Here is a 144,179-nt window from a genome sequence, read left to right as displayed (position 1 = left end):
GATAGATCATGTCCTATTCTTGTCCGTTTTGCTGACAAGAATAGGCATTTCTATAAAGGACCATCTGTGTTTTGCGGATCCGCAATTTGAGGACCGCAAAACACGGCACGTTTGTGTGAACAAGCCCTTAATCTGAAGATATGTTAAAAAATCAGAGGCCTTTGGCTAAAACTTAAATTTTATCTCCTTAAAGGGGAATTCCAGTAGAAGTTATCCTGCTCTATCCATTTCTATGGAAGTTCCGGAGATAGGCAAGTACAGCGCTCGGCTATCTCCGGAACACCCATAGAAATTAATGGAGCGGCTGTGCGCATGTGCGACTGGCCGCGCAGGTCATTTCGGGGGAGCAGCAGGGGGCTTGCTGGGGGTACAGGGCCCTGTTCTTGTGATTGGTGGGGGTCCCACCGGTAGGACCCCCACCAACCTGATCTGATAACTTTTTCCTACCGCAATACCATTTTAAAGGTATATAACTAAATTAGTACATAATGTATATCAGCTAATGATTTAATACCTTGTGCAATCCATCTCTAAAAGGAGATGTTAGGATTAATATGCCTAATGTAGTTGTATATCTGATAATTCCAGTCTGGCTCAACATCTTCCTCCTTGAGTCAGCCTCCACACATTAATGGGGTTTTCTGGGAGTTTTATACTGATGTCCTATCCTATGGATAGGTCATCAATATCTGATCAGTGGGGGTGTGACAGCCGGGACCTTCGCTGATCAGCTGTTTGAGAATGCAACAGACCTTCTCACAGTTTACCAATCAGAGCGCTGTACATTGTATAGAGCTGCACCCAGGCCATGTGACCAATGAATGTGATGTCACATGACCTAGGGAAAGCTGAGAGAAAGCTGTGGCACTACTGCCTTCTCAAACAGCTGATCAGCGGAGGTCGGACTCCCACCCATCCAATACTGATGTCCTATCCAGAGGATCCTTGGACTGAGAGAAGCAAGATGGTCGTTTTGACAAATTGCCCATCATCTAGGCTGTTGTGACCTCGCCTCTAACGCCGCCCAAAATATAACTATACACCTAATTCCACTGAGTCCCCTTAATGCCTCCACATAGTAATTATTCCCCCTTCATGCCACCACACAGAATGTGCCCACATTGTGTCTTCACAGATTTATGCACAGCTGTGCCCCAGGAATATGCCCAGTTATGTGCCCCTAGTAATATGCCCAGCTGTGCCCCCAGTAATATGTCCAGCTGTGCCCACAGTAATATGCCCACATTGTGCTCCCAGTAATATGCCCAGCTGTGCCCCTAGTAATATGCCCAGCAGTGTACCCCCGGTAATATGCCCTCATTGTGCCCCCCAGTAATATGCCCACATTGTGCCCCCCAGTAATATGCCCACATTGTGCCCCCCAGTAATATGCCCTCATTGTGCCCCCCAGTAATATGCCCACATTGTGCCCCCCAGTAATATGCCCTCATTGTGCCTCCCAGTAATATGCCCACATTGTGCCCCCCAGTAATATGCCCACATTGTGCCCCCCAGTAATATGCCCACATTGTGCCCCCCAGTAATATGCCCACATTGTGCCCCCCAGTAAAATGCCCACATTGTGCCCCCCTGTAATATGCTCTCATTGTGCCCCCCCCCAGTAATATACCCTCATTGTGCGCTCCAGTAATATGCCCACATTGTGCCCCTCAGTAATATGCCCAGCCGTGCCCCCAGTAATATGCCCAGTTATGTACAAAAATATGAGGCAAAATATTTATTTTAAAGACAAGGGGACACTCCCTCCATCTGAAGAAAAATAGGTTCAGTTGCAAAATGTGGAGAGACTTTTTTTTGCCATAAGAGCCGTAAATCTGTGGAATAGTCAACTCAGGAGCTGCTCACAAGAACAGTCCATGGCTTCAAAATAGGCCTAGATCAGTGATGGCGAACCTATGGCACGGGTGCCAGAGGCGGCACTCAGAGCCCTCTCTGTGGGCACCCGCACCCGCACCCTGGAAAAAGTCTATGGTGTACCAATATGCCTTAGACTTTTGCTACCATTAATCAGCGCAAGGGGTACTATGAACAGCACAGACAGCGCACTGAATTAGGCGGCTATTATAGTGATAAAGTACATGGAAGATATAATTCATTCATATAGTTACATTGCCGTGTTGGCACTTTGCGATAAAAAAGTGGGTTTTGGGTTGCAGTTTGGGCACTTGGTCTCTAAAAGGTTCACCATCACTGGCCTAGATGCTTTCTTAAAACAAAATGAAACATTAAAGGGGTTGTCTCATCTGAGAAAATGGGGGCATATTGCTAGGATATGCTCCCATTGTCTGATCGGTGCGGTCCTACCACTGGGACCCGCACCGATCTCCTAAATGGAGCCCTGCAAAGTGGTGGCTGGAGGACTCCGTTCTGGCCACCACCAAGCGCTCTCCCCATAGAAGTAAATGGGAGCGCCCTGAGCACGACCAGCCATCACTCCCATTCACTTCTATGGGCCCGACGGAAATAGCCAAGCCAGCGCTCGGCTATTTCCAATGGCTCCATAGAAATGAATGGAGGGCAGGTGCAGTGCGCCCTCCACGACTTTTGGGTCTCCGGTGGGACCCGCACCTATCAGACAATGGGGGCATATTCTAGCGATTTGCCCCATTGTCTCAGATGAGGCAACCCCTTTAGTGCTTATAGAAACATATAGAACTCTTGGTTCCTGGACCCTCCGGCCATCTCCACTCCCATCCCTTGTATGAACTTTAGGAACATATGTCTTTTTTCAGCCACAATAACTATGTAACTAGTTATGTAACTAGTTTCCTATCACTTCTGCAACATGTAGTGCATTGAAACCCATGTTCCTGATACGGATGATGCACACTCTTGACCACGCATGCCCATACCCTTCCCTGTACATGGGATGTTTTTCTCTGCCATGTATGGCTTGATACTTGGCTGACCAATGTAACTGTATAATGGCTGTCCAGCAGACAAGGCCTTTTATGAGGTCATCAGCCTTGGTTGCTGCGGAGCTTCATTGTGACGCGCGGCATGTTCTGTCTATGCTAAAGCCTAGTAAGTTACAGTCAGTTTACATGTTGATTTGGACCGAGCCACCTGCCTGGTCAACAACTCAGAGACAACAGCTAACGACATGGAAAATAAGCATCCACAAGCGTCTTCCGCAGTATGCCATGTGTCCAGGCGAGCATGCGGCATCCACCCTGTTTTTTAAATGGCAAGGTTTTTGAAAGGTGGGTACATTGCTTCAAAATACAGGGATGGTAGGGACGACAAAGAATCCAAGCCATAGTTTCGGAGCGACAGCTACTACTTTGCTCCTGCGGCAGGTGTTGTGGGATTCTAACATGACCTCTCCACTGTGGTGAACTAAATAGGAGGCTGTGCAGATGCAGCTTGTTACCTAAAACTGCCCAAAACCAAACCAGCCCATTGAAGTCTATGGGTCCGTGAAAACCACAGCGTTCTGTCAGTGATATTCACCGCCCATTGGTAGGAGCTGTGATTGAAACTTAATTTTCAGCCTAGCAGTGTATATGGAATACAGATGACACCTGGAGGGCAAAAAACGGACACACGGATCCTTCACAGACATTTTCACGGATGAAAGACTGACCAGCTTGTCACAGATGTCAACACAGACGTGTGAAAGAGATCTTATTGTTATTGGGGCATTTATATATCACGGGGCGGCCACCAGCTCTCATTTCTCTTCACCACTCTGATACTGTACAAATTAATTTTTAACCAAAAGGTGTGCTTTTGGTGGGTTTTGAACTAATGGTGGTCTGTGAATGACACTATTATGGGGGCATCTAGGGATGGCACTATAATAGGGGCATCTGGGGATGGCACTATTATGGGGGCATCTGGGGATGGCACTATTATGGAGGCATCTGGGGATGGCAATATTATGGGGGCATCTGGGGATGGCATGACACTGCTATGGGGGGATCTGTGGATGACACATAGCATCTTATGCTATGTGTCATCCACAGATCCCCCCCATAACAGTGTCCCTGTGTAGTGAATGACCCCCATAACAGGGGGTGGGGGTCGGCATCTTGTTTTGTAATGGCAGCGGGACCCGGTGCAGTAACTGTATTCTACTACACCGGGCCCCGCTCACTGTAGTAATCATATAGGCAATGTTAAACTGTAAATTCATTCATCCAGGCTGTAGTACGGTAATTACTACTAACTTCCATAGCAGGCAGGAGGCCGGGTGGGAGGCTACAGCGTAACTCACTACGTCACTTGCCTGTGCCGCCTGCTTCATTTATAAAGTGGGCGGAGCAGGCGCATGACGTAGTGAGTCATGCTGCTGCCCGCTCGCTCGGCCTCCTGCCTGCTATGGAAGTTAGTAGTCAGTACTGTACTACAGCCTGGATGAATGAATTTACAGTTTAACATTGCCTATATGATTACTACAGTGAGCGGGGCCCGGTGTAGTAGAATACAGTTACTGCACTGGGCCCCGCTGCCATTACAAAACAAGATGCCAACCCCTAGTCCCTCATCCCTCCCGCTGATACACACGCCGGCCGCGCTGTATCAGTGTAAAATTGCAGCATTTGCCCCATAAGACGCAGTGCTATTTTCTACCCACTTTTGGGGGGGGAGAAGTGTGTCTTGTAGGGCGAAAAATGCGGTATAAATATATATATATATATATACAGTTGCAAGAAAAAGTATGTGAACCCTTTGGAATTATATGGATTTCTGTACAAATTGTTCATAAAATGTGATCTGAACTTCATCTAAGTCACAACAATAGACAATCACAGTCTGATTAAACTAATAACACACAAAGAATTAAATGTTACCATGTTTTTATTGAACACACCATGTAAACATTCACAGTGCAGGTGGAAAAAGTATGTGAACCCCTAGACTAATGACATCTCCAAGAGCTAATTGGAGTGAGGTGTCAGCCAACTGGAGTCCAATCAATGAGATGAGATTGGAGGTGTTGGTTACAGCTGCCCTGCCCTATAAAAAACACACACCAGTTCTGGGTTTGCTTTTCACAAGAAGCATTGCCTGATGTGAATGATGCCTCGCACAAAAGAGCTCTCAGAAGACCTACGATTAAGAATTGTTGACTTGCATAAAGCTGGAAAGGGTTATAAAAGTATCTTCAAAGCCTTGCTGTTCATCAGTCCATGGTCTATAAATGAAGAAAGTTCAGCACTGCTGCTACTCTCCCTAGGAGTGGCTGTCCTGTAAAGATGACTGCAAGAGCACAGCGCAGACTGCTCAATGAGGTGAAGAAAAATCCTAGAGCAGGCATGTCCAAACTGCGGCCCTCCAGCTGTTGCAAAACTACAACTCCCAGCATGCCCTAATAGCTGTAAGCTATCCAGGCATGCTGGGAGTTGTAGTTTTGCAACAGCTGGAGGGCCGCAGTTTGGACATGCCTGTCCTAGAGTGTCAGCTAAAGACTTACAAAAGTCTCTGGCATATGCTAACATCCCTGTTAGCAAATCTACGATACATAAAGACTAAACAAGAATGGATTTCATGGGAGGATACCACAGAGGAAGCCACTGCTGTCCAGAAAATAAAATTGCTGCACATTTACAGTTTGCACAAGAGCAGCTGGATGTTCCACAGCAGTACTGGCAAAATATTCTGTGGACAGATGAAACCACAGTTGAGTTGTTTGGTAGAAACACACAACACTATGTGTGGAGAAAAAGACGCACAGCACACAAACATCAAAACCTCATCCCAACTGTGAAGTATGGTGGTGGGGGCATTATGGTTTGGGGCTGCTTTGCTGCGTCAGGGCCTGGACGGATTGCTATCATCGAAGGAAAAATGAATTCCCAAGTTTATCAAGACATTTTGCAGGAGAACTTAAGGCCATCTGTCCACCAGCTGAAGCTCAACAGAAGATGGGTGTTGCAACAGGACAACGACCCAAAGCATAGAAGTAAATCAACAACAGAATGGCTTAAACAGAAGAAAATATGCCTTCTGGAGTGGCCCAGTCAGAGTCCTGACCTCAACCTGATTGAGATGCTGTGGCATGACCTCAAGAAAGCGATTCACACCAGACATCCCAAGAATATTGCTGAACTGAAACAGTTCTGTAAAGAGGAATGGTCAATAATTACTCCTGACCGTTGTGCACGTCTGATCTGCAACTACAGGAAATGTTTGGTTGAAGTTATTGCTGCCAAAGGAGGTTCAACCAGTTATTAAATCCAAGGGTTCACATACTTTTTCCAACTGCACTGTAAATGTTTACATGGTATGTTCAATAACAACATGGTAACATTTAATTCTTTGTGTGTTATTAGTTGCAGCAGACTGTGATTGTCTATTGTTGTGACTTACATAAAGATCAGATCACATTTTATGACCAATTTGTGCAGAAATCCATATCATTCCAAAGGGTTCACATACTTTTTCTTGCAACTGTATATATGCAGGAAAAATGGATCTTTCACACAATGAACCGAAAGTGTCGCTCTTTGACCGTCCAAAAAGTTGAGAGGTATGCTGACATGTGAATAAGGCTTAAATGGGTTGTCTCCCTTCAGCAAGTAGCATTTCTTATGTAGAGAAAGTTAATACAAGGCACTTACTAATGTAGTATGATTCACCATATTACCTCCTTTTCTGGCTAGATTCATTTTTCCATTACATTATACACTGCTCGTTTCCATGGTTACGACCACCCTACAATCCATCAGTGGTGGTGGTCGTGCTTGCACACTATAGGAAAAAGCACTAGCCTATGTTAGCTCTCACGGTCCCAACCACCAAATAGGTCAGCACTTTTTCCTATAGTGTGCAGGCACGGACACCACTGATGGATTTCAGGGTGGTCATAACCATGGAAACGAGCAGTGTGTAATGTGATGGAAAAATGAATCCAGCCAAACAAGCAATAAGGAGAATAACAATGAATTAGTAAGTGGTTTGTACTAACTTCCTCTACATAATAAATGCTATTTGCTGAAGTGAGACAACCCCTTTAAGATGACCGTGGTCAGCCCGGGAAATACAGAGAAAAATGTATACTATTAGACTCTGCCATAGGTGCTATTACACTTCTGTACACGGCAGACCTGGAGGCCTTTGTTAGGCCTCCTACTCCTATAGCAACCTGACATAGGAAGCCCCTTTTGTCTCTTAAACTCCTTAGATGCTACGGTTGCTATTGATTGCAGCATCCAAGGCATTAAACAGCCAGGCCTGGAGCCTGGTTTTCAGTCAAAACTGGCCTCCCACAGCGACCACACAGGAACAACTTCTGCTACTATGTCAATTGGCTGGAACTACATGACGTATTAGAATGTCACAGGGTGAGAAGGGGTTAACCAAGTTATGGTAAGGCTGTATTCACACCTGTGTTGTGTTTTCTGTCTGAATATCTGGCAATATCAGCAGTCATATGAGAAGGTAACCAGTACATCGCTGCCACCTAGTGGAGGTGTGAAATACATTTTAGTTACAAAGGAAAAACAGCCCTATTTCCACCCTGGAGAAAGGCATCTACTGGAGCTACTAATGAGTGGAAATGACACAAGGCTATTGAGCCTCTCAGTACAATCTTCTCAGGGAATTAGGATGCCACCCGCTCTTTTAAACCTCCGCAAAGCTCATCTCCCTCACTGTTGAATTTAGCCATTCACTTTAATGAGAGCCATGTAATAATACATTTCCTTTGAAACGGCTGCTGACCATGAAATTATCAATCAGGTTTCAGCAGATGAAGCATAAAACAGTCAGCTGATCCCGAACATGCTGACCCGACGTGTCTGAATTCTGTTACCGTACAATCCGAAACGCTCTAAGCTCTATAAAGCCTCATTCACACGTCAGTGTTCCACGCATGTGCGCTGTACATGTTCTCCACGGACAGCACACGTCCCTATTCATTGTAATGTGTGTATTCACACATCAGTGTTTTAGCACCGTCCGTGGGTCTGTATTTTTTGCACGGATGTATGCTCTACTTTCTCCGTCATGCCCATTATACTCTATGTATCCGTGAAAACCACGAATGCAACACGGATCCATCAGTGTTTCACTGATCATTAGGAAGAGATGCTTTGAAAATTATTTTTCAGCTGTGCAGTGTCAGTGAAACACGGATGACACACGGACAGCTAAAAATGCACACACGGACCACACAGATATCTTCATGGAGTCATCACTGACCTCCTTTTCACAGATCTAAGCACGGATGTGTAAATGAGGCTTAAGGCACAGTGTCAGTTTTTGGTGGCAATTTTCCAACCATTTGTTCATTCATTTTTTGTCTGTCTGTCCGTTTTTAATGCCCGTTTTGCATCAATTATTCACGGGCATTAAAAAATGGCTTTTAAAAAAAAATAAAGATCCCAACCCCTGCAGTACCCTCAGTGTACATAATACCCCCCAGCAGTAATAATGTCCTCCATAGTGGCCCCCGGCAGTAATAATATCTCCCATAGTGGCCACCAGCAGTAATAATGTCCCCCATAGTGGCCCCTGGCAGTAATATTATCTCCCATAGTGGCCACCAGCAGTAATAATGTCACCCATAGTGGCCCTCAGCAGTAATAATATCCCCCATAGTGGCCCCCAGCAGTAATAATATCCCCCATTGTGCCCCCCGGCAGTAATAATGTCACCCATAGTGGCCCTCAGCAGTAATAATATCCCCCATAGTGGCCCCCAGCAGTAATAATATCCCCCATAGTGCCCCCCGGCAGTAATAATGTCTCCCATAGTGGCCACCAGCAGTACTAATGTTCCCCATGGTAGCCCATAATGTTCGCCATAGTGACCCCTGCGGTAATAATGCCCCATAGTGGCTCCCTGCTGTAATGTTTCATTTCAGCCAAATAAAAAAAAAAATATAAAAAATAATAATATATATACTCACCTCATCCTCTTGCTCCTCTATTGAATGAGAAGGACCTGCCGAAGGACTGGCGCTCAGTATGATGACGTCACCGCACACTCCCAGCGTCACAGATTCTCTTCAATCAAAGGAGGAGCGACTGTCTCTTTGTGTGCAAGTGGATGAGGTGAGTATCCCAATATATGCAACGGGCGGCCGCGCCCCTGGGCCCTCTATTTCACATCTCAGGTGTAGGAACGGCCGAGTGGTATAGGGTGGCCTAAAATGTCCCTTTATATGAGGTGTGAGTGTCACGGTGCTCCTAACTGGATACGGCTGGACCCCAGGCGTTGGCTCCGAAGCAAACAAATAGGGGGAATAGTTGAGGGATAAAAGAATAACTTGAGTCCAGATCTTGAGATGCAGTTGAAAAGCAGCTTTACTTTGGTAAACTGTCATCAGACACAACCTTCCAACTTTGCCTTGGTCCCAGCAGGCTTTAGCATTAAGACTCTGGCAGGCAAACTCATCACTGCTACATTTGTTGCTCTCTGGCTTTGCTGTACTGTCAGGCTGGCTGTATAACTTTGCTTCTTCTTTATACTGCACAACACTTGGTAGTCTCTAAGTTTGGCCAGGAAACACTACTCCTGGCTCCTGAGGCTCCAAGCTTTGGCCTTGATGTCCAGCAGAGCTGAGGGTGCTCTGGCTGGCTTGGCTTGGGCACATCCAGCAGAGACGTGCCTAGCACACCCTCCCTTGACAGGGGGTAAGATGGAACTGACTCTCTGTCATGGACGGTGTACAGGAAATAATGCAAAGCAACATGTATAAACGACTCGCTGGATCCAAAAACTAAGGAACCAAGGGAGATCCCTGCAGAAGACCTGGCACTTTCCCTGGCTGCTCAGCCTATGCAAAGATCCGAATGGTGGAGGTTTGCATATCCACGAACCTTGACTATAAAGCCCTGAGCACCCTACAATAGTGAGGGGACACGACCACCGGCTCCCTACACAAGATACGGAGGGAGTCAGGGTCACCTGGGATCCAGCAAACAGATATTAACAGATAAAGGTACACTTAGCTTTGAAGCAAACAGGAGGACAGATCAGCGTGCACACACACTCCAGGAAGTAATATAAGCCGCTCAGAAAAGCCTTCTGGGGAAGAATTTAAAGGGAAGCAATTAACACATGACAGCTGAGAGAGGCTGACGAGAGGAGGAGCTGAATACCACAACACAGAAATTCAAGGAGGAGGTTCTGAAAGGCCTCTGTCAGAGCTTCTCAGCTGTCTGGTTGTGACAGTACCCCTCCCTCTACGAGTGGACTCCGGACACTCAGAACCCACCTTCTCAGGATGGGACCTATGGAAAGCCCTGATGAGACGAGAGGCCTTAATGTCCGTCACTGGGACCCACATCCTCTCCTCAGGACCATACCCCTCCCACTGAACAAGGTACTGAAGAGAACCGCGGACAAGACGAGAATCCACAATCCTAGATACCTGAAATTCAAGATTCCCATCAACCATAATCGGAGGAGGAGGCAAAGGCGAGGGTACAATGGGTTGAACATAAGGTTTCAATAAGGACTTATGAAAAACATTATGGATCTTCCAAGTCTGAGGAAGATCAAGACGGTATGCAACAGGATTGATGACAGACAGGATTTTGTAAGGCCCAATAAACCTAGGACCCAACTTCCAGGAGGGAACCTTCAATTTGATATTCTTGGTAGGCAACCACACCAGATCACCAACATTCAGGTCCGGACCAAGCACACGTCTCTTATCAGCCACACGCTTATATCTCTCACTCATGCTCTTTAGATTATCTTGAATCTTTTGCCAAATAGATGACAAAGACGAGGAGAATCTGTCCTCATCAGGTAAACCAGAAGACCCCTCTCCCGAGAAAGTCCCAAACTGTGGATGAAACCCATATGCACCAAAAAATGGTGACTTATCAGAGGACTCCTGACGACGGTTATTTAAAGCAAACTCAGCAAGGGACAAAAAAGAACACCAATCCTCTTGATTCTCCGCCACAAAACAACGCAGATATGTCTCCAGATTCTGATTGACGCGCTCTGTCTGGCCATTCAACTGCGGGTGGAAAGCAGAAGAGAATGACAACCGAACCCCCAAGCGAGAACAGAAAGCCTTCCAGAATCTGGAAACAAACTGCGTGCCCCTATCAGCGACTATGATCAACAAATGCCTGCGCCAGCATCTTAGCATTGGGCAAACCAGGAAAAGGGATGAAATGCACCATTTTGCTAAAACGGTCCACCACCACCAGAATCACAGTCTTCCCCGAGGAAAGAGGCAGGTCCGTGATAAAGTCCATGGACAGATGTGTCCAAGGACGGGAAGGAATGGGTAAGGGAAGGAGAGGACCTGATGGCCGTGAATGAGGGACTTTGGCACGAGCGCAAGTCTCGCAGGCTGCCACAAAACCCTCAACCGACTTACGAAGCGCAGGCCACCAGAATCTCCGAGCGATGAGATCCAGTGTGGCTCTTACCCCCGGGTGCCCAGCAAGGACCGTATCGTGGTGTTCTTTAAAAATCTTGTGTCTTAAAGCGAGAGGCACAAACAACCTCCCAGGAGGACAAAGATCAGGAGCCTCTGACTGGGCTGCCTGCACCTCTGCCTCCAATTCAGGAAAAAGAGCAGAGACCACCACACCTTCAGCCAAAATGGGACCCGGGTCTTCAAAATTCCCACCTCCCGGAAAACAACGTGACAGGGCATCTGCCTTCACATTCTTAACTCCAGGGCGGAACGTGACAACAAAATTAAACCTAGAAAAGAACAACGACCATCTGGCCTGTCTCGGTTTCAGACGCTTGGCTGACTCCAAGTAGGCCAGATTTTTATGGTCAGTAAATACGGTAATAGGGTGTCTGGCTCCCTCTAGCCAATGTGCCATTCCTCAAAAGCCAACTTGATGGCCAACAATTCCCTATCTCCCACATCGTAATTTCTCTCTGCGGAGGAGAGTTTTCTTGAGAAAAAGGCACACGGTCGCCAATTGGCAGGAGAGGAACCCTGAGACAAGACCGCCCCCACACCCACCTCAGAAGCATCAACCTCAACTATGAAGGGTAACGAAACATCAGGTTGCACCAAGATGGGAGCGGAAGCAAAACTCTCCTTGATATCAGAAAAAGCCTTACGCGCCTCTACTGACCAAGAAGAAAAATCTACCCCCTTTCTGGTCATATCAGTGAGTGGTTTAACAATAGAAGAATAATTCAAAATGAACTTCCTGTAATAATTGGCAAAGCCCAAAAAACGCATCAGCGCCTTTTGATTCTCAGGAAGCTCCCACTCAAGCACAGCGCGGACCTTCTCGGGGTCCATGCGAAAACCAGAAGCGGAGAGAAGAAACCCCAGAAATTGAATTTCTGGAACCGCAAACACACATTTTTCCAGTTTCGCATATAATTTATTCTCCCGCAGGATGAGCAAGACCTGACGTAAATGTTCCTTATGAGTTTTGAAATCGGGAGAAAAAATCAAAATGTCATCCAAATACACCAATACAAATTTTCCCATCAAATGATAAAAAATGCTGTTCACGAAAAGCTGAAAAACGGCTGGGGCATTCATTAAACCAAAAGGCATAACCAAATTCTCAAAATGGCCCTCAGGGGTATTGAAGGCCGTCTTCCATTCGTCCCCTTCTCTGACCCTGACCAGGTTGTATGCCCCTCTTAAATCTAATTTGGAAAAGACTTTAGCCCCAACAACCTGGTTAAATAGGTCCGGGATCAGAGGAAGCGGATAAGGGTCACGAATTGTGATATTGTTCAGCTACCTGAAATCCAGACAAGGTCTTAAAGAACCATCTTTTTTCTTAACAAAGAAAAAACCAGCGGCAACAGGTGACTTCGAGGGTCGTATGTGTCCCTTTCTCAGACTCTCAGAGATATAAGCACGCATAGCGATCCTCTCAGGTTGGGAAAGATTGTATAAACGAGATTTAGGCAGCTTGGCGTCTGGGATGAGATTAATAGGGCAATCGTACTCCCTGTGCGGGGGCAAATCCTGAACTCCACTCTCAGAGAAGACATCCGAAAATTCAGAGAGAAAAGATGGTACAGTCTTAGTAGCAACCTCAGAAACAGATGTCGTGAGGCAATTCTCTCTGCAAAAGTCACTCCAACCATTTATTTGCCTCGCTTGCCAATCAATGGTGGGGTTATGTTTAGTGAGCCAGGGTAGCCCCAACACTAGAGGAGTCGGCAAACCGCTAAGGACGAAACATGACACATCCTCAACATGAGCATCACTCACAATTAAACGGATATTGTGAACTATGCCCTTTAATGACTTCTGAGAAAGTGGAGCGGAATCGATAGCAAACACAGGAATATCCTTTCTCAAAGCGCACACCTGGAAACCATGAGTTATCGCAAAGTGATTATCAATGAGATTGACCGCTGCTCCACTATCCACAAAAATCTCACAAAAAATGTTCTTGCTCTCTAGCGCCACCCTAGCCGGCAGGACAAAACGGGAACTACAAGTAAACGGAAAACCTTCAATTTCCGCCTCAACCCTGCCAATAGTAACAGACGGAACATTTTTCAAAGATTTTTTCCTCTTTGTTTCTTTATTATACCCAGAGAACTGCCTGAATCTCCTAGAGGGACAAATATTTGCCAAATGATTAATACCTCCACAACAAAAACAAACCCTCCCATGCGGGCTGAATCTTCTATTGTCAGAAGCAATCAACCCCAGCTGCATGGGCTCCTGCTCAGAAGGGGCTGACAGCGACTGAGACCCCTGCGCAGAGAATGGGACCGCTGCACAGTCCTGGGACCGAGTATGACAGGAAGGAGAGATCTCTCCTCTCTCTCTAAGACGCCTGTCAATACGAACGGCCTGAGACATAGCAGAGTCCAAAGAAATAGGCCTTTCATGAAAGGCGAATGCATCTTTCAATCCCTCTGAAAGACCATGGCAAAATTGACTTCGGAGTGCAGCATCATTCCAACCAGTATCAGCTGCCCATCTCCGAAATTCTGAGCAGTATATTTCTGCGGATTGTTTACCCTGGCATAGGAGACGTAATCTAGACTCCGCCAGAGCAATACGATCCGGATCATCATATATCTGACCCAGGGCTAAAAAGAATTCATCCACTGAACGGAGGGGCCGTGCCCCCTCCGGCAGCGAAAAGGCCCAGGACTGAGCGTTACCCCTGAGCAGCGATATAATGATCCCCACCCTCCGTTCCTCATCACCAGAAGAATGGGGAAGAAGGCGAAAATGGAGTTTGCAAGCCTCTCTAAAACGCACAAAATTCTCACTACCCCCGGAGAACGTATCCGGGAGCGAGATCTTAGGCTCAGAGCAAACTCCATGAACGCCAGCTGAACCGGTCACTTGAAGCTGAGAAAAAGTCCTGCGGAGATCAGCTACCTCCAATGAAAGACCCTTAAGGCGTTCAGCCAAAAGTGAAACCGGATCCATGCTTGAGACGGTTATGGCGGCTTATAATGTCATGGACGGTGTACAGGAAATAATGCAAAGCAACATGTATAAACGACTCGCTGGATCCAAAAACTAAGGAACCAAGGGAGATCCCTGCAGAAGACCTGGCACTTTCCCTGGCTGCTCAGCCTATGCAAAGATCCGAATGGTGGAGGTTTGCATATCCACGAACCTTGACTATAAAGCCCTGAGCACCCTACAATAGTGAGGGGACACGACCACCGGCTCCCTACACAAGATACGGAGGGAGTCAGGGTCACCTGGGATCCAGCAAACAGATATTAACAGATAAAGGTACACTTAGCTTTGAAGCAAACAGGAGGACAGATCAGCGTGCACACACACTCTAGGAAGTAATATAAGCCGCTCAGAAAAGCCTTCTGGGGAAGAATTTAAAGGGAAGCAATTAACACATGACAGCTGAGAGAGGCTGACGAGAGGAGGAGCTGAATACCACAACACAGAAATTCAAGGAGGAGGTTCTGAAAGGCCTCTGTCAGAGCTTCTCAGCTGTCTGGTTGTGACACTCTCAGTAATCCCCATCCTTCCTGCAGGAAGTAGGACTCGCCCACTCCTCCTCAGCTCTGCCGTATTTGCTGCCACCTGCTGGTAAACCAGGCAAATTACATTTAAACACAACAGTTGCAAACATTAGAAATGCACAGTGTAGTGGATCTGAAATAAATACACAAGATGACATGATATTAGCACATTAGAGATAGTAGCGGGGTGAAGATGTGGTAATGCCACTCTGGGGCATTACATTCCCCCTTACTTAAAACCAAACCACCCTCGGCTTGTGCTTAGGGTATGCTGTAAGGGTATACAAGGAAAAGTGCTGCATGAAAATATAGACTATTACATACATATATAGACTGACATAGCAACAGCTACCACTAGGTTCCTGCCCTTATGAGTCGGGTGTCTATTCACAGTTTGGCCTCTCGGTAATAACCAGTGAACCGAAAAGACTGCACAAAGCAGTCAAATATGCTACGACCTGGCCATAGTTGCATATACAGTGTGGGGGTGTCATGTACTGTAATCCCTCCACAATGCTATTAGATGCCCGCAAATAGAAGGGTGGCTTCACCCTGTATTCCCTTCCAAGCACCAAGGTCTATAAATAACTTTTTGCACGGTCACCTTGATGACTAAACAGGTAGCTAAACATTTTTCCTTAAGGCAGCGCACAATACCTTAAGACATCTAGACATACAGATTCATCAGCAGCGGGGTTACCCTTGACGTTGTTAGATCTGCTTGTGACATACCACTTGGTCCCCCTTGTGTAGCAATAATATAGTACCATGCCTAGGCTTTCTAAGCTAATGCAAGGAGACATAAGACCATTAGTATTAACGTCCTCAGAGGTCCATATTATCAAAGAAGCAAGGATGCTAACTATCTAGCTAAGGCCTCTTTCACACTTGCGTTGTCCGGATCCGGCGTGTACTCCACTTGCCGGAATTACACGCCGGATCCGGAAAAACGCAAGTGTACTGAAAGCATTTGAAGACGGATCCGTCTTCAAAATGCTTTCAGTGTTACTATGGCACCCAGGACGCTATTAAAGTCCTGGTTGCCATAGTAGGAGCGGGGGAGCAGCATACTTACCATCCGTGCGGCTCCCGGGGCGCTCCAGAGTGATGTCAGAGCGCCCCATGCGCATGGATGACGTGCCATGCGATCACGTCATCCATGCGCCTGGGGCGCCCTGACGTCACTCTGGAGCGCCCCGGGAGCCGCACGGATTGTAAGTATGCTGCTCCCCCGCTCCCCGCTACACTTTACCATGGCTGCCAGGACTTTAGCGTCCCGGCAGCCATGGTAACCACTCTAAAAAAGCTAAACGTCATATCCGGCAATGCGCCGAAACGACGTTTAGCTTGAGGCCGGATCCGGATCCGGCCTTGCGGCAAGTCTTCCATTTTTTTGGCCGGAGCAAAAAGCGCAGCATGCTGCGGTATTTTCTCCGGCCAAAAAACGTTCCGTTCCGGAACTGAAGACATCCTGATGCATCCTGAACGGATTTCACTCCATTCAGAATGCATTAGGATAATCCTGATCAGGATTCTTCCGGCATAGAGCCCCGACGACGGAACTCTATGCCGGAAGACAATAACGCAAGTGTGAAAGAGCCCTAACGGTATAAAGTTCAAAGTCCATTCAAAAAGTGCATAGATCACATTGTTTTACCTATAAAAGAGTCCATACAATGGGGAAAAGTGCTTGAACGTTCAGAACCTGTAAAACGTTAATGCAAAAATAGTGCAAAAATATGACAGTAGAAATCACAAAGAGCTCAGGTAGATGTTTGAGTCCACTCTTTGGGTGCTGGCTTCTAACATTGCAAAGCTGGAACATACAGTATAGTGAAAAAAGTCATTTGTAATCCACATAAGGTAGTAGGTAATTCCCAATGTGGGTAGTTTTCCTCACAGCACGAGGTCTCCTACATAGGGGCTAGGAGTCTTGCAGCATACGGGTAGGCTACCCGACACTGCTAGATTTGAATGTGTAGTTCCCTTTAAGCCAGTCAGGCCGGTTACCGGCAATCCTTATCACAGCCAGCAGAGGGAGCCCCCAGTTCAGTATAAATAGGCTAGGGCCTAGCTCAGGAGGAGAGAAGTTTCCAGACTCAGTGCAGAGAGGGTTCCCCTCCTGAGTCCGTATGCATAGAAGTCAGAAGGGTATAGCTAAACAGCCTGAAGACACAGAATACCACAGAGGCCAATCTGATAAAGCAAGAGGTACTCAAGATAACAGAGGAGGTACTAGATAAAGACAGCTTCAAGGGTACGCCAGCTATAGGGCATTGGACCTTGGAGGATAAGTCACATGTTTCAGGACCAGTCAGGAATAGTGTGCAAGCCGCATGTACTGCATCTCCTGTAATTAACACTCTGTAAAGAACATTGCTAAAACCGGCCATTCTGTACTTCTAAGAACCAGCTGTATTCAAATAGAAACCAACTGTCTTCCTTGGAACTGCGCTTCCAACTGCGTCCATGTATGATTCTCACTGATGTTCAGTAAAAAGTTCCCGTTTTGGTTGGCTATCCCGTGGTTGTTTCATTCTTCTACATTACTTTACACGGCGTGTCACCGTTTAATTGACACTGGCGTCACGAACATTAAATACCTGCCTGTTCCGGTATCTGACCAGAATTGAAGACGACAGTGGATCCCAGGTTAGTGGGTAAATCTGCACTACAAAGCCCAGCATACACTACTGACCCCCTGGGACACTGCATCGCTCTTTTTGGCGTCACGAACAGGATACGCATACTTCTGAAGTGCAGAGAAGTGTGAACTGTGTGCTTTAACTATTCCACCACCGTATTGCAAAGACTGTAACCTTTATTCCCAAATCTGTGGATTAAAATTGTGCCTGGGAGGAATCAGAGGCGCTGTACTGTGTTGCGCTACCCCCAGAGGGAAAATCGTATTTGTGGACTGTGATTTATTGGACTTGTCATCACCCTGCTTGCTGTCAGGGAATCGCGGTCAAGATGGCCACCAGCCGCCTGGAGTAAAGTTTCCCACGCTGCTGAGGACCTTAGTGGGCGGATCCCTTCAAGGACACCGAAAAGCCCGCCCCTCTTCATCATCGCACCGCCGCTGCCCTGTTTCCTCTACGTCACCGCGGTCGCAGGAAGTCCGGAGTCTCTCGAGATTTGGCCTGCGCACACCCGGCGAAACCGGTAAGAACTTGTATCCGGAGGGAAGGGGATTGTTCCGGCCCCTTTAGTCACCAGCGGCCACCTCGTAATAAGTTAACATGTCAGATCCGGGAGTTGCCGAGCGGCCGGACCCGGGAGAGCTTGCGGCTCCTAATCATCCTATAGCCCCCAGCATGATGCCCTTTACCATGCCTTACTACTTTGGGGCCCCATGGTTTCCCCGCTATAACGGAGAGGTCCATACCCTAAGAGACTTTAAAGAAAAGTTGCTGGCCTTATTCAAACTATACCCCATAAATGCCGATCAGCAAATGGAAATCTTGCTAGCGCAACTGGAGGGGGCTGCCCGCAGAGAGGTATTATCCTGGCCTGCTGCGGAACGGAGTACTCTAGAGCAGATATTCACCCGCCTCAGGGCCACTTTTGAAACGAGGACTGCCTCCGAGATAAAGATGCACTTCTTTGGCAAGAAACAGAAGTCCGGTGAGTCCCTCCGCGACTATGCCCTATCACTTCAGGAGGCTTTGGGGGCTGTAATTCAGATAGATCCCAAGGAAGCTGATAACCAGGATCAGACCCTGAAGGAACAATTTATTACCGGAGTGGCTAGTGAACAAATAAGGACCCAATTAAAGATGCTGTCCGCCCAACACCCTAACAGTACCTTTCTGGACTTTAAAGAACTGGCTATAAAAATTCTGGGGTCAGCAGTATCTACAGAGTTGAACACCCCAACTGAGTTACCAGCCTGCAGGTCAAAACCGCTTATCATTAACCGAGCTGAGGCCGGTCAAGCTGCTCAAGCTACAGCTACAGATACTATCGCCATGCTGACAGAGCAAGTAAATCACCTCACTAAAAGCCTAGAGAGAGTGTGCAGAAAAATGGAGGAATGGGAAAAACCTATGATGTCAGAAGAGGAGTTCCTGTCACCCCTTAAGCTGTTCCCACCTCCATACCAAGAGACTCACCCCAGGGATCCTGGGAGGCGCAATAGGAATCGCAAGCGGCCCGTGTGTACATACTGCAAAAAGATGGGACACACAGAATCCACTTGCTGGCAGTTAAACGGGCAACCCCTGAGGCTGAGGACCACCCCTCGGGAGGTAGAACACTAGGTCCAAAAGATCCAAATTGGATGCCACGGTATGTAGGATCCCATCCTAAAATCAATGTAGAGATTAACGGGGTCCCCTTTGAAGCCCTATTAGATACTGGGTCTCAGGTCACTACTATTCAGCTGCCCGCTTTTGAAAGATTCTGGGACACCAACCAATTGACCCAGCCGCCTGAATCCTGGGTAGAGATTATCGCCAGCAATGGCAAACCGGTAAAAATCCATGGATACTGGGAACCCACCCTGCAGGTGGGAGAAGTAACCTTGCCTCAACAGGGGGTGATAGTAGTACAGGCCGGCGACAGAGGAGGACATCCTGTCATTCTAGGCACCAATGTCTTCAAAAACTGTTATGCAGAAATCCTTGCCGTATTACACCAGACTCTGCCCACCGCTTCCTCTGCATCCAAGAGGGTGATTCAAAAGACTATCACTGTGTTAAGTGCCCAGCAGAGGTTTGCTAACGGGAAAGGAGAAATTTGTACTGCCAAGGTTCGTGATAATAAGCCTGTGACTTTGCCTCCTAATTCCCAAACTCTCTTATGGTTTCGTGCTGTCCTGGGAGTCCAAGGCCAAGATTATCCAGCCCTGGTGGAACCAATCCAGATGGAGAACTACCCTTATGTGAGAGCTGCCAAGTGCCTGGTGAACGTCTCCCAAGGTAAAGTACCTGTCCGTCTGATTAACCTGAGTGATCATCCTGTTGCGCTTACTAAGCATTACCCTGTTGCCCAGCTTTCTCAGGTGTTCTTCCAAGACATCATCCGTCTTCCAGTGACAGAAAAGCCGCCAGCTGCAGTCAGCGGATGTCCGCCGGTGCCCCAGTCACAAGTACCCTGGTGGGAAGAGCTACATGTCGGGGACGAGACTACCCCCCAACATCAACAAGAAGGGATACTACGGCTTGTCAAAGAGCACCACCAGGCCTTCAGTAAACATGCTGCTGATTATGGAGAGGTTAGTGCCATACAACACACCATACCTACTGGCTCTCATCCTCCTATCAAGGAGAGATACCGACCCTTACCGCCTACTTCATATCAGACTGTAAAAGAAATGATCCAAGAGATGAAAGACTCTAATGTAATCCGGGACAGTCGTAGCCCGTGGGCGGCACCCCTGGTCCTTGTAAAGAAGAAGGATGGTGGTATCCGTTTCTGCGTGGACTATAGAAAAATTAACCAAATAACCCACAAAGACGCGTACCCACTGCCCCGCATTGAAGAGTCACTAACTGCTCTGGGCTCCGCTGCCTATTTCTCCACATTGGACTTGACCAGTGGCTACTGGCAAGTACCCATGGCCCCGGCAGATAGGGAAAAGACTGCTTTCACCACTCCCATGGGCCTGTTCGAATTCAATTGTATGCCGTTCGGGTTATGTAATGCCCCAGGAACTTTCCAGAGACTAATGGAGCGGTGTTTGGGTCACAAAAACTTCGAAACAGTGCTGCTGTATCTAGATGACGTCATTGTGTACTCAAAAACATATGAAGACCACCTGAAACACTTAGCAGAGGTCTTTGAAATCCTTGTCAAATATGGCCTGAAGGTAAAGCCATCTAAATGCCACCTGCTCAAACCTGCGGTAAAATACCTGGGGCATGTGGTAAGCGGAGAGGGCGTACAACCTGACCCTGATAAGTTAGCGGCTGTCCGTAACTGGCCGGTACCCACTACCGTCAAAGAGGTGAGGGGTTTCCTTGGTTTTGCCGGCTACTATAGACGTTTCATCCCCCATTTTGCTCAAATAGCCGATCCTATCCAGGAACTCTTGAGGGGGCAGCCCAAGAAAAGTCCTAGAACTCCAGTGCTCATTGAGTGGAATGAAGAGAGAGAGATAGCGTTCCAGTTGTTAAAAAAGAAACTGACCGAGCCTCCCGTGTTAGGTTATCCCGACTACAGCAAGCCCTTCCATCTGTATACTGATGCTAGCAAGCGGGGCCTGGGGGCTGTGTTAGCCCAGATTCAAGAGGGAAAAGAAAGAGTGATAGCTTATGCAAGCCGCTCCCTGAAAGGAGCTGAGAAAAATGACCAGAATTATAGTTCCTTCAAACTAGAATTCCTGGCACTAGTGTGGGCAGTGACGGAAAAATTCAAAGATTATCTAGCCGCTACCCCATTCATTGCATTCACTGATAATAACCCTCTGGCACATCTAAATACAGCTAAATTGGGGGCTTTGGAGCAAAGATGGGCCTCTCGTCTCGCCAACTATGATTTCTCTGTAAAATATCGCGCTGGACGTACTAATGACAATGCTGATGCTTTATCCAGACTTCCCACAGAGACAGCTCCTGATGATGTGCGAGATGCTTGGGAAGATGTAGAAATGCCGGCCTTCTACCATAAATTTGCTCAACAGGATCAGGCTCGGGCTACCAGTAACAGAGCTGCAGTTCCTTCACCCTCCAGTAGGCCGGAACTCAAAGAAGAAAGGTGGGTGAAACTACAGTCTGAAAGTAGAGTGCTGGGTGAATTGTTGGACTTCATTACCAGTGGCAGAGCCCCTGAGAGGATTCGGCGTAAGAGTACAGATCCTGAGCTCATCAAACTGTGGAGACAGCGCCATCAACTCTTCATACAAAAGGGCCTGTTGCTACGGAGAAGCCTAGACCCAGTGTCCAACGAAAGAGTGCATCAAATTCTCATACCCCGACGAGATGCAGGTATGGTGTTGGAGATGTACCACAATCAATCCGGTCACTTTGGGGTCCAAAAGACTGAGGCAAATATCCGCCAGCGGTTTTACTGGGTGGGCATGAGAGAAGACATGGAGAAGTGGTGTCGGGAGTGTGTAGCCTGTGCCTTGAAACGAGGTGAACACCATGATCAGAGGGCACCACTGAGACCCATTGTAAGTACTCGTCCTCTTGAACTTGTCGCCATCGACCATGTGAAACTGGAGCCTAGTCGCTCAGGGTATGTGTACGCTATGACTATTATTGACCATTTCACTAAGTTTGTTGTAGCGGTGCCTGTGAGAGACCAGACGGCCAAGACTACAGCCGAACTGTTCTGGAAACACTTCCTCCTGCCCTACGGTTGTCCAGAAAAGATCCTCACCGATCAAGGTCCTGCTTTTGAGTCCCACCTGTTCCATGAACTGTGCCGCCTGCACAACTGTAAGAAGATCCGGACGACGGCCTACCATCCGCAAGGTAATGGATTATGTGAAAAAATGAATCAGACCTTGATAGAGATGCTGAGGACCGTGCCTCCTGAAACCAGGGGAGATTGGCCTAATCTGTTGCCACAGCTCATGTTCACATACAATCATACCATACACTGTTCCACCGGGTATACCCCCTTTTATTTGATGTTTGGGCGCCAAGGGTTATTGCCTGCTGACCACTCCTTGGATGTACTCGTACCTGATTGCATCAACCCATTCCCTAATACCGACTGGGTTGCTGAACACCAAAGGCGATTGAATACGGCCCAAGCTATTGTTCAGGAACGTATGGACTATGCTAGAGACCGGCAGCAGAGAGACTATGACCAAGCAGCCCATGCAGAACCCCTGACGATAGGGGCTGTGGTATGGTTAAAAAATAACCGCCGTACCAGTAAACTGGACAGTAAATGGGAGCAAAGTCCCTATGTTGTCACTGCAATCCCAAATGTTGGAACTCACACTTATGAGATCACCCGGGAGGGCAGGGGATCCCAAATTGTGCACCGAAACCGGTTAAAGCTCTGCCTGACACCAGGACCCAGTGCCGAGAGTTCTATATCTGAACCCCCTGTGTCAGAGTCATCGATACAGCCCGAGGATCCTATGCAGGCTGTCCGAAATCTAAGGTATGACGCTGATCCCATGCATTGGCTTCTGACACCATGGTTGAACTTGTTGGTGCCCGCTCCGGCACCTACTGTACCTTTACTTCCAGAAGAGCCGGTTCAAGATGCCCCGGATCCAGTTCCCCCTCTAGTGGATCCTGTTGTTCCTGTTGTTCCTGTTGTTCCCGTTGTTCCTGACCAAGGTCTCACGGATGGAGATCCTCCTGTTGCTCCTCTCTCTTCTACCTCGGTGCTAAGGGAAGAGGAAACCCCTGTGTTGAGAAGGTCCACCCGGATGACCAGGGGACGTCCGCCAGTCCATTTAGGAGACTTTGACTATGCTGGTGGTGTCTCCTCCCGAACAGTTGTTACTAGAAATAGCCTGCTTGACGTGTGTGCGCAAGAATGGACTCCTCCACGTGAGCCCTTGCCTGTTCTACACCCACGGGGAAACCCTGTGTAGTTCCTTATTATACTTCAGTCAAGAAAAATAGACTAACCTGGTTCACCTTAAGTCCGCTGTGCCAGGTCAGCGGCCGTGCCTAAGAAGAAAGAAGACGCCCCTCTTTCTCGCGTCATTTATTGCAAATGTTATATTTTTGTGTGAAATAGTTGTTTATTATATTTATAATGCCATGTTTAACTTATGCATCAGCTTATGTTGGTTCAGGCATGTGTGTGAGTACGAGGCCTTACTCACGTTAAAGTCTGGGGGTGTGCAGCATACGGGTAGGCTACCCGACACTGCTAGATTTGAATGTGTAGTTCCCTTTAAGCCAGTCAGGCCGGTTACCGGCAATCCTTATCACAGCCAGCAGAGGGAGCCCCCAGTTCAGTATAAATAGGCTAGGGCCTAGCTCGGGAGGAGAGAAGTTTCCAGACTCAGTGCAGAGAGGGTTCCCCTCCTGAGTCCGTATGCATAGAAGTCAGAAGGGTATAGCTAAACAGCCTGAAGACACAGAATACCACAGAGGCCAATCTGATAAAGCAAGAGGTACTCAAGATAACAGAGGAGGTACTAGATAAAGACAGCTTCAAGGGTACGCCAGCTATAGGGCATTGGACCTTGGAGGATAAGTCACATGTTTCAGGACCAGTCAGGAATAGTGTGCAAGCCGCCTGTACTGCATCTCCTGTAATTAACACTCTGTAAAGAACATTGCTAAAACCGGCCATTCTGTACTTCTAAGAACCAGCTGTATTCAAATAGAAACCAACTGTCTTCCTTGGAACTGCGCTTCCAACTGCGTCCATGTATGATTCTCACTGACGTTCAGTAAAAAGTTCCCGTTTTGGTTGGCTATCCCGTGGTTGTTTCATTCTTCTACATTACTTTACACGGCGTGTCACCGTTTAATTGACACTGGCGTCACGAACATTAAATACCTGCTTGTTCCGGTATCTGACCAGAATTGAAGACGACAGTGGATCCCAGGTTAGTGGGTAAATCTGCACTACAAAGCCCAGCATACACTACTGACCCCCTGGGACACTGCAGTCTTCCTCCTGGGTCCCATATTTGAGGGAGCAAAAGTCCTTCTTTAAGCTGAGTGAGATCCTCATCGCTGTCACTGCTGACTCTGGTGCTTTCTCTGCAGCTGTAACTCCAGCAGAAGCTTCATCTGCGGTCTCCTGGTGGACTTATGTGGCAGAACTTCGAACTGCAGGATCATCCTCTTCTGGATGATCTTCTGTAAGCCTTGGCTTTTTCCTGGTAGGTGACATATTTTCTGGACAGCAGTAAAGGATAGACTCTTTGGGACAGATTTATCATGACTCTGACAGCTCACTCCACTTTCACATATGGCTAAAGTCAGTTTTAGCCAAGTCAGATTTATGATCGGCCCTTTAAGACTGTAATAAATGTGGTTTGACGGTAGCTGTTTATCCGTCAGTAAGCAGCTTTACAAAAGTCGCACATCTTTACAAAAAAGTCGCACGTTTTCATGAAAAAGTCGCATGTTCAATTAAAAAGTCTCATAAGATAAGCATGGTCCTCACTGGAGTGAAATTGCGACTTTGGTCGCGTTTGGAGAGCTCAGTTGGTGCTTTGACTATATTTGGAGGCTCAGGGGCAACAGGAGTAGCTACTGTGGAACTGATCACCTGTAGACTTTGCTGAGGTACTAGTGGTGCAGGGTTATCATCCTTATCAAGTTGAGTATTCATGGGGGTAGGAGTACAAATGACTGGCACCAGGACTTGATTCGGTGGCTGGGGCAGCCACTGTGGTGGATTTAATACAGGAGACGGTATTGCGGGCTTCCATCCTCCAAGGTATCCACACTGGATGAAATCTTCAGCAGGGTACACATTAGGCTGACAAAGTAACACGCCACTCAGACTTCCACCCATCTTATCCAGTGGTAGAGTCCAGAATTCTAGATGAATCAGTTTCTTCCCTCTCTAAGGCCAGACTTCGACATAGCTCTTGGTACCCTGTACCAGACTAAAGGGGTCAGTGTCAGCTAAAATACAATTTAAGTGCGCGTTGCTATGGGTAACGGTAGCAGAATTGGTGCGTGGCTCCTTTAAGAGATGATGTAAGGTTGGATGGTACTGCAATTGATTGAGTGTGTGGGCAACAGGAGATGGGTCCCAGGACAGGTAATAATGAAAATCCAGACTTCTGTACTCCACTTTGCTATTTAAGTAAATGCTTTATTCAAAGAGAGGTTTCCTGTCAAAAAAACGTTTTTCGGCATACAGCCTTCTTGAGCATAACTGGAAGGGCATATAGAAATGTCTTGGATACAAAGTAAAATATGTCTATACAACATGTATATAGAAGAACAAAAGAGGCAATACAAATGTACACTTAATTGTACAAAACATATAACCATCCGGTTAGTCAGGTCTCTGAGAATACTGTCCTCAACTGTTTTTTTTACAAGGAGGGACAATGGCTCGGTGTTCACGGACGGTATATTCATCCGCATGGATGGTGGGCCCAAGGTCGGCATCGTAAATCGCAATAATGCGGAGGCTCAGGATGGGGTGAAAGATGTTAAGGAGGGCAGATGATATGGGAAATCATATGCTGTACACCAGTCTCCAGATTCATATATAAAATATAATACCATATACATGTATAATGCACAGCGGGCTATATAATGGTACTAAATATGATAGCATAAAGACTACACCGTAAGGTATAGATGGGAGATACACAGCAATCTTACCTGGTTGAGCCGCATGGATAGAAGAAAAAGCATGAAGATAAAGTACCCACAGCGGGTTGCAGAATGCTGCAATGATATGGGTCTCTATAGCCCTAGCTGGCATGCGATTGGATAAGGCAGTGGCCTAAAGGAAAAGGCGCCATGTTGGTGGTGGTGTATCGCGCCGTTAAATAAGGATCCCGCTGAAGAGGAAGTGGGGGCGGGGTCTAGCTGATGTAATTCCGGTTAGCCTGCAATAGATATATTCAATGGGATATTGTTTATTTTTAGCAGGCTTTAGTATTAAGACTCTGGCAGGCAAACTCATCACTGCTACATTTGTTGCTCTCTGGCTCTGCTGTACTGACAGGCTGGCTGTATAACTTTGCTTCTCCTTTATGCTGCACCACACTTGGTAGTCTGACTAAGTTTGGCCAGGAAACACTCCTTCTGGCTCCTGAGGCTTCAAGCTTTGGCTTCCATGTCCAGCAGAGCTGAGGGTGCTCTGGCTGGCTTGACTTGGGCACGTCCAGCAGAGAGGTGCCCAGCACACCCTCCCTTGGCAGGGGGTAAGCTGGAACTGACTCTCACTAATCTCCACCCTTCCTGCAGGAAGTGGGACTCGCCCACTCCTCCACTGAGGGGGTTTAGAATGGAATGGAAAGCGCCATTCTACCTAACTATAGCTCTGCCGTATTTGCTGCCACCTGCTGGTAAAACAGGCAGATTACATTTAAACAAAACAGTTGCAAACATTAGAAATGCACGGTGTAGTGGACCTGAAATAAATACACAAGATGGCATGGTATTAGCACATTAGAAATAGTAGCGGGGTGAAGAAGTGGTTATGCCACTCTGGGGCGGTACATATACACTGTTCGTTTCCATAGTTATGACCACACTGTAATCCTCTATGGTGACCGGGACTGTGGAAACTCACATAGGCTGGTGCTTTCTTCTATAGTGTGCAAGCAGGGCCACCACTGATGGTTTACAAGGTGGTTATAAGCATGGGAAAAAGCAGTGTATAATGTGATGGAAAAATGAATCCAGCCAGCAAAGGAGGCAATATGGACAATCACAATACATTAGTAAGTGCCTTGTATTAACTTTCTCTACATGATAAATACTATTTTCTGAAGTGAAACAATCCCTTTAATCCCTCATGCACACGGTTGCCCAGCCACGGCTGTATGGCGGCCCGTAATCCAAAGCTGCGGTGTGCAACAGAGGCACAAAACCCCACAGAAGCTCTAAGGAGTGCTTCCGTGGTGTTTCTGTAAATGCCTCCGCACCGCAAAAAAATAGAACGTTCTATTTTTTTGCGGTGCGGACTGATCACTGACCCATTCAAGTTGAATTGGTCTCGATCCATCATGGTCGCCGCACAGACGTTGTCCGTGCATTGGGGACCACAAATTGCAGTCCCCAATGCACAGAACGACCGCACAATGGCCGTGTGCATGAGGCCTAAGGCTGAGTTCACATGTATTTTAGGCATCTGTTATGCACGTGTTGCCTTTGTTTTAGCCATTTCTGTCTACGATACGTTATTTTAGACTGAAAAAAAAACTTTATGTGAACTTTTTTCCCTCTAAAATAATGGATCTCAGACGGAAATGGCTAAAAAGGATGCAACACGTGCATAACTGAGCATAACGGATGCTTAAAATACAGAAGAACGGAAAGCTAAACGGTGATGTGAACCTGGCCTAACAGGCGCTCCAGCACTAAGATCTACTTAAAAAAACAAGAAAAAAAACAAATAAGTGCCCCTATGTTTAAATCAGGATTTCTGTCACCTTTATATACTGCCCTCAGATAAGGCAGCACATATAGGCGACAAACCCCCTTTTAATTCTACCTCTCCATGGCATAAAATGTAAAGATTATTTGGATTTCATTCACACTTGACATAAGTGCAGGAATTCATCAAGATTAGTATTTGAAAAGAAAAAGTGATCAGGAAGGTAATGTCCCCTTTAACTCTGATGTTGACATCACCATGGCAACAGCAGTAAACAGACAGCTATTGGTCGGCTTGAATCTAAAAATCATCAGTTGGCTCCTTGGAAGATGAAACTGATTTTATGGTTAGTGATGAATTTCGGAGACACCCGGAGGAGCTGCTTTTACGTCAACTGCTCAGGGTGGGATTTCTGGGGTAAGATACTGAGACATATCTAACTGAACCTTCTTACTGGTCATGTTATATTCAGGTGCGGGATATCTCCGTATAAAACTGGTGTGTTTTTATTAAGCTACAATAAATACAATAAAACAGGAAAAGATGTTCAGCGGTTTCCCTAAATTTGAATGGTTTATTACGTGTCTAGGGAAAATAGGACTTTTGGTCAGGTCTCCAACACTTGTGGTAAAGTTACCTAAAGAAAGGTGGAGTATAAAGAATGGCAGACACTGCAGAAGATTGCATTAGGGCCTTATTCACACAGTCAGTGTTTGGTCAGTGATTTCCATCAGTGATTTTGAGCCAAAATCAAGTGCGGGTCCAAAACACAGAACAGGTGCAGATCTTTCCCTTCTACCTTATGTCTGTGTAGGATCCACTCCTGGTTTTGGCTCACAATCACTGATGGAAATCACTGACCAAACACTGAGTGAGTGAATGAAGCCTTAGGCCTCATGCACACGACAGTATTTTTTCACGGTCTGCAAAAACGGGGTCCGTAGGTCCATGATCCATGACCGTTTTTTCGTCCGTGGGTCTTCCTTGATTTTTGGAGGATCTACGGACATGAAAAAAAAGTCCTTTTGGTGTCCGCCTGGCCGTGCGGAGCCAAACGGACCCGTCCTGAATTACAATGCAAGTCAATGGGGACGGATCCGTTTGACGTTGACACAATATGGTGCAATTTCAAACGGATCCGTCCCCATTGACTTTCAATGTAAAGTCAGGAGTCCCTTTTATACCATCGGATCGGAGTTTTCTCCAATCCGATGGTATATTTTAACTTGAAGCGTCCCCATCACCATGGGAACGCCTCTATGTTAGAATATACTGTTGGATATGAGTTAGATCGTGAAAACTCATATCCGACAGTATATTCTAACACAGAGGCGTTCCCATGGTGATGGGGACGCTTCTAGTTAGAATATACTACAAACTGTGTACATGACTGCCCCCTGCTGCCTGGCAGAACCCGATCTCTTACAGGGGGCCGTGATCAGCACAATTAACCCCTCAGGTGCCGCACCGTGGCACAGTGTGCGGCCCCCCGCCCCCCCCCCTTCCTCCCTCTATTGTAATAATTTGTTGGTGGCACAGTGTGCGCCCCCCCCCCGCCCCCCCTTCCTCCCTCTATTGTAACAATTCGTTGGTGGCACAGTGTGCGCCCCCCCCCCCCGGCCCCCCTCCTTTCTCCCTCTATTGTAATAATTTGTTGGTGGCACAGTGTGCGCCCCCCCCCCGGCCCACCCAGCCCCCCCCTTCCTCCCTCTATTATGCTAATTCGTTGGTGACACAGTGTGCGCCCCCCATCGCCCCCCATCACCCCCCCCCTCCCTATATAGCATTAACAACATTGGTGGCCAGTGTGCGGCCTCCCATCTCCCCCCCCCCCCCGATCATTGGTGGAAGCGGAGTTCCGATCGGAGTCCCAGTTTAATCGCTGGGGCTCCGATCGGTAACCATGGCAACCAGGACGCTACTGTGCCACCAACAAATTATTACAATAGAGGGAGGAAGGGGGGGACGGGGGGGCGCACACTGTGCCACCAACAAATTATTACAATAGAGGGAGGAAGGGGGGCGGCACTGGCCACCAATGAAATTTAAACTGGGGAGAGAGGGGGTCTGCCCCCTGCTGCCTGGCAGCCCCGGATCTCTTATAGGGGGCTATGATACGCACAATTAACCCCTTCAGGTGCGGCACCTGAGGGGTTAATTGTGCGGATCACAGCCCCCTGTAAGAGATCAGGTGCTGCCAGGCAGCAGGGGGCAGTTTTGTACACAGTTTGTAGTGTATTCTAACTAGAAGCGTCCCCATCACCATGGGAACGCCTCTGTGTTAGAATATACTGTCGGATATGAGTTTTCACGAAGTGAAAACTTAGATCTGAAAAAGCTTTTATGCAGACGGATCTTCGGATCCGTCTGTATGAAAGTAACCTACGGCCACGGATCACGGACACGGATGCCAATCTTGTGTGCATCCGTGTTTTTTCACGGACCCATTGACTTGAATGGGTCCGTGAACTGTTGTCCGTCAAAAAAATAGGACAGGTCGTATTTTTTGGACGGACAGGATACACGGATCACGGATGCGGCTGCAAAACGGTGCATTTTCAGATTTTTCCACGGACCCATTGAAAGTCAATGAGTCCGCGAAAAAAAAACGGAAAACGGCACAACGGCCACGGATGCACACAACGGTCGTGTGCATTAGGCCTTAAAATGTGAAAATTCTTGGCGTCTTTAAACTCATCTCATGTAGTTGCCTGTAAGTCAGGTTCTTCATATGCATTGCAGCTTTAGCTTGTGAAACCAGCTTTTTTTGTATCGAACCCTCAAATGCAAATGTTGCTCTATTACTACAGGCACAGTCATATAAATATCGGAAAAATCCTCCTAAAAAGGTAAGTTTTTTATTTAGATAGTTGTTCGGGCTGGTATGAGTTAATTTGCACACTCCCCTCCAAGCCTTAGGGTGCCTGTGTAGGGTAGGTGCCGAAAATCAGCACAAATTTCTGTACGGATTTCTGTGCGCTTCTGCAACAAAAACCGCATGAGCAGAGCGGGAGCTATATCCGCCAGGTGCCTTCTGGTTTAAACTACAGGCACCTGGGACTAATGTAATCGTAATGACCAAGAATAAAAACCAGTTTTAACGCATAGGAAACGGTGTGAAAAAAACAAACATTAAACTGTTGCAGAATTGTTTATTATTTGATAATTCCTCCCCATTTGAAATTAGTCTCCGCTTCCCATTCACATTGTATGCAACTATAAATTGTGCCATTAGAAAGTACATCTTGTCCCGCAAAAGACAAGCCCTGATACGGCTATGTGAATAAAAAATAAAAATATGTTTGATTCTTTTATTACCCAAATTGCTGTTGCAGAGATATCTTAATGAATATGCTAATTAGGGCCTCTGTGCACGATTTGTGAATACTACAACCCTTTAAGAATCTCCATTGGGCTGAGACTCCATGTACATTTTTTATGTGACGACATCAACAAAATCACTGAAAATGACAGAATGTTGGAAATTAGTGAGTATCAGAAGTAGCAGTTGTCCAGTTCACTTAGCAAATGAAAGGTGAGGTGTGACAAGTTACGATGGACATCGGGGTCACTCGTTGTTTGACACAGTATTGAGACACGGGGTCCATCCTGATAGACAGTATGTGTTAAAGAGTCCAACTACTGCTGGAATATTTATGTCATGTTTTCTTTTTAATTCAGACACAATCTTCAGTCTCCGCAGTCTTCACAGAGAACCTTCTCACGGACCACAGGAGAAAACAGCAACAGGCATTACATATATTCTTAGTGTATAGTATATTCTTAAAGAGCGTCTGTCAGCATGATCAACCCTAATACACCAGGCATGTTGCCTGGTAGGGTTGATCGTGCCATTAAAACGATATCTTAGTATCTTTGTATATAGCAGCATCCCTAAAATATCTGGGTTTTTTATTATTATGCAAGTTCGCTCTTTCGAGCAGAAGGGGATGGCCAGAAGCCTTGGAGCTCCGCTTTTGAAATGTCCTGACAGGGCCTGACATCTTGCCTAGCCCGGGATTTTCGGGCCTGTGCTGTGACTCAGTTCTCGTGGACCTGATCTTCTGCTTCCTGAGCAGATTCCGACTGCACATGCACCGAGACACGTCAGTCCACCCTGAAGTGAAGGCGCCAGGTTCGGTGCCTTCACTTCCAGGTGTAGTCTTGTATCATTGGAGCATGCACTTTCTGGATCTGCACTGTTTGAGAAGTGGCAGCAGATCGATGTGCACAAGTGCTGAGTCACCGAATCACAGTCCACGTCCCTGCCACAGGTCTGTTTACTAAATTTTTATTGCAACATGTCTTAAACACATGGAATATTGGAAAATAGCTTCTGCCGTAAGTAATGTCACTGTCATGTGATATAGGGCTCATGTGTGCCAGCCTTGGCTCTGTTGCGGACTGCAAATTGCGGTCCATAATGCACGGACACTGTCCATGTGGCCACCGTCTGTGAACTCAGACCCATTCCGACAGTCCGCATGCACTACTTTTTTGCTGCGTGGAGGCACGGACAGAAAACCCACGGAAGCACTCTGTAGTGCTTTCATGAGATTCCAATCTGTGCCTCTGTTCCACACCGCACCATATTTTCCGGGGTGGTGCCCGTATATTGCAGACCTGTTGTTTGCAGGCCGCATTATGGACATGGCTGAGCAACGGCCGTGTGCATGAGCCCTTAACAACATTGGCACGGTATCAAGAAAAAGGATCCTCTTTCCTAATACAATGCATCCACTTTAAAGGGGTTTTCCGGGATTTTACTACTGATCACCTATACTCAAGATAGGTCATCAGTATATGATCCGTGGGGATCAGACACCTAGGACCCCACCAATCAGCTGTTTGAGAAAGCATTGGTGCTCCTGTGAGTGCCACGTCCTTCTCTGTGCTTACCAAGTAAAGCATTGTATAGCAGCTGTACTTAGTATCACGCTTAGCCCCATAGATGTGAATGTATATGTGTGTACATAGAGTAAGTGTAATCTATATTGTTTATATATAGGGTAAGTGTAGTCTATATAGTATGTATATAGGTTAATTGTAGTCTACATAGTGTTAGTGTACTCTATATAGTATGTATATAGGATAAGTGTAATTTATATTGTGTCTGTATATCAGGCAAGTGTAATTTATATTGTGTCAGTATATTGGGTAAATGCAGTGTATTTTGTGTATGTATAGGGTAAATGTAGTGTATATAGATAATGTATGGATAAGCGTAGTCTATGTAGTATGTATTAGTGTTGATTGCGAATATTCTAATCGCAAATTTTTATCTCGAATATTGGCACTTTGAGAATTTGCGAATATCTAGAATATAGTGCTATATCTTCATAATCGCAAATATTCTAGATTTTTTTCATCAGTACCCATGATCCCTCACTGCTTCTTGCTTGTGGGCCAATTTTTGGCATATGCTGTGAAGATACGAGATGTGCAGCACCTGAAACTACGGATACTGGAAGCCTGTGCTGGCATTTCTCCTGTGGTGTTGCTATCAGTGTGTGAAGAGTGGGAGAAGAGGGTTGCATTGACAATCCAACACAATGGGCAGCACATTGAACACATTTTATAAGTGGTCAGAAACTTTTAGAAAGTTACGTTAAAACCAAGCACACCATTGTTTTTCTTGTGAAATTCCCAATAAGTTTGATGTGTCACATGACCCTCTTCCTATTGAAAAAACAAAAGTTGGATTCAAAATGGCTGACTTCAAAATGGCCACCATGGTCACCACCCATCTTGAAAAGTTTCTCCCCTCACATATACTAATGTGCCACAAACAGGAAGTTAATATCATCAACCATTCCCATTTTATTAAGGTGTATCCATATAAATGGCCCACCCTGTAGTCTATTTAGTGTGTGTATAAAGGATACGTGTAATCTATATAGTGTCTGTATCTAGAGTAAGTGTAGTGTATATAGTGTATTTATATGGTAAGTGCAGCGTATATATGTGTAGTTTATGTAGTATATTTATAGGATATGTTTTGTCTATATAGTGTGTATATAAGATCAGTGTAGTCTTTATGTTGTGTATGTTCGAAAAGTGTAATTCTTATAGTTAATCTGTATGTGGGGTAAGTGTAGTGTATACAGTATGTATATATAGTGTAGCTTATATAGTGTGTATATAGAAAAAATGTAATCAATATAGTGTCTATATATAATTTATGTGTAGTGTATATAGTGCGTGTATAGGGTATGTGTAGTGTACATAGTGAATGTCTAAGGTACATATGAATAACTATAGTGTATGTATAGGAAAAGTGTAGTCTATGTAGTTTGTGTATAGGATAAGTGTTGTCTTTATGTTGTGTATATAGGACAAGTATAATCTTTATAGTTAGTCTATATATAGGGTAGGTGTATATAGTGTATGAATAAGGTGTAGTGTAATAGTGTGTATATAGGATAACCATAGTGTATATACTGTATGTGTGTAAGATAAGTGTAATCTATATAGTGTCTGTATATAGGGTAAGTGTAGTGTATGTATATGGTAACTATAGTCTATGTAGTGTATATATAGGGTAAGTTGTGTCTATATATGGTAAATCTAGTTTATACAGTATGTACATAGGGGAAGTGTAGTCAACATAGTGTGTGTATATAAGGTAAGTGTAGGCTACATAGTGTATGCAGGATAAGTGTAATTTTTATAGTGTCTGTACATAGGGTAAGTGTAGTGTATATATTGTATGTATACGGTAAGTGCAATGATTTGAGTGTATGTGTAGGGTAAGTGTAGTCTATGTAGTGTGTATATAGGATTGGTGTAATCTATAATGTGTCTGTATACTGGATAAGGATAGTGTATATAGTGTATGTATAGGGTACGTGTAGTCAATATAGTGTATCCGCAGGGTAAGTGTAGTGAATAGAGTGTATTTGTAATGTAAGTGTGGTCTACATAGTGTGTACATAGGATAGGTGTAATCTATATAGTGTGCTTATAGGATAAGCGTAATCTATTTAATGTCTGCATATAAGGTAAGTGTAGTATATAGCGTTTATCTAGAATAAGCCATCTATATAGTGTCTGCATATAGGATAAATGTAGTGTATATAGTTTATATATAGGGTAAGTGTACTGTATATAGTATATGTATAGTGTAGTCTATGTAGTGTATATAAAGGATAACTGTAGTCTTTACGTTTTATATATAGGATAAGTGTAATCTTTATAGTAAGTCTGTATATTGGATATGTGTAGAGTATATAGTGTATGTATAGAATATATAGTGTTTTATAGGGTAAGTGTTGTGTCATTTATACAGTGCCTGTATATAGGCTAAGTGTAATGCATATATTGTATGTATATGGTATATGTAGTCAATATAGTGTGTACATACGGTAAGTGTAGTAAATATAGTATGCATATATGATAATTATTCTACATAGTGTCTGTATATAGTGTAGTGTATTTATGTTGCATATGTAGGGTAAGTGTAATGTATATATTGTATGTATAGAATAAGTGTAATTTATGTAGTTTCTGTGTATGGGGTAAGTTTAGTGGATATAGTGTATGCATATGATATGTCTCATCAATGCAGTGTGTATATACGGTAAGTGTAGTGCATTTAGTGTGTATATATAGGATAATTAATCTATACAGTGCCTGTATATAGGGTAAGTGTAGTATATATACTGTATGTATAGTGTGTATAGGGTAAGTGTAGTGTATATAGTGTATGTGTAAGGTAAGTGTAGTCTACATAGTGGGTACATAGTATAAGTATAATCTATATAGTGTGCCTATAGGATAAGCGTAATCTATTTAATGTCTGTCTATAAGGTAAGTGTAGTATATATAGTGTGTATAAAGGATAATCAATTTATATAGTGTCTGCATATAGGATAAACATAGTGTATATAGTTTATGTATAGGGTAGGTGTACTGTATATAGTATATTTATAGTGTAATCTATCTAGTGTGTATATAGGATAAGTGTTGTCTTTATGTTTTGTATACAGGATAAGTGTAATCTTTATAATTAGGCTGTATGTAGTGTATGCAAAGTGCTTTCATAGGGTAAGTGTTGTGTCATTTATATAGTGTCTGTATATAGGATAAGTGTAGAGTATAATTTTCTATGTATAAGATAAGTGTAATTTGTATAGTGTCTGTATATGCGGTAAGTGTATATAGTGTATGATATGTGTAGTTAATATAATGTTAGCATACGCTAAGTGTAGTGCATATAGTGTGTATATATGATAATTCATCTACATAGTGTCTATATATATGGTAAGTGTAGTGTATTTAGTGTATATATAGTGTATATAGTGTGTGTATAGGGTAAGTGTAGTGTATATAGTGTATGTGTAGGGTAAGTGTAATCTACATAGTGTGTACATAGGTTAGGTGTACTCTATATAGTGTGCTTATAGGATAAGTCTAATCTATTTAATGTCTATATATAAGGTAAGTGTAGTATATATAGTGTGTATATAGGGGTAAGCAATTTATATAGTGTCTGCATATAGGATAAATGGAGTGTGTATAGTTTATGTATAGGGTAAGTGTATTGTATATAGTATATCTGCATAGTGTAGTCTATGTAGTCTGTATATAGCATAAATGTAGTATTTATGTTTTGTATATGATAAGTGTAATCTTTATAACTAGTCTGTATATTAGGTATGTGTAGAGTATATAGTAAATGTATAGTGTATATAGTGTTTGCATAGAGTAAGTGTTTAATTTATATATTATCTGTATATAGGGTATGTATAGTGTCTATGTATGTATGTATGTATATATATATATATATATAGATATAATATGTGGGTAAGTGTAATGTATATATTGTATGTATAGGATAAGTGTAATTTATATAGTTTCTGTATTCTGTATATGGGGTAAGTTTAGTGTATAAAGTGTATGTATATCATATGTGTAGTCATAGTGTTACATACGTAAGTGTAGTGTATATAGTGTGTATATAGGATAATTAATCTATAAAGTGCCTGTATATATGGTAAGTGTAGTATGTATAGTGTATGTATAGTGCATATAGTGTGTGTATAGGGTAAGTGCAATGTATATAGTTTATGTGCAAGTTAAGTGTAGTCCACATAGTGTGTACATAGGATAGGTGTAATCTATATAGTGTACTTATAGGGTAAGTGTAATCTATTTAATGTCTGTAACAAAGGTAAGTGTAGTATATATAGTGTGTATATAGGATAAGTAATCTATATAGTGTCAGCATATAGGATAAATGTGGTGTATATAGTATATGTAAGTCTATGTAGTATGTATATAGCTGTAATCTTTATAGTTAGTCTGTATATTGAGTATGTGTAGAGTATATAGTTTATATATAGTGTATGTAGTGTTTGTATAGGGTAAGTGTTGTCAATATTGTGTGTATAGGTATGTGTACAGTATATAGTGTATGTATACAGCAAGTATAATGTATATAGTGTATATTTAGGGTACATGTACTCTTTGTAATGTATATATAGAGTAAGAATAGTCTAGTGTATATTTACGGTAAGTGGAGTCTATATAGTATGTATATCAGGTAAGTGTAGTGTATATATACTGTGCATACACAGGGTAAGTGTAGTCTATGTAGTATATGTGAAAGGTAAGTGTAGTCTATGTATAGGGTAAATGTATGCAGTGTGTATATAGGATCAGTGTCATTTATATAGTGTCTGTATATAGGTTAAGTGTAGTGTATATAGTGTATGATATCACTTCTTGCGTGATATCCATAAAATGTTACACAGTAATAGGAGAAAAGTTCTGTTCTAAATTTTACATTTTAGAAAAATCTAAGCTTGGCCTCCGCCACATAATGCACCAAAAACAAAAAAGCTTTTCCTCTGCAGTGACTGACTATACAAACATTGCACGGTGTACCAGTTGCACTCAATATTGTTATAACATTACATGGGTTGAATTCTATTTCATATATTAAAATCACATATGTTTTGTTAGCCCTTTTGCAGTGCTTAATCCCTCCTTGTTTAGGTGGGTCCCTACACTAACACGTTATACATATGACAGGATATATTGAGTGTAACTGGTGTTATCACTTGCAGTGTGCTTTTAAATTATTTTATATACAGTAGTCAGTTGTTATAGAGAAACACCAATATGCTGCTTATCAGTTTGGCTTTTCAAAATAATAGTGCAAATCAGTGTAAATGAATCATGTTATTAAAAAAATAAGAGTCTTAGTGTAGGGACCCATCTGAATGAGGTCGCCTTGACGTGGCAGATGGGCTCACACACTGTCATCAGATTGTGTGCTAAGAACCTTATAGTTTTGAAAGTGTAGGTGACAAGATTCTTCTGAGAGTTTTTGAGCTTCCATATGTTAAGGAATGAATCAGTTGTCCCTCTTGAAGCATAGATACGTTCATAGAGATAGATGGCATCATTTATTTTATTAAGGCTACACCATGAGTGGGCAGCACGGTGGCTCACTGGTTAGCACTGGTGCCTTGCAGTGCTGGGGTCCTAGGTTTGAATCTGACCAATAACAACATCTGCATGGAGTTTGTATGTTCTCCCTGTGCTTGTGTGGGTTTCCTCCAGGTACTTCGGTTTCCTCCTACACTCCAAAGACATACTGATAGGGAACTTAGATTGTGAGCCCCATTAAGGACAGTTGGATGCTAATGTCTGTAAAGAGCTGCGGTATATGGCAGCGCTATATATGTGCATAAAATAAATAAATAAATTAGGTCTGGACACCTTGGGAGACTTTTTGAAGAGTATGGGTTTCTACTGTAAAATACCAGAAATGCATTTTCATTCAGACATAAGGTGCAGCGAGTAATGACTGTTGGGCTCCACGTTTACCCCTAACTTATATACAGGGTGGCCCACGAAAAAGTAGTATGACAAGATGAATGAGCAAGTGGATTGTTATTTTTTTAATTACCTACAAGTCACAAAAGATGCTGAAAATGGTCCCTGTTCCAGTCTTTGGGCACATCGGATTATGTTGGCCGATACTGCTTGCAGCTCTTTAGCAGTGATGCTGCAGAAACAAAAATGTCCTGCTCTTTCCAACAAGATGGGACAACATGCCACACCTCACTGGCACGGATTCATGAACTGTTGATGTAGGAGCAAACTGTGAGCAAGGGGTTATGGCCACCACGTTCCTCAGACTTGTCCTCGTGCAATTTTTATCTGTTGGGAAATTCAAAGCAGAAAATGTCCACTAACAATCCACATCCCTGGATGAACTGAAGGAAAATATCACAAACACTATCTGCAACATCACAAGTAGTATCAGCCGACATAATCCGACGTGCCCTTAAATGCATAGATATGAATGGGGACCACTTTCTGCATCGTGTGGCATGTGGGTAATTAAAAAAACAATCCACTTGCTCATTCATTTTGTCATACTATTGCTGGAGACTGTCTACTTTTTCAAGGGCCACCCTGTATTACCCCTTCTCAACATAGAGAAGGGATACATGATGACCTTTCTATGTGTGTCATCCCTATGCAATGACCTATTTGCGTATTCTCCTACTAGTGACATCACTGTGTGCATTATTGCTATTTTGTGACATAACTGTGTAAATTATCTATAATATGTACAATAAAGTGACTTCAACTTTTACATTATCCTTGTGCATCAGGGAGACCATAATAATCATATAATTCATGTACTGGAATTGCTGCAGAAGGTGGACATAATAGAGTGGGGCCCAAGTCAATTTTGCTATGAAGCCCCACGGTTACTTGCTATGCCCCTGGAATGTACATTACATATAAAAATTCTGCAAGCAGCTACATTCGGTCAAGAAGCTGTCAGAATGACTAGTTTGTCCTTGAGAGCTGCTGCACAGATTTAGGGGGTTATTTACTATACTGAAATACTCCTAAATTAGGCTTATTTCAGGCACAGATAGCGGGTCAATGCTCAGTTGCTGTTTTAGGCGTAGAAAGTGGATGCTCTGAAGTTATGCAGAGGCCTGCGCCCTCTTCATAACTTTGGCGGATACCCCGCTAGCTACAGGCTTTTATTATGACCGGTGTCTAAAACGCCAGTCTTAATAAATGTGCCCCTTAATTTCAACAGAACTTAAAGAGAACCTGTCACCTCACCACCTGGTGGCCAGGACTGTGTGAGTGCACATAGGCCAGTGCCTTTTATTATTGTGTAAGCACCACCACCGCTGGATTGCAGGGTGGTCGTAACCATTGAAATGAGCAGTGTATAATTTGACTGAAAAATGAATCAAGCCAGCAAAGGAGGCAATATGGACAATAACAATACATTAGTAATTGCCTTGTATTAAATTTCTCTACATGATAAATGCCATTTGCTGAAGTGAGACAAGTGTTTTTGGCCAAAGAAAATGTCCTCCTTTTTTTATTTTTTTTTATTTAGTTTTGTTTGGATGAATCAATATAAAAGTGTTTTTGTGCTTCAGGGTATTAAACATTGATATTTTTAATTTAACATATATATTGCTATATCACATTTTTTTAATAAGAGGAATTAATGAAATTGCTGGACCAATTGATAGGAGCATCATGAAACAGTCATGGAATGCCCAGTGTATAGGAGTCGAAGACACTCCATGTGTGTCCAGAAGACTGGAAAGCAACAAAATTGTCTCCCAATTGAAAGAGCTTTCTCCCCTGGCAACTAGAGATGAGTGAATTTTTCAAAAATTTCGATTCACCGTTTTGCCAATTTGTTTTGAAAAAATTTGGTTCGATCCGAATACATTCACAGCAAATTACGTTAAAAAAAACTGCTATTTCCTGGCTGCAGAGAGACTTTTTTTTAGTGGTGTAGAACACTGTGCGTTGCAGTTACACGCCTAGGGAGTCTGCTGTGGTAGTGAAATAATACTGTGAGTTCCTATGACATGCAGATGACAGGCGTCGCTCTTAGAATCACTGCACACTTTACTTATTTGGGCAGTTACGGGGCCAAAACTGACCAAATAACTCAAGTATGAACTCAGCCTTACAGGTCGATGTTAGCGCCAATAAGAAGCGCACTCCTTTTACACCGTCGACAGCTGATCCAAATAGATGTCTACAGAACCTGTTCTATTAAACGCTTATACAAGTAGAGCCCCCTGACAGAGTGGAAAGGGTGTCAGCCGGAAGTTTGTGTTGACGTCACTGATTATTTTGCCCTTCCTCTGATCCGTCAGAACAATAATCGAATGAACCAAATGCCATTATCCTATCAGTGTTGACATTTTTTATGTGAAACTTTGGAAAATTGATGAGTGATTGTAGACCTCCTTTTGCTGTATGGACAGAATTACATCGTGGGTCCAGCAGCAAACATAATGAAGACGCTGATGACAGCACACCAGCAGACTTTGCCTTTACCATCTTTTCACAATTAAATCAAGCAGCTTAAGTAAGTTGAAAATATTCATGTTATCAGTGACTGCCTGACCCCTGCGCTGATCGGGCGGGCGCACCTTCTGCACCCACTTCATCAGCCACCGTTTTTATCTGCTCTGTCTGCATTCGATTTCCATAGCACACAAGACATGACAGGAGAGCCTCTGCTTTGGAGTCCAAGTCCAGTTTCTTAAGATCAGGAGTTCCATCAGAATTGTGCATAACATTCTTGCTCCTTGTGAAAAGCCTAAATAAAAGGACTCCGTAGGCATACGCATCAGAGGAAGTTGAAGCTGGTTGCCCCAATTTTAATTCAGGAGCAATAAACAGTGAGAAGCAAATAGAGGCAGCTGGACTCCGCTGCTCTGTATCTCTTGTGAAGTCAACATCTCCAACTATGCCCCTCTTGTGATTTACAGCAAATACATTATTTTAATGTAGAGACCCAAGAATTATGTTGGAGGCATGTAGTGTATGCAAGCCATGTGCGACCCCTCTCATCACTCTCATGCTGTTCTGCACCTGGTTTGCCTGGGCGAATGGAGTCACACTAAAGGCTATACTACACTAAAGGCTTTTCAACATATAACATCGGTTCATACAGAACAAAGTCTACAATCACCCATCAATTTTCTCAACAAAAAAAGCCTGTTTCACATAAAAAATTTCACCACTACGTAATTCGGCCCATACCGCAAAAAGGGCTTTAGAATATATAACTGCACCGCTGAACAGCAATTAGGCCCTAATATTTTTTCCACTTTTCCACTACACTAAAGGCTTTTCAAGTGCAACCCTGAGCGGCAAATATATTTTTTCTTTTTCTGCTAATAAACATCACAAAAGGCTTTACCACAGATAACTGCACCACTGAGCGGCAAATATATTTTACTTTTGCCCCTAATACTCGATAAAAAGGGCTGTAATTTTAGCACTTCACCACAGAACGGCTAATAAGCCCTTTTTTCCCACTAATACAAGTTAAAAAATGCTTTAGAACATATAACTGCACCGCACAAGGGCAAATAAGACGTAGAAATATTGCCTTGTAATAGCCCCTGTTAATGCCTGTATCAATCAGCACTTGTACCCTAATAAGAAAGGTTTGCTGGAATTACAGAGCTGTACAGTGGCAATTTGGTTCCCCAGTCAGTGCAGCAAGGTGTAATAGGAATGTTCCTATTACCCATGCTGTAACCTCCCCTACTCCTACTGAACCCTTTTCAACATAAAAGCTGTGGAATGATTTCTTTCTATCCTTTCCGTACACCTTGATAATCTTTCCGTGAACTTGTAAATCATTATTTTAGTACAATTATGTTTTTCCTAGCACTGTCCCTAGCGCCTGCAGACGTCTCTCCCTGCACTAAGTACACTGGTAAATGGTAGACTCTAAGATGGCTGGCGCTATTTATAGGGCTATGACATCACAGGGCTGGCTGGCTGCTGATTGGCTGCATGCATGGCATTATGGGTGATCCCGCCTTCTTCGAGTTCTTTTCTCCATGTCCTCACACGTGCAGCAGCTATTTTACGGAAAAATGCGATTCATTACCATGAAGAGAAAAGGAAATTCAACTTTGGTGCTAATCGAATTTTTCCTAAAATTCGTATCGAATTCCACTTCATCAGCTTCGATTCGCTCATCTCTACTGACAACCATTGTGCTCCCTGAACACCAGGCAGGGTTATTAGATCTGCCCTGGGGAGACGTTGAAGTATTTCTAAAGGTACATGGTTATTCCTTCCTGTGATTTGATCTGTTGGAGAAGATAAAATACTCCATCCATCTGCATGCACCCAGCAGCCTTTCTATACTAACCGGATGCAGAGCATGCAGTCTGAATTCCTCTGCTCGTCTCCTCCTCCTCCTTTGCTCCCCACTATGAAGATAGAAAGGGAGAAGTGGCAGCTGAGGCTTACCCCTGTGTTTTTACATTTTCCCAGGCCCCTAACCTTCTGAACAGTGGCATACATAGAGAAGTAAGGGCCCTATAGCAGGGATAAAACCAGGCCCCCACACAGGACAGAAGGGTTTCTGCCTAACCCCTTTTCAATGACCCTTGGGCCATTTTTCACTGCCTCAATTGCTAAAAGTTGTTCCTTTAGAGGGTAGAGTCCTGACCAAGTTTTCACCCCTGTAGGAGATAATCCCAACTAAGACTGGGGCCCCTCTTGCCCTGGGCCCCATAGCAATCGCATGGTCTGCCGCTATGGTAGCATGGTCTGACGCTATCTCCTGTTACTGAATTTGGATGTGATGTTACCTGCTCATTACCAAGTTGGATCTGTTATGATTATGCCTTCTTGCCTGATGAGGTACCAGCTACTTGCCAATGTTTTGGAGACTATTCTGTAGGCCACCACTTGAGTTTAAAGTCCACAACTCTTTGCAAGGATGAAAATAATCGTGGCTACACCTCTATCAGAGCCTCTGCCTTCAGAGAATGCTCCAGAAGAGCTTAGTCCAGCTGTTCCCGAAACTAAGAGACCTTTACCAAGGGACAGAAAGTATTTCTCTCCACCTGCTGATTTCTGGCTGGGGGAGATGAGGGAGTCATTTGTTCACCCGTGTATATTTGTGATGCAGGCTCAGGGACTGCTCAGCCTGCCTATTTCAGGACTGCTTGTATTCTGGTCCAATGGAGCGCTGAGACTCTGGACCTATTATATTCTGTTCCAGGGACTCGGTGCATAGGAACGGATGACCAGTTGTGGACTCGCCGCTTAGGGCTTGCTCTGCAAGTTGGCAGGGACAGCGGGTTGGATTCCAGTTAGGGCTCACCATGTGAGTGCGTTTCCTTGTCTACGGTCATGACACAAGTAAAATTGTAAACTGTAATTAATGTGCCACAAACTGAAACTCCTGTTTGTGGCACTCCTGTCCTGGCATAGACATTCTTGAAGGAAGATAGTCCTCTTCTAAACCTTAATTCTATTCTACAAGGCATGGCAAATATTTATGATGATCTTCATCCACTGAGTCTACCATCAGTTCTTTATATTAGGGCTTCAAGCTTATGGAAGAACATATTATGAATATTCTAGAAGATTGCTGCTGATACACAAAGCAACAACCCTTCCCTTAAATTTAAATTTCAGCTGCAGATAAGTAACCAGATCAAGGATGCATAGTAGTTCTGGAGGGTCTGGAGCAAGTAATTCAACTCTCTATCAAAATAGACAGACATCTACATCCATTTCAGGAGAGAATGGGTTAATCCTGGACCACATTGTTATGCTATTCTCTCCGGTTTCCTGAGATTACGGCTGCTTCAGAATCTGAGCCAACGTGGCCTTCCTTCTCTATCAATGAAATATCACAGGCTACGAGATGCCAATGTATTGCAGACAATCTGGCCACTTATAGAGTGCTTTCAAGTTGGGCCAGAACGGAGTATTTGCCTCAGCAATCTGGTGCGTAGTGCTGGAAAATTTGCTGAATTACAGCAGAAAATCAGTATTTTTCTGTAAGATGGGAAGAAAATGTATGTCCAAGGTGAGTTTTTTCATGGACTGAAACATGAATTGTGATGTCTGATGTCTCGACAATGTCATCAAGTGTCTTGCATGCACTCTCTATCACACAAGAAAAATGGAAGAATGCATGGATGTATATAGGGCAGTAGTTTAATAATTCATTGTGAAACACGAAGGAACAGGAACGAAATACGTTTTTGGCAATTTTTTTTGCTGTATTTGTGGGAGTGGAGGCTGGTGAAGGGCGCTATTTAGGGCCGTCTTTGGGCCCTAGGAGACCTCAGCACGCTGGCTTTTTCTTTCCGGGTCAGCATGCGTGCGGTCTCAGCAGAGTTTGTGGCATCGCATATCAGCGGCGGTTCAAGTGCGCGGCGCGAGGGGAGCGCTTTTCTGGCTCTAGGAACCAACGCTGACTTGGTAGGATCGGGGTTAGGGGGGGGCACTTACATTCATAACGCCAGCACTGGTGGCAAAATGTGTTGCGGGCGTTGACGGTCCCGGCATTGTGCCGCCGCGTCCGTGGTCTGTGCTCGTGGGGCGTCTTGGGGTTTTTTCAATGAGTTGGTTGCGTTACCTTAGTCATCTTATGAGTGTAGGAACCTTTTGTCGGCCCTCAAAGACCTAGGGTCAGTCTCGGAGCTGAATCAGACAGAGTTAGATAAGGGCTATCTGATAGGACCATTGAGTCAGCCTCCTTTTGACTGTTGGAGGATGAGCCCTGTCGGGGTGGTAACCTGAAAATTTTCGAATAAAAAAAGGCTAATATACTATTTGTCAGCGCTACATTCTTTGCCTATCCCTGTCTGAACTCCCTGACAGAGGAGTTCTCTATGAAGTATTCTTCTGTTGACGAGGCTATCCAGATTATACTCCTTTTAGGTAAAGAGGCATGGTTGTCAAAAGCGGACGTTACAGACGCGTTTAAGTTACTCCCGTTACAACCTGAGTTATGGCAGTGGCACGGTATTAGGTGGGAAGGTCGATATTATTTTTCCAATAAGTTAACCTTCGGTTCAAAATCCAGTCCATGGTTATTTGACCAATTTGCTAAGGCTCTGCACTGGATTTTGGCTAACAGGTTCCATGCCAATCATGTCATTCATTACTTGGATTACTTTTTGTTAATCGAACCTACGTCACAAGCCCCTCGAGACCTGCATATGTTACTTTCCGTGTTGAGGGATCTCAGGGTACCAGTGGCGCCTAATAAGGTGGAGGGCCCTAGCACTTGAATTACCTTTTTGGGTTTGCAGCTAGATACAGTAAAGATGCAGGCTAGTCTTCCGCAAGATAAGTTGTGCAGGATCAGAGATGTGGTACACAGCATGTGTTAGGGTCACCACGAAGGAAAATCTCCAATCCCTCCTGGGCATGATGAATTTTGCAATGCATATTATTCCTCAAGGGAGGACATTTATATCTAGGCTACTGAAGCTGCTTCCTTCAGCCCCAGATCAAGACAGTTCAGTGTATCTAGATCAACAAACTATGGCTGATTTACTCATGTTCCTACAGTGTCAAAGCAGTCCCCTTGTTTCTATACAGATGCTGCGTCATCAGTGGGGTTTGCTGCCATATAAATGCGAAACATTGGTTAGCGAGTCCTTGGCCATGTGAGGTAGCAAAAATTATGGGTTTTAGTCAGTTGTCTCCGTTATTCGACATTTATCCCATAGTGGGGGCGGCACAGGCCTGGGGTAGGCAGTAGAGAAATCGAACAGAATTGTTTTTGACAGATAATACTGTCACTGCAGACATCCTTATGAAGGGGAGATCAGGTCATTATACAGCAACACGATGAAAGTGTATAAGACCGCTTGGAGGTTGTTCAATGAGTTTAGGGGAATGTACCCACCTTGCGGCATGGGGCACATATCCTATTTATTGGCTTTTGTAGCTTTTTGCCACTCTGACCTTAAGCTAGCACATAGTACTATTAAGGTATACCTTGCTGGCATACAGCATTACTACTATGTTCAACACCACGATCAGCCGTCTCTTTTTTCAGTGCATCCCATCAAAGCATTGTTAAAAGGAATTCAGAAAGTGACGGTCAAAAGTCAGCCTACCCGTCAGCCTGTGTCAGGGCAGATGTTTAGGTCATTATCTGACTCGTTGCAAAACGAACCCTTCGGCTGTACTGTTGAGTAAAACAGCTATGTAGTTGAGTTTCTACGGGTTCCTTAGGCCGAGTGAATTTACCCGTTCAGTATAGCAGAAAGCTTTCTTATGGAAAGGTCAGCTTGTGTGGTGGAGCTCATGTTATATTTTAACCTTGTGTTCGTTAAAAACATCTCAGCCTGGGGAATTAGTAGAGGTAAAATACTTTGCCACAGGTAACAATTTGTGATCGGTCAGGGTCTTTCATGAGTGGCTAGAGTTAGTCAGTGGTGCTACGGATGAGTTGCCGTTGTTAGCCTTTAATGGCGCCCCCCTTAGTACTCCAACCATCATGAGGTACATTCGCATTTTGTTAGTCAATATGGGGTGAATCTGATGTCGATATCTGGACACTCTTTCAGAATTGGAGCGGCGTCCGCTGCTTCAAGAAATAACATCTTGGTGCATGTCATTAAGAGGTTGGGTAGGTGGAAATCATCCTGTTATGTACGATATATTCCAGATCCGCATCAAGAAATGTCTCTTGCCTTTCAGAAACTGGTCTTGTAATAATTGTTTAAATAAATGTTACTGTACCTACGGTCTGATCTTTTTTGCCCCCTTTAGGTTGCCCTACTACTACAGCAGTTGTGGCGTAACTAAACTGCCAGGCGGGGGGGGGGGTGACGTAGGTCAGGTACGTTTCTGATAGCCGATCCGACCACAAATACCATTTATTTGCTTGAAACTGTACCTGGATGGGATTTAATACCTGGTTTCAAATCAGTCTGGAGATGAATTGTCTGCCTAGTTTTAAAGCTGCAATTCCCTTTCTGAGCACTAGATGTCACATGTTATCTATTTGCTTTTTGTAGCTACCCAAGTGTTTGGTACACTGTCTTAAGAAAGCAGTGATGGTACATGATGTTTGGGGTCAGCATAAGGGTGTGCATGGCGTGGAGCAATTCTCTTTGTGGCACTCCAGAGATCGGTTTTTCAATGTGGAACTTACTTGACAAATTTTGTATGCCATTTTCAGAATCTATTAGTTCACTTTAGTGTTATGTGTTTCATTCATAGTTTTGTAGCATTTAAAAAAAAAACTGGTTTTCCTGTCATTTTTTATATAAATGCAGATAAAAATGAGACAAAAGCATCATTTGTAAAAAGGTATAATGGAATGTGGAGGAGCAAATAACTAAAAAGCCAAGAAAACACCTTCCCTGCTCCTGTTTCAGTGCTGCCTGTAAACCTTGCACAAAACTCTCTGTCAGAAATATATTAAATTCTTCTCTAGAGATAATCTCACTTCTTTTCTGGAAAAACAAAGAACTTCCCCCATGTGTGACAAGGGATTGATTACATGCACTGAAGTTCATGTTAGGCTTCATCCAAACCTGCATCGTGACATAGCCTCCATTGCAAATTCTGTCAAAAATACAGAGCAAAATAGCCCAGAATGTTTCACTTTCTGTCCAATAAAGTGATGTTTTCTAATGGAAACCAGATCCCTTTATAGTCAATGAGGTCTGTTGGGTTGCGTTCATTTCCATCATTTGACTGAAACACTGCTTCCATTATTTTCATTGTTCTTTTCCAATGATGGAGCAGAATAACAGAAATAAAATTGCCAATGCCAACCCAGCCTTCCCCTTCCTTAGGTCCCAGTCTGATTAGGGTGATCCAACCCAGCCTTCCCCTCCCTTGGTATCATGTACAGTTACATGGGGAAAGGAGGATCTATGCCTCTCCTACCCTTCTCCTCCTCTCTCTACAGCCTGCCAGCATGCCCCTGCTGCCCCCCCTCACTCCTCCTCCACATCGACCAGCTGAGGAACGCTGCTTCAACCTGGAAATATCTCGGGCTGTGTAGTAGTTAGAGATATGAGCCACTGCTAGTCACCATACAGTCTGAGATATAACTCTTAAAAATCCAGTTGGGGCGTGAGATGTAGCTGGCCAGCTAAGACCTGTCCTAGGTTGCTAATATAGCTTATATGTTTATATAGCTAGACCTGACAACAACCTTAATACAGTTCCTATGTTTGTGTGTTAAAGACAAAAGCAGAGTTATTTATAGTGACTTCATGTTTGGATGTCATATAACTGTTATATATATATATATTGTGTTCACAGAAGCAGAAAAGATAATATGCCTTTAAGATTCATTATATAATGTAAGGTAAGCTCAATGACACAGCAGACACAACAGAAAGCATGAAGTTAAACTGTTGTTGCTGGGCAGGAGTCTAGACCAATCACAGCCATCCTCACACACAGCAGGAGTCTTGGCCAATCACAGCCAGCCTCACACACAGCCTGTGTGGGAAATTCCCTAGCAGGAGCTGCTAGAAATGATTATTCACCAGAGATAAAAGCTGAACAGACATTCACTCCACTAAGAGCTATGTTTTATGGAAGCAGAGATGCCAAAATAGGTATTTAAAACAGTTATATAATGTCCCTACTGTTAATATAGTGATTAGAACTGTATACTGAACCAGTTATTTGTGTGTTTACTTACAGTTCCACCGACTGCAAACTACAAAGTTCGGCATCGCTATGCTTGGCACATGGCGGTACTCGGCCGAGTACCGCATTTGCTTGAGCGCCATGCTCGAGTCTTTCTCCCCGCACGTTTTGCGGCTGCTATGCAGCAAACAAACGTGCAGGTAAGTACTGCCCTTACTGTAATGCCAGTAGCCATGTTGGCTACTGGCATTACAGTGATCGGCTGGCTGGAACACGTGATCGGGTGCTATGTAGCACCCGATGACGCATGTTAGGCTCATTTGTAGTCAGGGAGAGCTGCACTTCGGAAAGGAGTGTAGAGAGTCTGATCGCAATCAATTAAGTAGAAAAATGTTTCAAAGACCCAAAAGTCTTTTTAAGGACTATTGTGTGTGGTGATAGGCTGGCAGTATTTTATAGCTACAGTACAAATTTTTTTTTTCAGCATTTTCAATACTTATTCTATATTGTATCCATCATTTTCAAAAAATTTTTTATAGAGGGTGTTTGCAGTGACTAGTGACATCTGTATTATACCTTCTGTGTGTAAGGGCCAGAGATTGGAGAAATATAACTGAAAAATACAATATTTTATCCATTATTTTCAATAATTTTTCTATAGAGGGTCTCAGCAGTGACTTGTGACATCTGTATAATACCTTCTGTGTGTCAGGGCCAGAGATTGGAGAAATATAACTGAAAATAAATATATCTTTTACATAATTTTCAATAATTTTTCTATAGAGTGTGTCTGCAGTGACTAGTGACATCTGTATTATACCTTCTGCGTGTCAGGGGCAGAAATTGGAGAAATATAACTAAAAATGACTATATTTTTTCCATCATTTTCAATAATTTTTCTATAGAGGGTGTCTGCAGTGACTAGTGACATCTGTATTATACCTTCTGTGTGTCAGGGCCAGAGATTGGAGAAATATAACTGAAAAATACTATAGTTTTTCCATCATTTTCAATCATTTTTCTATAGAGGGTGTCTGCAGTGACTAGTGACATCTGTGTATATATTTTTTTTATTGTCTGTTTTATTTTATTGAAATAGTAGTGGTAAATAAGCACTTCTTGTCATTGTTCACAGAGTACAGAGGACATGAGCAAATAAGGAAACTTTTGAACATTAGCATATTCAAACATTGAAAATAGGGATTAAGAATGCTGAAGGCAGTATTAGCCACACGTTGTATACCCAGGCTCATATATATCGAAGCCATTACACCTTTTGGTTTGAATGAGGGCAACAGTTTTGCCCCATTCCTTTGAAATCTGTCTTGTTGTTGAGTGTGTTCCTTCTCTGTTGCCTTCGGTGCACTGATATGACATTGTTGCTTGGCCCGGCTTCCGAACCAGTCACTCTGGTGTTTTTAACTGTCATTTTATATAAATTTTTAATAGGATTACACATATGGGATTTGGTACCTGCGGATCTTACATGTGCCCTGGATCATCTGGCCATTCTACAGTATATCTACAATCTGGATCGGGTTGACAATCATGCGAACACAGAGAAGAGAGTGCCATCTGATATATTTTTATATTTGATTGATGGTTTTATTCATTTTGGGGGGTAGCCTTTGGATATGTAGTCCGGCGTATGCACTAAAGCTTATATTTTATTGAACTGTTATATGGGTGAAACTTAGGATGTTCTGTATTATCCATCATATAGTCATTAAAGTTAAGAAATGTAAAATCACTGCATGTCACCTGCATGTTTCTCTTGCACTGCACTGCACCATCACAATTTCTTCTTTCGTGTACTGTTTTTTTTTTTTTTGTATCACGCAGCACTTATTATATGCATTATATGAGTACTTTTATGAATATAGTAAGTACTTTCTTCTACTTGTTCTTTAATATATGCTCACATGTACTGTGTTTTACTAGAAATACTATGGAGGGACATGCTTGGTACCCTCTATGGATGTGGAATGGGTATAGCGCATAATGTTGCGCCTTATTTATATTTATACATAATTTTATACACTTGGTTCATTACTATTATAGAGGATTTGGTCCTGCTATGTATGGTGTGAGCTTGCATAGCACGACTGTAATCAGTACTCATGTCACATTTTATATTTAATTATATGTATACAGACGTGGACAAAATTGTTGGTACCCTTTGGTCAATGAAAGAAAAAGTCACAATGGTCACAGAAATAACTTTAATCTGACAAAAGTAATAATAAATTAAAATTCTATAAATGTTAACCAATGAAAGTCAGACATTGTTTTTCAACCATGCTTCAACAGAATTATGTAAAAAAATAAACTCATGAAACAGGCATGGACAAAAATGATGGTACCCCTAGAAAACACAGAACATAATGTGACCAAAGGGACATGTTAATTCAAGGTGTGTCCACTAATTAGCATCACAGGTGTCTACAACCTTGTAATCAGCCATTGGGCCTATATATATGGCTCCAGGTAATCACTGTGTTGTTTGGTGATATGGTGTGTACCACACTCGACATGGACCAGAGGAAGCAAAGGAAAGAGCTGTCTCAAGAGATCAGAAAGAAAATTATAGACAAGCATGTTAAAGGTAAAGGCTATAAGACCATCTCCAAGCAACTAGATGTTCCTGTGAGTACAGTTGCACATATTATTCATAAGTTTAAGATCCATGGGACTGTAGCCAACCTCCCTGGACGTGGCCGCAGGAGGAAAATTGATGACAAATCTAAGAGACGGATAATCCGAATGGTAACAAAAGAGCCTAGAAAGACTTCTAAAGAGATTCAAGGTGAACTTCATGCTCAAGGAACATCAGTGTCAGATCGCACCATCCGTCGTTGTTTGAGCCAAAGTGGACTACATGGGAGACGACCAAGGAGGACACCATTGTTGAAAACGAATCATAAAAAAGCAAGACTGGAATATGCCAAACTACATGTTGACAAGCCACAAAGCTTCTGGGAGAATGTCCTGTGGACAGATGAGACAAAAATCGAAGTTTTTGCCAAGGCACATCAGCTGTATGTTCACAGACGAAAAAATGAAGCATATCAAGAAAAGAACACTGTCCCTACTGTGAAACATGGAGGAGGCTCTGTTATGTTCTGGGGCTGCTTTGCTGCGTCTGGCACAGGGTGTCTTGAATCTGTGCAGGGTACAATGAAATCTCAAGACTATCAAGGAATTCTAGAGAGAAATGTACTAGCCAGTGTCAGAAAGTTTGGTCTCAGTCGCAGGTCATGGGTCTTGCAACAGGACAATGACCCAAAACACACCGCTAAAAACACCCAAGAATGGCTAAGAGGAAAAAATTGGACTATTCTAAAGTGGCCTTCTATGAGCCCTGACCTCAATCCTATTGAGCATCTTTGGAAGGAGCTGAAACATGCAGTCTGGAAAAGGCACCCTTCAAACCGGACACAACTGGAGCAGTTTGCTCATGAGGAGTGGGCCAAAATACCTGCTGAGAGGTGCAGATGTCTCATTGACAGTTACAGGAAGCGTTTGATTGCAGTGATTGCCTCAAAAGGTTGCGCAACAAAATATTAAGTTAGGGGTACCATCATTTTTGTCCATGCCTGTTTCATGAGTTTATTTTTTTACATAATTCTGTTGAAGCATGGTTGAAAAACAATGTCTGACTTTCATTGGTTAACATTTATAGAATTTTAATTTATTATTACTTTTGTCAGATTAAAGTTATTTCTGTGACCATTGTGACTTTTTCTTTCATTGACCAAAGGGTACCAACAATTTTGTCCACGTCTGTATATAGTTTGTAGGTATCTATTTGCACTTTTTACATAGATTATATATATTACTTTTGCTCTGCAGACATCCTATATTCGCCCTATAGGTATAACTTCTTTTGGAGGTGCCTTGTGATAAGTTTTGCATGATGACATTATGTGCAGGAGTCCCTTATTTTATTGGGGTGGTCTGTTGCTGAAATGCCATGTCTGTCTAAACCTGCTCCATGTTTGAAATACTTAGTGCAGCACAGGATTTGATCTGGATAAACAGGCTTTTTGGCCTGGGTGAGCGCAGGCTTACCGGTAACACAGTGAGTAAGATGCGATCATGTGATCGCAATTTACCTAAGTTCCGGTGGCTCTGTTCATGCGGGATGGTTCTTGCATTTGCACCCAGTTGCCATGGTGCGACAGGAAGTGGTATACAATCATGTGATCGCGAGAAAATTTAGATCTCGTTGGTTCCGGTCTTGCGCGGGTTTCTCAGCATCCGACTTGAGGCGGTGACTTCTCGCGTGCGCTTGTTCTTAATTTCGAACATTCGTAAAGTTTTGTATTTTTTCCCACTTCCTGGTCTTACTATGGCTGGTCATGTGACCGGTGATGCTGACACTGCGCTGTCTCTGTTAGATGACGCAGTCAGCAATGATTGGTTTGTTTTATGTCAGTTCTCTGTGCTGCAGTATCATTAGCTATTTGTCAGGTGCATTATACCTGATTATCAATCATCCAGGCTATATGTAGGGTGGTAGCAGATGCTAATGTATACGCGGAGGAGCGAAACGTGCGTCGGGGTGCGCTCTCTGCCAGACCTGGGTTTGTTCCATCTGTGCCTCCTATCACCTCTAGGTAATATGTTATAGTATATTTTTTTCTTATTCAACGTTTATTACTACTATTGTTGTCCCTCCATACTGCTTATGGGCTAGCTATAGGTGCTGTTATTTCACCCTTTTCTCTGGCTCCTATTTTTGCAGTTGTATGTTTATCTGTGGGGGTTGGAGGCTTGTACGTGTATTGGGGGTAGGGTTTATATTGCCTGCTCAGTGCAGCATACACTGTTTCCCTATTCCTCTTTTGGATTTTTGGATTCATTTACCCAGAGTCAGGCGGCTGAGCTGCTTATCGCAGCGCTTGTCTGCACTGCTGCTACTCATTTTATCATTGACTATGGTCTGTTGTTTTATTTATTATTTAATAAAATATTTGTGTTATAATTGTACATGTGTGTCTTTTGTTTCAAGCGAGCGGGTATTTAGTGCTGCTGGTGGCATTATAACAGATTAGGGTTGAGCGACTTTAGGATTTTTGGACATTTCTGTAAAAAGTTTGTGTTAGGTGTTCGGCGATTTCTTAGCGCTTTTTCAGCCAATCAACAAGTGTTTAACTGTGGGCCCTTAGAAGCCATCACAGCCATGCCTACTAATGGCATGGCTGTGATTGGCCAGTGCAGCATGTGACCCAGCCTCTATATAAGCTGGAGTCAAGTAGAGCTGCACGTCACTCTGCTGTTACTGGTGTAGGGAGAGGATGCTGCTGCTGTGAGGGAGAGAATAGGACAGAATCTTTAATCAGAACTCCAATTGCACTCAGCAATCTATATAGATTTAATTGTGTGGATGCAGTACACAATCTTTTTACCCTGCCCCGAGCCCAGTGACAGAGAAAAATAACGTCTGTTAGTTAGGTGGGCGGCGGTGGACATTTTATGCAAGCTCAGTGCACCAGCACAGCATATGTGCTTTTGTGACATTAAAATCCAAGCTTGAAATACTGCAATAATAATCTGGTTTTAAAAAAAACACCCTTTTTTGGCAATATCCTACATCTGGTGCCTTTGCAGCATTAGTCAGTGTGCAATTTAAGCTAGAAATACAGCTATAATTTTCTGGGTTTTAGAAAACACCCTTTTTGGGCAAAATATACAATTTTACAGCCCTTGCTGCATCTGCACGTGTGAAATTCAAGCATTATATACTGCTGTCATATTCTGTTAGTAAAAAAAAAAACACCCTTTTTGGGCAAAATACTTAATATTGCAGCCCTTGCTGCATCTGTGATTGTTAAAAACAAGTTTGAAATACTTGCAGCCTTTGCTGCATCTGTCATTGTGAGATACACCCTTTACATACTGTTCTTCTATTCTGCTATAAAAAAAAACACCCATTTAGGGCAAAAAACTAAATTTTTCAGCCTTTGCTGCATCTGTCATTGTGAGATACACCCTTTACATACTGTTGTTCTATTCTGCTATTTAAAAAAAAACACCCATTTAGGGCAAAAAACAATTTTTTTTAGCCTTTAATGCATATGTCATTGTGAGGTACACCCTTTACATACTGTTGTTCTATTCTGCTATTAAAAAAACACCCATTTAGGTAAAATAAAACTTAATTTTGCTGCATATGTCATTATGAGATACAACCTTTAGATACTGTGGTTCTATTCTGCTATTAGAAAAACACCTATTTTGGGCAAAAATCTTTAATTGCAGTCTAGTCTGCATCTGTACATGTGAGATACACCCTTTAGATACTGTGGTTCTATTCTGCTATTAGAAAAACACCCATTTTGGGCAAAAATCTTTAATTGTGGCCTAGTCTGCATCTGTACGTGTGAGATACACCCTTTAGATACTCTGGTTCTATTCTGCTATTAAAAAAAACACCCATTTAGGGCAAGATCCTAAATTTGAGAAATATGAGGAGAGCGTCAAATAAGGGACATGGCCCTAGTCGTGGTGCTGCTGGTGGAGCTCCTGTTGCAGGGAGAGGATGGGGTCGATCTGTGCCAGCTACACGCACAAGTGAAACACCTACCTCAGATGTGAGTAGGCAACAGAACCTGCAGTGGTATTTGGTCGGGCCTAATGCGGCTCTACGAATGCAGCTTGCAAATCAGCCAAGCAGTCTGAGCCCCAAGTCATGCAGCAGTCTCTTCTGCTTTTTGATGACTCTGTTAGTAGGGTTTCCCAGGGCCATCCACCTAGCCCTGCCCCGCCCCAGAAGTGGAAGAGATTGAGTGCACCGATGCCCAACCACTTATGTTTCAAGATGAGTACATGGGAGGACCATTGCAGCACATCTCGGATGATGACGAAACACAGGTGCCAATGGCTGGGGCTTTCGAAAGTGTGCAGACCGACAAGGAGGTCAGGGGTGAAGACTGGGTGGAAGATGATGTGGAGGATGATGGAATCAAGGTCATGCGAGTGACCTGTGTAGTTCGGAGGATGAGGCGGTGGTCGCACAGAGCCACCAGCACAGCAGAAGAGGGAGCAGGGTGCAAAAGCGCATTGGCCGTCCCCTAGACAGTATGCCTGCTACTGCCCACCGCAGTAAGGGACCGAGCACACCAAAGCCAAGGAGTTCCCTGGCGTGGCAGTTCTTCAGACAATGTGCTGACGACAAGACACGAGTGGTTTTCACGCTGTGCAATCAGAGCCTGAAGCAAGGCATAAACGTTCTCAACCTGAGCACAACCTGCATGACCAGGCATCTAAGTGCAAAGCACGAGGTGGAGTGGAGTAGACACCTCAAAAACCAAAAAAGGTCTCTGGCTCCTCCTGCTTCGTCTTCTGCTCTCGGCCTCTTCATCCACCTCTGGAGTGACATTGCAACCTGCCACCCCGCAAACAGAGGATCTGCCAGCAACACCACTATCTGGGTCACCAAGCATCTCCACAATGTCCCACGGAAGCGTTCAGCTCTCCATCTCCCAAACACTGGAGCGGAAAAGGAAGTACCCTCCTACCCACCCGCGATCCCTGGACCAGAATGCCAGCATTTCAAAATTACTGGCCTTTGAAATGCTGTCTGTGAAGGACTGAACCGTCACTGGGGCTGCTGGAGAAGCCTGAGGGCCAGCCTCCTTCCTACAAACTATGGACCGACCGACTATGGAGACTCCCTCAGACCTTTTGGGGTTACAAGGAACTATGAACCCTGATTTATGTGTGTAATTTATATGCCACATATTTCCTATTGCTCATTAAAAAGGCATGGTGTGGATTCAGCAACACAAAAAGGGTTAACTCTGCACTGAGACTCCCACTGATTGTGGTGATGGGATTAAGATAGTTGATTATAATCGCAGCCGACTCCTATGATACACTCATGAGATAATCCCATCACATGTGTCTCCACTTCCCATTCATTCATTATGGAGGGGGTGAATTGTTGATTGCGTCAAAGACAATGCCATTGTGTTTGTTAATTGCTTCACAGACAATGCCATTGTGTTTGTTGAATAGGGTTAGTTTTGTGTTTAAACTGTACAGGATTGGCTGCTATGTCATGTCCTCAGTATGTCATGTGTATATAAGTCCATGCTGTGTGTTCAATAAAGAGTTCCTGTTTTACCCTTCATCATGTTGAGGCTGGTGTTTGGGTAACTGATCGACACTGGGGATTGCTATACGCTGAAGATTTGCTATACTCCCCTGGCTATACTATTAGCTCTTGTAAGAGCTGTTCCTGGTTCCTGTGGTGGTTTTGGTGTAGAGCGGAGTGCTTGGAGTCCTCGGGAAGCACTAGAAGCATTCATCAACAGAGGTACCCGGTCGGGGTGCTAGGAGATCCGTTACACTTTTCCAGGCGTGCCATCCTTTCCCTTAACAACCAAGTGGGCGACAAAATCAGGTGTGCACTGCGCAACGCCATCTGTGGCAAGGCGCACCTCACTACGGATATGTGGACCAGTAAGCATGGTCAGGGACATTATATCTCCATAACAGCACACTGGGTAAATGCAGTGGCGGCTGGGCCTGAGGCAGATAGCAGTTTGGCGCATGTCCTTCCACCACCGAGGATTGCAGGGCGCTTCAGTTTGCCTCCTGTTGCTTCCTCCTCCTACTCCGTTTCTTTATCCTCTACCGACTCCTTATCCGGTCAGCGTAACACCTTCACCACCAACTTCAGCACAGCCAGGGGTAAACGACTGCAGGCAGTTTTAAAACTTATCTGTTTGGGAGACAAACCCCACATCGCGCAGGAGCTGTGGACGGGCCTTGAACAACAGACCGATGAGTGGTTGGTGCCAGTGTGCCTCAAGCCCGGCCTGGTGGTCTGGGTAATGGGCGAAATCTCGTAGGAGCTCTGGGACTAGCCGATCTGACGCACATCCCTTGCCTGGCGCATGTGCTGAATTTGGTAGTACAGAGATTCCTTAAAAATTACCCTGATATGTCAGAGCTGCTCGGGTTCTCCCATTGACTTCCATTATACTTGGGTGCTCTGTAGAGCACCCGAGCATCCCGATGTGTTTGGCCAGAGCACCCGAGCACTTTGGTGCTCGATCATCACTATTCACAATCCAAATTAAAATTCCATATTGCAATCCAAACCACATACAACCATACCAGTTCATACTCAACCAATCTGCAAATAGTTACTGCTACTGTAACTGCATATTGCAAATTGTGACCAAATTCAGCAAGTGAACTATTAGTTAGACCTCAGATATACCTCTCAGAGAGATCATAAAGTGCTTAACCTAAAGTGAGAGTACAGATACTCAAGAGAGACATATATCCATCATTTTATGTTAAATCACAAGATTGAACAGTTGAACCACCATCTTATGCATACCGCCATTTTGTGATACTTTATTCAACACATGTTTTGTACATGGACTATCTGCTGCGGAGGCGGCAGTGTTATATAAAAAAAAGCTGAAGTTAATAAAGAAGTTATTTCAAGCATTTGGTGTGCTCTTTAAACCTACTTTTTCCATAGAATGGTGCTAGAGGAATTACAGAGAAATAGACAGTCTGGTTAGACTAAAAGTCAGAGATATCAGAATTCTTCTAATGCCACAGCGCAAAAGGCACTTCATAGTGTTGCGTCTGCCACAGTTTAACTATTACCCTCAGAGTGCAAAGTGATAGTTTTCCTCAACTTGCACAGTAAAGAGCGCATTAGAACAACAGAGCGCCAGCATATACCACCGCGCAGCAACTGTTCCCTGAGTGAGCAAGCAAAGACACCTCAGTGGAGGTACCATAGAGGCCATAGAATGTGTGCATTAGTCAAACTGCAGCCAACTCTTAAAGTGGCAGAACGGCAAAGGCAAAATAGTCAGAGAAAGAGCGCCAACCCTCCTGCGATCCATGGAGAGAGAAAGAGACGCATTGAGGGAGGCCAAAGTCCAGAGCTAGAGTGCCCACACCGCTATCCACGAAGAGGCCATGTACTGCAGCCAGCTAGTTTCCGCCACTAGGCCCAAAGCCTGCAGCAGTGTATCCAAGCCAGCACATCACAAGTCAGTGTATCCAAGCCAGCGTATCTAAGCACAGATTATCGCAAGTCATCGCAGAGCATCACAAGTCAGCACTGAGCATCGCAAGTCTGCACAGAGCATCGCAAGTCATCACAGAGCATCGCAAGTCATCACAGAGCATCGCAAGTCATCATAGAGCATCGCAAGTCATCACAGAGCATCGCAAGTCATCACAGAGCATTGCAGGTCAGCACAGAGCATCGCATCACATCAAGAAAAGACAAGTCTCCTTTAAGACTGACATTTGTTCCAGCAACCTTCAGATTGCAGTATCCTGCTCTTCAGAATAAGGTCTGAGCTTTCCTTTTATTACTTATCATTGCATATAGTCTTTGGCATAAAAAGATATTTTCGTGTTTAGGAATGAAGTAAAACGGACTCTAAAGTATTTAAAGTGAAAGTCATTTATTGCCTGCATCTATTGCTATTGCATTTAAAGTGAAAGTCATTTATTTGTGCATTTGTCAGTATTGCATTTAAAGGGAACCTGTTACCTAGATTTTGGGTATAGAGCTGAGGACGTGGGTTGCTAGATCGCCGCTAGCATATCCGCAATATCCAGTCCCCATAGCTCTCTGTGCTTTTATTGTGTCAAAAAATGATTTTATATATATGTAAATTTACCTTAGATGAGTCCTGTCTCCTCCATGCTTCAGAAATGAGTCCAGGGTTCTTTGACTCTGAGCCCAGCCACGACCACTGTGAAGTAGCCCAGCACCGCATCGCGAGATTACGGCGCTTTAGCTTTGTGACGTTGGGGAGAAAGGAGGAGATTCGAAGGATGCAGGGCAGTGCTGGGCTCCTTCACAGTGGGCATGGCTGGGCTCCGGAAACGTTAGTAACAGCTCCTTAGGCTTCTTACTTGCCTCATTGACATATATATATAAAATCATTTTTTGACATAATAAAAGCTCAGAGCACTATGGGGAATGGATATTGCGGATGTGCTAGCGGCAATCTAGCAGCCAATGTCCTCAGCTCTATACCCAAAATCCAGGTGACGGGTTCCCTTTAAAGTGAAAGGCTCTTTAATATTCGTATTGATTGTTATAGGATTTAAAGTAAAATGTCTGAACCTGCTATTACTATGCCACTGTTAGAGGATGCAAAGATAGATAGAGTAGACAGGGAAGAGCAAGAGAACCTGTCTGAGTTAGAAGAGTCTGATGCAGCATTAGTCTTGTCTCAAACAAATATAGCCCAAACAGATGAACTAAGACGTTCATCATGTGCCAGAAAACTGACCCCAAAGATGCTGGAAAATTTGGAGCAAGAAGCAGCATTAAAAGGAAAAAAGTTTGCCAGAATATATGAGTGGAAATTATAAATTAAAGGCATTAGTGGAAAGTTAATACAAGAAAGTATAAAAGGGAACTTGAGTGATATGGTAGAAGAATCTGAATCAGGTGTAATTCTTTCTCAGAGCTTATGGCAGCATATGACAACCTGTGGTCGCTTACGACACCTTCCCAGGATATTGTAAGGAACATGGATACATGAACTGCGGTCACTAAATTACACCCAATTTACAAGTGGGACTTCCTTCGCTAGCAGAAGTGCGACCCCCCCCCCCCCCCTCCGTATCAGAGTCCTCAAGTACTTCAGCCAAAAGAAAGGAATTAGCTAAACAACTTGCTGTCAAGTGAGCAGAAATTGAGATGGAAGCTGCCATTGAGGCGCAGCGCCAACTGGTGGCTGAAAAGAAGCTCAAATTGAGGCACAGCGCCAACCGATAAAAAGTCTGGAAAGGCAAAAAGAAGTTAAGATCATAGAAGCCAGACATAGAGTACATGAAGAGGATATAAATCAGAGTAGTCATAGGTTTAAATCTGTACTAAGTAAGGAAGCAGGCTGCTATTTTCCTCCATACGCCCAGGAGAATGGAATGAAATCTCCAGCATTTAGTGAGGAAATAAGTCATTATCCTTCCATCCCTGCTCAGAAAGACAAAGGAAGACCTAGTCCAGTGTTAGGAAAAAGGTGTGTGAATTTACCCTCTATCTCTACCGGAAAAGGTGAAGAAAGGGTCTCACCTAATTCAGAACTAAAAGAGAAAATAGAATCGGATGATTCTATTCCTAGATGTCACTGCAACGGTCAAGAAAATGTTACTATTGTCCCAGCAAGACAACAAAGAACAGTTCTTGCTAGACTTCCCATTCTGGAACCCACTGTATTTTCAGGAGACGTACTAAAGTTAATAGAGTGGAAGGCAAGCTTTGAAATGATCATTGAGCATCATTGCTTCAGTCCAGTTGACAAGTTATTCTACCTTTAGAGATATGTTGGTGGGAAAGCAAAGGAAGTTCTTGAAGGTAACTTCTATAGAAGAGACGAAGAAGCCTACAAGCAAGCTCGGGAAAAATGCAAGATATGGTCATTCTTTCTTAGTACAAAGAGCCTTTAGAGAGAAACTGAATAACTGGCCTAAAATAGGTCCTAAAGAACACTTCAGACTCCACAAGTATGGTGACTTGCTGCAATCATGCAGCAATGCCATCCTCAAGGACTGGAAGTACTGAACAACTATCTAGAAAACCACAGGATGCTAACTAAGCTACTTGAAGTGGCTTCTACGTGGAATCGCTATGTGACTAAACAGTTAGATCTACTGTAGGTAAGAACTTCCCAAGTTTTAAAGAGTTCTCTGAGTTTGTCAATGAGGAAGCACGGATAGCATGTAATCCAGCAACATCATCTTACGTCTTAAAGTCCCTAGAAGAAAGGCCTGCAAGAGAGATAAGACGTGCCAGAGCAACTAGCTTTGCCACCGACACAGCAGCTAAAGGTCCAGATACCTACGAGAGCAAGTTCAAAGTCACTACTGGGATCAGTAGAGAGACAGAACCGACAAATCTTCAGACTACCTTTAAATGTACAGTACAGACCAAAAGTTTGGACACACCTTCTCATTCAAAGAGTTTTCTTTATTTTCATGACTATGAAAATTGTAGATTCACACTGAAGGCATCAAAACTATGAATTAACACATGTGGAATTATATACATAACAAAAAAGTGTGAAACAACTGAAAATATGTCATATTCTAGGTTCTTCAAAGTAGCCACCTTTTGCTTTGATTACTGCTTTGCACACTCTTGGCATTCTCTTGATGAGCTTCAAGAGGTAGTCACCTGAAATGGTCTTCCAACAGTCTTGAAGGAGTTCCCAGAGATGCTTAGCACTTGTTGGCCCTTTTGCCTTCACTCTGCGGTCCAGCTCACCCCAAACCATCTCGATTGGGTTCAGGTCCGGTGACTGTGGAGGCCAGGTCATCTGGCGCAGCACCCCATCACTCTCCTTCATGGTCAAATAGCCCTTACACAGCCTGGAGGGGTGTTTGGGGTCATTGTCCTGTTGAAAAATAAATGATGGTCCAACTAAATGCAAACCGGATGGAATAGCATGCCGCTGCAAGATGCTGTGGTAGCCATGCTGGTTCAGTATGCCTTCAATTTTGAATAAATCCCCAACAGTGTCACCAGCAAAGCACCCCCACACCATCACACCTCCTCCTCCATGCTTCACGGTGGGAACCAGGCATGTAGAGTCCATTCGTTCACCTTTTCTGCGTCGCACAAAGACATGGTGGTTGGAACCAAAGATCTCAAATTTGGACTCATCAGACCAAAGCACAGATTTCCACTAGTCTAATGTCCATTCCTTGTGTTCTTTAGCCCAAACAAGTCTCTTCTGCTTGTTGCCTGTCCTTAGAAGTGGTTTCCTAGCAGATATTCTACCATGAAGGCCTGATTCACACAGTCTCCTCTTAACAGTTGTTCTAGAGATGTGTCTGCTGCTAAAACTCTGTGTGGCATTGACCTGGTCTCTAATCTAAGCTGCTGTTAACCTGCGATTTCTGAGGCTGGTGACTCGGATGAACTTATCCTCCGCAGCAGAGGTGACTCTTGGTCTTCCTTTCCTGAGGCGGTCCGCATGTGAGCCAGTTTCTTTGTAGCGCTTGATGGTTTTTGTGACTGCACTTGGGGACACTTTCAAAGTTTTCCCAATTTTTCGGACTGACTGACCTTCATTTCTTAAAGTAATGATGGGCACTCGTTTTTCTTTACTTAGCTGCTTTTTTCTTGCCATAATACAAATTCTAACAGTCTATTCAGTAGGACTATCAGCTGTGTATCTACCTGACTTCTCCACAACGCAACTGATGGCCCCAACCCCATTTATAAGGCAAGAAATCCCACTTATTAAACCTGACAGGGCACACCTGTGAAGTGAAAGCCATTTCAGGTGACTACCTCTTGAAGCAATTCAAGAGAATGCCAAGAGTGTGCAAAGCAGTAATCAAAGCAAAAGGTGGCTACTTTGAAGAACCTAGAATATGACATATTTTCAGTTGTTTCACACTTTTTTTGTTATGTATATAATTCCACATGTGTTAATTCATAGTTTTGATGCCTTTAGTGTGAATCTACAATTTTCATAGTCATGAAAATAAAGAAAACTATTTGAATGAGAAAGTGTGTCCAAACTTTTGGTCTGTACTGTATGTTCTGTGGAGAGAACCACTCCATACACAAGTGCCTACTATTAAAGGAGAAGTCCCCAGAAGAAAATAAAACATTTGTACTGGATAACCAACTGTGTTTCGGATGTCTAAGAAAAGGCTATGTTACTAAGGAGTGTAATAAAAAGGCCACATGCAGCGTTTGCAAAGGACACCATCCTACACCACTACATGAAGAACGTCCAAAGAAAGATAAATCCTCAATACTTAAAGATACTGAGGAAGGAAGGAAAGAAAGTATCGGTATTCTCTTGCAGAGTGAGGAAAGGAGAAAGCAACGGCACATCAATAGTTGTACTAGTGTGCATTTCAAATCCCAAAAGGAGGAACAAGAAGGTATACACTTATGCACTACTGGATGCCCAGAGTGACGTCCTCTTCATTGATCAAGAAAGCTGCAAGAAATTACAAGTGGCTACAGAACCAGTGAAGCTCAAACTCACCACAATGATAGGGAGAGACACAGTAGTGAACAGTCAAAGGACTTAGAGTTAGAGGACTTCATTCAAACTTCACAATAGATCTACCTCCAGCTTATACAAAAGACGATATATCTCTATATCGAGATTGCATACCTACCTGTGAAACAGCCAATAAATGGGAACACCTATCTGTCCCCACTGAAGGAGTTTGGTGTTGGACTGTTGATAGGCTACGATTGTCCCGGAGCTTTGGTACCAAGAAAGGTAATCACAGGAGGAAAGGGTGAACTCTACGCTGTTCAAACTGATCTAGGATAGGGTGTTGTTGGAGGAAAACAGCAGATCACAAACTCAAGACAGGTGACAGGATTGTGTCATCGAATATCTGTCCAAGAGTTACCAACTGTAAGTCCAGCAAAAGTAATCAAGATCCTTGAATCCGACTTTGCAGACATAAGATCTAAAGAAAAAAGTATATCCCAAGAAGACATAAAGTTCATACACACTCTAGAACGAAGTATTCAGCAAAATCAACAAGGTCATTTTGAAATGCCCTTACCTTTTAGAGAACAAACTCGTCTGCCAAATAACAAAAATCTTGCCCTAGCAAGATTGAAATGTTTGAAGAAAAGGATGGGAAGAGATCCCAAACTCAAGAATGATTATTTGAAATTCATGGAAGGCATCCTCAAAGAAGGACATGCAGAGAAAGTTAATAACCAACATAAAGAAGTAGAAGTGTGGTACATCCCAAATCAAGGTGTTTACCACTCAAAGAAACCAGATAAGATTAGAGTAGTATTTGATTGCTCAGCAAAGTACAATGGTGTTGCATTAAATCATCCACTAAAAGGACCAGATCTTAAAAACACTCTGCCTCGAGTACTCTGTAAATTCAGAAAGTATCCCGTAGCTGTCATGTGTGACGTTGGAAAGATGTTCCACCAGTTTCATGTGAAGAATGAAGATAGAGACTTCCTGAGGTTTCTATGGAGGATGGAGATACAGATACAGAGCCAACAGAATACAGAATAAAAGTACACTTGTTTGGAGCAGCATCGTCTCCAGGTTGCGCCAATTATGGTATGAAGTACCTAGCCAATCAGAATGAAAAGGATTGCCCATCAGCAGCAAATTTTCTGAATCTGCAATCAAACTAGTGAAAGAAAGCCATGAGCTATGGGCAAGAGGAAACATGCGCCTTCATTAATTCATCTCAAACAACAGAGAGGTACTGGAATCCATCAGTGACTCTGAACAGGCTTCCTCAATGAAGAATGTAGATATCAATTATGATTATCTTCCAGTCCAGAACGTACTTGGATTGGGATGGAATGTAGAAAATGACAAGTTCTTCTTTGAAGTATCTATTGAAGAGAAAGTTGCAAATAGACGTACCATTCTTTCCGCAGTGGCTTCTATATATGATCCAATAGGATTCTTGGCCCCAGTGATCCTCAAAGTAAGAGAAATACTGCAAGAATTATGTAGACAGAAGTTAGGATGGGATGAACCCATACCTGAAAATTTGAGGCCAAGGTGGGAGAGTGATAAAAGACACTTGGAAGTTGAGAACCTGGTGGAAAATTCCTCAAATTCATGTTCAAGTCCTACCACTAAGAACATAGAATTATAGGTAATTTTGGTGGGAGTGTAGCTGGTCAGCTAAGACCTGTCCTAGGTTGCTAATATAGCTTATATAAGTACAACCTATTTAACCATCTATATGATGGAAACAATGTGTGACTACAACAATTAATGCCCAAAAAAAAACACAAGGGGGACACACAGTACATATAATAGCTTTATTGGACAATAATTATTATTAATGTATTGTTATTATCCATATTGCTTCCTTTGCTGGCTGGATTCATTTTTCCATAACATTATACACTGTTAATTTCCATGGTTAAAGCCACCCTGTAATCCATCAGTGGTGATCGTGTGTGCACAATTTAGGAAAAAGCACTAGCCCAGTGATGGCTAACCTTGGCACTCCAGCTGTGGTAAAACTACAACTCCCAAGATGCTCCCCTTCCTTGGTTGCTCTCAGAACTCTATAAAAATAAATGGAGCATGCTGGGAGTCGTAGTTTCACCAAAGCTGGAGTGCCAAGGTTAGCCATCACTGCACTAGCCTATGTGCGCTCCCATGGTCTCGGCCACCCGAGAGGCTGACGTTTTTTCCTATATTGTACAAGCACGACCACCAATGATGGATTACAGGTTGGCTGTAACCATGGAAACGAGCAGTGTATAATGTGATAGAAAAATGAATCCAGCCATCAAAGGAAGCAATATGGACAATAACAATACATTAGTAATTGCCTTGTATTAACTTTCTCTACATGATAAATGCCACTGGCTGAAGTGAGACAACCCCTTTAAACTCCTGTAAAAACCCCTTTGAATGTCTGTTTCCTGCACATTTGTAAAAATAAGGCTATGTTCACATCTGCACTTGCAGTTTTGACATAGGAACAGAATGCCAGAATTGCCGTATCCAACATATGCTGGACGCAGCCAGTGCCCAATGGATCTCATTAGCTATATCGGGGTCCGCTGAGTTTTAGGCATTAATATGACAAAACACTGCTGGATGCGGCAGTACTTTGTCAGGCATAATGCTGGTAGATATGCTCGAGCCCGGCGGAGTACCAGAATACCGAAATTGCAAATGTGAGGCCTTAGGGCTCATGCACACAACTGTGCTTTTGGTCCACATCCCTTACCCATTTTTTCTAGGTCAGATGAGAACCCATTCACTTCATTGGGGCCGCAAAAGATGTCCGTTCTGTGGCATCCGCAAAAATATAGAGCATGTCCGATTCTTGTTCACATACATTATGGCCAAGACTAGGACTGTTCTGTTCCACGAAATGCGGAATGCACATGGCCGGTATTTGTGATTTGCAGATTCACAAAACAGGCAACAGGCAGAAAAACAAAGAAGAGAGAATGAGGAGATGTAAAGAGGCCCCTAACCAGAGACCACTGGCCATATTCTTCATAGAACCATCATGAAGTAGCGACATTCCTCTCTGTCAAACTATCAAAAAATGGGAGTAATGGGTGAGGAAGTTTAGCGCAGATCCTGGCCTCTAATCATCAAACCTGACGACAACCATTGAGCCCATAATTTTACAAAGTTGTCGTGTGACCTATGGGTCCAGCTCAACATTTCCTCAAATCGACAAATCTGGTTTACTTTAGCAACCCATTGAGGATGAGTCGGAAGTTGTGTTTGAAGAGATGTGTAATGAGGTTGGCTTTCGAGGGATGGTAGCCCAAGGCCGGTTTCGACAAAAATACAATATCTGCAGACAGGTGAAACTGTGGGTCAACCACACTCTGAATGGTTTGTTCAATCTAAGACGAGTATGGTGTGATCAGCAGACATGTCCACCAGATATGGAGGTAAGTACCCTTATGATCCAGGCACCTCCAACAAGATCTGGTAGACGCTAGATTATAAGTATGGAGAAATTCAGGTGTCTTATACCAGCAGCATAACAGTTTGTAATGATTCTCTTGGAAACAAACATAGAAAACCCCTGTGAATGTGCAAGAACAAATTGGGGGAGATTTATCAAACTGGTGTAAAGTATAACTGGCTTAGTTGGCCCTAGCAACCAATCAGATTCCACCTTTCATTTTCCAAAGGAGCTCTGAAAAATGAAAGGAGGAATCTGATTGGTTGCTATGGGCAAGTAAGCCAGTTCTACTTTACACCCGTTCTACTTTGATAAATCTTCCCCATTGTGTTTCAAAGGGCGTCAATGATACACCCAACTCCCTCTCTCAAGATTTTAAATATAGGGGCTTGGACAGGGCTTATGGCTTTATAAAAGTATGCAAAATAAAGAGTTCTAGCTGATTTCGTGGTAACCAGTAAAGCTCGTTCAAACTCAGTAAGGTCTCATGACCAATTTTGAGATGCCACGACAGAGGAACTTATCCATTTAAAATGCATATAATGAAGGAAAGTGAAGGGGAGAGACTGGACCACCTCCTGCAGAGTAGATCTATCTGGAATCATCTAGATTAACGAAAAAATGTCCACATGTCCACATAAGGTTGTTCAGGTTTCCCTATAATCGCAGGAAAAAGGCCTGCGGGAAGCAACGGTGAAGAAGGGGACAGGGAGATAGCCAACAATCTCCGGACCTCACATACACATTTTAGCTTAGGGTCATAATCCAATGTCTTATTGAGAACCAGAAATCTTTGGGATAGAGTGCCATTAATCTTAGGCCTCATGCACACGGCTGTGGCCGTATTGCGGCCCGCAAACAGCGGGACCACAATATGAGGGCACCGGCCATGTGCTCCCCGCATAACGGATCCATTCACTTGAATGGGTCTGCAATCCGGAGCTGCGGTGCGGAACGGAGGCACGGAAGCACTACGGAGTGCTTCTGTGGCGTTTCTGTCTGTGCCTCCGCACCGCAAAAAAATACAACATGTTCTATTTTTTTATCACGGACCCATTCAATTTAAAAAGTCTCGATCCGTTACGGGCCGCCGCACAGACGCTGCCCATGCATTGCACTGAACGGCTGCACAACGGCCGTGTGCACGAGGCCTTAGTCTGGTATGGGGTTGGTCATATAGGGTAAAAATGGCGTCTACAAACCTGGTTGGAAAATGAAATTTGAGAAGAGTGTGTTTTATGAAAGCCCAATGTACACGGTCAAATGCTTTTTAAGCATCGACACCAAGTAAGGTCAGCGGAATACTGGCCAGGTGAATCATATGGAACAGTTTATGAGAATTGTTTTCCCCCTCCCGGCCAGGTACAAAACCCGCTTGGTCTTACTTAACTAAAGAAGGAATATAAAAACGTATGGGGTCATTTATCAAAGTGGTGTAAAGTAGAACTGGCTTAGTTGCCCATAGCAACCAATCAGATTCCACCTTTCATTTTCCAAAGGAGCTGTGAAAAATGAAAGGTGGAATCTGATTGGTTGCTGTGGACAACTAAGCCAGTTCAACTTTACACCAGTTTGATAAATGACCCTAGTAGCCTATACACCAACAACTTCGCCCATATTTTCAAGTCCAGGTTCAATAAAGATATCGGGCAGTAACTCACACACATTTTCGGGTCTTTCCTTTTCTTGAGGATCGATGTTACAAATGCCTCCTGCATCTATCTGGGCAAATTACAACCCAACAGCAGTGCATTGCAGTGTTCAGAATATAGCAGCACCGAAAAGGTTTTATAGTAACGTGGAGGCAACCCATCTGGTCCTGGACTCTTTCTAAGGCCTTTTGCCCTCCGAGACATACGGTCCGTGAGCGGGCCATATGTCCCGGAGCGGCATTGATCGTGCGCACGGGAGTACACCGCATCATAGATTACAATAATGCTGTGCACGTCGGGCCGCCCGCAGGACTATTGTGCTGCCCTCATATGATCTAATGTCTAAGAGGGCATACCGTTGTGTTCAAAATAATAGCAGTGTGTTTAAAAAAAAAGTGAATAAAGCTAAAAAAAATATTCTAATAGCTTTAATTCCATACACACAAATGCATTGGGAACACTAAACATTCTATTCCAAATTAAAAAAAAATCTAAAAAAAATGGAAGAAAAGTGAATATTAGACTGTTCAAAAAAATAGCAGTGTTTTTATTCTTCTTTACAAACTCAAACATTCACTATATAAACTGAAAAATGTTTGAAGATTTTGCTTTCCTTTGAATCACTTAACTTATATTTTGTTGTATAACCGCTGTTTCTGAGAACTGCTGTACATCTGTGTTGCTCGGAGTCAACCAACTTCTAGCACCTATGAACAGGTATTCCAGCCCAGGATGATTGGACTACATTCCACAGTTCTTCTCTATTTCTTGGTTTTGCCTCAGAAACTGCATTTTTGATGTCACCCCACAAGTTTTCTATTGGATTAAGATCCGGGGATTGGGCTGGCCACTCCATAACGTCACTCTTGTTGGTCTGGAACGAAGATGTTGCACGTTTACTGGTGTGTTTAGGGTCGTTGTCTTGTTGGAACACCCATTTCAAGGGCATTTCCTCTTCAGCATAAGGCAGCATGACCTCTTCAAGTATTCTGATGTATTCAAACTGATCCATGATCCCTGGTATGCAATAAATAGGCCCAACACTGTAGTATGAGAAACAATCCCCATAGCATGATGCTTGTGCCACCATGCTTCACAGTGTACTGTTACTTGAATTCAGTGTTTGGGGGTCGTCTGACAAACTGTCTCCGGCCACTAGACCCAAAAAGAACAATCTTACTTTCATCAGTCCACAAAATGTTGCGCCATTTCTCTTTAGGCCAGTCAATGTGCTTTTTGGCAAATTTTAGCCTCTTTTTTTCAACAGTGGGACTTTGCAGGGGCTTCTTGCAGATAACTTGACTTCACATAGGCGTCTTCTAATTGTAACAGTACTCACAGGTAACTTTAGACTTCCTGGAGCCGATTGTTGGCTGAGTCCTTGCCATTTTGGCTATTCTATTATCCATTTGAATGGTAGTTTTTCACTTTCTTTCCACGTCTTTCAGGTTTTGGTTGCCATTTTAAAGCATTTGCAATCATTTTAGCTGAGCAGGCTATCATTCTCTGCACTTCTTTATATGTTTTCCCCTCTCCAATCAACTTTTTAATCAAGGTACGCTGTTCTTCTGAACAATGTCTGGAACAATCCATTTTCAGAGAGAAATGCACTGTAACCAGCATGTACATTTGCTGCCTTCCTTCCTTAAATAAGGGCAAAAATTGAGACCTGTTTTTCAAAGAATGAATGACCTCACTCATTGAACACCACACTGCTATTATTTTGAGCATGCCCCTTTCAATAGGTGATTGAATTACAGAGTATCAGCAGCATGCATGTCATGACTGTTGGATTTCTATTAATCTACTACACCTGCTAGTAAATTATTTGCCATGTAGAAATATCATTTCTTCCAAAAACAGTGATTGATCAGGTTAGTGATGTCTGACTGCTATTATTTTGAACACAACTGTACAGTCGTGTGCAAGAGGCCTTAGGGAGAAACAATTGATAATGGATGTGAATTCTTTAAGTGTCACGGGTTTCACCAAATCCAAAGTAGCCGAATGATCAATTGTAGGCAAGGCCAAGGAGGAGAGAAAGGCCTCAATAGCCCGCTCCATATTCTCATGCAGAAACTGGGGTACTGAGTGATGTAGATTATACAAATCAGAATAAAAGGCCTGAAAAGCCTTAGCTATGTCAGGAGTTTTAGTCAGCTCATGGCCCTGAGCATTCCTGATAGAAGCAATATGGGTCAAAGAAAACATAATATAGGTAGCATTTAGAGGATCTAAGGTTCAACTGGTCCTTGAGCATCTCTCTAAGCAGTCTCAACCCCTTTTGGACCTCCTCTGCTCTGGACCTTTTATGGATGCGTTCCAAAGAAGCTATCGTGTTTAGCGTATCATCTATTCTTGCATCTGGAACCAAATCGCAATAAAGACCCCTCTGAGATAGGCTTTCTGAGCCTCCTATATGGTGGGAAAGCTAGTGTCTGTGGGTTTATGGACAGCAAAGAAAGTGTTCAGATGTGAGTTAACCTCTTGATGGTAGGCTTCTTTATCTAATAGAGATTCATGAAGTCTCCAATTCCAAGTTTTAGGCATAAGTGCATTTAGCTTGACAAGAACCCAGCAATGGGTGTGATCAGCTATGGTATTAGATCCTATATCAGACTTCTGCGTGGCTATCAATAAAAGCCTGAGAAAGCAAGAGGTAGTCCAGTCTCTGACACCTGTCACACAGGGGGGGAATAAAATGTGTAATCTTTGGTTTATGGATAGGGAGATCTCCAAACATCCACCAGGCCCAAGTCTTGTAACTTAGTTTGCAAATTGCCAAGGGCTCTGTGCACCATATGTGATCTGCAAGTTGAAGAGTCCATACCAAGGATTTAGTACTTTTGCACTGAATGGGACTGAGCAGTATGCAATGTAAGAGAATACATGTAGGGTGCAGAAGACAGAGCAAAAACATGCTTCTTTTTTACCATGTGATAATTGACTTGACATGCAGATTTAGAAATCCACAGCATGTCAATTATGATGCAATTTTTGGTGTGGATTATACCCCTTTCAATGGAAGGGTGAGATCTCCACCAAAAAACGCATGGAACACCTCTAAGTCAACTTATAGGACAAGCGTCTGTTTGTGTCTGACAGCTAGGGCCCCTAGATTATAATAACGAGTGCCCATGCTACCTAGTCTGTAGCAGCGGGCATACTTGTTCTGCTGCTCCATTTAGCTCCTTGGGGCTGCTGGAGATAGTTGAGTGCTTGTACTCTGCTATGAAAGGCAGACCCAGAGTTTAACCCTTAGGATACCAGAGGTTTTTGCATTTTCATGTTTCTTCCCCATCTTCCTTGAGCTATAACTTTTTATTTTTCCATTCACACAGCCAGCTGTATGAGGACTTATTTTTTGCGGGACAAGTTGTACTTTCTAATATGGCATTCAATGTAGTGGGAAGCAGTAAAAATAACATTAAAAAATGTATTGTATTCCTCCACCGTTTCATGGGTTTTGTTCTCATGGAGTTTCCTTCGTAGAAAAACTGACCTGTGCCTTCATTTTCTGGGTCAGTACGATTACAATGATAACACATCAGTTTTTATGTCTAAATAGTGTAAAAATTAATCTAAACTCTGAAAAAAAAAAAAGTTTTTTTTCTTTACCATATTCTGACCCCCATAACTTTTTTTTTTTATAGTTATATATACTGAGCGGTGTGTGTGCTCTTTTTTTTGTGGGACAATCAGTAGTTTTTATTGACACCATTTTGAAGTGTGTGACACTTATTACATTCTTTTGGGGGACATTTTGACCCTTTTTCCCCCCCCAGTAACACCATTTACCATATTGGAAAAATATTTTTATACTACAATAGTTATCAGATGCAGGAATGTCCATATTTTGTTACTTATACATTTTTTTTATTCGACTTAAAGGGGGAGGGGGGATTTTAACTTTTATGTTTTTAACAGTTTTTTTTTAGCTCATTTGAGCCTACAAAACCCATTTTTTTTTTCTATTCTAAACCCTTATGGGTCTTTTAGACCCACAATTTGTACAGAATTGCTAATTTCTTATTCTGGCCAAAATAAGAATTGCAGCTTGAACACCCTGGGTCTCTTCAGAGAGACATAGCGTATTGAAATTAATTACTGGTATCCTCAATGACCACAGAGGATGCTGGTAATGCCTCTGGGTTTTTCACCCTTTAGATGCCATGATCTCAGCATCTGAAGGCTTTAATAATGCCGATCATAGTCATTAGCCACAGGTCTCTGCTGGTTGAACCAGTGACGACCGGCCAACCATGTCGTCCGCTGCACGCACCATGATTGCACTCTGCTTCAGTGCCGTACATGTACAGTGGCGATAGCAAACCGGTTTTCCAGTTGGTACAAGTTATCCTCTATCCACACTATAGGGGATAACTTTAAGACTGGTGTGGGTCCTACCACTGGGAGCCCCACTGATCATGAGAACAGGGACCCAATAGCCCCTGCAGCTCCCCTAAAACAACTGGCGTGTGGTTACTTCATTTCCATTGGCGTTCTTGAGATAGCCGAGTACAGCAGCTTAAAGCTACCCCCTACCCTGTGAATAGGAGATAACTTGTACCAACCTGCATTCCCCTTTATTAAATCAACAAACACATGTGCCCTGCAGTCAGACACTTATCCCTTATCTACAGAATTACACATTTTATCTTAAAACCACTCCTTTTTGGTTGATTAGTACAGACAAGATGGTTTTATATCTTTATTTTGATGCAAAGTTAAAAAGTTGTCATGCCTCCCAGAAACGTATTCTTAAGTGCCCAATGTGGGCTATGCAGTATAGGGAAGAGATGTCCCACTTCAGAGGACTGGAGAGATTTGTGGGTTTAAACCATGTTTCTTACGTGAAGCTAATGAGGTTTTCAAACCAGCAGGGAAAATGTATTTGGTCTCAGACAATTTAGAGCTGGTTTTGGGGACATAAGAGACCACTGGTTGTTAGTGCAGTGTTGGAAAGTATGCCAAATGCAACAACTTCCACCCCAAAATACATGATATTTAGAAATGTATTCTAACGTCCTAAAACCATTGGACATTCTTATGTAGCAAATCTATCATTACATTTCAAAGCTCATCATGTACATAAGTAAACTCTCTGGCAGATATATATCCATCACTGTCGTCATCTTCTTTTTCAAATATGCTCTCAACGAGGACCGCGTGGTCACTTTCATTCACAGAGCTTCCATGCTTCTCAAACTCAGCCTTAAGGTAAGCTCTTACCTAGACATGCAAGAGGAAAACCCATAAGTACGTACACTCATTGCCCCACCCAAAAAAAAAAAAACAGTTGGATGAAATGTTATGGCTTCTACTGCCATTTCCAGCAGGATAATGCTCGACAATACAAAGTCGAGGTTGCACACTTCCTTAGCCTGCCCAGTTGCCAGATTTAGGCTACTTTCACACTAGCATTTAAGTTTTCCAGTATTGAGTACCATCATAGGGGCTCAATACCAGAAGAAAATGCTTCAGTTTTGTCCCCATTCCTTATCAATGAGGACAAATCTGAACTGAATGCTCCAAAATGCACACCGTTCAGTTTCCAGACCGGAGAGCAAACCGCAACATGCTGCAGGTTTGCTTTCCGTCCTGGGATGCGGAGCAAGATGGATCCACCATGCGAGTCAATGGGGACAGATCAGTTTTCTCTGAGAAAACTGATCAGCCCCCCATTGACTTTCAATGGAGTTAATGACGGATCCGTCTTGGCAATGTTAAAGAAAATACAACCGGATCTGTTATCAGCAAAAACACTAGTGTGTGAAAGTAGCCTTATTGCCCATTGAGCATTCATGGAACCAGCTAGGACATCAGCTTCAGCAACCTATGATCTAAGGAAGGCAAACACAATTTCTCTGAAACGCATCTTAATGGAGCGTTCTGTTTACTGGAGCATTAGAGGTGATGTCACAGACTCTTCTTAGCAAAGTTTAGACCCACATGGGTGGAAATACAGCACAACCACTATCGAATCCTGTATATGCCAAGCATCACCCTTAGGCCTCATGCACATAAACGTTGTTTTGGTCCGCATCCGAGCCGCAGTTTCTTGCAGCTTGGATGCGGACCCATTCACTTCAATGGGGCCGCAAAAAGATGAGGACAGCACTGTGTGCTGTCCACATCCGTTGCTTTGTTCCGTGGTCCACCAAAAAAAAAAAAAAAATTATTATTAAATAACCTGTCCTATTCTCATCTGGTTTACAGACAAGAATAGGCAGTTATATTAATGGCTGTCAGTGCCGTTCCACAAATTGCGGAATGCACACAGACGCCATCTGTGTTTTGCAGATACGCAATTTGCAGAGAGCAAAACACGCAATGGTCGTGTGCATCAGCCTTAGGCACCAGAAAACTACAGTGCTGAGGGCTACAGCTCAATTGATATCTAATTTATTACAAACTGCTTTGCTGTAGTCTCAATAGTTGTCTGGCTCATACCTCGCTGCTTCCGGTGGTGGTGTTTTGGGGTTTTTGTTCACTCCATTTTGGGTGCTCAGTATACATTTTATTACATACAGGTTTTCATACCACAGGTCAAGAAGATAGATCTTTCCTATTACCTCTTCCTTAGAAAGTTTCCAGTCATCATTCAGATCCATTTCTTGGAATGACTCATGGGACCTTGGTCCATTTCGGATTTCCATAAGGTTAATATCAAAGATTAAAGTGCTCTCTGGCGGTATTTTTCCTAGAACAAAACCAGTGTTACAAATAGACATGGAAAGGGACTATTGATTGAACAGATCAGTAAAAATAGCAAGATCACCTCTCTTGTCCAGAACGACGGCACATATTTTCCACCCAAAGTTTAACATACCCGTTCCTCCTCAATCTGTTGGCCCTCTTGCTTTCCCCTCCAGCTGATATCCTGGCCAATATTTATCACAAGCTCAGAAAGTTATTTCTTATAAAAAGGTAACCTGAAGGGTCACAACAACTGCTGCAGAAACTAGTGAACACCAGCAGGCACAGCCAACAAGAACTCCACCAGGGATCAGCAGCAGAGAGGAACATCTAAAAGGAAACTTTGGGGGTGGAATGTGCAGCTCCAACCTTAGACAAAGGCTGGATTTTCAGTCCTACCTCTCCCACCCGAGTGTTACTTTTAAAGGGTTTTAACAAAGCCAGCAACAAATCTTTTTTTGGATGTAGGACAATTCTTGAAATACTACAGACAAATATAACAAATTAGGAGACAAGAGTTTGTGCCAAGTTTTAAACCCATCCATAAGATAGGCCATTAGAGTCTGGTGGGTTATGACTACTGGGAACCCCACGATGACAAGAATGGGAGCCCTGCGTCTCCCTGTATGAATGGACGGACAGGTGAGCATTGTTGCTTCAGCTCCATTCATCACTATGCCTCCGCCATACAGAAGCAGAGAACAGCTCTCAGCCATCTCCAGCAGTCCTACAGAGATTAATGGAGTGAGAGTGTGCATGCTCGAATGTGGTCGTGAGCGACGTTGTTCCAGTGGTCGGACCCCCACCAAAATAAAAACTTGCCACAAACCCTTTCGTTTACAGAGATAAATCCTGCACACAACTGTGGGTAATCGAATTTAGGGCTAAATCTGCCAAAACCCAGAAGTAGGGAGAAGCAGACAGGCAGTGGTTGAGAAAGCTGGTAAGGATATGACACACATCCCCAATATTGCTATCTATGTTATATTTAGATATTAGCTATAACCTAAGGCATGTTGCTGTAAGGTCTAGTTCACACAACAAAAATAGCTTTTCTGTGGCAGAAAGCCTCCTGCTGCGGTTTTTCAAATTGGATGTGGTGGATCTGCTCAGTTTAGCTGCACTGAATGGAGTTAAAAGGGTTGTGTCAAATATTAAAGGGCTTCTGTCACCCCACTAAAGTGATTTTTTTTTTTTGGGCTAGTGAAATTAGTTATATTGCGATATATGACAATATAATTGTGTTACTTACTTTGATCCAGCAGTTTCTGCAAAAAACGAAGTTTTATCATATGTAAATTCGGTCTCTACCAGCAAGTAGGGCGGCTACTTGCTGGTAGCTGCTGCAGAAATCCGCCCCCTCGTCGTGTTGATTGACAGGGCCAGCCGGGATCTCCTCCTCCGGCCAGCCCTGTCGGCATTTCAAAAATCGCGCGCCTGTGTTGATTCGGCGCAGGCGCTCTGAGATGAGGAGGCTCGTCTCCTCAGAACTCCCTCAGTGCGCCTGCGTTGATGACGTCATCGGCACAGGCGCACTGAGGGAGTGCTGTGGAGACGAGCCTCCTCATCTCAGAGCGCCTGCGCCGAATCAACACAGGCGCGCGATTTTTGAAATGCCGACAGGGCTGGCCGGAGGAGGAGATGCCGGCTGGCCCTGTCAATCAACACGACGAGGGGGCGGATTTCTGCAGCAGCTAGCAGCAAGTAGCCGCCCTACTTGCTGGTAGAGACCGAATTTACATATGATAAAACTTCGTTTTTTGCAGAAACTGCTGGATCAAAGTAATTAACACAATTATATTGTCATATATCGCAATATAACTAATTTCACTAGCCCAAAAAAAAAAAAAAAAATCACTTTAGTGGGGTGACAGAAGCCCTTTAAAGTTATCCCCTATCCACATTGATTAGTGGTCCAACCTCTGGGAACCCCATCAATCCCAAGAACGGGAGCCCTATGTTCTCCGCTATCTCCAGCAGTCCTACAGGAATGAAAGGGCGCAAGTTTAGCATGTTGCTCCATCAGTATGGGGACATGGGACTTCTGTTGTCGGAATTTGTGGGGATCCTAGCAGTCAGAACCCCAGCAATCGTTTTGTTATTCCCTAACCCATGGATAAGAGATAACCAATACTTTGCACAAACCCTTTAAACTACAATTGAACACCTGTAGAAGTTTCCAGTGTGACAAGTCCATTCTTGGCCAGCTCACAGAAGATAAACCATGGCTACATGGATGGCAGCACGGGCGTTACAGCATGTCTCTAGGCAGCTTGTGGTGTGGAATCTGCACCAAATTCCATGAACAAGAGCTGCGGTGGGAAGTAGCCCCAACTGGGTTAGCATGCAATTATAATGGGATGGAACTCAAACCTTCCAAAACTCAAGATCAGGGAAAAGTCTGAAATATTTTAAAAAGGGGTTACCACAGATTATTTTTTTTTATTTTTTTTCATCAGACAGTGACAATTCATGCAGTCCAACAAGCTTACCAGTTATAATAAATGCATTGAGAAAGAAGTAGGGATCCACATGCATTAGTTCTGTGAGGACGCAGAGGGTTTTCCAAAGGAGCATATTCATACAAGACCAGACCACACTTTGGATCAAGTACAACAAACAGAAGAGGTTAGTACAAATGAAGGAGCAGTGTACGAATGGTAGGTACAATGACCCACAGACATCTGAGTTTTATAGATATTTTTCACTATCTGAACTACAGTGAGTATTTTCTACATTGTGCTATAGAGCAGCGAGCATGCAAACTAAGGTAGGGACATGTGAGTGCAGAACAGACACGAGTGGCCATCTATTTGTAGACACAAAACTTGTGTGCCCATGCAGGATGCCAAATAACTACAGTGTGGCACTGGTTAATACCCACCTTCAAATATTTCACATGCAGAATTAACGTACAAAGAATGGCTTAGTAAATACACAGTTTTTGCATTACAGCCTATATTACACTCAAGAGCTGCATTCACTAGTCAGCCTGACTCTTCAGAGTTAAACCCCTTCACCATTCCTTGCCGACTTCAGTGTCTGCACAGTGTCCTCTGGGAATATGCATTTTTGGAATTTTTATGTTAAAGGGTTTTTTCCATGATGTTAATATTGATGGCCTAATCTTAGGATAGGTCATCAATATGTTTACTGGTGGGGGTCTGACACCTGGCAACCACGCCGTTTGAGGAGGCCACAGCGCTCTGTTCGGCACGGCTGCCACCTTGCAGCTTACCAAGCTCCGCACTGTCCATTAGATAGCAGGAGTGCTTGGTATTGCAGTTGCTAGGCCATGTGCCCAATGTACATGATGTCACAGGCCTAGAGCATTGCAGCCTCTTCAAATAGCGGCCCCCACTGATCACATATTGATAGCCCTGCCTCGGGATAGGCCATCAATATGAAGGTTTTAGAAAACTACTGAAGGAAAATATAAGTCTAGGAGTTTACATAAAGCAGTGCATCCAGACAACCTACCAACTATAAGTGCAGGAATGTTGCAGATGCAATATTTGAAGAATCATGCCCACCCAGTACTGATCTTCTAGTAGTCTAGTCAGATGCCTCCTTAACCAGTCTCCATCTGGAGCAAGGCATTTTGAAATACTGCAGTTTCTGGGTCAGTACAATCAGTAGGTTTCTAATATGTCAGACCTGCTGGTACCAGTTACCTTTTCCTTCTTTCCCATATGCCAGAGCAGAAGGGACAGTTATCTTCCGTTTCTCTCCAACACACATATCTTTGAGGCCTTTGTCCCAGCCTTTAATCCCTTCTCGGATGCCAAGTGTAAACCATACAGGCTGACCATTGTTATCCACATACCTGCAACACAAGCATGACCAAACCTTTATATCACATTACACTTTTTCCCCCTCCATTTTTATTGAGTATTTCACCCTTTGCAATGCAAAAAGTAAAGTGAAATCTGCAGCAAAATCCAGATATGGTGCGTTTTTTTCACGGTTGTGGTTTTCCAGTAGATTTTCTGTAACTGAACCTTTACGGTATTTGTCACGTGCAGAAATACCCTTATGGATTCTTCCATTTACTAACTACTCCCTTGAATTAGAAATAATCTATTTTTTTCAAATACAAATGGTACAAAGAACCCAGTAGGTCATAATAGCGTCATGAAACAAACAGATAAATCAGATGCTGTAGCGTTGAGAGCTGGCGCATGTCAAGCGTCTGTCTGCCTGTTGGTATTCACAATGGCAGAAAAGGATGCATACATCTTAAATGAAAATGACCACCACCAAAACCAAAGGGAAATTTTGATGAGGGGGGGGGGGGGTCACTCAGGCAAGAAAACAAGTTGAGTAGTGCAGGTTTTATTAATCATGGAAAGTAGTCTGTATGTAACATCCAAGGAGCCCATGTACCATCTGACAGCTGGGTTAATCATGGTGGCAGGTAACAGTTTCTCATATCTACAAGGTGTTTAGATCCCTAACAGAGACCATCCAAGCACTACAGATTTCCAATGCCTAGTGATTATTAGCTTGGCACACAACAGGATGTGGCCAATAATGCGTCTGTACCCGTAGGGGATGCGGTACATGCCAATAAATCAAAGTTCAAGCATGAGGGAGTAAGGCTTCGTTCACATCACTGTTCAGCCTTTCCGTTCTCCTGCTCCGTTTGGGAGCAGGAGAACGGAAAGGACGGAGAAGGCAACTGAGCCAAACGGAGCACTTAGGACCGCATAGAATATAATGGGGTCCGTTATGTTTCCGCTCAGAAGATGATTTTGAAGCAGAAACAAAAAAGTCCTGCATGCACAACTTTTGTCTCCGCTCCAAAATCATCTTCTGAGCGGAAACATAACTGACCCCATTATAGTCCATTGGGTCCTAAGGCTCAGTTATGTGCCTTCTCCGTCCTTTCCGTTCTCCTGCTCCTAAACGGAGCAGGAGAACAGAAAGGCTGAACGGTGATGTGAAAGAAGCCTAATCTGTAACCCTAAGCCAGTAGTTAGCAAGTTTTGGGCAAGAGCCTAGAATATGGTTTAGTGATCCAGTTTTCCCCGCAATTTCGCCAGCAGCAAGCAGATATACCTGGATATATAAGGCTTAATCTCTGGAGGGTAAAGTACCACCTGAGCAAGGTTTTCATCCCAGCTTCATACTGGGTAGTGCATTTGAAAGTGGATGTCATGAAGCCCACCGCATTGGCCCACTCCTCCTCCAAAAAGGTGGTTTGCAGGTCTTGTTCCCATTTCAACATTGGAGGAGATTTAACGAACCTAGATTGTCTCCCATTAAGTCATATACGGTATATATTGTGTGGTGTGTTTAAATAGGAATGGATTTTGGTATAATCTAATGATGTGAGAGCAAATATTGGGAGGAGGATGAAGGAGAAAAGCAAGGCAGTGGCGAACCCTCAGATACAAGAAAAATTCGGAATAAGGCAAATGCCTGACCCTTTGAAGAGTTTTGAAGGAGACCAATATAATCAGTTGGGCTGCTGAGGGTATACCGGCAGCCCAGCGGGTAGACAGGTCAATGTTACTAATGAACTTTTCCAGGACATATATGGTTACATGAGGGAGCAGTAGAAGGCTTGGTCCTCCCTGAGAGCTATGGAACTGTGACCACAGGGATCCAGCATGCACCATTGTTAGGAGAGGGGTTGAGTAAGGCTGGTTTGCATGCAGCTAGGCAAAAGGTAGTCCTTCAAAGTGCCTCCAGTTAGGGAGTGCGCTTTAATTTGGACCCAGGACCTGCCTGATGTGGGGTTCCACCATTACCTAAGAAGGGAAAAGCCTATGGAATAAAAATCTTTAATTGAGGGGAGGCCAATGCCACCTGCCCTTTTTTTCCTGAACATTAAGGAGTGAGCTACTCCTGTGTTCCATATGTAGGAGTTAAGGAGTTGCTGCGCTGCCTTGAGAAATGATCGGGTACAGGATTTGGTAGTGCATGGAAAACATATCAGCTTAGGAAAAGTCATCATTTGGAATGACTCCATTGCCAACCCAGGAGAAGTCATTCATGCTGAAGATCGTGTAATCTTTTGACATGGTGGAGAGAAGGGGTTCGTAGTTGTTCTGGTATGCAAGCGAACAAGGATATGCAAGTTTAATTTCAAGGTAGGAAAAAGTTGATAACTGCCAGTCTAAGGCTACTTTCACACTGGCGTTTCTGGGTCCGATTGTGAGAGCCGTTTCAGGGCTCTCACAAGCAGCACAACACAGATCAGTTCAGCCCCAATGCATTGCTCGCTTGTGTGAAAGGGGCCTGAAGGGAACATGCATTTTAGGCATCTCAATTCTGATAATGGAATGTTAATGGGAAGGGCTTGTGATTGCGAGTTGTTAATCTTATAGTAAGATAATGAGCCAAAATGGGAGGAGTGAGAATGGGTTTTTCAACAATTGTCTGGGGTTTGTGACGTGAGAATAATGTCATAGGCATATAGGGAGATGGTATGTGGCAAAGCGCCAACCCTCAATCCCTCCATTTCCATTGAAAGGATTTAGCAGCCACCTCATGTTATCTGGAGAACTGTCTACCCTCATGATTGGTAGTCTGACTAAATGTGGAAGTATTAGGGATAATCTATTAGCAATCAATTTTGCAAATATTTAGATTTCCAAATTAAGACAGGAAATGGGTCTGAAATTTTGAGGAGAGTCCGTGTGTTTACCGGGTTTAGGGAGGGCGACTTCAGTTCCAGCTACGAAATGGGAACGTTCAAAGACTCTAGCTGGGAGGGGGAGAGCAGTGGCAGCTAGGCTTTGGCCAAGAAATCCTGGACCAAGGCCTTGTAGTTTTTTGGCAATGCAGCGTTATCTTTGAGATTGTATAGGTCTTTATAGCCTGCGAGACTGAGCGGGTTGGATACTGATCCTACGTTGAACTGGAAGTATTCCTGTATGGCTAGTAATCTCAAGTTTGTACTTGGGATGCAAGAACAGGTAGGAGTTTCACCAGATAGGGTCTGGGTGGGCTTGAACCTTTTCTGCCAGAGTTAGTGATATGGGGGTGTGGTCAGACCATTGGATCAGGCCAACGGAGGAATCTGTAGTATGGAACAAGGCTGTATGGTCCACAAGGGACATGTCGATGCAGGAATAGGAAGAGTGTACAGGGGAGAAAAAGGTGTAGTCCCTCTGACTGTCCCCTACATAGTATCAGCTTGTCCTGCTTTACCATATGAACGCGTCTCATCACCTTATGCAGAAAGCACAGCAGGCTGGAGAACAAAAACTAAGAAAAATAAAGACAACCAATCAAAGAAATCATTTTCTCCACAGAATAAATTACCGGTAATTAGTTTAAAATGCTTTTTTTGTTACAAAAAGGTGTCCATATCCTTTAAAGCTTTTACCACCTGGACCCCTAGTTCAGCCAAGGTGGTTGCTGGCTGCTATGCATGGGAGATCCGTCTTCCAATACATTTCCGATGCTGGAGAGCTGGCAATTAAGCTGGCCAGGAGGATCTGCGCTAGATTCCCTGTGGAGCACGTTATGTTGAGCGGTTTCATGATGTCCTGAACAGACTGAAGGGTGGTCGATGTTCGCTCCTTGAATACCAGATGAAACAGCCATTGTAGCTAATGGCAAGCCACATCATGACACCTACTGCCATCATGTATTGTTTCTCCGCCCTATGGATGATGACAGTAGGTGCTCTTTAGCCCTCAGACACAGGTGTCATGGTGTGGGGTCTCATTAGCTAGCATGGCCATTCCCATCTTGTATTCATGGAGGGAACATTGACCAGCCTTCAGCATGTCCAGGACATTGTAGGACCACCTTGGTTGTGTCTTCATAGAGCAACCATCAGTAGTAGTTTATACTTTGTCAATCTCAGCTCAATCGCATCTGTCAGCAGACTTCTACCTATGACACTGGCTGACCTGTTACATGTGCACTTGGCAGTTGAAGGCGTCTGTGTTGGTCCCATGTTCATATGTGCCCGCATTGCTGAGAAATGTGATGTTTTAGTGTATGCAAATGAGCCTCTAAGAGCAATGAGGGCGTTACCATTACACCTAGAAGCTCAGCTCCCTGCAACTGCCACATACTGACCGGGCCAGGCAGTGAAGTCATAATCACACCTGGGCCTGACCTCCTAAAGTCAAAGTGCAGAGGGCACTGCAGTTCAAAAGAGCTTCTAGGAGCAATGACGACGCCCCCGTTGCCCTTAGAGTCTCATTTGTATATATATTAAAACATTATTTGTCTCAGCAATGCGGGCGCACATGAACATGATAGCTTGGGCACTTGACAGCTAAAGGAATATATGATGCTACCATGTTCATTTGTGCCCAAATTGCTGAGGAAAATTAAGTTTTAATATATGCAAATGAGTCTCAGAGCAATGGGGGCATTGCCGGTATAAGTAGAAGCTCAGCTCTCTTTTGGTAGAAGGTATGCCCTATCCACAGAATAGGGGACATTAGATCATTGGGGTCCTCCTGCTGCGACTCTCACCAATCACAAGAACAGGGGGCCCCCTGCAGCCCCCACAGAAATGAATGCACCAGCCACTCCATTCACATCACAGAGGCTGCAGGGGGTACAAGCCACCCATTCTAGTGATCTGTGGGGGTCCCAGTGGTAGTACACCACCAATCTAATAGTTCTCCCCTAGCCTGTGGATAGGGGATACCTTTTACCAACCGGAATATCCCTTTAATGAAATTAAAGGTCATGTGGTTAGGTCGAGACCCGGCACAGCAGACTTCTTGCCAGTTTGTGGCGTAGATTCTACCAGACCATAGAAAGTAAATGGGGTTTATATAGGTTCTTCACAGAAATCAGCGCAGGCTCGTTCTGTTACAGCGATAACATGGAGATCTCCACTGCAGGTAGAAGAAAAAAAAATATTAAATGACCACATGTAGATTCTGCTGCAGATTTGTTAGGAGCACCCCAGTGCTTGGGCATCACAGGCCCAATAGGAGGAGCTCGGCATTTGGCTGTTGACAGTCCCGAGTACTCACGTGGAATGGAATCTCGTCCCATTACTCTGCAGGAATCCCTCAAAGTGCACGAGCAGCAGATCCCCGTTCTTGGTCTTCCTCTTGCACAGGAAAGGCTTCTCCAGGACTTGGATCTGCACTTCAGGCTCCGGGATCAGCGCGGCCCCGGCACAGGCCAGCAGAGCAGCGGCCGCCAGCAGCGCCGCCATCCTCATTGTACTCCGCCTGTCAACAGCGCCAGCAGACGTGGCACGGCAAGTCTATAACTGTTCGCGGCTGGAGGGCCTTTAACTGTACAGCAGCTCACCCTATTGGCTGATGTGGTAGGCGTGGTTATAGTGCGAGTACCTCACTGGTCAAAAGTGTAAGTCAGCTGGTCAGGTGGTGAACGGTCATTGGTTAAGAGCTCTTCCGGGAAGCAGCCGATGGGCTGGGACAAGGGAAATGTTTGCGCTCTGCTGATGGAGACGTAGAAGGGGCGTTCCGTGACGTCGGACCTGTGTAGTAGGCGCCGCAACTGCCCCTGCTTGTTGCTATTCACAACGGAAATGCGCTGCTGGCGAAGCCGCTTGTCACTGTCTTCCCTATGACCAGCGCTGGGGTCGTGCCAAGCCGTGCCGGGAAGCAGGCACACAATCCCAGGGGAGAGATGCCAGGGGCCTGGCCATGTGAAGCTGATTTTGTGCCACCCAGCAGCATGGAAGGGATCCTGTACAAGTGGACTAATTATCTGAGCGGTAAGTTGTGTGCCAGTCACGGCGATGGACCTTTCAGTACAAGGTGAATAGGAGTCGCTCTTGTATGGAGAGGGGGGTCCTGGAGGCTGAAGGGGCCCCTGTGCCTCACGAGGGCAGTGCTGCTGGGAATGGCACAGGACACCAGCACACTACTTTGACATATGGTTTCCATAGAACTGGTTGACCACAGCTGACTGGCACAGCACCATTGCCCGGCTGGCACCTTCTAGTGCAGAGATCCGCAACCTTCAGCACTCTGGCTGTTCTGAAACTACAACTCCCAGAATCCTCCCTTTACTTATATAGGAGTTACAAGAACAGCGGTGTATGTTGGGAGCTGTAGTTTCACAGCAGCTGGAGTGCCAAAGTGATCCCCGTTGTAGTATATTCTTCATCCTAAGAGCTCCTACAGAAGTCGTTGCGGATGCCATCGGTAGGTACTCTGCAGGGCAATACTTCTGTATTTCTATAGGATTCCTATCAGACAGACTTCTTCAGTTGGGGTAGACCTGATGGCGGAATTCCAGCGCCCAACAGCAGTGGCACGTCTCCTACCTATGCCTCATGCATGAAACCTTAAAGGGGTTGTCTCATGACAGACAATGGGGGCATATCGCTAGGACAGGGATCCCCAACCTCCGGCACTCCAGCTGTTCAGCAACTACAACTCCCAGAATGCTTCATTACATGCTTCATTCACACTTGCATCCGTCAAAACGCATGCAAACTGATGGCATTTGTCAGACGGATCAGGGTCCTGATCCGTATGACAAATGCATTGAAATGCCGGGTCCGTCTCTCCGGTGTCATACGGAAAAATGGATCCGGCATTTATTTTTTTCACATTTTTTGCGGTCTGAGCATGCGCAGACCGCAATGCCAGATCCATTTTGCCGAAACACTCGGGCCGGATCCGGCATTAATGCATGTCAATGGGAAAAAATGCTGCAAGTGTCACAGAATTTTGGATGGAGATAAAACTGTAGCATGCTGCGGTATTATCTCCGTCCTGAAAAGGCAAAAAGACTGAACTGAAGACGTCCTGATGCCTCCTGAACGGATTTCTCTCCATTCAGAATGCATGGGGATAAAACTGATCAGTTATTTTCCGGTATAGAGCCCCTAGGACGGAACTCTATGCCGGAAAAGAAAAACGCTAGTGTGAAAGTACCCGAAGAAGAACAGCCGAGCATGTTTGCATGCAGGGAGTTGTAGTTTCACAGCAGATGGAGTGCCGAAGGTTGCGCTAGGATATGCTCCCAATGTCTTATAGGTGCGGGTTCCACTGCTGGGACCCGCACCTATATTGAGAACGGAGCCCCGAAAGTGTTGGAGGGGGCACTGCGCATGCGCAGCCGCCCTCTATTCATTTTCTATAGGGCCGCCAAAAATAGCAGAGCGCTGGCTATTTCTGTCAGGCCCATAGAAGTGAATGGGAGCGATGGCCGGTCATGTGCTGTGCGCTTCCTTTCACTTCTATGGGAAGCCGGCTTGGTAATGGCTGGACCAGAGTCCTCCAGCCACCACCTTGCGGGGCTCCGTTCCCGATATAGGTGTGGGTACCCGCGGTGGGACCTGCACCTATAAAACAATGGGGGCATATCCTAGCGATATGCCCCCATTGACCATGATGAGACAACCTCTTTAAGACCAGGGCCTTGCTAGGGTCTCAAAAAATCCAGGGCCCAAGCCCCAATGCATATGGCCCAATTCTCTAAGTCGACATACCCGTCCCCCTCCCCGCACACTCTAGCACTGAGGACATTTTCCTGTACTTGCTATACAGCAGCACATACCGCTCATATCCAGGGCCTCCCAGGTGATGTCTCCTCGGATGTGGATCTTCTCTGTCATCATCTTCTCCGTTCGGTCCGGACAACTTCTCTCAGCCGCGCCTCGTCTAACACTAGGGCTGCAGCTAACGATTATTTGAATAATCGATTAGTTGCCGATTAATTTCTACGATTAATCGATTAATCGGGAAAAACGACAAAATTACAAAACAGAGAGGTTTATATGATCTTACTTGAAAAATTATGTTCAAAGGCCATATTAAAACAAATTGTGGACGACACTATTATGGGGGATCTGTGGACGACACTATTATGGGGGATCTGTGGACGACACTATTATGGGGGATCTGTGGACGACACTATTATGGGGGATCTGTGGACGACACTATTATGGGGGATCTGTGGACGACACTATTATGGGGGATCTGTGGACGACACTATTATGGGGGATCTGTGGACGACACTATTATGGGGGATCTGTGGACGACACTATTATGGGGGATCTGTGGACGACACTATTATGGGGGATCTGTGGACGACACTATTATGGGGGATCTGTGGACGACACTATTATGGGGGATCTGTGGACGACACTTATGGGGGATCTGTGGACGACACTTATGGGGGATCTGTGGACGACACTTATGGGGGATCTGTGGACGACACTATTATGGGGGATCTGTGGACGACACTATTATGGGGGATCTGTGGACGACACTATTATGGGGGATCTGTGGACGGCGCAGTTATGGAGAGGGGGATCTGTGGACGGCGTAGTTATGGAGAGGGGGATCTGTGGACGGCGCAGTTATGGAGAGGGGGATCTGTGGACGGCGCAGTTATGGAGAGGGGGATCTGTGGACGGCGCAGTTATGGAGAGGGGGATCTGTGGACGGCGCAGTTATGGAGAGGGGGATCTGTGGACGGCGCAGTTATGGAGAGGGGGATCTGTGGACGGCGCAGTTATGGAGAGGGGGATCTGTGGACGGCGCAGTTATGGAGAGGGGGATCTGTGGACGGCGCAGTTATGGAGAGGGGGATCTGTGGACGGCGCAGTTATGGAGAGGGGGATCTGTGGACGGCGCAGTTATGGAGAGGGGGATCTGTGGACGGCGCAGTTATGGAGAGGGGGATCTGTGGACGGCGCAGTTATGGAGAGGGGGATCTGTGGACGGCGCAGTTATGGAGAGGGGGATCTGTGGACGGCGCAGTTATGGAGAGGGGGATCTGTGGACGGCGCAGTTATGGAGAGGGGGATCTGTGGACGGCGCAGTTATGGAGAGGGGGATCTGTGGACGGCGCAGTTATGGAGAGGGGGATCTGTGGACGGCGCAGTTATGGAGAGGGGGATCTGTGGACGGCGCAGTTATGGAGAGGGGGATCTGTGGACGGCGCAGTTATGGAGAGGGGGATCTGTGGACGGCGCAGTTATGGAGAGGGGGATCTGTGGACGGCGCAGTTATGGAGAGGGGGATCTGTGGACGGCGCAGTTATGGAGAGGGGGATCTGTGGACGGCGCAGTTATGGAGAGGGGGATCTGTGGACGGCGCAGTTATGGAGAGGGGGATCTGTGGACGGCGCAGTTATGGAGAGGGGGATCTGTGGACGGCGCAGTTATGGAGAGGGGGATCTGTGGGCGGCGCAGTTATGGAGAGGGGGATCTGTGGGCGGCGCAGTTATGGAGAGGGGGATCTGTGGACGGCGCAGTTATGGAGAGGGGGATCTGTGGACGGCGTAGTTATGGAGAGGGGGATCTGTGGGCGGCGCAGTTATGGAGAGGGGGATCTGTGGGCGGCGCAGTTATGGAGAGGGGGATCTGTGGACGGCGCAGTTATGGAGAGGGGGATCTGTGGGTGGCGCAGTTATGGAGAGGGGGATATGTGCACTGTTATGGGCATAACAGTGCACAGATCCCTTTCCTCATAACAGTGCACAGATCCCCCTTCCCATAGCAGTGCCATACACAGACCCCCCCTCCTCCCCATAGCAGTGCCATACACAGACCCCCCTCCCCATAGCAGTGCCATAGACAGATCCTCCCCCCTCCCCATAGCAGTGCTATACACAGACCCCCCCCTTCCCATAGCAGTGCCATAGACAGATCCTCCCCTCCCCTCCCCATAACAGCCCCGATGCTTGCATCTTTATTTTACCTTTTTACAATGACGCTCCCGCTCCTGTAACAGCCAGGCAGAGCGGACGGCGGCGTAACGTCACTCAATCACGTGACGCACCTGCTCCGCCCACTTCATGAATGAAGGAGGCGGAGCAGGCGTGTCACGTGAGTGAGTGATGTTACGCCGCCGTCCGCTCTGCCTGGCTGTTACAGGAGCGGGAGCGTCATTGTAAAAAGGTAAAATAAAGATGCAGCGACCGCCCGCCCGCCCGAATAGCAACGAATCGGCGATTATTCGATAACTGGATTCGTCGACAACGAATCCAGTTATCGAATATAATCGATTACATCGATTAATCGTTGCAGCCCTATCTAACACACAGACATCTTAGCTTCCTCACTTTTCTATCATCATCCCCCAACCTCGAGTCCCAACAGTGTTATCCTGCTGCTCGCTGTGCTCCCCAATACCCCCAAACACTATCCTGAAGAAAACTGAGTGCCCCCCATTGTGATAGTGCTCCTCAAAGTCCCCACCAATAGTAATCCCCTTCTTGAATGCCCTCAAGAGTAATACTGCCCCCTACAGTGATAAATATTTACAATTAGTCATGTAGACTATTTGCCTTGTTTTAACATATGTCTTTACTAATACTTGGCTTTTACTATCAATTGTTGTAAGATCCCTAACTGACCATTAAATATCCTATAAACTATCAGTTGTGTCGCCTCATTGATTCTCAGAGCACTTCACCCGCACGGTTAGTGGCACAGCGCTAATATATCAGTGGTGAGAGGCTGGTAGCTGTGCGCTGGCTCCAGACTCTTCTCATAGAATTCTGTCCCTGCCTACCACATAGTATTCCCTATTAATTACTTTCCCTCATAGAAGCGCCACTGCTGTACTAAAAATTCCCTCAAACACTGCCCCCCACCATGTTTTGCCTGCAGTTCTGGTGTCTTCAGGGGTTCAGGCAGTGAGTGTTTGATGGGGGTGGTACGGATCATTTATAACCTCCTACTCTGACGTCACTCACAAACCGCCTACCATATCTAGCGATACGGCCTCTTCAAAGTATATTTTTCTTATCCCCTCTGTTATTGGGGCCAAATTACCCGTTCCTCCTCCCCTAGCTGACGCGTTCGTCTCTCCAGAACCGCCCCGCCCCCGTTGCCTGCACACATTCTCGCGCATGTCAATGAACTTAAGTTTCTTCTCATTCCAGCACCTTACCTGCGCATGCTCGGGAACTTAGAATCACGTCTTGTTTTTATTATCACTGCGCATGAGCTGGGACTTAGTGATACTGTTGACCATATTACATTGATGCCACTTCTTTTAATGGTCAGTTAGGGATTTTACAACAATTGATATTAAAAGCTAAGTTTTACAAGTATTAGTAAAGAAATATGTTAAAACAAGGCAAATAGTAGTCTACATGACTAATTGCAAATATTTACCCTAAAGTGCATTAACATATGCCTGGGTCTATGTTATGTAGCCTACAGTAATAATGCTTCCCAAGAGTGCCTCCATTAGTAGAAGAGCACTCCAGTATTAATAATGCCTTCCCAGAGCCCCCAGTAGAAATCAGGCCCCCTATTGTTCCCCAGTGGTAATAAAGCTCTTTACAGACCCCTCAGTAGTAATAAGCTCCCCCCCCCCCCCCCCCACGGTGCTGTTAGTAGAAAGAAGCAGATCTATAAGTCACTCCTATAGAGCCCCCAGTAGTATTAAGAACGCTTATACTGTCCCCTGGATTTAAAATGCACAGACAGTGCCCCCAGTATTTATATTGCCCACCTACTGTTATAATGCTCGCCCTGAAGTGCCCCCAGTATTTATAATGCCCCCTGTAGTTATAGTCCTCCCTTTAGTGTCCCTTAGAAATTTATAATTCCTCAGCCCCTCAACCATAGAGTCCCATGTAAATAAAATTATTTCCCTCCCTCTGCCGTAGAGTTCCATGTAAATAACATCACACCATCTCTCCTGCCCCCTCCAATATACAGTCCCATGTAAATAACGTCACTCCTTCAGCCCTAAAATACAGTCCCAGTTAAACAACTGCCAGCATTACTCTAACCTTTTCATTTACCTCTCCTCATGTAGCATACCTTACCACAGCTTCTTCACCAGAACTTCTCTTCACTGTTGAGCACCGTCCTGGTCACATGATGGTGACATCATCGCAGGTCCTTCTAAGCCAATGTATTTAGAACTGATCATTTGACTGTGATGTCATCGCAGGTCCTTCAGCTCTTGTAGTGCATTTGATTCAGTTGTATTGCCGTCCTGTAGTGAAGCTTTTTTCGGAGATAAGGTATAATGGAAAGATCTGCACCTGTCCTGTGTTTTTGCACCTGTCCTGTGTTTACTAGCAGTAAATCTAGCCCTTTGTTTCCGGAACTGGAGCTACTGCAGAACAGTTGATTGGTGTGGGGGACCAGGAGTCGGACCCTGCGGATCTGATATTACCTATCCTAAGAATACTCCATTGATATAACAATTATAAAGAACAGCCTTTTAGTCTAGTATATTTAGGACATCTGTATTTGTCTATGCTGGCAGAGTGTACTCATATCTCATATCTGAGTTTTCATGAAGAGTTTGTCTGTATTTGTTTGTACACTCATAAGTGTGTAGGAACAGGTGTTTTTTGGGCTTGCCTAAAGACTCAGCCTAATTATTCCCTATTTCAGCTGCACAGATAGATGCATTTCACTCAGAATCTGCCTGCTGTGATGTCCTTTCTCTTATTTCCCACTATGTTTGTTTTCGGCTCTAGAGCTCACAGAACAGATAAGGAGGGGGAAATCACACTTACAGTAAGGCAGGAGACGCCTATAATATTTAAAAGCTGTAAAAAAAGGGAAAGAATGGCCATTTCTACAAGCATCTATTTTTCCATCCTAGTTGTCCCATAGGAGTATGGTACATGTCAGGGTGCCCGTCACTTGGGCATGCAATGTGCAGTGTAAAGCTTTTCACAAACATTGCTCGAGACTGAATCACTTGGCCTATAAATACTTGGAATAACCTGTCTTCTGACTTCTTACAATTACAGGCGGGGCAGCGCTGTCAGTCGTGTCCCTGCTTCTATGGCAGCTTTGTTTCTTCAGGTAGTTATTATGAAGATTTATATAACTATTTTAGTTCTGTTTTTTACCATTTAGGCCTCTTTTACACTAGTGATATGGAATGATTCAGGGTCTGGTCACTGAAAACCAGATGGTTTACCCAGTTTCGTCAGTGGGTGCATTCAGTGTAAAGTTGCACGATGCATAGAAATATTAATAGTGTTTCAACACTTCAATGTGCTTTTCAGTTCATTATGGACATTGGTAGTATTTCTGTACAGAGCTGCGCCATAGTGCAAATTACTAGCAGTTCCAGCTGAAAGAACCTGCCGCACAACATGTTCTGATCAGCGGCTGCTTGGCCCTCGTTGCTCTCTGGTATATTATCGGCTGCACGTCTGTGGCAGTGGAGAAGGAAGGAGAGGGTTCCCGCTGGGATGTGTGTGGCACACATTGGTTCTGTCTGCCGGTGGCATCACAGTGGGACGGGAGGGGCGCTCTCCCTACTTCTCCACAGCCACCAATGATAATGTGACGTAGGCTGAGGGGGGAATGTCAGGAACGAAGGGAGGAGAATAGTTGTTTAGTACAGTGCCCAGGAACATTGGAGTTAGGCCTCATGCACTTGACCACAGAATACGGATACCGGACGGTCCATGTTCCATCTGCAGATCAGTTGACTCAGTGGGTCAGCGAACCACATTTTGCAGACCAGAATAATTTGTTACACAGTAAGTAGGGATCGACCGATTATCGGAAATACCAATATTATTGGCCGATATTCAGGATTTTGTACATTATCGGCATCTAACCTTGCCGATATACCGATAATGCTTATAAAGCGAATACTAGTGAGCGCTTCCATTATGGAAGCACGCACTAGTATGCATCGGGTACTGGGAGCGGGGAAGAAGCGCAGCAAGCGCTTCCGATACTCGCCCTCCCTGGTCTTCTTTGATGGGGCCCGCGCTGCACTGTTTTGACCCCGTACAGCGTCAGAACGTAGTGTGAGCAGCTTAGGCCGGAAATGAAGAGGAGCCGCGGCGCAGGAGAGGTGAGGAGTTTTTTATTTTATTCATCTGAGTTCTGATAGGGGTTAATAAAGGTTTGATCCGAGGTCTGATAGGGGTTAATAAAGGGCTGATCTGAGGTCTGATAGGGGTTAATAAAGGGCTGATCTGAGGTCTGATAGGGGTTAATAAAGTCAGTGAGGGGGGGGGGGGATGGTGTGGAAATTGGCATTTGGCACTAGTATATTATAAATGTAAATTATAAATTGACTACCAACTAAGGGCTTTTATTTAATTTATCATTTACATTTAGAATATACTAGTGCAAAATGCAAATTTTCACCACCTCAGTGACTACCAACTAATATAATATTTATTATGAGATATAAATTATGGGCCTGAAAGTTCACAGATTATCAGTATTGGCTCTAAAAAATCAATATCGATCGATCCCTAATAGTAGGGTACATTATTCCTTTTGATACACACCTCGGCCACTGCCCTCTTTGAAGGGTCCCAGGACACGTTCATAAGTTCAGGATTTAGGCCTAAATCCTGACTTGGGGCATATGGAAACTGGGGGACATTGTGGTTGTTTTTGTGACATTTTAAAGTCTGTCTTTGCTTTGTCTGCGCCAAATTTATGAAATAGCACACCCTAATAATATATTTGTGTGAGTGCAATGTTGTTTACACCTATATGTGTAAAAGTCCCCTGGGGGAGCCTGGCGTAGTTTGCAACTTTTTGCGACATTTGGAAATAACAATAAATGTTGTGTATATATAACAAAATAACAGTTAATATAGTATATATAACAAAATAACAGATATATTAAATAAGGAAAATTTACTCACCAAAATGTTTGTTTCCTGGAGTCCGTAGGCAGCACACACCAAAGGGTTAAGTTCCCTAGGTAGAATTAGAAATAGAGACCAATGAGGAAGCCATAGATTGTTTAATTAGCATAGGACCTCCCAGTATAAAGCCTCACAGAACACACAGAGCCATGTATTGTATGCAGCAATCATTTATAAGGGTGGGTATATTGTGCTGCCTACGGACTCCAGGAAACAAAAATTTTGGTGATAAAATTTTTGTTTTCCTGATTGTCCTTGGCAGCACACACCAAAGGGACTTTATAGCAATACTCAAAGGGAGGGAGCATTGGCCGCCAACTGTAAAACTCGCTTGCCAAAAGAAGCCTCTTATGCTGCCCGGATGTCTAGCCTGTAATGTCTCACGAAGGTTGATGCAGTAGACCAGGTTGCAGCGCTGCAGATTTGTTCCAATGGGACATTTCAGCCCATGACGAAGCTGTGGATCAGGGATGCTCAACCTGCGGCCCTCCAGCTGTTGCAAAACTACGACTCCATAATTTATTAAAGCCAGAGGGAGGCTATCGACCTAACTTGACCCAGGTTTGGAGTGAAATTAAAATATCACTTTTATTAATACAGCTTAAAACGGCTGTAAGCCTGGACACAGATTTAAAAACCTTGTTTGCTACTCCTGTGTATATCTGGACCGTCTGCCTTAAGAGTGGTGGAGATGTGCACCCTCTCCTACCACTCTACAGAAACCTACACAGTATTGCCTAGTAAGCCAGTTAAGTCACTGACCTCTAAACAGGTGGTGACCGATAATAGCTGACACTATGTCAATAGCTGTCAGACCTGAGACTGAGTCAGTTAATGCACTGACATAGCCTAAATCGGCAGCACGTCGAGTCTGGCACTACACTGCAAGCCATCTGTTATACAATCGTGAGTCAGTGGTTTCACTGGCATCCACATACATCTGAGGCATAGCAATCCTGTCTGACACTATGTCAATAGCTGTCAGAGCCACAGTCACACTGCATACACTGCCCTGCCTAGCATTCTGCTATGCTGGCTCACTAATTGTGAGCTGCACGTGCAGAAGCGCTACCACAGGAGGACACCCATCGGCCGCATCATTAAGCAGTGCGGACCGCCATACCCCCCCTAAAAGGGATCTCCAACAAGAGTGACCTCCATTTAGCCTACGGTGACAAGGATACAGACTTGACAAACGGGTCTGCGTACCCCGAAACGCGTCGTCTTTGCTAACCCAAAAATAAAAAATACTTTGTATCCTCAACTGGGTTGTGAATTGCGCCTTGTGTCCATCCGCTCACCGCACGAACCAAGTGCAAAATCCCCTTGTTTAATGATTGAGCATTGAATCAACCACTCACATCAATAGGAGGCTGGTAGGTCCCCCCGGAAGACAATATCCTGGCAGATCTGTTTACTTTCTGCCCTTCTTGTTTTGTTGAATACATAACTTTATTGATACACAAGCCTGGCTGTACTGCACAGTGATGAGTCACAGGCTGGCCACGCCCCCCACCCAGACAGGAATCTACTTCTCACAGTACAGTCCATAATCAACCTGGAACGCCCAGGAAGCAGTCACCACGACCACTAGAGCCAATGTCATGGTCATGAGGAGCATTTCTTCATGGCTCAGCGCTTTGTCTCATAGGACAGTTTCTGTTACGGTACGTGGCTCATCACGAGCCATATTGTAAATGTACTAATGAGGGCATAGCATGATTTGTGTAGTATAGCAGTTCTGTATGATACTAGGCCTTGCATTAGGACCTTCCCATTCAAAGAAGAACAAGCAACTTCAGGGTATATTTGTAGAATAAGGCCTCTTGCACACGACCATATGTATTTTGCGGAACAGCTGGCCCCTAGTAGAACAGTCCTATCCTTGTCCGTTATGCGGACAATAATCGGACATGTTCTATCTTTTAGTGAAACGGAAATACAGAAACGGAATGCACATGGAGTACCTTCTGGGTTTTTTTGTGGATCCATTGAAAAGAATGGTTCAGCAAAAAAACCAAAAACGGAACGGACCCTGAAAGAAAATACGTTCGTGTGCACGGGGCCTAAAATGTTCAGGAACAAGAAAGTACATTGCTTGAGTAATCTGTTTGACATGTTTGCAACAGATTTGTCAAAAGGAAAGCTGTCTATTGTCCATAGCAACAATCACTGCACAGCTCAGCCCTCCTTTATGAAACCCGACTGTAGGTGTTGCCAATAGCAACCTTTGATCACGGCTGATTCACTAATTCTCATTAGATACATGGACTCTGACAGTCGTCTGCCTGATTGCCTAATCCAGGGGTGGCCAACCCGCGGCTCTTTGTCTCCAAGTGCGGCTCTAGCGGTGGAGCGGTGGAGCTGGCAAGCAGTCAGACCAGCGCACCCCGCGCTCAGATCTCCTTTTCTGATCAGGCACTGTTGCTACTCTGCAGCTCCAGCTCGCTCGTCCTGATGCGCACAGTGTCAGAACGTAGTAGGTGTGATCTGAGCACGGGGGGGGGGGGGGGGAGGGTCTGATCTGAGCACGGGGGGGGGGGGAGGGTCTGATCTGAGCACGGGGGGGGGGGGGGTCTGATCTGAGCATGGGGGGGGTCTGATCTGAGCACGGGGGGGGGGGTCTGATCTGAGCACGGGGGGGGGTCTGATCTGAGCACGGGGGGGTCTGATCTGAGCACGGGGGGGGGTCTGATCTGAGCATGGGGGTCTGACACTGGGAGTCTGATCTGAGCATAGAGGGTCTTATTTTGAGGGTCTGATTTGGAGTTCTGATGAGGATTGGGGATCTTATCTTAGGTCAGATGAGCACTGGGGGTCTGATGAAAATTTTTTTTTTTCTGTTCTTCTCTGCTAATGAAAAAAGGAAAAAAGATCAGATGAAAAATATTTTTTTTCTTATTTTTCTCCACTAAAACCTAGGTGCATTTTATAGGGTTAAAATACAGTGACTCATGTTTAAATGTATAGCTTGTGGCTCCTGGTAGTCATACGTTTTTTTTTCTGGCTCTTTGTGTCTGTAAGGTTGGCCACCCCTGGCCTAATCTAATATACGGAGTTGATATTTTCGGTGCAGTCTGTTCAGCGGCAGTGCACTCCCAGTTATAAGGAGTTATATGGATCAGGTGTGGCATCTAGATGACATACCATGGGCGGTGTATCATACAGTCAGTGCAGATTATCTCATCTGCTTACCTAACATGGAGTTTAGGTGAAGCAATCCGGTAACCGTTGGCACCTGCTCTATTCAGCCCTGTGCCTTTCACCCACATTGTGGCTTGGAAATGATATTTATTTTAGGTGGGTCTTTATCTCCTACACCTAGTGATCGCAGTGACGCCTATTTATGATAAGCTGGGTAACTTGTGTATTTATAAAGGGTTTTATGTGACTTAAGCTTTATCATTGTATTATGAAATTCCCGGTACTGGTAATATGCTTTGATTTTCAGGTCTTCAGCATATTTAAGATCTCTGCTTGCTTTTGATCGATTACATCTAGAGGCTGAAAACAAGGGGTATTCCGGTTAAATTAAGTTATCCCCTATACTAACTGTTAGATCGTGGGGATCCTACTGCTGGGACTCCCACCGATCACAAGAAAGGGGGCTCCATACCCCCTGCAGCCCCCCCCCCCCTCCTCCCTGGAATGAACAGAGCGGTCGGTCACACGTGCACTTGGCCGCTCCATTCATTTTTATGACCGTTCTGGAGAGAGCTGAACGCTGTACTCGGCTATCTCCCGAACTCTTATAAAAATGAATGGAGCGGCCAAGTGCATGTGTGACCGACTGCTCTGTTCATTTCGGGGGGGGGGGGGGGGGGGCTGCAGGGGATATGGAGCCCCAATTCTTGTGATCGGTGGGAGTCCCAGCGGTAGGACCCCCACCGATCTAATAATTAGGATAGGGGATAATGTAATCTAACCGGAATACCTATAGAATTCAATGGAGCAGCCACAGGCATGCCCTGTGGATAGGGGATAACTTAAAGGGGTTGTCTGGCCATGTATATTGATAACCTATGTTCAAGGTAGGTCATCAATATCAGATTGGTGGGGGTCTGACACCTGGCCCCCCTACCAATGAGCTGTTTGAAGAGGAAACGGCGCTGCATGTGAGTGCTGCTTCCTCTTCACTACACTGCTCTTCATCTCGGAAATGTTGGCGGTGCGACATAATGACGAGTACTTGCTCCTTTGTAATTACACTACACCGAATACTGTAAGAGGACAGCAGCACCCACTGAATTGTCCCCCATCTCAGAATTTTTAAATGGGTCTGTGCAGCTGGAAGGGAGTGCTCATGTAAGACCCGCCTTTAGATAAAATATTGCATATTATAGGTGACATATATATACTTTTTTTAAAGTTGTCTGTCTCTATTGTTATCAACTGTTGCATGTATACTGTGCAGGCTATTTTCTTTCTTGGTATTTTTGTGATTTTCAAAAAATGTCAAATAAAAATTATCTGATTTAAAAAAAAAAGTTGTCTGTCAGCAGTTTTGTCCATGCTAAACTGCTGGCTGCGTGAGTTAGAGGCTGGGGAGACCAGTCTGACAGCACATCTCACCAGTAGCAGTCTACCAAGGTCCCACCTAGTTCTGTTCTAGCATGGGTTACCGGTATGCTACCCAGGGCTGTGGAGTCGGTAGATAAATGCTCCGACTCCGACTCCTCTGTATTTAATATGCGAATGTATTTTATACATTCCTTGAAGGAAAGAAAGAAGTTCTTCTAAGCTCTTCTAGCACAGAGAGGTAGTTGGGCAGAAGCTGCTGTCTTCTCCTTTGTGTGCTGATCTTCTGCTGAAGACAGGGCAGTGGGAGGATCCAGGAAGGGACATTTATTTTAAAACATGATTTCCCTAGAAGAATCCCATAGTCATGTTTAAAGTTTAAGATAACAATCTGAGTTTACACGTTTTATAGCCTTAGGCTACTTTCACACTAGCGTTCGGAGCGGGTCCGTCTGATGTTTCATCAGACGGATCCGCTCCTATAATGCAGACGTTTGCATCCGTTCAGAACGGATCCGACTGCATTATAACTTAGAAAAAATTTTAAGTGTGAAAGTAGCCTAAGCGGATCCGTTCAGACTTTACATTGAAAGTCAATGGGTGACGGATCCGCTTGAAGATTGAGCCATATGGTGTCATCTTCAAGCGGATCCGTCCCCATTGACTTCCATTATAAGTCTGGACGGATCCGCTCGCCTCCGCACGGCCAGGCGGACACCCGAACGCTGCTTGCAGCGTTCAGGTGTCCGCTCACTGAGCGGAGCAGAGGCTGAGCGCTGGCAGACAGATGCATTCTCAGTGGATCCGAATCCACTGAGAATGCATTAGGGCCAGACGGCTGCGTTCAGGGCCGCTCGTGAGCCCCTTCAAACGGAGCTCACGAGCGGACACCTGAACGCAGGTGTGAAAGTAGCCTTAGCTGAATGACAGCAGTTTTTCCAATGGTTTACAGCTTCCGTCTTGAACTATTGACCCTCCATTTCCTTCACTTATACAAGTGTCTCTAGTCCTGCAAAACACATATTTACTTAATCCCTTATCAGTGAGAGGCTAGGTAAACCATGGGCATTGTGTTCCCTGTAACATCAGAACACAACACAATGGAAAGTATATGTATTGCCACTCCTAATTGTGCATTGCGTGCCATATAGTGAAGCATATGAAAAGCATGCTTCTTCACATCACTGAACGCGTTTGTTTTGCGGTTACGTGAGGCACTGCATGCATTGGCCTTTATTCTTACAGTAGAGAAGTCATTAATTATAACTGTTTATGAATTCGGACATTTAAACTTGCTTTTTTTTTTTTTTTTATTCCAATTTAAATTTAGTAGGAGTCGGAGTCGGTTCATTTTTTGCCGACTCCGACTCCAGGTACCCAAAATTGACTCCGACCTCGACTCCGACTCCACAGCCCTGATGCTACCTGAGCGCTATAGAGAACCTGTGTGATACCAGAATATTGTGAGATAGTCTGCTTTGGTTACTTTTGTATTAATGGCATGTCTTTCTCATCATTCCTTCTAGGATGGCAGCCAAGATGGTTTCTTCTTTGTGGAGGAATTCTTTCTTATTATGACTCGAGGGAAGACGCATGGAAGGGGTGTAAGGGAAGCATCCAGATGGCTGTCTGTGAAATTCAAGGTAATTCTTGGAAATGCATGATTCTGTAGAATTGCAGATTTTTCTGGAGGAAGCCACAGCCAGTCCGGGGAAGTGACGAATGACTTGGTGGCCATCCATGTAGTATATGAGTGACGTGTGCCCTCCAGAGCCCCCGTTCTCTCTTAGGTCTCATAGGGTTCCTGAGTAGGGTTTTGCCGCCTCCATTACAACCCCATTAATGAAAATGTGGCTACAAAAACAAGCATATTGGTAATATGGGATTGTGAATATTCTGTAGTCATGGTGGGTGCCTCCTGAGAGTAGTGTCTGGCTGCTGTGGGCGGCCCACCTTCTGAGAGGGGTTATGTCTGATGGGAGAACTCCTTTATTGCTGGTGGGTAGGTAGCAGAGGTCAGTGATATATTTCCATGACTTTCTTGTATATCTTTGAGATTGATCTTGTTTATATACAAACCTCTTGCTGATAAAAACACATCTTTCCCAAGAGACACAGTGAGTTTGTGGCTAATGTTTCCCAGGAGCCAATATAAAGGTTTTGTTTCTGTTAAAAATCCTAATATGCAGACAAATGGGGTTACACTTATTAGAGACAAATTAAGTCATTAAAGGGGTTATCCAAAAAAGCCCCCCAATATGCCTCCCCCGCTTCCTGAATATACTTGCCTTGGTCCCTGGTCCCCACACCACCGTCACTGCTTCTCCCCGTGCGCAGATGAAAACATCCGGTGTCGGGAGTGGGTAGTGGAGCAGCCATTGGCAAGCGGGTGACGCTAGGAAGGCTCGTCCCCGCCTGCCATTGGCTGCTCCCCCTCGACACCGGATGTTTTTATCCGCACACGGGGAGAAGCAGCAGCGGCGATGCAGGGAGCGGGGACCCAGGTAAGTATATTCAGTGTGGGGGGCCCGGCATATTGGGGGGGCTTTTTATAGGCTTGGATAACCTCTACTTTACAGACATAGGATTGAATGTGATGATGTCAGAATGCTTCTCTTTAGAAGGTTGTCTGTTGGATAACCCGCATTACTGGCCATAACATAACCCATAGAGGAGGAGATCTGTAAAGCTTCTGCAACAGTTTTCTGGTGTACAAAAGTCACAGATTTTTTCGCCAGTCCAGATTTGCAACTTTAGCTTTTTCCGACACCTTCACCACTTTTCCAAGAAGCGGTCGGAAGAAGGCAGACCACGTGCGGGACCTCTGCAGCCCGACTCGTTTTTTGGTGTAACAGCTGAAAATGTGGCACTCATTTTCAGTAGTGTATACAGTAGTTTTCTATTATTTTGACCATATATGATTTATATTCATAAAGGGTAGCCCCACAAACTACATTTATCACCTACCCACGTGATCATAGGTCTTCGAATCCCCTGGGTGAATGGAGCGATAATGCCGAAGTGTGCCCTCCACTCTGTTGCAGAGGTTCTCCAGGCCTATACCTAAAATGACTCTTTCAGCTAACCTGTGGAGAGAAGACACTTTAAACAGTACTTACCCAACCAGTTCCGCAATCCCAGTCAGGATGACTTGATCACCCAAGTGACTGAGAGTTCTTCCTCTGACATCATGACTGGATGTGCTCCGAATAGAAAAAAAAAGGCGCGGTCCTGACATGAGAGGAAGAACCATGAGTCAGTCAGGCGTGCACACGATGTCAGATGGAATTGTGCAATCGTCAGTGTGATGGACGGGTTAGTACTGCTCAAAGTGTCTTCTCTCCACAGTTTGGCTGAAAGAAACATTTTAGGTACAGGCCCGAAGAATCCCTAGTGGAGATAGCAGAGCGCTGCATCCGGCAGTCGGATAGACAGTGTATGGTGGTCATGCATTCACACAGGGGACTCGGACAACCCTGTTCTCGTGAGTGGTTGGGTTCCCAGCATTCAAACCCCTAGTGATCATACACTTATCTATCCTGTGAGTACACAAAGAAACAGATGAGGCAGCACTCCCAAAAATGGGTGAAAAGAGTGCTGGAACTGCTTTATTCACCCCTAACCTCAACCTTTCAGCCCAGCGCAATGAGGCCTTTCTCAAGCTATCGCTGACCTGTGGGTAGTTATAAAATGTTGTTCCTGGGTCAACCTTTACGTATTTTAGCTTGTCTGGCCACAGTTTATTTTTAAAGGAATTGTTTCCCAAAGATGAAGCCATCTCCACCATTGGTCATCACCACTTGGGTTCTCTGACTTGAAACCACTTCTGACCAGACATGCAGCAGCCACCACTGGGAAAATGGACGTGTCCATAATGAATTTACCAGAATGAAAGCTGTTTTCACAAAAGATACAACCACTTGGAGAGCATTACTCCCTAAAATATAAAAAAAACACCATATACACCGACCATAGAGTTGCTTTTCTTCTGATTCTGGATTTATAACAAACATGGCTGTCCTTACAGCTTCGACAGAGATGGATGTCTTCTAGTTCTTATAGACTATTGAAAGGCAAATCTGTTTGGTTATCTGGTAATACTCCCAACCGTTTGCTGTTGAGGTCCCTAGACGATCTGAGGGCCAATCCCAACAGGGCTTGTATTGTCACCAAGATTTTACAGAAATGCACATCATTTACAAATGGCTGGATGGAGCATGTAGCAAGTCAACAGACGTGGACAATTCCAGTACCTATTTCAACGAGGGTCAGCCGGCACTCCGTTTGTAGGCGTGGTGCACGTGTCCAGGGCCGAAGTCCAAGTACAAGTGAACAGAAGAAAAGACCGGCACTCACTTTATCTTCAAAAATTTCTTTCTTTTTATTCGCCACGCATTGAAATATTCGGTGACGCGCGTTTCGGCTCTATAGCGAGCCTTTCTCAAACCAATGGCATATAACAAAGTCATACAATACAGGTGATTTAAATAGACCGCCACAGCGGAAATGACATCAGGTAGTCATGGTGATTAAATCACCATGACTACCTGATGTCATTTCCGCTGTGGCGGTCTATTTAAATCACCTGTATTGTATGACTTTGTTATATGCCATTGGTTTGAGAAAGGCTCGCTATAGAGCCGAAACGCGCGTCACCGAATATTTCAATGCGTGGCGAATAAAAAGAAAGAAATTTTTGAAGATAAAGTGAGTGCCGGTCTTTTCTTCTGTTCAATTCCAGTACCTAGTCAAATGTAGTTTTCTTTTCTTTTTCCTTTTCTTTCATAAAAGTTCTTTAAAGGGGTTGTCTCACTTCAGCAAATAGCATTTATTATGTAGAGAAAGTTAATACAAGGCACTTACTAATGGCTAGACTGATTTTTCCATCACATTACACTCTTCTCATTTCCAGGGTTACGACCACTTTTCAATCCAGCATCGGTGGCCGTGCTTGTACACTATAGGAAAAAGTGCTGGCCTATGTGCACTCCTATTGTCCCGGCCACCAGAGAGGCTAGTGCTTTTTCCTATAGTGTGCAGGCACAGCTACCGATGCTGGATTGAAAGGTGGTCGTAACAATGGAGACGAGAGGTGTATAATGTGATGGAAAAATTAGTCTAGCCTGCAAAGGAAGCAATATGGATAATAACAATACATTAGTAAGTGTCTTGTATTAACATTCTCTACATAATAAATGCCACTTGCTGAAGTGAGACAACCCCTTTAAGGGTAACGAAACTTATGATGAAAATGTGAAGGGACAGCAGTGCTGCTCAGATCACTGACTTTCAGATCATGCAGAGTACGGATCCCATATACTCTCTGTGGATCTAGGGGTGGGCGATATAGGCGATATGCGATATAAATTTGTGCCACGATATGGATTTTGTGCATATCGCCAGACCGCGATATGATCACGCTCTCTGTGCGCACTATGTTCTCCTGAGACGGCACAGTGGAGAAGGAGGGAGTCCCTCCCTCCCCACTGTGCACGGCTGCCGCTGACCACCAATGAGAACAGAGGAGGAGGAGGGGAGGGACTGACAGTAAATCATTGAGTTTTCACGATCTCACTGAGCTTGTGAAAACTCAAATCCGATGGTATATTCTAACCCCCAGGCGTTCCCATGGTGACAGGGACGTTTGCCTGGGGGTTAGAATATACAGGGCCACGCCGCTCACAGTAGGGGAGGGGGGGGGGGGGAATCTGTGGATGGCACTGTTTAGGGGAGGGGGGGGGTCTGTGGATGGCACCGTTTAGGGGAGGGGGGGGGATCTGTGGATGGCACTGTTTAGGGGAGGGGGGGGGAAATCTGTGGATGGCACTGTTTAGGGGAGGGGACTCAGCTCCCTGCTGTTGTGTGCACAAAGCACAGGGAAGCAGGGAGAGTGTAAAGTCCTATTCACCCTAATAGAGCTCTATTAGGGTGAATATGACAAGGGTTCTAGCCCTTAAGGAGGCTAATAGTTATTAAATAAAAAGTAAAAAAAAAAGTTTAAACATGCCCCCCCAAATATAGAAAACAATATATCGCGATATATATCGCATATCGCACATGCTTAAAATTATATCGCAATATAGATTTTAGGCCATATCGCCCACCCCTATGTGTATCCATACTCCATGAAAGTAAAAGGCGCTGGGAGCACTCATAGCAGCACTGCTGCCCCTTCACGTTTTCATCAAAGTTTTAGTTACCCTTTAAATATTTGCCATTTTTTTACTCTTCCACTAGATCATGTAAATGCACACAATGCCCTGTATATTGTATGAATGTATACATTTCTGCACCGACAGTGCATTCCACGGATAATACTCGGATGGATCTAGCGATTCCAGGGGAGCAGTACTTCTATCTGAAAGCCAGGACGGCAGCAGAACGACAACAGTGGCTTGTCGCATTGGGTTCTGCAAAAGCCTGTATCACAGACATCAGAACAAAGAAGGAGAAAGGTAAGGGTTTCATATCGCATCATAATCCCCTCACTCACCCCCCACTGCTCATGTTCCTGTGCTTCCCAGGTCCCAGCTGGTCTCTATTTTCTGGTCCCTCTCCCACAGGAGATAACCACTTAGCCGGTCCCGCTAGGCACAGCGGCGACCCAGGAAGCACTGAAACAGGAGCGATAAGGAAATTCCCTACTGGACAACCTCTTTAATCCCTTTTAGTGGTGTTTTACTGCAGATGAGCGTACTGTTATATCCATTGAATGACACAGGAGCTGCAGGTGCCATCCAAGTCCCAGCCATTTAACTCCTTAGATGCTGCAGTCAATAACAACTGCATCATGTAAGTGGTTTGTCAAAGGAAGGGTGCACCTTCTGCCCCCATCGGTCGCTCGGGAGCACATTCTCTCCACATTGATAGTTGCCATGGCACCTGGGAATCTAGCTATGGACATGTGCGTGTTTCTGCATGTTATACTGCACGTTCCAAAGCTTTATGGAAGCAATCAAATGATTGCATTGTGGAGTCCTCTAGTGGGACTAAAAATAAGTTAATAAAGTTTAATAAGGTTTTTTTGTGTGTCCTCATTTATGTCCTCATTTAAAAAAAATCTATACATATATTTTTTTTCTTTAAAAAGTGATTTTAATTTTGCTAAAGTGGAAACACAAAATGAATAATACACATATATGGTATCGCAGGAATCATAACAACCCATAGAATAAAGTGAATGTTACTTAAATTGCATGGTGAATGTTATAAAAAAAAACAATGGCAGAATTGCTATTTCTTTCATCCGCCCCTCAAAAAATAAATTAAATAAATCAATAATTCCTGGGCCATTTGTTCACTTAGGACCCCATCTGTGATCGTGAGTGGCTGCTGCTGGGCCAGACGTGGCTTCCCCTGGCAACATCTGATTTTTGGGCTAGATTTCTTTTTAAGGGGTTCCAAAGAAAATGACTGATTGTAAAATCTGTTGTGGTTTATTATTTGGTTGCCCATCCAGGGAAAATGATCTTTCTTGTTTGTACATAGGAAAATGTATGAATTTTCTATACATATAAGAGATGGCAACCATTTGACTCCTAAACTTTTAGACGTGGCTACTACCAGAGGTGCCCGGGTAATTTTTTCTAAGTCTGGAGCCCTGGTGTAAATGGAATAGTGGTCACATCTTGACATTCCTTCCATGTAGATGGAGCCCAGTATACTTTAGTCCTTGATGTAATTAATTCCCAATCGTCATTATAATGGTATATATTTCACGTGGCGCAGTGGAGACGCTTCAGATTCCTGCTCGCTGCATATGTCTGATGCCACATCTGTTAAACTGCAGATTACACGTTTTAATCAGAAGATTACATCTCTGAATTGGTGACCTGCCACCTCCTCAAATCCCGTGCTTCAGACAGGATATTATTGCGTAGTAAGCAAACTTTCTGGAGCCGGTTATGACCTATATTATATTATTTAAAATCCACTTTTCCTTAGATGACTGATGTATTTTGACTGTATTACGTCAGCTCATGATTTGATGTCTACATGGGAAAAAATCTGAGTAATAGCTCAGAAAATAGGATGCATGAAGTGTACCCCAAATCTTAATTTATTTTTATTTTATTTTATTTCTTTGTTCCAGTAAAATGATGTATACGGTAAGTGGTAAGACGTCGTCATTGTGTCCCAGATATAATGTTTCAGGCACTCCATACAGACTTTGCTAGGACAGTGATTATTCCTGCTGACATTTGTATGGAGCAAAAAAAAGAGAATCTGTACAGAATAATGAAGAAGCTTAAAGGGCATCTGTCAGCAGATTTGTACCAATGAACCTCGCTGACCTGTTACATGTGCGCTTGGCAGCTGAAGACATCTGTGCTGGTCCCATGTTTATAGGTGCCTGCATTGCTTAGAAAAATTATGTTTGAATATATGCAAATGAGCCTCTAGGAACAACGGGGTCGTTGCCATTACACCTAGAGGCTCAGCTCTCTCTGCAGCTGCTGCGCCTTCTGCACTTTGATTGACAGGACCAGGTAGGCGTGATTACGTTTTCACTGCCTGTCCTGTCAAAGTGGTCAGGATGTGTCAGTTGCAGAGAGAGCTGAGCCTCTAGATGTAACGACAACGCCCCCCGCTGCTCCTAGAGGCTCATTTGCATATATTAAAACATCATTTTCAGCAATGTGGCTACTTATAAACATGGGACCAACACAGATGCCTTCAGCTGCCAAGCACACATGCAGCAGGTCAGCCAGTTTCATAGGTTCAAATCTACTGACGGGTACCTTTTAAAGAGTTATTTTTTGTTTTTTTGTATGTTTCTAACTAGGCAAATGTAAGGCGTTTACAATTCACTTAGTTTATCTCCAGTTGCTGGTTTCTCAGATTTCACTGAGGGTCACATCACCTGTGATGTCAGCTTCTCGCCCTGTTCTGATGATGTTTCGTGCACAAGAGAGCAGATATGTGCCTGTACGCCAGACGTCACTGTGCTGGCCACGCCCCCCTGCACTGGCTGAGCTGCTTATTGATCTCTCCCTGGATTCCTAAGGAAAAACATTAACCCCTTCAGCTGCACAGACTCAGGGCTGAAGGCTTTACTGAGTAGCTGCAGGCAGTGAGGAGACAAATGCTGGGCACAGGTACTGACAGAGGAGTTCTGCAGAGCATTGCACAAGAACAGGTCCTGTGTGTATCGGCAGTGTCATTGTACAGCTGGGACTTGTAGTCCTACACATACAACATGCTGCTGAGTGTCCCAGCAGGCAGACATGTCACTCGGGGCAGCACTTGTATTGACTCCCTTAGCAGAGCAGGGGGAGGGGTAGAGATTGTTGTTGTTATTGCAGGGAAACAAAGGACCAGAAGAGAACCAGGGAAATTAGGAAATAGATATTTTTTAGCCTAAAACGTACTTGGCTTAGTTATATATTGCTGCCCATCAGATTTACAGTGCTAGATTTTTTTTTATTTTTTTTTCCATAACTCTGACAACCCCTTTAAGCTTTTAAATTTCACAGCATATTCATTATTTGCACGGAAAAGTCACGGTTTAGCCCCATTAAATGGCTGATGCGCCAGGTCCGCTGCTACATCCATGACAAAAATCCAAGTCAGACTCAGATTTCTGCTGTAGATTCTTTAAATGAAAATTCACACCAAGTTTGCCATAGGCAGATCTGACACGTCTGAGCATTCCCTCGAATGAAAAGAACCCCCAGGGGTGCCATAACACGTATGTAATGCCAATGTCTAGACACGTAAGAATATTTTTAAAACTGATTCCAGTACTAACCTAGTGAATAAATATGTACTGGTGGGACAGCCCCTCTTCATGGGGACACGAGGGATATTTTCACTAGCATTCTGCTATGACCATCTCTCTCAATAGTGGTTTTACATTATTAATATTCTTTTATTACTGTATGTATTTATGCCGTTTTTTTTTTTTCTTCCACAGACTTTAGTGACAGCACAGAAGCTCTTAAAAAAAAGATGTCCGAACTAAGGCTGTATTGCGATATCTTGGTCCAGCAAGTGAATAAGACGAAAGACAGCTCTGTTCTAGGCACATCTGAATCTCTGGTATGTACCCCTGAGCCGGCCGTCTTCAGAGCTAGACACGTGCTAGTGGTGAATGAGGCTTCCACGTTCAGGTTTTCTGATGCAGTTTTTTTTTTTTGCCAAAACCAGGAGTGAATTCAGAAAAGAGCGGAGGTAGTATCTGTCTTTTTTACTTGCGCTCCTTTTATGATCCGCTCCTGGTTTTGTCTTCAAAAACTGCATCACAACAATAAGTCTACTAGCCAAATGGTACCTGCTGTTACTGTTCACTTGTGATTTGTTTCTAGATTTTGTCTACTGGGCGACCTTGTAATAGCACAAAGGTTTGCCAGTTCTGTAAAGGCTGATTGTCATTAGCATACATCCCATTGCACTTTCCACTACAACTTCTATATTTGTAACCTGTATCGCCTACGTTGCTGTTATATATTCAAAATGATAATAAAAAGAAAAATTTAGAAAAAGAAAACCTGAACATGGAAACCCAGCCTAAGGATGCTGCCACATAGTCTGGCTTTTTAATGCAGTTTTTGAAGCCATAATCAGGTTGGGATCATAGCAGGAGATAAAGTATTAAATGGGTTGGGCAAGAATGTGGGGGTTTTGGCAAACCCTCCACTTGGCCGAACCTGTAAAGGAAAGATGACTTGCCTACTTCCCAGTACTAATTCCCTGCTCCTTTTCCTCCAGGCCTGCAATGCTGCACTGGGCTCCCTCGATGTCAGCATCCAGTTTGACATTTTCGCAGGCCATCACTGGCCGCAGCGGAGACCAGATCCACTTGCATCATGTGGACATTTATGATGTAACTGCCGTGGCCAATGTCAAACCAGATGTTGACATTGAGGAAGCCCAGCGAAGCATTGCAGGCTGGAGGAGAAGGAGCAGGGAACCGGCGCTGGGAAGCAGGTAAGTCATCTTTCCTTTACAGGTCTGGCTAAGTGGGGCGTTCCTTCCCCCCATTACTTTAAGAACAGATGCAATTTCTTCTCATTTTTTACATTTTTTTTTTTTCAATCCACTCCTCAAACTACATCAGAAAACCTGAACACGTGGCCGCCCCCTCAGTAAACCTGTGTCTCATAGATGAGCCCTTCTCTGAATGTAGTGATTTCATTAGTGTATCCAAGTGGGTGGATAGCATCCAACCTTTCCCAGTTTCTCCACTGGGCTGTATAACGTACATCCCAGCTAATGAAGAATCTATTTTTGAATCAGGGAACGGACTTTGCCATTGTAGGATTGACATGAAACTTCTCATTCCTCTTCTAAGAGAGGTTCTACAGGACCTTGAGTGAATTAATGTGCTTGGGGAAGCCATTCCTCGGCAAGTCAGTTAGGGTTCAGCGGCATGAGGGGGGACCTATTAGGCAGTTCACTTTAAGGTTATTGGTGATTGGTATATAGAGAACCACTTTGTAACATGAAATGTGTTTTTGCTGTTGTTATAGGAGGACCTTAATATGGGAGCTCTTTTGAAGTCAACATGCAATACCTTCCTGAAAACCCTGGAGGAGTGCATGAAGATTGCAAATAACACCTTCACGTCTCGCCTCATGTACACCAGTCCCCCCGAATCTCCTCATCTCTCTGCCCTTAGACCGAACAAGGTAGTGTTTGACAGCCCTCATTAGTCATATGCCGCACGGCTAACCTCCTACAAGCATATGCTGGGAAGTCAAGGTCATAAACTTGGCAATGTGTGTTTTTATGGTTAGTGATTGCAAGTCATGTGTCTGCGCCCGAAAAGAAAGAAAAAGATCAGAAAAATGTAGGCTGAGTTCCCCTATGGGCTTACATATGCACCCTGGCAGTCTGTTCCTGCGGAGGAAAAGACTTCTGGAGTTCACTTTATCTAGCATAGCCGGATACCATTGTGCACTGCCGGATCCCCATTCACTGTAATGGGATCTGTCGGGGATCTGCCCGCTTTCCGGTATATATGCTGACTTTCAACCGGACAAAAAATGCTGCGTGTAGTATTTTTTTGTCCGGCTGGAAGCCAGATACAGCGAATTCCGTCAGTCTGTTCCTCCGCCGGAAGAGACTGCCGTAGTTCAAAGCGCATGTGAACCCAGCCTTACAGGGGTTATCCTGAGGATAGGCCATCAATATGAAAAGAGAATTTCTCATTAGGACAAAATATCTTCAAACTAAGGCTACGTTCACATTTGTTTTTGGTGTCCGCATCCGTTTGAATAATGCAACTGGCTGCATCCGCATCATTGAAAACGAATGGGGACAAAACTGAAGCTTTTTCCTCCGGTTTTGAGATCCTCTGCTGGATCCCCATACCGGAAAGGAAAATGCAGATGTGAAACAGCCTAAGTCTCATCCTCTTAATAGCAGGGGATATTCTTCCCTTCTCGAGTGATGTCCATAAGCCTTAACATGGCATATCTATATAACGTGTCCTTCAGGGTATGATTCCATGGTGCGGCCGGCCCATGCCCACCGTGGTAAGATCATGCGATCATAGTTTGTGGGTGGATGTGGGGCTAGCCGCATCATGGAGTTGAACCATTAATATTAGGGCATCTGTAAGAATCCTTTCACACCCTAATCAGGCAGCTGAGAATTTAGAGGCGGGGGGATGCAAATAATTTTTAGAATTTTTCTTGGTGCACCAGATTCACTCCCTAAAAGGTCTGTTGCTGACCTACTCTCTTAAAGGGATCTGTTACTCTTGATTTAGCCCTATTAACTTCAGTACTACATGAGTAGGACTGAAGACTGGGAGTCCACATCGCTACTTTTTTTTAGTTCAGCTTTCCCCCGTTCCGCCACTGTGTACCCTTAAATCTCTTTTGTAATACGTTGTTAGATCTGCTAAGCTCGCACTCGGGTCCTCCCTATTATGTCTGTGTCACTCCCAACAGGGTAACAGGGGTGCAGTATGAAAGTAAACAGCAGTGATCTGGACTCCCTACCTGCAGTTATGGACACTAAATCCAGATGACAGATTCCCTGTAATTTACATGGAACCACACGTTTGAAAGTGGTCTTTATAGTAACATTTCACATTTATAATCTACTTTTTTAAATAATTTTAGGTACGTCGATCTACCTTGTCCAGTCAGATTTCAGTACAAAGGTGTGTATAAAATAATACGTTTACTAGGATTAGTTAAAGGGGTTATGCCATAATTGATGTAAAAAAAATTAAATCGGACATCACATAGTACACGACAATCTATTTCTCACAAAGCTAGAACCAGCCCTGTACCTCCCATGGATCCAGAGATCTCCCCATTCATTGCTCCTATTGCTCTGCTAGATTCTCTTCAGGCTGGCAGCTCAGAGGGACATATCCTTTCTGCTGCAGCTGTCTCCCTATCTCCGTTCAGAGGGCATGTCCTTTCTGCTGCAGCTTTCTCCCTATCTCAGATCAGAGGACATGTCCTTTCTGCTGCAGCTTTCTCCCTATCTCCGGTCAGAGGACATGTCCTTTCTGCTGCAGCTGTCTCTCTATCTCCGTTCAGAGGGCATGTCCTTTCTGCTGCAGCTGTCTCCCTATCTACGGTCAGAGGGCATGTCCTTTCTGCTGCTGTAATTGTCACTGCTACTGACAGTAGCTATGGCTGGTGGCAAGGATAGTACTTAGTATGTGCGACCACCTCAGTAGGAGGATGTGCGCATTATTAAACAGATTAAACAGCAGGGGGCACCATTGTAATGAAATATAGAGAATATCTCAAAACTGGAGCATTTTTGTAACAGAAAATAAATTGCAAAAATAACTACGGTAGTGTTTCATGCTGATTTATATCAAAAGCATTTAATGGTGTCACAACCCCTTTAATTTATTTTTGGAATTCTGTTTCAGAAGATCCAGATGTAAGATGAGGATGCTCATTGATGTTATTTTTGGATAGTTGTAGTTTCTCCATTCTGAACCCCGATATTCCCCAGTAGTCATGCGCACTCCTTGTTAGCTGAGGCATCCATTCCTCAGTACTTGTTCTTCTGGCATGAACTGTCACTTGTATCACGAGAGAATGTGTATGAGCTCCTGTTTTGTGTCTGTCTTTTCTCTAACAAATGTCCCATCATTTAATCCTTTAGGAAAATGGAGCGGAATAATAACATTGAAAATGGCTCTTTTAGCGAGGAGACCAACCACTCTGACCATTCCGTAACTGAAAACATTCGTGTCCTTGGTATGGAAATTTCTGAGACTGTTCCTGCGTCTTCAACAGAGAAAGAAAAATCTAAAGATTTACGAGGTAAAGACACAGATCTGTTGAACGGTGCTTATACTCACCGACAGGCTTTTGACATAACGGCGTTCACTGTGTGCTAAGAATGACATGACGTTTTTATTCTGCAGCTCAATACAAATACATCAATACCAAACTTGTAGTTTTTTAAAAACAAAATTACTACTTTAAAAAAAAAAAAAAACTTTGAAAAAATAAAGATTTTCCTTGCATCACCATATTCTGATAGTGATTACTTTTTTATATTTACATTCACATAGTTTTATGAGAGCTTGTTTTTTGCAGGAAAAACTATAGTTTTTATTGGTATCATTTTTGTGGTACGTATGACATTTTGATCACTGTTATTTAATTTTTTTGGGGGGAGGGGTAACTTTGGTAAACTTTTTTTAAACTTTTTATTTAATAACTATTAACCTCCTTAGGTGGCTAGTACCTGGGATTGTCCTATTCACCCTAATAGAGATCTATTAGGGTGAATAGGATTTTCACATGCTCCCTGCTGCGCTGTGCTTCATGCACACAGCAGCAGGGAACTTACCATGGCAGGCCTGGAAGGCTTGACAAGCGTTCAGGCCGCCATGGTAACCAATCAGGGCTCCAATCGGAAGGCGAAGGGAGCTGCATCCCTCTGTCTGACCTCACAGGTGCCGCGATCAGTGTTGACCTCGGCACCTGAGGGCTAAAATGACGGTTTGACGGGATCGGCGTTCCCAATTCGTTGCAGCCAGCACCTGTCGCGTATGGAGCGGGCTCACCGCAGCAGCCCGCTCCATACAATTCCTCAACCACCATGACAGATGGGTACGTCCCGATGGTTGAAGTGGTTAATAAAAAATAAACTCAATAATTTTTAACAAAAAATTATTATTAAATAAGTCTTAAAACGGCATCTTTAAAACATAATGTAATGTTAAATATTATGTACTGAGAAGTATACTCCTCCCCCAAAAAATACAACTTGAAAAAAGACCTTACATAGCAATAAGAACAGAGTAAGGCGCAAAAGGAAATGGCCAAAATGGACCCGTCTCTTTAAGGCATGGAGCAGTGTGTTACATAAGGGTGTATTCACATGGGGACATCGTTTTTGCCATCCACCCACAATTTGCAGAATTTTGCCACCCCGCTCTGTACGTGCACCAAAAAAACCTCACCCCACAACTGCAACATGTGCATGCACTCTTACAAGCAAAAACTGCTTTGGCGTAGGTGCTGTGAGATGCCAGTTGGTTTAATAGACTGCTGTGGGCATTGCTTTTTTTTTAAACTGTATAGAAATGTGAAACATGCAGAACTTCCCTACACGGTCAGCCACTGCAAATAACCTATAGCACTCGGTGCACATCAGGGCTTTGTGTTTGGTGCCTACATCTTGATGTTAACCAGATGGATGCACTGAACATAAAGAAAAAAAACAAGGGCCCTTTTGCAACAGCCAAGGATTCAGGCGATTATAACTGGTGGTCTGTATAAAAAGAGGAAAACGCTTGTTTTTCAGGTAAACACTTTTTCTGTAAACAGGGGATGTGCTACGAACAGTATGCAAAATGAATGGGGAACGAATAATCGTAAAAATGGATCATTCATCCAACATTCACTTTGCAATGGGTCATCTGAAGGGCCAATTGACTTGAACATCATTGATCAGCACTCATTACTGGCCTGCCATCAACCCATGAAAGAGATATCTAAGGGTGGGTTCACAGAGTTATTTTTTGAGGTTTTGAGCCAGATTTTCCCTCTTAGGTTTTTCAGCCAAAGCCAGAAGTGGATTTGAAAGGAATCTGAACTATAAATATGATGGACTTATACTTCTCCTTCCTGCTGGATCGATTTCTGGTTTAGGCTGAAAAACCTGCAGGAAAATCTGCCTCCTCCAAAAAAACGATGTGTGAAAAGAATCATACCCTAATTACTTTGGATGAAAAAGACTAATAATGCGTCCTGCATCATTTCTTGCCTTCAGTCGGCGGGCTCCTCAACATCCCCTGAAGATACAGCATAACATCCAATACATCAGATTATCCAATCCAGGGATTCTCAAAATGCGACCCTCCAGCTGTTGCAAAACTACAACTCCCAGCATGCCTGGACAGCCTAAAACTATTAGGGCATGCTGGGAGTTGTAATTTTGCAACAGCTAGAGGGCCGCATGTTGAGCATCCCTGATCCAATCCATGGCTAAACTGAGCTCCGTCCTTTCCATGGACTGGTAGTGCGGTAAAAAGCGAAGAGCTGCATTCAAACAAAATCTCGGCATAAAGTGAATATCTAGGTCTGGACGCCATTTTATCCTTAGGCCCATTGCCCAGGTCCATGGACCTCCAGTTTTTACTGATTTCCAATTCTCTGGTTTTCTTTTGCACAGATGTAAAGTAAGGCTAGTTCACACCAGTGTTAGTGGGATCCGGCAGGCTGCGCATCGGTTTTAGGCCAGCCGATTCTCGGCATATTTGCCAGATTGCCGCCTGATCTCCGCTGGTCCCCATTATAGTTAATGGGGCCAGATGGCAATCATGTCGTTTCTGGCAATGCCGGATCCAAAGATCTCTTGTGTGAAGCTAGCCTAAGCTACCTTGCTTCCCCCGAGTGGTGGCTGCAGGCAAGCCAATGGTTTCCAAGGGGGGACTTTCAGGATGTTGACTAGGGTTATCTGGAACTAGAAAACATTTTTAACATTTAGATATTCACTGGTCCGTATTTTCCCGCAGAAACTGAAGGTGATCTAGAGATTATTCCACCAACTACAGAGAAGCAAGGTGACTGTCACCTACCGGACGACGTGAAAGACACGCATGCAGATTTACATACAACGTCTGGCACGTTGCAGCAAGATGAAGGAGGAGGGAATGAGGATGAAGGAGGAGGCAGAGAGCTGCCCCAAACATTCTTCAGCACAATGAGTCACAGGTAGGAATGTAGAATTTACATTAACCACTTACCTGTAGATGACATTAAAATTGATTAGTAATGTTTTAAGATAAGAAAACGTGGGGGCGGGTGGAGCAGTATCTAATCTGGCCTCTGCTTATCTAATGTACAGGTCAGGAGGACTGCTGCCTCCTCAGAAAGAAACATAAATTAGCACAAATACTTGCTAGATTGGTTATTACCTAGCCATCATTTAAAGGGTCCATGTATGGCCGGGTTCAGATCTGCGTTGTGAACTCCGTCACTGTAGTCCAGTCACTCTATCCGGTGTACTTGATGGATTTCAGACGGAAAAGAAATGCTACACGCAACATTTTTTTTTGTCCGGACGAAAGTCGGCATGGTATGCCGGAAAGCGGCTGGATTACCGCCAGATCCCATTACATTGAATAGGGATCCTGCGGTGCACGGAGGTATCTGGCTATGTCAGATATGGTGAACTCCGGCAGTCTGTTCCTCTGCCAGAACAGACTGCCAGAGTCCACAGTGCAGATTTGAACCCAGCCTATATAGAAAGAATACACTGCGCATCAGACGCATGCGCAGTGAAGCAAGGTATGCCTCCCTCTGCTTCATCGCCTCATGTGCCTGAAGCCGCTGGAAAAAAGTTCCAGACTCTTCTGCTAGGTTTGAATTTCATTTGTGGAGACAGACTGGTTTGTGATGGGCAGCCGTATAATGGAATGTAGGTGGTTTAGGATCCCCATACCAGGTGGCAGGTACCCTTTAAATGATCCTGATTACAAGTCAAAAGTCTAAATTCCTAAGACCAGTTTAATGGTTCACCCTTAGGTGCCCAGATTCTGAAATCAGAGAATTAAATATTCCTTTTTTTAATCCCATTTGAGCAGGATATAAATCAAAGTACTGTTCATCTGGTCCATGTGTGATGGTGGAATACTTGTCTTGTTTCTTTTCAGATTCAGTGACCTTGTGTATGAAGATAAGGACGGTTTACCCACGGAATATTTCTTGGACTCCTGCTATGCAATAGTCCCAGTTTTGGGTATGTGTCTATTATGTATCTTCAACTTGCAGGATAACAGGCCGAACTGGATGGACAAATGTCTTTTATTTTGCCTTATATACTATGTATTGACTATGTGTTGTTTATTATAGTGCTACATAAGCAGATTACATTTTAGGGCTTGTTCACACGACCATCCTCGTGGTTCCTTTGCTATTGCATTTTTTGTCTAAAACCAGGACAGAAAAATTTAGGAAAACCTATAACCTTTACTCCTCGTCAATACAAAAGATTTAAAGTGGGAAAGTATGACACCCTCCACTAATTACATCTTATGTATCTCAGTGACATCAGAGGACGTTTAATGTGGATGGCGCTGTTATGGGGGGATCTGTGGATGACACTATTATGGGGGGTTCTGTGGATGGCGCTGTTATGGGGGTGGATCTGTGGATGGCACTGTTATGGGCGATCTGTGGATGGCACTGTTTTATTGAGGGGATCTGTGGATGGCACTGTTTTATGGAGGGGATCTGTGGATTGCACTGTTTTATGGAGGGGATCTGTGAATGGCACTGTTATGGAGGGGATCTGTAGATGGCACTGTTATGGAGGGGATCTGTGGATGGCACTGTTATGGAGGGGATCTGTGAATGGCACTGTTATGGAGGGGATCTGTGGATTGCACTGTTTTATGAAGGGGATCTGTGGATGGCACTGTTATGGAGGGGATCTGTGGATTGCACTGTTATGGAGGGGATCTGTGGATGGCACTGTTATGGAGGGGATCTGTGGATGGCACTGTTATGGGGGGGATCTGGATGGCGCACTGTTATGGGGGGGATCTGTGGATGGCACTGTTATGGGGGGGATCTGTGGATGGCACTGTTATGGGGGGGATCTGTGGATGGCACTGTTATGGGGGGGGATCTGTGGATGGCACTGTTATGGGGGGATCTGTGGATGGCACTGTTATGGGGAGGGGGGTCTGTGCACTGTTATGGGGAGGGGGGATCTGTGGATGGCACTGATATGGGGGATCTATAGATGACACTATATAGCATCTTATGCTGTATGTGTCATCCACAGATCTCCCCCATAACAGTGTCATCCACAGATCCCCTTCCCCATAACAGTGAACAGATCCCCCTCCCCATAACAGTGCTCAGATCCCCCTCCCCATAACAGTGCACAGATCCCCCTCCCCATAACAGTGCCATCCACAGATCCCCCTCCCCATAACTTCCCCGGCCCCGCTGCTAACTTTTACTGAGCGCATCTTTATTACATTACAATGAAGCTCCGGTAACAGGCAGAGCGGGCGGCGGCGTAAAGTCACTCACGTGATGCGCCTGCTCCGCCCACTTTATGAATGGAGCAGGCGCGTCACGTGAGTAAGTGACGATACGTCGCCGCCCGCTCTGTCTGTTACTGGAGCTTTATTGTAAGGTAAAATAAAGATGCGCTGATTTAAAGTAAACCGCCCGCCCGCATAGCAACAAATAGGCGATTATTCGATAACTGGATTAATCAACAACGAATCCCGTTATCGAATATTATCGATAAAATCGATTAATCGTTGCAGCCCTAGATATGAGATAGGTAGAAAGATCTGCCAATGTAATCTTTCCTGTAATGATGAGGAGAAAGTGATCAGTAGATTTTATTATTTTTTAAATATAGATAGTAACATGGAAAATTGAAAGCTACATCACCAAAAATTCTTTCAAAATATCTTTAACATAAAAACTTGATTTAACCAATAGAGAATTTTCTGATAACACATTCCCTTTGAGTACTGCTAATTATCTATTAGTAAGTTCCAGGATGTTCCCCATGACAGAACATGGGAGGCTGTCCTTATAGGCCTCTGTAGGGGCAGAAAGCAAGGCCCCTCCCCACCCCCCTATCCAGTGTTCTTCCTCTCCCTACAAGAGAGGCCCTCCTTAGGGTGAAGAAAAGAAAATGGAAGTAGCCGCAGGCTACTAGGGCTGGATCTGGGTCAGGTGGTGTCCGGCCAATCCCAGTTTCCTCAAGGCCCTGCTAGTACCTCTTTGTGAGGTTCCCTAGCCTTCCCAGTTTACCTCTCTCCCTCATGGCCACGGTATCTGGGAGCAAAAGCCGCTTCCCCTCTGGGGGCTCTCAGCTCGCTAGCGCAGATCCTCCTCGTGGGGGCGCATAGCGGGGACGTTTCTTCCGGGGAACGCTCTGGGTCCAGGAAGTGACGCCGCTCCACCAGGATCCAAGATGGCGGCACCCAGCGATCCATGCTGGAGGCCTGGATGGGGGCTTTGCATGAGGGGTCGACTGTCCCCTAGGGAATAGAGTCCCCAAGAAGAAAGGAGAAGCGCAGCGGCAGCAGGGGGCGGACCCTTAAGGTAAGGTCATATAAAAAAATAAACCAACAAGCAGTCAGGCTTGTCTGCTGTTCCAGATGGAGTCCCAGATGTCTACCAAGCCTGAAATGGCTGGTGATATCCCTGCTCAGGGCTATGTAAGTTTTTTTTTTTTTTTTTTTTTTACCAAACCCTGCTTTATCCTGTTTTATTCTGCTTTATTGGTGTACTCTAGTACTAAGGGAGAGTTCCTTTGTTTCTTTCTAGGGGAAAAGGATCCGGGACATAGATCCCACACAGAACCTAAAAAGAAAACAAAGAAATGTATTTCCTGTGTTAGAAAGTTACAGGAATCATACAAAAAACTGCTGTGCCCTGATTGTATTGCAAAACTTCTGAAGGAGGAACAGCCGTCCTTCCTCTCTGATCTGAGGTCTATGATAAGAGAAGAAGTACAGGCTTCAGTTTCTAGCTCGATTCCTGCTCTACCAGTTTCTCCGCCAGTTTCAAGGAAACCTAGAATCCAGCTGGAATCAGAGTCATACGAACAGGGCGATAATACTTCTTATTCGGACGGGGAGTTAGAAGAAGAAGAGTTAATCTGTCCCTCAGGTTCTTCTGAAAACCAGAAAAAATACCTCTTGTTTGGGGGGGTGAAGATTTAGATTTGTTACTATCGGCAGTAAGGGAAACTATGGAGGTGGAGGAGGTTCAGCAACCCAGAACAACTCAAGACGAGATGTTTGGATTAAGGGCGAAGAAAAGGAAGCTGTTTCCGGTCAATTCCAATCAGAGAGATGATACTGGAGTAGTGGGAAGATGCAGAAAAGAAACTTTCCATTCCTCGAGAATTCAGAAGTCGCCTTCTATTTAATCCGGAGGACACTAAATTATGGGAAGAAGTTCCAAAAATAGATAGCAAAAGTCTGGGAATGTTCAGCTGCAACAATCAATACTAATATTGCCGCCACATCTGTAGCTAGAGCTATGGGATTATGGCTCAATCAATTGGAAAACCATTTAAAGCTCAAGACACCTAGAGAAGTAATTCTGGATTCTCTGCCATTGCTAAAAATGGCCACTGCTTTCATGGGTGATGCTTCTGCAGAATCAATCAGTTTTGCCACACGAAGTGGAACAATATCAAATACCACTAGAAGGGCCTTGTGGCTGAAGACCTGGACAGGCGACATAGCTTCAAAAAATAATATATGTGCAATACCATTTTCCAGTTCTTACGTATTCAGGCAAGTATTGGATACCAATTTAGAAAGAGCGACTGACAAGAAAAAAGGATTTCCAGAGGAGAAGCCCAAGAAAAGTCAGCCCTTTCGGAGAACAAACAGACAGTCCCAGTACTGATAGAGTAGAGAGAAGGGAAAAACTGGTAGATGGAGCTACCCAAAAGGAGGCAGAGGAAGAGTGTTCTTTCTCAACCCGAACACAAATAATCCTGGTAAACAATGACTCCATCTCGGTGGGAGGGAGACTTTGTTTTTTCAGCCAGGAATGGGTTTCCATTACAAAAAATCCCTGGGTAATCCAAAACATTCAGGAGGGTTACAAATTGGAATTCAAGTCTCCTCTCCCACGATGATTTTGGACAACCAATCCTCACTCAGAAACACTACAGAATCAACTTCTGGATATTCAGTCTCTGTGTAAGATGAAGGCCATTGTTCCAGTACCCTCGCATGAACAGTTCAAGGGTCATTATTACAAACTATTTCTCGTAAAGAACAAATGGGTTGTTAAGGACGATTATAAACCTCAAATCCCTGAACAGGTGGATCTCCTATCGGAAATTCAAGATGGAATCCATTCGGTCAGGCATTCCACTCATCACCCCGGCAGCATTGATGTTCACAATAGACTTGAAGGATGCATATTATCATGTGCCTATTCATCCTCATCATCAAAAATATCTGAGATTTGCAATAAAATTGAACAGCCGCATACATAATTTCCAATTTCATTGTGCCCTTCGGAATCTCGTTGGCTTCGAGGATTTTTACAAAACTGATGGTAGAAGTGATGGCTCACCTAAGACAGTACAAAATAATTATAATCCCATACCTGGACGATTTCTTATTAACAGCCCAATCTGAGAAGATATTGAAAAACGATCTTCAATTAATACTGGAGGTGCTGACCAAATTGGGTTGGATTATCAACTTCAACAAATCAGATCTGAGGTTGGAAACCAGAAAGATTTTCTTGGGTACACTTCTAGATTCAGTGAAAGGAAGATCCTTTCTACCTATAACCAAACAAAATACCATGGTAATAAAATTCCAACGCTTCAAAAAGTTGCACAGTCAGAGAGGCAATGAGGATTCTGGGCATCTTTTGACATCTTGCATACCCATGATTCCCTGGGCCCATGTTCATTCAAGACCATTACAGAAACTAATACTATCTTGGTGGGACAAGAGTCAAAAATCTGTAGACAAAAGGATTTTCCTTACCACAGGGGTAAAGAACTCCCTGAACTGGTGGTTAACTCCAGACAACCTAGTGAAGGGAATTCCCTGTAAGCTGGATCCAAAGGTGACGGTAACCACGGATGCCAGCAAGTTAGGCTGGGGAGCCCAGGTGGAGGATCTATATTTTCACGGAGAATGGTCACCTCAAGAAAGCCTGGGATCATCAAACTTAAAAGAGCTAACAGCGGTTCTGAAGACGCTGAAACAGGCCGAAAATATCATAAAAGGGAAGCATCTAAGAATCTACTCAGACAACATCACTACAGTGTGTTACCTCAAACACCAGGGGGGAACCAGGAACCCCTTGCTGCAGAGGGTGTCAAATCAAATTTTTCACTGGGCCCAATCAAACGCGTTATCAATCTCAGCCTTAGGCCTCATGCACACGACCGTTGTGTGCATCCGTGTCCGTTGTGCCGTTTTCCGTGATTTTCTGCGGACCCATTGACTTTCAATGTGTCCGTTGAAAACTCGGAAAATGCACCGTTGTTCATCCGCGTCCGTTCACCGTTGTTCCTATGACCTGTCCTATTTTTTTGACGGACAACGGTTCACGGGCCCATTCAAGTCAATGAGTCCGTGAAAAAACATGGATGCACACAAGATTGACATCCGCGTCCGTGATCCGTGGCTGTGGGCTACTTTCATACAGACAGATCCGAAGATCCGTCTGCATAAAAGCTTTTTCAGAGCTGAGTTTTCACTTTGTGAAAACTCAGTTCCGACAGTATATTCTAACACAGAGGCGTTCCCATAGTGACGGGGACGCTTCAAGTTAGAATATACTAAGAAGTGTGTACATGACTGCCCCCTGCTGCCTGGCAGCACCTGATCTCTTACAGGGGGCTGTGATCCACACAATTAACCCCTCAGGTGCCGCACCATGCGGGTGCGATGCATGCGGTGAACGTATTGCACCCGCACTGAATCCTGACCCATTCATTTCTATGGGGCTGTGCACATGAGCGGTGATTTTCACACATCACTTGTGCGTTGAGTGAAAATCGCAGCATGCTCTATATTGTCCCGATTTTCACGCGACGCAGGCCCCATAGAAGTGAATGGGAAGCGTGAAAATCGCATAGCATCCGCAAGCAAGTACGGATGCGGTGCGATTTTCACGCACGGTTGCTAGGAGACGATCGGGATGGAGACCCGATCATTATTATTTTCCCTTATAACATGGTTATAAGGGAAAATAATAGCATTCTGAATACAGAATGCATAGTAAAACAGCACTAGAGGGGTTACATTTTTTTTAAAAAAAAATGTAACTCACCTTAGTCCACTTGATCGCGAAGCCGGCATCTCCTTGTGTTTCCTCTGCTGAACAGGACCTGGGCTGAGCTGCTGCATTAAATAGAGGTTAAGGACCTTTGATGACGTCACTCCGGTCATCACATGGTACGTCACATGATCTTTTACCATGGTGATTCACCATGGTAAAAGACCATGTGATGACCGGAGTGACGTTATCAAAGGTCCTTAACCTCTATTTAATGCAGCAGCTCACCCCAGGTCCTGTTCAGCAGAGGAAACACAAGGAGATGCCGGCTTCGCGATCAAGTGGACTAAGGTGAGTTAAATTATTTTTTATTTTTTGTTAACCCCTCTAGCGCTGTTTTACTATGCATTCTGTATTCAGAATGCTATTATTTTCCCTTATAACCATGTTATAAGGGAAAATAATACAATCTTCAGAACATCAATCCCAAACCCAAACTTCTGTGAAGAAGTTCGGGTTTGGGTACCAAACATGCGCGATTTTTCTCACGCGAGTGCAACGCATGACAATGTTTTGCACTCGCGCGGAAAAATCGCGCATTTTCCCGCAACGCACCCGCCTCTTATCCGGGCAAAAAAACTGACACCCGTGTGAAAGAGGCCTAAGAGATCAGGGGCTGCCAGGCAGCAGGGGGCAGACCCCCCCTCCCTCCCCAGTTTTAATTTCATTTGTGGCCAGTGCGGCCCCCCCTCCCTCTATTGTATTAATTTCATTGGTGGCCAGTGTGCGGCCCCCCTCCCTCCCTCTATTGTATTAATTTCATTGGTGGCCAGGGGCCTTGGGGAGGGGCCTTTTAAACTCTCTTGCTTCCTGTCCCTACAGAGGCCTAAAAGGACATCCTCCCATGTGCTGTCATGTTGGACTCCTAAAAAAACAATTACTGTTAAGACTAATTACCGATTTTTTATTTTTTTTTACAGTCTTTGGGAGTGGTCCAGTCTGACAGCCATTTCCAGCTTTGCAGCACTGGCCCTTCCTGTCAGGATTTGTTTACTCGACTGCATCAATGTCATGCCATATACACCATGCCTCCACTGCTTCCAGTCACTGGTCTCTGCTGTATACGGCATGAGACTGCTGATGCAAGTGATTGGCTGCAGGGATCACATGGTATTTACAGCTGTGTCAAGCTATATAAGCCCAGACTGGAGATGTGGACTGGAGAGGCAGCCGTGGAAATGACAGAGGATTAACGAGTTAGTGTAGGATGTTTTTTGTTGTGGTAGTGCCACACGGGTCTGCAAAACATGGGCACCAGCTGTGTTAACTCTGTATCCATTGACTGAATAGGGTGAAAGATAGGGCATGGCGCGGAGGCAAGGACCCGGAACCCCCACGGAATGTCTTCTGTATGTGTGTTCACGGGTTTCTGGATCCGTGTCTCTGTGCTGTAAACGATAAGACATGTCCTATCTTTCAACGCATCTTATGGATCGTGGCCCCATTGAAGTCGATGGGTCCGCACCGTGATGCGGAGTTCACGAGGCTGGTATCTCCTTGTGTTTCCTCTGCTGAACAGGACCTGGGCTGAGCTGCTGCATTAAATAGAGGTTAAGGACCTTTGATGACGTCACTCCGGTCATCACATGGTACGTCACATGATCTTTTACCATGGTGATTCACCATGGTAAAAGACCATGTGATGACCGGAGTGACGTTATCAAAGGTCCTTAACCTCTATTTAATGCAGCAGCTCACCCCAGGTCCTGTTCAGCAGAGGAAACACAAGGAGATGCCGGCTTCGCGATCAAGTGGACTAAGGTGAGTTAAATTATTTTTTATTTTTTGTTAACCCCTCTAGCGCTGTTTTACTATGCATTCTGTATTCAGAATGCTATTATTTTCCCTTATAACCATGTTATAAGGGAAAATAATACAATCTTCAGAACATCAATCCCAAACCCAAACTTCTGTGAAGAAGTTCGGGTTTGGGTACCAAACATGCGCGATTTTTCTCACGCGAGTGCAACGCATGACAATGTTTTGCACTCGCGCGGAAAAATCGCGCATTTTCCCGCAACGCACCCGCCTCTTATCCGGGCAAAAAAACTGACGCCCGTGTGAAAGAGGCCGAAGAGATCAGGGGCTGCCAGGCAGCAGGGGGCAGACCCCCCCTCCCTCCCCAGTTTTAATTTCATTTGTGGCCAGTGCGGCCCCCCCTCCCTCTATTGTATTAATTTCATTGGTGGCCAGTGTGCGGCCCCCCTCCCTCCCTCTATTGTATTAATTTCATTGGTGGCCAGGGGCCTTGGGGAGGGGCCTTTTAAACTCTCTTGCTTCCTGTCCCTACAGAGGCCTAAAAGGACATCCTCCCATGTGCTGTCATGTTGGACTCCTAAAAAAACAATTACTGTTAAGACTAATTACCGATTTTTTTTTTTTTTTTTACAGTCTTTGGGAGTGGTCCAGTCTGACAGCCATTTCCAGCTTTGCAGCACTGGCCCTTCCTGTCAGGATTTGTTTACTCGACTGCATCAATGTCATGCCATATACACCGTGCCTCCACTGCTTCCAGTCACTGGTCTCTGCTGTATACGGCATGAGACTGCTGATGCAAGTGATTGGCTGCAGGGATCACATGGTATTTACAGCTGTGTCAAGCTATATAAGCCCAGACTGGAGATGTGGACTGGAGAGGCAGCCGTGGAAATGACAGAGGATTAACGAGTTAGTGTAGGATGTTTTTTGTTGTGGTAGTGCCACACGGGTCTGCAAAACATGGGCACCAGCTGTGTTAACTCTGTATCCATTGACTGAATAGGGTGAAAGATAGGGCATGGCGCGGAGGCAAGGACCCGGAACCCCCACGGAATGTCTTCTGTATGTGTGTTCACGGGTTTCTGGATCCGTGTCTCTGTGCTGTAAACGATAAGACATGTCCTATCTTTCAACGCATCTTATGGATCGTGGCCCCATTGAAGTCGATGGGTCCGCACCGTGATGCGGAGTTCACGAGGCTGGTATCCGTGTTTTGCAGACTCGCGGTTTGCAGTCCGCAACAACAGCACATAAATGTATTCTTAGTTTTTAATTGGGTAGCCCTTTCAGAGTTGAAGTTGCTTAGCAACTTTATGAGGGTAAAACAGCTGTAAGCATTCGGATAACAGGGTTAATAATATTCTTTGTCTCTCCGCAGACAAGCTTGGACCAACTGTATTTGCACCTGTAAAAATGGATTTTGTTGGGAATATTAAGGTGAGTTAGGAATGATTCTTCAGAATCCAGTCTTTGCCATCTATATCTGCTGTAGGTGCATGGACCCACCTGTATTTAATGCAGTGCGACTCATATCTAGTGCGTTCATGAATTATTGGTACATCTATATTGTCCATAGGATATAGTTTGTAGCACTGCCGACATTAGTCTAAGAATTTTCCATTTGCAAATGTTTAATGAGAAATAATTTTAGTACAATGGATGGATATTGTGGGAGGAGAGATGCAACCTACAGTAGACTAGAAGAAAATGTCAACAGACCCATAACACTCACACGATCCAGGAGACATTTTGGCGTTTGAGTATCTTCTGTAGCCTTTATTATAATTTATTGGATTCCCGTTCTGCTTAAAGAAGTTGTCTCATCTCATACTTTGCTGGCGTTTCTCTAGGATATGCCATGCCATCAATGCCAGATAGATGCAGGTCCCACGACTGGGACACGCACCTATCTCCAGAACTGGTCCCACCAAGTAGAGAGCGCACCTCGAAAGCTCAGTCACCCTCCTTTCACCACTATGGGACTTCCAAAAATAGCCGAACTCCCATAGCAGTGAATGGAGAACCTAGGTTTTTCCATCCCTTTGGGAGCCCAGTTCTGGAGATGAGAACTGGTCCCCGAGAAGGGACCCACACCTATCTGACTTTAATGGCATGTCCTAGCGATATGATATCAAATCTGAGGTGGACCAACCCGCTTTCTGTTTAACACTCATGAATGGACATTGGGTATGCCAATGCTGACCAACATTATTGTTCCTCAGGTCTGATCAGTTTTTATTTTAACTTCTCAGAAAATAAATCAGAAATACATAACCAATAAAGAAGAATTGACGACCCTTCAGAAGATCGTTCTCCATGAAGTGAACAATAACCTGTCCCAAGTGCGCAATTCAGCAACTGATGCCCTTCTGTGGCTGAAAAGGTGATAAACATGTGTGGAGCTGGTGAGATCTACCAGTGACTGTGCTGAGCTGGTAATACGTGCGCATAAATAGAGCGGACTCTATGGGCTATTACCTTGCCAATTTTGTCAGGGCTGGCCAACCAACTTATGTGTATTGGGGTGTCCCAACAGATGGGGGGATAGAAGGATTGGGCATGTTGGGTTTCAACATGCTCGATCTTACTGTTGTCAAGTGAGATAAGTCAACGGCAGAGTTGTCAACAGCTATCTCCAGTGTATTGCTTGACTCTGCAGCTGTTAACCGTTGGAGTAACTGCCCAATGTTCGGGCTCTGTGAGCGCCAATGGATTATACCACATCCATCAGTGCAAACTGAATGTGGGAGCCAGGGGCGTACATAGAAATCATGGGGCCCCATAGCAAAACTCAGTATTGAGCCCCTCCCTCCCCGCAGAAATATAAAGTACAATTTAAGTTGTGTGTATATATATATATATATATATATATATATATATAATGTGTTGTCAACACGGACACCGGCAATGTGCGTTCCACATATTGTGGACCGCACATCGCTGGCACTAATAGAAAATGCCTATTCTTGTCCGCAAAATATTAGAATATTTTTTTTCGGGAACGGAATTGCGGACCCGGGTCCGCAATTCCGGAATCTGGGCAGCGCATCGTGCGGCCCCATAGAAATGAATGGGTCCCTTCTGCAAAATGCGGAACAGAATTGCGGACGTGTGAAAGGAACCTAACTTTGGTGCATCCAGCACCAGTTCTAAATGTAAGATGGCTTCCAAACTGACATTTAGACCTCCCCGCCCACGCCGCACCCACCTTTTTAGACCTGTCGTGAGCTGGGAAAAGTCGCAGATAGCAGCACAACTAACTGCTGCGCCACCATCTGCGCCTGAAATACTCTTAATTAAGGCGTATTTCAGTATAATAAATGACCCCCTATATGCATAACTTTTGTTACATCAGCATGCTGCATCTAAAGGGTTAAAATGGCAGAATTGGCGCTTGCTCCAGCTCAACCTATGTGTCAGTTGTAGTTTATAGCTAACAGCAACAGTTGATGACACAGGCTCAACTCCTGAGCCTGCACCATCACTGTGTTACACATCTAGGTAGCATTCCCTGCCTCTCAGTGTCCTATTGGAAATAGTATAATACTAATAGGGCAATAAAGGGCAGGGACTGAACCTCTCAGAACTTGAACATATAAAGGGTCTATGGGGGGGGGCTGCTATGTTAATATATGTATTTTATATGCCCACCCCAAATACAAATGAAATAAAGGGCAGGGACTGAACCTCTCAGAACTTGAACATATAAAGGGTCTATGGGGGGGGGGGGGCTGCTATGTTAATATATGTATTTTATATGCCCTCCCCAAATACAAATGAAATAAAGGGCAGCACTCCAAAAATAAAAATAAAATAACTTTTATTCACCCATGTGGTACAGTGATGTTTCAGCTCAACAATAGAGCCTTTCCCAAGGCTGTACCACATGGGTGAATAAAAGTTATTTTATTTTTGGAGTGCTGCCCATTTATTTATATATATATTTGCAAAAATTGGACTGCACTCCAAGCAATTCTTTGAAAAAAAATCTGTGTTTATTCACCCATCAATGGCAAAGCGACGTTTCGGCTCCAACTGAGCCTTTCTCAAGGCTTGCGAAAGGCTCAGTTGGAGCCGAAACGTCGCTTTGCCATTGATGGGTGAATAAACACAGATTTTTTTTTCAAAGAATTGCTTGGAGTGCAGTCCAATTTTTGCATCTATACTACTGGGTAAGCACCTGCTGCCGTACTTGGATTTTGCACCCATTTTTTACACTATATTTGGAGGGTGGTGCCGCCTGTGGTTTTTCTTTTTTATATATATATATAATCACTTACAGCACAGTGTGTGACGACACTAACAGTCACTTACAGAATTAATGGCTGTCTGCCCCATCTGTGCTGGCTGAGGAAGGGCTCCGGGAATAGGACCTGTGCTTCTGATGGCTTCTTTCTGCGCTGTCTCCAGTCCAGATTCCAGGCTACAGTTCAAATGTTGTTTAAGGCTACTTTCACACTAGCGTTCGGGTGTCCGCTTGTGAGCTCCGTTTGAAGGGGCTCACAAGCGGCCCCGAACGCATCCGTCCAGCCCTAATGCATTCTGAGTGGACGCGGATCCGCTCAGAATGCATCAGTCTGGCAGCGTTCAGCCTCCGCTCTGCTCAGCAGGCGGACACCTGAACGCTGCTTGCAGCGTTCGGGTGTCCGCCTGGCCATGCGGAGGTGTGCGGATCCGTCCAGACTTACAATGTAAGTCAATGGGAACGGATCCGTTTGAAGATGACACAATATGGCTCAATCTTCAAACGGATCCGTCCCCCATTGACTTTCAATGTAAAGTCTGGACGGATCCGTTCAGGCTACTTTCACACTTAGAAATTTTTTAAACAATATAATGCAGACGGATCCGTTCTGAACGCAAGTGTGAAAGTAGCCTAAGTTGCACCCCTGAAGATGCTCCTTGGAGAAAAGGGGTGCAGAAATAATACTATAGTACAGACAGGAAAACATATTAGCCCTCAGTCTGTTACCTGAACTCTATTTTCTCGCTCTTATTATGGCCTGTTTGGTCTTAATGGCCAAAATTTCCAATTTTACATGTTACAACACCATGAAAGAGGTTTTCTGGAGTTGGATATTGATGACCTACAGCACAGACCAAAAGTTTGGACACACCTTCTCATTCAAAGAGTTTTCTTTATTTTCATGACTATGAAAATTGTAGATTCACACTGAAGGCATCAAAACTATGAATTAACACATGTGGAATTATATACATAACAAAAACGTGTGAAACAACTGAAAATATGTCATATTCTAGGTTCTTCAAAGTAGCCACCTTTTGCTTTGATTACTGCTTTGCACACTCTGATAGTCCTACTGAATAGACTGTTAGCTGCTTTTTTCTTGCCATAATACAAATTCTAACAGTCTATTCAGTAGGACTATCAGCTGTGTATCCACCTGACTTCTCCACAACGCAACTGATGGTCCCAACCCCATTTATAAGGCAAGAAATCCCACTTATTAAACCTGACAGGGCACACCTGTGAAGTGAAAACTATTTCAGGTGACTACCTCTTGAAGCTCATCAAGAGAATGCCAAGAGTGTGCAAAGCAGTAATCAAAGCAAAAGGTGGCTACTTTGAAGAACCTAGAATATGACATATTTTCAGTTGTTTCACACTTTTTTGTTATGTATATAATTCCACATGTGTTAATTCATAGTTTTGATGCCTTCAGTGTGAATCTACAATTTTCATAGTCATGAAAATAAAGAAAACTCTTTGAATGAGAAGGTGTGTCCAAACTTTTGGTCTGTACTGTAGGTATCAGACCGGCAGGGGTTGGCCTCCCGACACCCCCACCGATCAGCCGTTTACGGAAGCCTGTGCCTAGATCGTGTGACCGATGAACGTGACATCACCAGAGCGCTGGTTGGCAGGGGTGCCATGAGTCGGACCCCCGCCAATCTGATATTAATGACCGATCCTTAGGATAGGCCTTCAATATCCAAATCCCAGAAAACCACTGCATTGTGACTATTACTATATTAATAAATGCTAGAATTGTTTTTGGTGAAGTGTCAGATAGTGAATGGACCACAAGCACTAAATGCACCTGACGAGGCTCAGAACCCTAACTTTCCTTTTCTTGCCGCAGAGGACTGAAGTTCCTATTTCAATTTCTCACTGAAGTAAAAAGTGGTGAAAATAACATTCAGACAGCATTAAGTAAGTAGGAGACCTGCATAGTGTGTTATGTGGCCCTCAGCCTGCACCTCCCCCATCTTCATTACATGCAAGACTTTCCCTATCTTAGGCTAGGTCTACACAACGACATTTGTCCCACCAATGTCGCGCAACAATTTTTATAATGGTGGATTTTTCTGCGACTGACGCGTCCCAGTCACAGCGTGTCGCATGTTTCAGTGCGACACCATAGACTACCGTTATAAAAATTGTTGCGTCAAATCTCGTCGTGTAGACCTAGCCTTAAACTAGCCATATGCATGAGATATTTGTCAGCTGAAGGCTCATATAGCCAACAGCTGTCTCTCCCCATCTCCATACATGCATGCTCGGCTGAGTGTGCATGTGTTGTGAATGGGGAGAGAGGAAGAAGAAGCCTCTGGCAACAGCTTTTCTCCCTGAGACTAAAATGGCTGGGCAGGTCATATCCAACTGCCTGATCTCCATCAACTCTGTGTATCAACAGCTTTAGGCCTCCTGCACACGAACGTTTTTGTTTTCCGTTTACGGTCCGTTTTTTTGCGGTCCGTATACGGAACCATTCATTTCAATGGTTCCGCAAAAAAAAAAAACGGAATGTACTCCAAATGCATTCTGTTTCCGTTTTTCTGTTCCGTTGAAAGATAGAACATGTCCTATTATTGCCCACAAATCAGCATTCCGTGGCTCCATTCAAGTCAATGGGTCCGCAAAAAAAAAAAACGGAACACATACGGAATGTACTCCGTATGTCTTCCGCATTCATTCTGTTTTTGCGGAACCATCTATTGAAAATGTTAGGCCGAGACCAATTTCTTCTATGTAATTACTGTATACTGTATATGCCATACGGAAAAATTAGAATTGAAACACAACGGATCCGTAAAAAAAGGACTGCAAAACACTGAAAAAGCCATACGGTCGTGTGCAGGAGGCCTTATACTGATGTCAGTTAAAGGGGTACTCTCACTTCAGCAAGTGGCATTTATCACATAGACCGATAATACAAGGCACTTACTAATGTATTGTGATTGTCCATATTGCTTCTTTTGCTGGAGCGGGAGCACCAACAAGTGCTTTTTCGTACTGTGTGTAGGCACGGCCACCCCTGCTTGGATTGCAGGGCGGTCGTAACCATGGAAACGAGTGGTGTATCATGCAATGGATAAAGCCAACAAGTGCCTTGTATTAACTTTCTCTACATGATAAATGGCACTTGCTGAAGTGAGACAAGTCCTAATAAACATTTGGGGTTTCTCCTGCCTGATGATAAAACAGTCTGCCAGATCCTGCTACTGTTTAAAGGGGTATTCTGATCATAAAGTAACCTCAGACCGTATACGCTTATACAAGATGTAATGCACACAGTGCGTTAAATAAACAATTGCAGCAGGCCTTCTATCTAGTGCATTAAATATTAAAGGGGTCCTCCGGGGCGTCGCCTAAATTCTCCGTTTCGGCTAACCTGTGGAAGGAAGAGTTTCAGCAGTACTTATCGCACCAGCGATCCCTGCAATCTCGGCTATGGTCACGTGACTGGCTGTGGGCTCTTCCGCTGAAATGTCGGGCGGTAATGTGATCACAGCCGAGAGATGGAAGAAGTACGGCTGACACTCTCTTCCTCCACAGGTAGATTCTGTAGATGGATAGATGATGTAGATAGATAGGATACATATGATTGGGAGATAAGATAGATTAGATAGATACTGTAGTTGGATAGATTGATTAGATAGATAAGATACATGTGATGGGGAGATAGATGATGTAGATTGATTAGATAGATACTGTAGACAGAGTAGGTAGATTAGATTTTGTAGGGCCTGTTATAGGGTAGGAGCACATGTGGGATATTTGTCTTCTGCAGATTCCACCGTATGTAACCTGTGGATTTCTGTAGCAGATTTTACCCCTTTTCACTGAACAAAATGTATTTTTTCCACTGCATGTGGGTGAGAATTTCTTCCGATCGTATCCACATGTCTTGTGCCGTTATCCCCTGCGGATGATCGCACTGCAGTTCCATCTCATGTGCATTAACCCTTCGTATTAGGATGCAGTATACGAAAATTCAACCGAAGGTACCACAGTGCATTAAAGGGTTCCCCTGGATTTTCATATGGATGGCCTGTCCTCGGGATAGGTTATCAGGATCTGATCGGTGGGCGTCCGACACCTGGGACCTCGAGCGATCAGCCGTACAAAGACACCGTTGCGCTCCATGAGCACTTAAGCCTCTTCTTAGGCATCACGGTCAGTGGTGAAGTGAATGAGCTGAGCTGCAATACCCAGCACAATTGACGGCGCCGTGTTTGGTACTGGGGGGAGCTGCAGCCTCCTCAAACAGCTGATCAGTGGAGGTGCCAGGTGTTACACCCTCGCCAATCTGATATTGATGGATAGGCCATTAATATGGAAATGCCAGAGAACCCCTTTAAAGATATCCTAATGGCTCACATGTTCACCTCATTATGGGTCCTGTCACTTGGCAAAGTGCTGCTGACTGCTTACTGGTCCGTGCCACAGTGCGTAAATCGTACATAACTATAGGACTGTTTTCTTTTCAGGTACTGCCTATGGCAAAACATTACGTCAGTATCACGGCTGGGTGGTTAGAGGGGTGTTTGCGGTAAGTATGTTTAGCTTTAGGTTATTACTAATTGTGTGTTATAATGTCGACTTTATCATGACTGTGCTATGAACACAAAGTAGCATTGTCCAAGAGGATGAAATACAGTTTTTGGCCTGTAGATGGCGGCATAGCAGTTTTTTTCCTGTAGTCATTCTCCCAAAGCCTTCAATTGTTAAGTATTTTACTGATGACCTGGGATAGGTCACCAGTATCTGATCGGTGGGGTCCCAACACCCGGGATCCCTGCCGGTCAGACTACTTTCACACTAGCATTCTTTGCGGATCCGTCATGTATCTGCAAAACCGCTTCCGTTACAATAATACGACCGCATGCATCCGTCATGAACGGATCCGGTTGTATTATGTCTTCTATAGCCATGCCGGATCCGTCTTGAACACAATTGAAAGTTAATGGAGGACGGATCCGTTTTCTATTATGCCAGACTGTGTCAGAGAAAACTGATCCGTCCCCATTGACTTACCTTGTGTGCCAGGACGATCCGAAGCAGACAGCAAAATGCTGCAGGCAGCGTTTTGGTGTCCGCCTCCACCAAATGGTGACTGAACGGAGGCAAACTGATGCATTCTGAGCAGATCCTTTTCCATTCAGAATGCATTAGGGCAAAACTGATCCGTTTCGGACCGCTTGTGAGAGCCCTGAACGCATCTCAGAAACGGAAACCAAAACACCAGTGTGAAAGTAGCCTTAGCTGTTTGCAGAGCATAACTCCTTACATTATACAGCGGCTGTGCTTGGTATCGCAGCTCAGCCCTATTCACTTCTATGGGGCTGAGCTGCGCCTAGGCCATGTGTCTGATGAATGTGCCGTCACTGGCCTAGGAAAAGCTGAAGAAGGCCACGGTGCTACTGCACCTGGGTATCGGACCCCCGCCAATCACGTCCTTATGAACTATCCATAGGATAGGTCATCAGTAGGAAACATTTAGAAAACCCCTTTAACCTGTACAAAACCACTTCACTTTCCCCCTGGTATACATCAGCTAACAGTAAGAATGGTTGCCCCTTCGCTCTGCTTGCACTAATTCCTACGCCCTAATGTTCTGCATGTTTTTTACAGCTGGCCTTAAGGGCAGCCCCAACGTATGATGGATTCGTGGCCGCGCTGACTGTGAAGGAAGGAGATGAGAAAGATGAATATTTCTTTGACGCTATAATGAGGGACCTCAACATTTACCTGCCGGCTATGGAGAAACAGCTGAATATTTTGGACACTTTGTATGAAGAGCATGGTCTAGAATCGGACGAAGTTGTATGAGCAGTCACATCTGAGTGCAGTTCAGGGATTTTGATGTAACGTTTTACCCCACTAGGTGGGGAGGGTGAATGGACGGTCTCCTGGATAGAAGTCGCCTCCAGCATTCATTCCTATGTCATTCTAAGAATCGGCTCATCTTGGAGGTGCCTGAAACGCAGCCACGATGGACCATAGTGCGTTAGGATCTCTTCATTGTAATCATGAAGGGTTTTTATTTATGGATTTAAATATATTTGAAAAGTTGCAGCTTTTTATAATGCCATTTTTAAGTACATGACGGATCACAAAATGACTTGTCCCTGTTGACCCTTTGGCAACAGAATGCAAGTTTTAGCTCATCTGAAGAGACGCCTCCTGCTGTGCTCCTCTGCCACCTACCTCTGGTGGATACTCGCCTCCACATCATGGTCTTCTGTGTAATCACAACTCTCAGGACGCTGTGTCTCCAGCTTTGTGGGCTATAGCATGTGCTATAGGTTTTTGCTTTATTTAATACATGGGAAAATATAATTTTAAATTGCTACCACGTCTGCTGCTATTTTCTGTAAGTGAAGCCTTTTTTATTTTTGCTGAACTTTCTTAGTCATTTAAAGGGCACCTGTCTGCAGATTTGTATCTGACACCGGCTGACCTGTTACATGTGCACTTGGCAGCTGAAGGCGTCTGTGTTGGTCCCATGTTCATATGTGCCCGCATTGCTGAGAAAAATGATGTTTTAATATATGGAAATTAGCCTCTAGGAGCAATGGGGGCGTTATCATTACACATAGAGGCTCTGCTCTCTCTGCAACTGAACAACCTACATAAGGAAATAACCCAATAATGTACCCATAAATTATAAAAATATGAATCTTTATTATAACACGTGATTAAAAATGAATAAAATTACATGACACAAAGCTAGGTGACAGAAGAGATGCCACAAAATGTCCAGTGGGATTTATACGAAGATACAAGAAATGTCCGGACTGCCGCTTCAAAATAAGCAAAGTGCATAAACAATGGAAAAACCCAGATTATTAGTCTAATAACTGTGCCGCGCCCCCTGCACTTTAAATGATGGGACCAGGCAGCGTAAATGGGATGACTAAAGTCTCGTGCTGCGCCATGTACTTCAGTATCCGGCACAGTACAGGACAGAGGCTTGCCGCCAGTTCTCTGTGGTGAGCCCTTTTCCTGTACAGCGCCTGCGCTGGATACTGAAGCACACGGCACAGCAGAAGATTTTAGGAGAAGTTGGGGTCAGATGTGATCACGTTTTCACTGACTGGCCCTGTTAATCACAGTGCAGAGGGCGCGGCAGTTGCAGAGAGAGCAGAGCCTCTAGGTGTAATGGCAACACCCCCATTGCTCCTAGAGGCTCATTTGCATATATTAAAACATCATATTTTTCAGAAATGTGGGCACATATGAACATGGGACCAACACAGATGCCTTCAGCTGCCAAGCGCACATGTAACAGGTCAGCCAGGGTCATAGATAGAAGTCTGCTGACAGATGCCTTTTCAATGGATTGTCTCAGCTTTACAACCCAATTGAACATGGAAGCTGTCCCAACAGGTCAGGCTTCATGAACCCCTGATGATCAGCTGTTGGCCAAGTATTTTCTCTGCAATGGATGCTGCACGCGCAATGCTGTATTACTTGGCAACCAGTGAAATGGACAGGCGGATTCTGGCAGAACAAGCTGTTTGTTTGCAGTGGCTCCCCTCTCTGTATGATGCAGAGATGCCCCTACGGACAGGTGCTCCCCACTCTGTATGATGCAGAGATGCCCCTACGGACAGGGGCTCCCCACTCTGTATGATGCAGAGATGCCCCTACGGACAAGGGATCCCCACTCTGTATGATGCATAGATGCCCCTACAGACAAGGGGTCCCCACTCTGTATGATGCATAGATGCCCCTTCAGACAGGGGGTCCCACTCTGTATGTTGCAGAGATGCCCCTACGGACAGGGGGCCCCTTCTCTGTATGATGCAGAGATGCCCCTAAGCACAGGGGGTCCCCACTGTATGATGCAGAGATGCCCCTGCAATGAGCAGGACACTGGTACGGTGGCCAAATATGCAGTGGGTCAGGATATGTATATATAAGTTCATGAGTTGTTCGTTATGCCAATTGCAGCTTGCGCAGGTACTGTTGCAGGGCCCTTTAAGATGTTATAACTCACGTACACGGTGAGAAATGCTAGAGGCGGATAATGTCTCTGTATAGTGTCAACGGTGTCTCCTACCTTGGTACGGCTGGACTCCTGGATCCTGGCTCACTTGCAATAAATTGTGTTGTAATAATTGAGGAACTTTGGTAGCAGTAAATGAGATCCAAACAGGTGATATGATCCAACTTGTCTTTACTGAATAGCAGCTTAAATCTATACGAGTTACAGCATAAGTCTTGGGTCCCAGCAGGTATTGGCAATGTATGGCAGGGATCAGTATCTCTTCTGCTTCTATACTATATGCCTGGAGAATCTGGCAGGTAGCTATCTTCTGCTCTGTCTGTCTTCTGCTTGGTATGGGCCTGACTAGCTGAGGAGGAATTTTTGTCTTCTCCTGGACTCTGGATATATACTCACAGCTCGGCTCACAGGGAAAGCTTCTTCCTGGAGGCTGGAGGTGGCTGCTTGCTTGTCAACCAGCTGAGGCTGATGGCTCAGGCTGGGAAGAGTGATCTTTGGCCTCAGCCGAGGCTTGATCCTGTCTTGGGATCCCTGTTTCTGGGAGCTACTACTAACACAGCCTACCCCAAGCAGGGGGCTGGTACACACTGACTAGAATCTCCTCTCCTCCTATTGAGACAGGACATGGGACCAGCCCACTTCTGCTCACAGAGGGGGGACTAGACTGGAATGAACTATTCCAGTCTAGCAATACTAAACTGGCTAAGGTCCTGCTGAACTCATTGCTGCCACCTGCTGGTGCACATGGAAATGACAGCATAATATAAAACAGGCCTGGAAATACATAAAATGACCGTAATGACAATATAATTACACAAGATGACAATTTACATACACCTAACATGTTGTAGCGGGGATAAAGAGTTTGGTAACATACTTCTGGATGTTACATTGGGGTCCCCTCTCTGTCTGATGCAGAGATGCCCCTACACACAGGGGGTCCCCACTCTGTATGATGCAGAGATGCCCCTACAGACAGGTGGTCCCCTCTCTGTATGATGCAGAGATGCCCCTACAGACAGGGGTTGCCCTGAGGAGGATGGGTGTTATCTAAAGGCTGTAATGTTGAGGGCTGCACTATATCACACCCAGGGTGAATTCACACACAGCAGATTTGTTGCAAAACATTTGATAGCTGGAAATCTGTTGCGTTTGAATGGAGTTGTATATGCAGCATGTGGTGTCTGCAGGCTGCCGTCAGGTGTACAGGACAATTCCTGTAACAAATCTGGCGATTGTGAATTCACCCTAAATGCAGAATGCCAGTTTCGGGGAGAGAAAAAAAAATATATAAAAAATCTGTAGACTTCCTATGGTGCCCATCACCGGTGCCATCGAGCAGTGTGTTGCACTGAATATATACTGTATTTTTACCTCTTCTCAAACAACAAGCTCTTTCAAGAAATTCAGCTGCCACATGATGTCGGGGAGAGTCTGTATCTCAAGTTTAGCAGGGTGTTGTATACTTATACTGGCAGGGCCACTATCGGGTTACTGCAGAGGGGTTGGAAGCGCGCTGCTGAGAAGACGGTGCAGGCCTCAGCCAGACGATGAACCACTTCTCAGTTGCAGGAAGGAGTCCGGGTACCAGCTGTTGAGCAAAACCAAGTGGAAAACTATGACCTATAGGAAACTATGTACGGTATGTCTACTCTAGGAAGACCGCAGACGAGCTGATAACATTAACACCAGGGGAACAGATGCTAAATTAGTTGAAATAATTTTAAGGTGAAATTTGTACCCGTCACCATTTCCTCATGAAGACCAAAGATCAATGACTTATTTTATAGTTATTATGACTCAATATTTCTAATTTCCCCAAAAATAATTTTTATATTGTTATCTGCTATACCGGACGTGGCTTTTCTGCAGACCTCAGAAGATGTATATTAATCAGTATATAGGAAGAAAAGAAAAATACCCTCATACATCATACCATGTACTGCGATGTCAAGATCTTCGATCCGGAAATTCATCAAATATATTGCATCAATAATTCATCAAATATTGCATATATTTAATCAGTTTTAATATCTGTTAAAAATTGGCTATAAACTTCAGTTAAAGGGTCATTAACTTTTCACCAAACCTTTGATGTGTCATAGAGACATATCAGAGGTTTAGATCTGGGGGGGGGGGGGGGGGGGGGTTAAAGTGCTGAGACCCTTCCATCCCTAGAACGAGGAGAGAAAAGCATATGCATAGCGGTCTCTCTCCTTGCTGCACAAGACGGGTTTCATAGAAGTCTATGAGGTCGTCTCCGTTCTCAGAATTGAAGAGAGAGAGCAAACTATGCGTGTGCTTCTCTCCCCTTATTCTAGGGATCATGGGGGTCTCGGCACTCAGATCCCCCACAGATCTAAACTTTAGATAAATCTCTGACCTATCAGAAATTTTATGAAAAGTTGGTCACCCTTTAAAAAAAATTGAAAACCAAGTGTGGCAATAAAATAATAGATAATTCCCACTGGCAATGCTTCTTTCCAAAAACAGGACTAGACCACGGGGCCCTCGCGGTACGGTATGCTGGTTATTGTGGTTACAGAAAATCTTGATGCGGATAGTTAGAGGTTTGACGGTACTTTGATATTGGTGGCCTATCCTGAGGATGGGTGGAGGTCCAGCAGCCCGCACTCCTGCCAATCAGTTGTGTAACTACCATAGCTCCAGTACCAGTACTACAGTACATAGCTCAGTCCATTTCTGTAGTAGACGGAGCTGGGTACTGCAGCGCGGCTCCCATTCACTTCAGTAAGAGCACTGCAGTTAGGCCCCTTTCACACGGGCGATATTTCTGCGCGGATGCAATGTGTGAGGTGAACGCATTGCACCCGCACTGAATCCGGACCCATTCATTTCTATGGGGCTGTGCACATGAGCGGTGATTTTCACGCATCGCTTGTGCGTTGCGTGAAAATCGCAGCATGCTCCTCTTTGTGCGTTTTTCACGTAACGCAGGCCCTATAGAAATGAATGGGGTTGCGTGAAAATCGCAAGCATCCGCAAGCAAGTGCGGATGCGGTGCGATTTTCATGCACGGTTGCTAGGTGATGATCGGGATGGGGACCCGATTATTATTATTTTCCCTTATAACATGGTTATAAGGGAAAATAATAGCATTCTGAATACAGAATGCATAGTACAATAGGGCTGTTATAGGGCAGGCATCCTCAAACTGCGGCCCTCCAGCTGTTGCAAAACTACAACTCCCAGCATGCCCGAACAGCTTACAGGTATCAGCCTACAGCAGGGCATTGTGGGAGTTGTAGTTTTACAACAGCTGGAGGGCCGCAGTTTGAGGATGCCTGTTATAAGGGAAAATAATACAATCTACACAACCTTGAACCCAAACCTGAACTTCTGTGAAGAAGTTCGGGTCTGGGTACCACAGTCAGTTTTTTATCACTCGCGTGCAAAACGCATTGCACACGCGCGATAAAAACTGAGCAACGGAACGCAATCGCAGTCAAAACTGATTGCAATTGGGTACCTACTCGCGCGGGTTTGTCGCAATGCACCGGGACGCATCCGGACCTAATCCGGACACGCTCGTGTGAAAGAGACCTAACTGTTTCCCACATCTAAGCTACTGTAGCGCAGCTGATTGGTGGGACTGCAGCGTGTCGGATGCCCGCCAATCAGATACCAATGGCCCATTCTCAGGTTACGCCAGGGATTAGCAACCATCAGCACTCCAGTTGTTGTGAAACTACAACTCCCAGCATGCACACATGCTTGGCTATTGTCTGACCTTCCAAAGAAACAAATAGAGCATGGAGGGAGTTGTAGTTTCACAACAGCTGCAGTGCCGGAAGGTTGCTGACCCCTGTATTAGGCCATAAATATGGAGGTACCCAAAAAGCCCTTAAATATTGCAGTAGATTGTGAGACACTGCATGTCTCTGGATGCAATCTACAGCCCTAGTCCTGCTCCTGGCGTCCAGCAGAGGGCGCTTACACTCTGAGTGATGAATCAGAGGAGAGCTTAGAAAAACATTAGTGAGTGCAATCCCCTGTGGATTGGTAAGCACTAAATATAGCACATAGGAAATGTAATAGAGTAGGGCAGTTGTGTTATGTTTCCAGATAAAACCAAGATTTATGTACGGCCTCTACTACAATCCAGCCGTAGCTCATTGAGATTTCATGGGTATGGTCCATATTTTCCATGATCACAGCATCTAACAAAATATGGCATATACCACGATATGTGGTGTGAAACATACGGTACATTGTTTAACTGTAAATTTATATATGTGTAAGTACGGCTTGAACAGTTTATCCTAACACAGCGTTGTACCTCATACGGAATCCATAAGATCACATTGTAAGAGACTACTTATGTAGGTATCCAACATTACAGTATAACCAGATTGCCACCATGGAGATGTTGTGCCACCATCTGTTTCTATATCACCTTACAACCTTACTCCGCATCATTCATGGTCATTGTCTAACCTCCTGACCCGCAATGAGAGACTGCTGGCATGAAATGACTGGTATTACTATAAATAACATAGAAACATAGGGGGTCATTTATAAAACTAGTGTGAAGTAGAACTGGCTTAGTTGCCCATCTGGACCAATCAGATTCCACCTTTCATTTTGGACATTTCCATTAGAAAATGAACGGAGAAATCTGATTGGTTGCTATAGATAATTAAGCCAGTTCTACTTTACACCAGTTTGATAAATGACCCCTATAGGGTATGATAGCAGAAAAAGACTCCTTGGTCTATCTAGTTGGCCCTTATATGATATATATATATTATATTTTTTAACTCCATAAGACGCATCTAGGTAGTAGAGGAGGAAAATAAGAAAAAAACATTTTTTCATCAGACCTCAGTTCAGACCTTCAATTTTAATCAGACCTCAGCTGAGACTCCCTCAGCTGAGACTTGTTAAAGGGGTTGTCTGGGTTCAGAGCTGAACCTGGATATATCCCCTTCTTCAACCAGACAGCCCCTTTGAGTGGAGCATCTTTTTATTCAATTATAATGTATCTGTATAGCGCCACCTGCTGTTTGTTCTTTTTCTTATTTCTTTGTCCAGTGCACTGAGAATGGCCGCACATGCTCAGTTTTATCCTTCAACTGCCTCCTGAGCTGTGATAGGGAGAGCTGAGACACACACCCTGAGCTGTGATAGGGAGAGCATGGACACGCCCCCTTAGCTGCAGCAGAAAAGACACTCCAGTTGAGCTGCCAGCTTGATATAAATCTAGCAGAGCAATGAATAGATGCAAAGTTTCCAGGAGTAAGCTTCAGTTTTTTTTCTTCGGCTTTTTATCCTCAGTCGAACAGACCGACGGAGCGCACCAATCAGAATCTGGAGACTTACTTGAGATGTTTTGTTTCGGAGAACCAGGAGGAGTGGTCTTCATTCTTATCGTTAGCGGAGTTTGCCATTAATTACCGTAGACAGGAGTCCTCTGATAAGTCGCCGTTTTTTGGGGCATATGGATTCCATCCACAGTTTGGCACATTTTCTGGTTCTCGAACTTCCGGTATTCCTGAGGAGGAACGATTTTCCTCTTCTTTGTCTTCGATTTGGCGGAAAAATCTAAATAACCTGAAAAAGATGAGCAACAGGTATAAGCGTGTGGCTGACAGGAGACGTATGAATGGTCCGGATCTGAGAGTGGGTGATTCTGTGTGGCTGTCCACAAGAAACATTAAGCTTAATGTACCTTCTTGGAAGTTGGGCCCAAGATTTATTGGTCCATATAAGATCACTGCCATTGTTAACCCTGTAGCCTTCCGTTTTGAACTTCCTCAGGCTTTGAAAATTCATAATGTAAGTCGTTGTTGAAGAAATGTGTTGAGCCGTCCTCCTTTCCTCCCGCTCCTGTCATGGTGGACAGTAATTTAGAATTTCAAATCAGCAGGATTGTGAACGGCCGGGTTCTCCGTAGATCCCTCCAGTATCTCGTCCACTGGAAGGGTTACGGACCAGAGGAGAGGATGTGGGTTCCAGCAGCCGATGTTAATGCGAATCGTCTGGTGAAGGCCTTTCACAGAGCTCATCCTGATAAGGTCAGTCCTGGGTGCCCGGAGGTCACCCATAGAAGGGGGGGGGGGGGGTACTGTCACGGTCATTCAGGTGACTGATGTCAGGAAATCAAGGAGATTGGCTGTGTGGAGGAATCTAACAGCCTCCTTGATTCCTCTTGACTCAGTGTTGATAGGGTTGCCCTGTGCAGCCCGCATCATGGACCCATTCACTTCAATGGGTCCAGGATCCGGGATATGACTGCTACAGAGTGCTTCGGTGGTGCTTCTGGCTGTGCCTCCGCACCGCAAAAAAGTAGAGCATGCTGAAGAGAATGGGTCCATGATGCGGGCTGCACGAGGCCGTGTGCAGCGCGCATCATGGACCCGTTCACTTCAATGAGTCCAGGATCCGGGATATCAGTGCTACAGAGTGCTTCTGTGGTGCTTCTGGCTGCAAAAAAGTAGTGCATGCCGGCCCTACTGTGATGCGCGTGCGCTAATACTAGTTATCTTGCCTGTGGGACTCATTTGCGTTTCACAAAGCAAGAGAGGGCGTGTTCGCTAACTAGTATTTGCGCACGTGCATCACAGTAGGCCCTACTGTGATGCGCGTGCGCTAATACTAGTTAGCGAACACGCCCTCTCTTGCTTTGTGGAACACAAATGCGTCCCACAGGCAAGATTCGATTCCTCTGTAGTGCAGGATAGGTCACCGTGGGAAAGAGCCACATTGAAGGGTCTAAAGAGCCGCTTGTGGCTCGCGAGCCGCACTTTGCCGACCACTGGATAAACCTGTTGTGGCTTACTGAACCAGTGCCT

At 44.5% G+C, this 144,179-nt stretch overlaps 2 protein-coding genes across 2 annotated transcripts; one reads left to right on the top strand and one right to left on the bottom strand.

Annotated features, from left to right (window-relative positions):
- Nucleotides 1-74,045: 74,045 nt before the first annotated feature.
- On the bottom strand, nucleotides 74,046-85,278 carry FKBP14 (FKBP prolyl isomerase 14). Its single transcript, XM_044294952.1, has 4 exons — nucleotides 85,007-85,278; nucleotides 79,721-79,872; nucleotides 75,923-76,050; nucleotides 74,046-74,579 (listed from the first exon to the last, which is right to left on the bottom strand). The coding sequence occupies exons 1-4, from the start codon at nucleotides 85,198-85,200 to the stop codon at nucleotides 74,421-74,423; spliced, it is 633 nt and encodes a 210-aa protein (XP_044150887.1). The 5' UTR covers nucleotides 85,201-85,278; the 3' UTR covers nucleotides 74,046-74,420.
- Nucleotides 85,279-85,439: 161 nt separating this feature from the next.
- Nucleotides 85,440-135,705, top strand: PLEKHA8 (pleckstrin homology domain containing A8). Its single transcript, XM_044295003.1, has 14 exons — nucleotides 85,440-85,722; nucleotides 100,625-100,741; nucleotides 105,398-105,553; nucleotides 109,015-109,139; nucleotides 110,570-110,728; nucleotides 112,172-112,212; nucleotides 113,184-113,344; nucleotides 116,053-116,251; nucleotides 117,193-117,278; nucleotides 126,483-126,541; nucleotides 127,357-127,487; nucleotides 131,209-131,279; nucleotides 133,841-133,902; nucleotides 134,985-135,705. Exons 1-14 carry the CDS (start codon nucleotides 85,572-85,574, stop codon nucleotides 135,180-135,182), a joined length of 1,716 nt encoding a protein of 571 aa, XP_044150938.1. The 5' UTR covers nucleotides 85,440-85,571; the 3' UTR covers nucleotides 135,183-135,705.
- The last annotated feature ends 8,474 nt before the right edge of the window (nucleotides 135,706-144,179 follow it).

Source organism: Bufo gargarizans, chromosome 5, assembly GCF_014858855.1.
Source record: "Bufo gargarizans isolate SCDJY-AF-19 chromosome 5, ASM1485885v1, whole genome shotgun sequence".
Taxonomy (NCBI): domain Eukaryota; kingdom Metazoa; phylum Chordata; class Amphibia; order Anura; family Bufonidae; genus Bufo; species Bufo gargarizans.
The sequence above is the reverse complement of the archived record's forward strand: the minus strand, read 5'-3'. Positions and strand labels throughout refer to the sequence as shown.

Coding starts and splice junctions, on each gene's coding strand:
- FKBP14 (XM_044294952.1), bottom strand. CDS start 85,200: ATGAGGATGGCGGCGCTGCTGGCGGCCGCTGCTCTGCTGGCCTGTGCC. Junction 79,873..85,006: donor GGGACGAGATTCCATTCCAC/GTGAGTACTCGG, acceptor CTTGTGTTGCAG/GTATGTGGATAACAATGGTC. Junction 74,580..75,922: donor GGAAACTTTCTAAGGAAGAG/GTAATAGGAAAG, acceptor TTGCATGTCTAG/GTAAGAGCTTACCTTAAGGC.
- PLEKHA8 (XM_044295003.1), top strand. CDS start 85,572: ATGACCAGCGCTGGGGTCGTGCCAAGCCGTGCCGGGAAGCAGGCACAC. Junction 85,723..100,624: donor GTGGACTAATTATCTGAGCG/GTAAGTTGTGTG, acceptor CATTCCTTCTAG/GATGGCAGCCAAGATGGTTT. Junction 110,729..112,171: donor CTGCCCTTAGACCGAACAAG/GTAGTGTTTGAC, acceptor AAATAATTTTAG/GTACGTCGATCTACCTTGTC.